This window comes from Argopecten irradians, chromosome 4 (assembly GCF_041381155.1).
Source record: "Argopecten irradians isolate NY chromosome 4, Ai_NY, whole genome shotgun sequence".
NCBI lineage: Eukaryota > Metazoa > Mollusca > Bivalvia > Pectinida > Pectinidae > Argopecten > Argopecten irradians.
This window is the reverse complement of record NC_091137.1, coordinates 40,283,609-40,402,468: the sequence shown is the minus strand read 5'-3', so window position 1 is coordinate 40,402,468 and position 118,860 is coordinate 40,283,609. Positions and strand designations below refer to the sequence as shown.

The window sequence follows — 118,860 nt, the reverse complement described above, 5'->3', positions numbered from 1 at the left end:
TATAATCAGTGCCTTCTATGAAACATCCACAGGGGACTATTTCGACTAGATTAAATAAATCGTGACTTCTGATGACACACACTTAAATATAGAAACCACCGTGATTGTCAGTCTCTCTGGGATCGTTTTATTCCAATCCGAGTCAACTTTACTGTTAGTACCCCAAACCCACCTTTATTTGCAACACGACAACCTCATATCTTACTGTTCTTACCGATTTCAGCTTGCTGTGATAACCTTATGCGTTTTTATAAATTTTAACGTTGTTTTGAAGCAATTAAACATTCAATAATATGCCAAAGCCTATAGCGGTAATACCTCTCCTAGGCACGCTTGCTACTGTTTTATTTGTATCGTAGCGGTTAGCTGTCCCAGCTGAAAGGCAGTTAAAGTATGCGCACTGTTAGACAGAAGATATATCGTGTCCTTGAGTTTTAACTATGTTTATTAATATGCTTTCTCTAGCCAATAAAATATGTTGTTTTGCCTTTCATTACCACATTTTCTGAATTATATATAGCCCAGCAGGAAACACATTTAGAATCAACTTGTACTTTACTGAAAATTTGCTTTTATTACATAAATTGCTTACACCAATATATATATATATATATATATATGAAGAAATATGATATTTTCAACAATTACACCAACCGTTCAATTAAACCTTATCATATATAGTTCAAATTTATATCGCACGCGTCCATGGAAACGTTATATTGCACGTTTCCATGGAAACGTTATATTGCACTTTTTGATGAGATGTTATATTGCGGATATTGGGTAAAATCAGAGTCAAACAAATTTCTGTGAACTTCAATATTCGGTTAGAAAGAATGATAAGTGAGATAACCTGTATAATTAATAACTTTTGACAAATGCACGAATGTTTCTCCCTTGAATTCCTATCATTTTCCGGTCTAAATTAAACAACTATACAGCATTTTGATAAAATTTCCTATCTTTAAATAATTATTGTTTTGGCTAATGTAAAAAATAAAATATGTTATCGAAATTAAATTATACTTCAAATATCTAAAAAAAAATATGCTAGTTACAAGTTGTGACCTTTAAATTCCTTGAGTATCCCAATCACGTTCTGTATTTACTGTGCAAACTTGTGTGCCGACTTCATTGATGACTCCTTGAAAGGCGATATTTTTCATGAATACTGCAGCATTTACAGTTATTTTATAAATAAAGATGTCTGTTTTATCTTCACATACTGAAGTTTTTATATATTTTTATATTTTAGACAGCGGATATGTAAGTATCTTCTTTATATCACATATATATTAGTTTTTATACAGAAATGTTCTAAATGGAGGCATTTTCTTTACAACATTGAAGATTTATGCCCATAGTTGTTCTAAGTTAACACGATAGTGCTCTAGAGTTTCAAATTCGGGGCAATCGAATGACAAATGACGTCGAAACAGGACCTTTTTACAGCCATTTTTTATCATTTAACGATGCATATGTTTGAACTTAGTAGAAGAAAGTCGCAAAAGATTTTATGTTTCCAATGTTTTCGTCGCCATTTACTCCCATTACTTTCTTGGATTCGACAGTAATTCACACCCGTTGGGTAAATTCTACACCACAGTCTATATATAGCTGCATACTTCAACTTAAATTCGATTCTACGCATGTGCTGTTTTAACACGGGAATACACTACTGCCACGTCAACTTAACCACACAAAAACCAGGGACAATGCACTCTCTTTATCTACATAATCCAACTTTCATCTACAACGTAAAACATGATCGTCCAGCTACAATTAAACTGAATGGAAACAATAAGAATTCAATTCATTATTGTAATTTATCTTGATGATAAAATCCACGCTTTTCCCATCTAAGATGTTCATTGGGATTTTACTGCGTTTTCATTGTAACTCCTGATAGATTGTTACATTGGAGTATATATACTTGAATAACGGGTGTCGTAGAAAAAGGCATGACGTTTTCTCTTACATAACACTTGATTTTTTTTCTTGCTCATTTTCGACGTTTTCATTTGTCTCCACGTTTTGATTCATAATAAGGTCGTGTTTCTCGAAATTTTGCGTTGGAATTTATTCCCGTAGCCCGCAACCTGTCAATTCCTTGACATAGCATTAGTACTACTGAAATATACTTTTAAAAAGCAGTAGGAAATCCTATGAAGTATTATTTTGCTAATGATCTTATGCATTAAGTTTAAGAACGGTTGCCTTAAAAGCTTTTTCGGCACTATTCTAGGATTTATTTTTAAATGTTCCCATCAGTTCCACGCTCGCTATATTTGTGAGTTCGAAACCCATACGTTGCCTTTTCAATGCACTGACCGTAGGGGAGTGATTTTTCTCCACTTACTCAGCTTTTCTCCACTTCTAAAGTTAGTTATTGTTAAGTTGTTCATATGGCATAAACAAAAACAAAATCATTATAAGATTGTATAAATGATATTAATGTCAGCTTACCTTCTAGGCCAAGATTAATTATTGTGTTGTAGTTAGTTTATACTTATGAAAGTACAGAGTTATCTGCCCTTGTTGATCTTGCATTCATGCCTAGACGGGAAGGTATCGATAATAACCACGTCATGTAAAAATATGACGTAGCATTCAACCAAATACCTATCTACAAGGACAGATAACTCTGTAATGTGCAAATTCAGAATTCCCGGTATTCTGTGTACCCTCTAAAGGTTAATGAAACTTTTGCACATAGCGCTGTTAAACTCACAATGTTTTAACTACATTATGTAATATCCCTTGTTGAAAAATTATGAGAATGGTTCATATAACATGCGGTTATCCTTACTATGTCTAGGAGTAGATAATGATAGGATTATAAGTTATATGTGAAGTTATGATTAAATATAATTGGATTTACGCATGGAAGGATTTATCCAGAGACAGGCCCGATAAGCATTAAACACGTCTATAGCATGCCGCCAGTATGTTATTACACGTTTGAGAAATGAAGTTTTATTTCGGATTATTACGTTACTATCTTTATTGTGCTGAATAAGCTTGATTTTGAACAAGTGGAGTAAACATTTTCAAGGTTATTGTAAATTCAATCACTTAGTTCATTAATCTCGAGCATTTTTCATTGTTCGTTGTGAAAAAAATGAATTTATAATAATGAGTTACCATTTTCGTAACATATTTTTCTTTTTGTAAATATATCTGCATTACAAATTAATTTTTGGATAAATTTTCATAAAACATATCTAAATATGAATTTCAAATAAAGAAATGATGATATATCAGACATAAACATACAAGCCTGTTTATTTTGGTCACATATAGATTCTGGACTCCATTTTGTTTATTGAATTCCTGTTATTAGAATATCTAAAACGCCACATGACTACCGTATGATAAAAATACCAGATCCCAGTATTGTGGATTTTGTGGATTCTTTCTTTCATGGGAAAGTTCTATTTTTGTCTATTATCAATTTACTCCAGCACTACCCAATACCTAGCTGCCATTCCAGACAGTACATATGCAAGTCCCTTTATGTCGTGTTCTGTATTTTCAGTACATTAAATACTGTTTGGGTAATAAAATCACACGATAACTTTCGAATTGCTTAGAAGTTAATGGTCCAACAATTTTATAATCATAAGTTTAATAGTCAGTTGCAATAAGGACTTAATCAATTGTTTCTTTCAAAACCTTCAATATATATTAGCAGCGGAATAGAATAAGCGATATAGGTTTAGCGCAAAAGTACTCCACGATATTTTGCGCAAAAAAAAATCCAACGCGAAAAAATTAATTGCTTCCAGTAAAATGTCATTTATTTTTAATAATTATGTCATCTTATGTCAAAAAAAAATCATTCGCTTTTCGTTTTTTATATTAATGTGTTTCATCGATAACGAAAGCGTCCATAAGAATATCATATTTTCTCAAAATATCCATTACATTATTCTGGCTGCATTGGGCTTCGTTGTTGGGGCGAAACATTCAGTTCAGATAATATGCATATGTGAATAAATGGTTTTAAATTAGTGTGAATAGATCGCAAAATGATGCTTAGAACCCTTAACATGCATAAAAAATCAAGTTTCATGATCAATGTTTAATATCGGAAATATGAAATGATTAATTAAAACCCCGTGAGCGAGACATTGACCTTAGATCTATTAGCACTTTTGAAAGGTATAGTTTAACAGTATTTGAGAAACATCACCATTTAGCCAATAACCAATACATTGCATACAATGTATTACTTTTAAATACAATAGTATCAACAATATGTTTCTATAAATCAGAACTCATATGGATCGTTCTGTTCAAATTTAGTCAGAAAGTATAGCATTATACTGAAATAAAGTTTATATATAAATTTCTTTTCTCCTAAATTATCACTTTCGGGTCTAGATACGCTACGCTATTTCCCTAAGATGATCTTATCAAATTTCTAAGACTTAACGAAGAACATGATTTTCTATTCGAAAAAGTTTGCATGTAATGATAACTTGTTTAAAGTAAAGACGTACCTTCATTTTCTGCTGCTGGCTGCTTTGTCGCCTTTGTATTCGTCTAAAGTTAGGTCTTGCCTTTTAATGGTCGAACTTGTAGAAGCTGTTCCACTTATACACAGCTCATTGTAATATTAACACGGGGCGGTGATCAGTAATGACGCCACATCACCAAGCCCTCTTAATCGTTCAATTGGAGGCGGGTCTAAGGGATATTAGTGATAAATAATGGCCCTTAATTAGGTGTATATAGTCATTTTTCAGATATTGCCGACCAAAGGCACTCGATTTAGACCAATAAAAATGTTATTGATGAAGCTGAATCTGCATCATCAATCTTAAAAGATAAATTTGTTACACTAATCTACTTAAGCGGGGACGCAGGGGACAGGGACTTTGAAGTACGCCTAAACGCGAACAGGAACAACGTCGAAATATTCCGAGGGATCATTCGCCTAATATGCTTTTTAGTGATGGTGTTATTTGGACCTTGTTTGGATATCTGGTGTGTTTTTGTATCTGCCTTTGAAAAGACAATTTGCTTTTAACAATAGCAGTTGATGACACAAGTCAACTGTTTCTTAATGCTTCATTGTCACGGCAACCATATCCGGCGATACCGGTAAATTCGACCGTATTCATATCACTGGGTCGTTATTATTCCTAGGTACACGTTGGGGCTCAAGAAGGGAAATTCGCGAAATTCATAGTAAATTAAATTGATAAAAAAAAGAAATCTCTCCTTTCAAAGTCATGTAGCAAGATAAATATCTTTCATATTTACTAATAGATTTACTATCTTAATATTCTGTATTTTTATTGTTGTGTTTCAATGATTAAATTATTATATATTTTGATAAACTGCATCCCTACCTTATTCGAACCCCATTTAGACAGATTCTATAAAACGTGGGTTTGATTTAACAGGTCCAAAGTTTCTCTTAGGATCCCTAATTATGACATTTCATGAGTATCTAAAATAGCTTGCTATAAAACACCTTAATGTTGATATAGCAAATCCTATAGCGTCAGTACGCATGTTTTTGACGTTGCATTGGAAGGTGCCATCCAGAACGACAGAAGATGACGTTATCATATAGGGATATATTGACCAAGATTATGACATGACAGTGCTAAGATTTCATTCTGGAACGGATTGTAGGGTATTTTAAAGAAGTTTGCATAGACAAATCACTTGTAGATTGTCAATTTATTGAGACAATCGGGGTTGATATAAATTAATCTGTTTTATTATATTTATATTGCTAAGCGTCTGAATAAGAAGTTCACTCGTACCTTACCTTCTGTGTTAGTGGTTATGGGACTCTAGCTAGTGTAAGTAGTGCTTGGTTTATTTTCATAGCGGCAATCAAATTTATAGTGCAATCTCACTGAAGCGTATACACTAACTGATGTGGGTAAAAAAACAAAAAATCCCTTTCAAAAACGAAAGCTCCAATAAAGACCAAAATTTGGGCTATATCCATTGAAACATATAAAAAAGAAAATGTGTTTTAAAACAAAGAAAAAAACCCTGAATCACCAGTGTTGAAGCCTTGGTGTGAATGTGTTTTTTGAATATTGTTTAATGTCAAAAGCATATCAATTGATCCAGAAAGTGAAGCAGTTTTGATTCAGAATTTCATGTTCGGACCTGAGTTATGAGATACAATAAGTAATGAAATGAATTTTCATACAGAATTATGACGTAGAATAATTAAAAGAAAATATACCCATGGTGTTAATCACAAGACTTGTTTTTATAGGTCGATAATTGATACTAAAACGGAAATACATAACTAAATAGTTTAAAAGAAATAAAAACTTGAAAGGAGATTAGATAACTACATGTATAAGGTATATTTTACATATTGTCATTACCAACCAGAATTTGAATTTCAACATTTTAATAAAAATCAACATATGGTTTCTAATTATTATGTGAAGTTTCAATGAAAGAGATTAACAAATTGAAGAAGAGTTGCTTGAACAAAACAGTCATACGATTAAGGTCAATAACTCCAAAAACTGTAAAACTAACATGACATTTAATGTTTACATGTATACCAGATATTGCAAAAATTTAGAAACATATTTTGTTGATGTCGACAAGACACTATTGAGACAAACAGATGATCATCACCTTGATGGAACTGAACTAAAATATGTCAAAATGCATGCTTTGTCAAAATCAACCAATGATACTAGTAATGTAAAGGGATATTGACGGGGGAAAATTGTATCAGCAGACAGATTAACATAAAGAGAAGGTTTAATTCATACATGATGCTCTCCCTAATAACTTAATTGTGGTGTATATTTACTGTTATACGAGTTCATTTAACGCTCGTCTTTCTTTTGTTTTGACACATTCACCCTTATTGGTCAACAGACCAAGAGAAAATTTCCACTTTCACATTTCTTTTCAAACTTGTTTCAGTTAAATAACTTATTTACCAAATATATATATTGCATTCAAAAAAGAAAAAAAAAGAACAAATTTCAGCTATAAAACTGTACCTTCCCTCATGACCTTGTATCTTTATCTACATATATTATGTTTGATTCTGTCCGCCCTCACTGACGACCTGAACTTCCTACGCAGCCGGTGGTTTTGGGTGCAGTAAGTGACGTATACAATCACGTGACCTCCGTTTGAATATTTGATGTAATACTTACAAACTGCCGTCAACAAAGAAACACCAATTGTAATTCGATTGATTCCACGTAGATGATATATTGCTTAATTAGGAGGGCTTGGGGAGGGATGTGTCTTTAATGCGATAAGTGTCATCACAAAGGTGTTGTTCGCATCCCAATTCATACTTATGAGATGACATATCTAAGGCGAGATATTTACAACTTTTTCTCCCATACTTCACAGAGATATCCTGCGGTTGCTAGGGAAAATATATCTCTATGTTACACAGGGGGCGTAAGACAGCTCACACGCGCTAGACAATAACGTGACGTCATCAATACATGCGGCGTTACTGCGGCGCCATTGTAGATGACGTCATCAATTTTGACGCATAACGACGTTCCTACGATAATGGCGCGATGAAAAAGCTGGAAACCAAGTGGAATATCATCATTTTTCTTCTAAGTGTGGAAGAAAAAGAATCTTACATGGATCTGTGAAGTGGCCAGGGATATCTCAACCCTCGTGAAAGATTTTGGCCGTAAACCCTCGGCAAGCCTCGGGTTGACCGGCAAAATCTTCAAACGGGTTAAGATATCCTTGTCCACTTCACAGGCCCATATATGATTCTATTAATATTTACAGAAGCAGAAGATTGAAATAGTTGATAAAAACCAGCAAACGATAGTTTTACACTAGAATTAGCCGAATACAAACAAACATAAGCTTACCATGGCTTTTAACTATGTTAATTTTCAAAAAGTGTTTAACAAATTATCAATTGTTTTTAATAAGCAGGTCACTACATCACACCATGTCGCCCCAACACTCGTGCTCTACAAGTTACTTAAATAACTTATGATATCTTAAAGGACAGATATCTTATCAGACAGCCAATGAAAAAAGGTCCCACTTGTCATTTATTGACCTATATGCAGTAAATAGCACAAAAATCAAAGTAAGGACGGACTCCCATGTATGCGGTGTATTTCGTGTATGTTGTGCGAGGTGCGTGTTTTGGAGACTGCGGTAAATTCATGTTGTGTCTTCTGGTATAGTGGAACTGTTGCCCTTTTATAGTACTATATCACTGAAGCATGCCGCCAAAGACACCAAGCAACACACCCCACCCGGTCACATTATACTGACAACGGGCGAACCAGTCGTCCCACTCTTAAAAAGTTCCGCCATGTTAAAGTTCCGCTTGTGCTACCCTTTTCCCGTTTGGCATTGTGAATCTGTCCGTATATGATCTAGATATGAACAGAAAATGTTATGGAAAATATTGCAAAGAACGCTAGTTTATCTTGCTCTCCAGTTTCTGTTCACATTGTCCTTTTCAGGAATTTCAGTATATATCATTATCCGCTCCATTCTCGTCCTAATTTATCTGACGATTATGGTGGTTTTATTATAATGTTGATATTCGATGTAAAATAGATTATTTACTGTGGAAGTGACTTTTGTTTCTAGATGTAGGGATGTTGATTATATTCCCGACATACAGAAACACAACGACATTACCTAAGTCTGGCGACATTTAGTCACTAGACTACTGTATACCTACCATATACTATAGAAGCTTTGCTGGTCTGTCGGATGAAGCGTTTCTTTGTTGCACCCAATGGGATACAGAACTTTACGCAGTTTAGATTTCACAGCTGTCGGTCCGTAATATTAGAAAGCTATAAATGTAACGACATTTTACAGACACTGTAGAACGATCGCTTAACAAATCAACTTCAGTAGGGGGATTGTCGCCGATTTAGCTTCATGCGACTGTCCGAGACTTGTTTCACGTGTAGTATAGACCTTGGGCGCGGCATGTGTGCCCAATTATCTCCCAGACTCGTACTCGACATACCTATCTATTGCTACGTAATCCTAGACCATATTTGATAGGGTCCTGCCTTTAATTTCCCCGTGCAAAAACCATCCTTCCTAGCTTTAAATTATCAATCAATTACGTTATTAGAAGGGCTAATCTAGCATGAAATTGTATTGCATTTTTTTACCAGTACGGCTTTGCTCTTATGCCAAACAAACCTGTATGCTATTTTTACCAATGACAGTATCGATGACAGCATTATTCATCAGAAAGATTAAGTATTTGCGTACTACTTCGGGTGTTTAAATTGTTTTGTCTTGTCCGGAATGTGCTTGCTACATCAGTGCTCTATTGCGACCATGACCTTAAAGATAATTTTCCACTTCGGTAACTTAAAACATACATTGAATCATTTAGAGACGATATGTCTTGATATATCATTGTGTCATTTTAGTTTTATTCAATATTTAAAGGGACATCATTTATAGATGCATCCAAAAGTATGCGTAGTGGAGTTTAGACACTGGGTTTCCGAGGGTGTGATATGATCATAAACTAGTTTTATAAAAGAACAGTTATTCTTAGAATATCTGAACGGCTGAGACGCAGCAAGACTCTGACATGGTGTCTGGTCTTGACCATGATTGTGACTAGTATTGGTTCAATGGAACAAGATTGTTTCGGACAGTCATCAGTGAATGCTGATGTAGTCTCGTAAAACAAGGCAAAGTCTGATTTTGTGTTAAAAAGGAGAGGAGGAAATTTAGAGAAAAAAAGTCAACCTTATCTGTACTGTCAGGATATTTATGCATACATTTATAAAAATAACATAATATCTCAATGCACAATGCATATTAATATACAACAAACAAAAAATTACAGTGACATTACCAGATAAATAACATGAATCTTTAGTGTTGTTTTTCATTAGTCTTTGTCGATACCGACTGACTGTCTTATCCGACACATTAACCCTGACTCACATTGTGTCGTTAAAGTCAGGTTCCACTGTATAATGAAAATGCACTACTTTAGAATGGTCAATACTGAGGAATCACTGTCCTACACTATCCACATTGACGTTATAACTGCCATAGTTTGGTCGACGCTGCTGGTGTCACCGCTACCTTGATGGCACTGGTGCTCTATTTTGCCATCATCAGGGAATGTTACCTAATTTCGTTGACAAAGAAAAGTCTCCTGGCGAAAGAGAATTATTGTCAGAAAAAATGAAATTGAATTAAGGGAAACACCTAACGTGTCATTATTCGACTTTTCTTTGACCTTCACAATTTATTATAGTTCACATAGGATTTCGGAGCTGGGTGTGTAATGAAATAATAGAGTATATTCCCTTGACTCTTTGACGGACATTTGTAAAGGGGTCACTGTAGCGATACACGAAAATAGATAAAATAAAACCTAGATCTATTCATTCATATAATAAAGGCTATATTATTATAAAAAAAGTTGTATTTTATTTGATTGGTTGCAATAGCAGTTTTTTTTGTTTCTCCGTGAAAAACATACTATTAATAACGATGGTTTCGAGATTTTTGATAGAAATGTTACAGATAGGGTTGTGAATAGATTAGAATAATGGGGTTGTGAATATAAGATTGAATTTGTAATTACTGTAAACAGAATATTTGAAAATTTCGTATAGAGAAAAGAACAGTCAATACAACAGTGGATTATAAAGTCAATGAATAGAAGATCGGATTATAGGGACTTTGAACAGAATATTAAATCAAAAGGATCGATCAACCTGAATATGTTTCAATGTTACATATATAAAAACAGCAATGTATCAATCCATTTGTTCATATTATATTGATGAAATCACCTTGGTGGAGTGATAAGGGTACCAATGTCTGTCACATCGATATTTTGCTCTGGTCAAAACCTGACTGACTACCTTATTCTATGTCTATGCAGGTTGAAATTCTTATCCAATCAGACCTAGAAGAGGTCAATGCCATTGTTTTACATTCCCAAAATGTTAAAACTTTTCTATCAGAAAAGAACGACGTGATAGCCAACGGCTTTATAATCTGAGTGGTAATTGGATTGTCATTTATTGGAGCGATGTTGATCCAAAAAAAAAATATTCTGTATAAAGGTATAATTTCTAACGGATTATTTTCGCATTTTGCTGAAATATGCTAAATTCTAAACAGCAGTGAAATTTTCAGGAATCTCAGAACAATAGTTCACAAAAATCTAGAAAATGTTCAACCGCGAAACCTAACCTCCGCAAATATGCTACGTATAGAAACTGGGAAACATATTATCTCTCTCCCCTCCCTCGTTCTCACCCTCTCCCTCATCCACTCTATCCCGTCACCCTGACATCACCCTCACCCTCACCCACTCCTATCCCTCAACCTTCACACCACCCTCACCACCTCGCTCACATCACCATCATCCTTAACCTTATTGCACTCTCACTCAAACTCAACTACTTCCATTCTCTAGTCCTCACTTCCCAAAGACAGCTTATACTGACTGGTGTATCATAATTGAAAAAAATATGAACTTCTAATATTCAGACACATCTATAAAACTTCAAGTGTCCAGAGAAAAATAGAAAAGTAGATATAAGTGTAGAATTAGTACACTGTAAAAATCTTTTGCAGTCGGGTAAAGCTACATGTACGAGAAGGCCAATCAGGGTTTAGGGGAGCTTTGATTTCACGTTGGTACATTGTATACCGAAATATTACATCTTCTAGTTTAAACTTTAGTATTTAGTGTTTAAAACACCGTCGATATTACTAAACATTCATAATTTCAATAGGTCCATCTTTATTTTTTCACACTTATCTTTATTCATTTTGATAGAACGCAGTTTTGTAAATTCTGAGTATTCTTAAAATAATTAGATTTTTAACCCTTCCGTAAAATATTGGTGTTTTAGTTTTTAGAAATCCATTCGTTTGCCAAATTAGTCCGATAAAATTAACATACAAGAAATACATAGTGAATTCTTGTTCGTGAGTTCTTGTGGTATAATCATAAAACTCCGTCACTCCGTTAACAACGACAACATGTCTTCTAGCTGGTCGCAAAAAAAGACATCAAGTTTTAATAAAATTAAATTACCAGAGTCCAGATTTGTACAGCTGTATCAATGGGTCCACGGGGAAGTCGACGTGCGTGGAAAACTTCACCGACAAACAGTGCTCAGAACTAGATATCATTCTATATATCTGTAACGTATTTTATAGGCACGTTTATCCCTTGGCAGTGATTGTGAATCTTTTCGTGAACAGATTCAGATTTATTTTTGTAAAAGCGAGGTTAATTAGATTACCGCCATCCAATTACGGCCTAACGACTCCATAAACACCGACCACAATCCCTATTGTGTGGCGGGTGTAACGAATGTGTTATGGAGAAAGGCGAGAAATAAATGAGGGTCGATGTGAAAAAATAAGTCAATGGATTTTCAAGGTGACAAAATTATTGTACTTGGTGTACGTACATGTTAGACTTTTTGTGGACGATATTTTCGCAAATTTTCAGGAGATTGTTGTTGCAAAAATTAATTGGTCTATTTTCTGTTATAAAGCGATTGTGAATATCTGATGCTATAACGTTTAAGGTTTTAAGTTTTATATCTGCATCACGAAAAAAATTGTCTTTCAAACTAATCTATTATACTGCATAATCTTGTTCATTTCCGACAAGATTTTTTTTGTGTTTTTTTATGTCACACAAATGGTTAGTCGCTGCTTGTAAGTCTTCAGTTTCATCACAAACAGCGGGTTTATATTTAAAAGTTCAATCCATAGAAGGTTTGCCAGTGCTAGCGAGTCAATGTTTTTATCATAGGAAGCGAGCTTATGTTTAATAGTTCAATCCATTGATTGCTAGTTGCTGCTTGTATGTCATCGTTTTCATCATAGGCAGCGGGTTTATATTTAATAGTTCACTCAGTAGATGGTTTGGTTATAGCCATTGCTTGCGAGTCATCGCTTTCAACATCCATCGGCAGCAGGTTTATATTTGTTGCTTGTCAGGTAACCGCAGTGTGGTAACTTGACCATGCAACATTATGTTTAATCCCCACAAAAAAAAATGTCAATTTTATTGCACAGCAAATGCTTCCTTCTAACGATGAGAAATGTTAGCACCTGTATGATAAGCGTGATTGTTTCTTAATAGTTAATTTTTTATTTCTAGAATAACATTCTTGCTTCACAAACATTTAAAATGTGTTTATGTAGTAAAATTTGCTACCAGCTTTGAAATTTTTGTTTTAGTATAGTTAAAATAGATTATCTGTGTTTTCGTCATTCAACATTCTATCAAATGTACCTGTTATGAGTATATGTATACTACAGTATATGTTGTATTACTGGGACCGATGTCACAGAATGGAAATAGTAAACGTCCACTTCGGTTATTTTCATATCACTCTTCATGCATTGTTCAGATTAAGTCAAAAACTACATAATGCATTCAGATGACCACAAAACTACATCCCCACTCATATAGTCTATTCAACAATTTACACAGGACCATTTGTTATAATCTTACGTAATGATTCCTTATACAAGATTCCCGAACTAAGTACGTTATTTCATAAATATTTCTTAATCTTAAGTTTTCTATTTTTGTCTTGATGAGTTTATCAACCACAACAAATTTGTTATAAATATCCATTTTTAATTCCTTTCATTTGATGATATGATTTCGTGTTATATTCAATGATTTCGTAATTATTGGATACAGGGGATACGTGTCAGCGACTACGTATATAAGAAAGAGCTTCTACATATGTCGTCAACCACGTTAGGCTTAGCGTAGCAGACAGCTAAACGGAATAACGGTATAATAAACATCGACCAAACTCGTTTCTGCAATTACAATATAATCCCTCGATAGAGATATTAAGCTGAAGTTATAGAACAAGCTGTTTTCTTGTTTGGAGCAATTATTTCGCAATATGTCGATCGCGTGTGAAAATTTCATCAGCAAACACTACAGAATTATGTAAAACTCGTAAGTCTTTCTCTTCTGCATACAACATTAAAACATTATATTAGAAAAGAAACAAAAAAACATTAGCAGACTTAGGTAGGTATGTTGAAGATGCTCCATCGACGACAGAGCATAAACGATACTCATCATTTGAACAATAATTGGTGTTTAATCTTGTGTATATATATGTGTGTGTCTAATTAACACAAAAATAATGTACAATAATTCATTTTGCTTTTTGTGCATGCGCTTTCAGTACTTTATTCCATATAGGACATAGCGCCACGGAATGTTTTCGGAATGCAATTAATTATTTCTAATATTTTTGACTTGAAGTAAAATTGGAACCTCAAACTTTTCAACGATGGCAATGACGAAAAGTAAGTAATTTTTGTGATTGAAGAAAAATACTAAATCGTCTGCTCCTGTATTTCATTGAGAAAAAAATGTCATTGGTCAGCGATGGAGCATCTTTAAAGGAACCATTGACAACTCCATTCGTTTCTAATGGTTACTGATAGCGGCAGATTGCTACCGTCATTGATATAAGCCCCTTTGCATTAATAATCCGGCATAATCCTATTGTGTACGTAGTATAAACTTCTAATTCCTTGGTGATTATCGACAGGCCGGTCACAGGACCTGTGATCAAAGGTAGGGCAGTCTTCGGATAGTTCATGCGACATTTAAAGGTCAAACTATTGTCGATCCCTATCTTCTACTCCTGTTACAGGAGAAAAGAAACTTGAGTTCGAACCTAGGACCCCCGAATACTAGCCGGATGCTCTACCGACTGATCTACCTGGTCACCGATGTTTCGATTCAATTCTAAAATATATTTCTATTGACTCTTTTGACACTGCCTGAGCTCTAGTCTTTACTTGGTTGAGCTAACACCCTTGGGTGCTGTCCCCTGGTCAAAGTAAACGTGGTACCCAAAGTCTATATCGATGGTAAGCTTTACTGCGTTGAGCTAACACCCTTGGGTGTTGTCCCTGGTCAAAGTAAACGTGGTACCTAAAGTCCATGTCGATGGCTAGCTTTACTTCCTTGAACTAAGACCTTTGGGTGCTGTCCCCTGCTGTCAAAATATACGTGATATCAAAAAACCTATGTCAATGGAAAGTTTTTACTAACATAGTGGGATAACTTGTCAGTATAATCTGACTGTTCTAAGAGTCAGGCAAGTGACGTGGTAGTATGTTAAATGGAGCTATCACAAACAGATACATCAAAATATCGCATTCTTCAAAAGTGCAAAAACAGTGGATGCATTATTTCCATAGCATTTTCTAGTTGTGAAATAATTATGAGACAGAGAGAAGGTAAAAAGTCACAGGTGTGTCAAAATATCAATCACATACGATATTTTTAAGGCAGATCTTCCATAATGAAAATAATTGCTTTTACAGTTAACGTTCGAAATTCCATTATGAGCACATAATGTTGCATATCCGCGCCTTTCAGACATGGCAGGAAACATAAATTGGTACTTAAGTTATATCCGGTATTGAATACCTTTAGATATATTTCAGTGTCGGATTTAGAAAGTACCCTTTAGTACATACAAATGTAATTTTCTGAATGTCACAAGACAAAAAAAACTATTCAATGGTAAATTTATCAAACACATGTTGCCTTCTTGAGCACTAACTTTTTACACGTGCGTATACTATTAGATCCGTCATATCAATACAACAGCATGTATCTAGCAATTCTTTGTACCATACATTTGCTTGGTCGCTTGATTGAATTAACATCCTATGAGCAGCAAGACTTATTTAAGGACGGCCTCTTGTGTATTCGGTGTGTTGCATGTGTGATTAGTGTGTTTTGTGGTATATTCGTGGTACATGTATGTAATCTTTGTGATTTAGGCACCAGACACCAGACAAAACAACCCAACCTGTCATATTTACTACCAACAGGTAAACCAATCGTCCCTCTCCCCTGCACTGTGCACTAAGCAGGGACAGAAACACTATGGTGTGCCTCGGCCAAGGAACAAAAACCTAAAAACTTCCTCACGAGGACGAGCGCTCAATTCATAATCCGAAATGTGTGACAATGTCATGGGAGAAGTTAGGAAGAAGAAAGTTTCTTATGAAGAAAAGAGAAAAGATAAAATACCAAATTCAGTCGTATGTTACCATCAATGTTATTAGGGACAGCAGATGCAATTCTAACGCCTTACTTTCAGAGCAATGTGCCATATCGCCATGGTAGAGTCATGGAATTTGTGTACATAAGTTTAATTAACGATCTTAACTTAAGTATTGGATGCAATTACAATCAGGTTTTGCGTGTAATCATGTTAAGATCTTGAGTTTGAAGTATACCTGGTGTTATAACGGACCTTGTGCTATTACTATAGTTTTATGATATAACAGTATATAGATACTACAGGAAGCTTTTGCCTTCTTTGTACAACCAATAACTCCCTAGGTAAATCTAATACTTTAATTCATATTTTAAATCGGAAGTAATGCATGTAATATTACACGGTTAATTAAGCCAGCAAGTAAGGTGTGCTTTCGCGAGACAGGTACGGCTCGTACGTAAAATCCCCCTCTTGGGGCCTCATTTAATGGTACCTACTTAACCCCTTCAATTAAGATAGCTCGTTAGGAGGGTTTGCGTTGGACATATGTTCATGCTTAGATGGGCCGTAGAGGTATTTACAAACGCAACAATAATATTCATATCCGGTCATGCTCCAACTCATGCATGTGGGTAATCAACAAATAGGTCTGAAGCGAATTCCGGAATCGGATTGCCAACCCTTTTAAAATTGTCTGTACACTCCCATTTCTATTGCTAAAAGTGCACTTTAGCACGAGAATGCAGCAGTGAAACAGCTCATTGTTTTATAGACGGCAATAATAAAATTAACACTGGTTATACCAATCAGACTAGGTCATTAGTTATTCTGTAATGTTATACAAAGGGACAAGATAAAACAGATTATAATAGAGCACAATTAAAATACAATATTGCATCATAAACGCAAATGTACAGGATGATGAGTCAGGCCTTTACGAGCAAGCATTGTCACAGTTTGATGCGTGAAAAGATGATGTTACTAACATTGTTCCTTATGAGTCAATATTGACCCGATCATCATTGTACTCTTAGAGGATTTGTGTTCTAAAAATGTCGTCGGATATGGTAAGCGGAAAGGATATAATAGTTTAGTAGGGCAACATTTTATTTTCCTCTTACCCCAACCCTAAACCCTTGTCATATGATATTTAAAAAAAACTTGTTACGAGCATTTTCATTGGCTTAAAAATTTACTTTATCAGCCCATAAAGGAAAAAATGGCGCCGCCGTTTGTAACGTCGCTTCTGATTGGCTGAGATGACGGCGTAATAATTTTATAGACAAAAGAATCCCAAAATGAATTTTAAATGTTGAAGAGATTATCTTTAGTAAAATGAATTATAAGGATTAATTTGAATAGATTTTTTATGTTATGGAGATATAACACAAAAATCTGAGTGTACTCTCATCATAAACCGCTTCGCGGTTTATTTAGAGTACACTCAGATTTTTGTGTTATATCTCCATAACATAAAAAATCTATTCAAGTTAATCCTTAATATAATATTTAAAAAAAACCGCTTAAATTTGACAATCTGACAAAGATATTTACGCTTTCATTTACTAGTAACATATCTACAATGTATGAGTAGGATCTGATCTGGTTCATAAACAAATCTCCAATGCCAATGAGTAACGGTAAATTGTCCTGACTAAACAAAAAATTCCTTGAAATGTAGTTAGGGAGGATTTTATACTAAACAATAGTGAAAAAACGTAAGCTTTAGTCTCAAGTATTTATCTTTTTAAGGACAAGTTCAATACAGTGTGATACAAAGTGCAAAATAAACGCATTTCGTACATGAGACGAAACATTTCGAGTAAAGAAAGAAAAAAAATGTTTAAAGAGTAACAGAACATTAAAGGAGACCAAAGATGTGAAACTATAAACCACCTATATAACTGTTCAGAGACTAAAGATGTGAAACTATAAACCACCTATATAACTGTTCAAGACCAAAGATGTGAAACTATAAACCACCTATATAACTGTTCAGATATTCTTGGAAAAGTTTTTGGGTCGAGATTTTCGCAATTAGTCTAGGTTTGACAAATTGAAAATGTTGTAATCTGTAAAGTAAAAAATGTCCTGCTGGATCAGATTTACAGTAAAAACTATAAACCACCTATATAACTGTTCAGATATTCTTTTTTTGGAGTCGAGATTTTCGCAATGAGTCTAGGTTTGACAAATTGAAAATGTTGTAATCTGTAAAGTAAAAAATGTCCTTTTCTTACTTTCGCTGGATCAGATATACAGTAGCCATGTTCCTCGAAATCGTGACAACATAGCGAGAATATATCCGAATATAGGTAATACGTTCCAAAAGCCGACGATAAAAATCTGGGTCAAATCTGGGCCACGTTACATTCTCTTGCTCAGCGAGAATCGAGCGAGGGCAACATAAGGCGCGTCAAGTAACATTTAGTGCAGTCAGACCTTACACAATGCCAGTGAAGCGTTTCACCAAGCAAAGTTTGTTCTAAAATAAAATCATCAATTCTTATAAACAAGAAATCATAGAGTTGACCACTTCGGTTGACAATTTGGAAAAGAAAGGGTTTCTTTAACAAGTTTAACGCAATTTCTCATAAGAAAATTAAAACTCTCTCTCTCTCTCTCATCCTCTCTCTCTCATCCTCACACACACACACACACACTCTAAAAATATAGAGGGCTATAATAATTTGTGCCCAATCATGCTGTAAATGGTATGCATTTTTCAAGCTAATGTGTGAACTCAAATAACAACGTTTTTTAAAATTCATGTAAATTGACAATCGATCTGGCTTTATCATAAATGTTTGTCGAAATTGAATTGCATTTCATGTTAAGAATGCTAGTCAGTCTTACTTAAGATACTAAAGTATTGAAAAACAAGCTGAAATTTCTTACAGCAATATATACATCTTTATAAAAAACTAATAGAATAAATACAAAATTGTTTCATAACAATTTTTAAGTGAAATAATATTTGCATTCTTGTGGATTGTTTACGCTATTTGGCTGAAAAGAGTGTCTTCATGTTCCCAGTTATAATGTTTTGTCCAAAAAAGAGTTCTGTTCGCACGGGAAAATTATATCTACAATTGTTTTCAATTAATGGCGCCAATCAGAACAAGCTAAAGGAAAATAATCACTATTCTCAAGACGTGTGACGTCACATGCTGGGTAAAATGGCCGCACGGGGAGAAACATTGAAAGTGTTAATTGCAATTTGTTTCTTCTTTAATTTTTCTCATTCAATCCAGTTTGTTACCAAATACACAATCATTAGCAAATAATTAAAATGCAATTTTAACGCAATTTATGTGGAAATTTGTGTGCTCTGAAATGAGTAAACTTAAAGACATACTATTATAGCGGACATCTTACACTGTTGATGACCATGACCAGTGGAACAACTATATCATTTTGGGTTTTAAAAATACCTACTTTTCGACCATGTTCGATGTTTAAGGTTATGACATCATTTTAACAAGAAATTGTAATTTTCATGACTAAATAGATAATGACAATGCATTTCATAAAAGTTGAAAAACATTCTAGTGGTGGTGATAATTACCTTCTTCTGACTGGTTCCTTCTCAAGTCGGTCGTGTAGGGAATTTGGTGACGTTCTCTAGCAAGCCCTGCAAAATAAAGTACGCTCAGCAAGAGTTTCTTACAATATAGATGATTTTCTTGTGTTAGTTCTTGTAAATTCAAGAAAAGCCCAATAGCACAGCGCACGCTCGCTACTCAAAGAATTGTTCGATGAAAATCAGAGAAGAAAAAATAACCACCAAGTCGGACATAACATGGAATCTAGCACAGACCTCGAGGCATCACTATATTCATTACATTGTTGCTTCCCTTGCTGCAAGGTTTCTTTCTGCCATGAGCGTCGTCTGCAAGATAACAATTTGATACATTGGTGCAATTGAACATTTAAAGAGGGGGAAAGATACATAGACGGAAAAGTATGGCAATCAAAGAACCTCTGTTATCCAAATTATCATTACTTTATTCTTCCTAACGTCTCCCTAAATATCACCTCACTTTTTGCCTTTGCGGCTGAGTGCTCGCCGCTGTGAAGAACGCTTTGGGTTCTATCCCCTGGTCGAGACACACCAAAGTCTAAAAAAGTGATGGTTTCTGTTCTTGAGACGACTGGTCCGCCCGTTGTCAGTATAATGTGACCGGGTAGGATGTGTTGCTTGGTGTCTTCGGCGGCATGCTTCAGTGATATAGCACTATAAAAAGGGCAACTGTTCCACTATACAAGAAGACACAACATGAATATACCGCAGTCTCCCAAAACACGTACCTCGCCCAGCATACACACAACACACCGCATGACATGGGAGGCCGTCTTTACATGACCATAGCTGGTACTGTAATAGGGTGTCAATTAATCAAACAAACAACAAACCGAATTATCCAGAATTAAGTCAGTGCTTATTTTTATAATCTGAACAGATACTTCCACTAACATCTCCCTCCAGTGTTGGAGCAACTATGAGGAAACCAGCTAATTGGAAATTGGCGACGATGTTCTTACAATTATTTCGGGTGGATACCGGTTCATTTATCAACTCGAGGAAGTGATATCACCCGAGGCAGACGGCTGATATATGGTTTATCATCAATTTTATTGGCAAAAGAAATTGATTTTAAATAATCTGTCTATATGCATAGAGACAACTTATGGATAGGTTTTAAGGTGCTTTTAATTCATTGACACATTATTTCGTGAAATTTGGTTATACTGAGATAGCAAAACCAATGTTGGAGAAACCATCGGCTGTCTAGACACAAGTTCTCAACTTTGTATAACTTTGACCGTTATTTTTTAACCGGGATACATTTCAGTTGAAGTCACAGAAATTCTCCAGTATGGGTAGGGGAACAGCCAGTATACCCGTCATGGTTTTGTATGGAGCGAGCCAGCGCAACTACAGCCACCCTCAGATTCAACCCTATTTCACTAAATGCACGATGAGCTTGTGCAGTCCTCGCTTCCGATTCCTCTACCTCCTTTTTCCACTCTGTTTATTGGGATAGTTCCCATAGAGTTCTGCATGGATTGAAACCAAAGTTGGCCAAAAACATCAATGGGGGAAGGGGAACAGAGTTTGTATTTAAGTTTTGGCTCTAGCCCCCGGCTACAGGAGTGGCGAGGATTAATAGAGGAAATAGAGGTAAATCCTTTACACTACTTGTCATAGAATTCTGCATGGATTGTAACCAAATTTGGTCAGAAATATCCTTGGGGACATCCTCGACACACCAGGGGTTCCGATCACATACGATCTCTACATGCCTGGACTATCTCATAGCAAAACTGGAGGCAACCGGACAGAACAGGTAATTTAGTCCTTTGATGTACATCAAAAGAGCCGTATAACGGTACACTGTGGTTTACTGTGTGGCTTTGATGTTGGGCGTCGCTCTCTCTGTAGTCTTCAAAGGAAATCTTTGCAGGCCTGTGATTGGTCAGAAATTTTCTTCTGAGCTGCCTTCAGTTTTACTATGAGATAGTCCAGGGGTGGATATAACGTCAGTTATGGTAACCCCTGGAGTATCGAGGATGCCTTGGGGAAGGGGAACATAGTTTGTATAAATTTTGGCTCCCAGATAATAATAATAAAAATAATAATACTTTATTTATTGGGGGTGGCATATTTAGCATGGAGCTTAAACACAAATAAAATTGACATAAATCATCAAAATATACATCACATGCATATGATAACAATATATATAATACAATGGAAAAACACAAGTGAAATGAAACACATACATTACTGTTTCATATATAACTGTATAGTACATTCCTTAAACCAAATAATAGGAACTGTTTTGATATAGGTAACATATATTAAGCACAAAGTAAGTTAATAATGCATTTAAATTATCAAGTTTGATAGGAAATAAAGTCGTAACTTTTGCTTAAAAGTTAAAAGGGATGTGGAGTTTATTATATCAAGTGAAAGATTATTCCAAGATACAACTCTAGAGTAGCTGAAGGACTTTCTCATTGTCTCTGATTGTAACTGGTAAAAGGAGTTTATTTTCTGTAGCTGATCTGAGTTTGTACAAGCAAGCATTTTGACAAGTTTCAATTAAAGTACATATATAATCCGGTGTCATATTATGCAGTGCTTTATAAACCAAAATTACAGTGATATTTTATTCTGAGTTCAAAAGGGAGTAGGCTACTTAGTTTCTTTAAAAAAGGATAAACTGTCAGATAGTATTGGTTTATCTAGCATTATTCTAAGAGCTTCTTTTGTAGTTTTGTAATATGATTTATTTGTTGTTTTGTCAAACCAGTATCCCAGACTATACTGTAGCGGCATAATCTAGAATTGGTAAATTAATAGGGAATAGAGTTTTTATAATTTTGGCCCTGACTTATTTTGTCTAAGACTAGAGATTGATATGTCCTAAACATTAAAAGAGCGCAGCTCTCTGCGCGGCCGAAGGCCGCGTAGAACGAAGCTCTACTAACCATAACACGTGTGTGAGCAAATAGAATCCAATACATTCCAGTACCCCCTGGACTTTGAAATCGTGTCCCGCGGGAAAAGTCTCGCGCCTCCATGTAGGCAGCCATGTTTTAATTCTCGTTATCAGGACGACGAGATTTGAAATTTCTTTACTAGACTATCTCTAAATCTGTTATCTGTTTACGCTTTAAAATTACTGTAAGTAGTTTTAATTTACACACATGCAAGGACAACGCAATAAATGTACTGGTCCAATATATACTGTGTATGTTCTCAAGCGCACGGGACCGTCAGCAGTGACGTCATAAAACTTGACGCCAAATATGATTCGCGCGTATATTTTTGATAGCATGGCATATTGCAAAGTTTTCTCTGCATCTGATTAAAACAACAGGATTGAAATATATTGAACTATTCCATTTGGATTATTTTGAATTCTTTCTAACTATCGATAGTACTAGTATGTGCATGTCATAAAATATATTTTATTGCTAATCTCGTAGGAAAATATACTCAGTAGACAATATACTGTAAAGTTATGGTGTTATAATCTTTTACATATAGCTGCGTTCTTCTGAGGCTTTGCCTTAAATTCATAATAAAATTATTGACAATGAAAGAAAAAAAGGATTGCGTTGTGTGCGAAGATATCACCATAGCGGGTGGATTCTTGTACAGCCGGAATATGTGCAACGTGCTTCGATCCGCATTTAGTAATTTAGCACATAAAGTACATACGTCACCAAAAAGTGTGCGTCAACTCGATCACTGCAGACGACAAAATTTAGAGGCTGCATCAGATCTTCTAACATGGCTTTGTTACCTGGGCGAGTTGTCGTTTCAACATTATTCATCTTATCAACCAAATTTCCTATCTAACAGTTTAGACATGCCTACGTAACGCCTTGTATGACCAAAATAATGTAATGTTAAGCCTACTAGATCACATGACCTCCCTCAGCATCATATATTAGATATAGAACCCCCGTTACCACACAAAGTGACAAACGCCGATATTTGTGTCCATCAATTAATCTAACAATACTTACAACAGCAGCAAAGATAACTGTATTTTTCTAAATGTCTCCAAAATCGTTTCCACAAAATAATATCGTACCGTGGTAAAATTAAGTTTTCAGTAGGCCTAGAGTGTAAACCCTGCTTTGCCATAGACAACTGTACCACTGTATCTCTTCTAAATTAATGTTAGGATTGCAACAAATCTATAGGCACTTGTCAATCCTTGTGCATGTCTATCAGATACTCAATTCTCATTATAGCTATATGTCATCCTCGATCCTGCAGGGGTTACTTTCACTGTCATTAATATGTTATTATACACTAGTATGGATTACAACCAAATATAGTGTGAAACATCATTTGTAGAGGATGATCATAATTTACATAAATGGCTGACCCCTCCCGTCCCCATTAAAGAAGAATTGGGATGATGGGATGCTTCAAAAAGGGAACTTTAGAGGACAATCTGAAATCATATTAATGAGGCGGATCTGGATCTGATCCTAATATGGGGGTTTTGGAGATCCCAAAACGATGTGGGAAAAGTACAATGTACCATCATACCATCAATTAGTCCCACCTTCCGGTGATTGTGACGTCATGAAACCCACATTGATGACTATTGAGACTTTTGGGCCTCTTGTTTCAAGATGCTCCACCGCTGACAAATGGTATTTTGTCACTATTAAAAACAGGAACAGACGATTAAATATTTTTCTTCAGTTACAAATGTTACTTACTTTACACCATTACCACCATTGAAAACTTTGAGCTTCTAATTTTACTTCAAGTTAAAGATATGAAAAATAATTAATTGCATCCCGAAAAAATTCCGTGTCACTATATCCTATATGGAAGGAAGTACTGATTGCGCATGCATCAAAGGCGAAATAAAGCATTTTATATGATTTTTTGTGTTAATTAGACATATATATACATGATCAAACACCAATTATTGTTCAACTAATGAATATCATTTATGCTTTGTCGGCGGTGGAGCATCTTTAAGTACTTATTAATATTTTTTATTGACAGAACCAAGTGGTGCCATGTTTGACCAGTTTCCATCCAAATCTGGCCTTTCTCTTTGGCCAGATCCACCAGAAACAAATAATGAATTCATGTATTACTTGTGTGGGGGACTTGGTATTATCTACCTGATGTGTTTGATCTTGGCCTACTCTAGCAAAAAATCAAAGGTATAGTATAAATCTGCAACCAATTATCTTTAATTAGTGTATTATTATCTCTATGTAAATGCCAAAACAGTTCCATAATTAGTAACATGTATATATTCTAAGAAAAGGTGTCTGTTTCTTTATTCTTTCCTTGATTAAACCTCAGACCTGGCCTCAGGATCATGACTTAGACAGTCTTAGACTAAATTTTTGCTTAAAGCCACTAATAAATTACTTAACTTTTTGTAACATGATCTGTGATTGGTTAAGTCTAAACTTACTTTAGCCAAGTGGTCCAGATGTTAAAGATGCTCCACCGCCGACAGAGCATAAATGATGTTCATCATTTGAACAATAATTGGTGTTTAAACGTGTATTCATATGCCTAATTAACACAAAAATAATATAAAATAATTTATTTTGCCTTTGATGCATGGGCAATCAGTACTTCATTCCATATAGGATATAGTGCCACAGAATTTTTTCGGGATGCAATTAATTATTTTTCATATTTTTAACTGAAGTAAAGGCCCATTACCTTTCCAGAGCAAAATATAAAGGTTTCTTAAAAACATTAATAACACCAGAAAATGCATACCGATGATCTAAAATAAGGTTACGACACCAAACATATGCAAGATTGCCTGCGTAATATATGAAAACAGTTGAGAGTCAATTCGCTGTTTTGCCGTCTGGCGGAGTGATAGTCAACTACCGCGCGGTATTTAGGACGACGGCGGGAAACATAATACGACCCGCGTTATGAAAATAAACATTTTAATTATTTTAATCAAATCGTTCAGAAGGTGATGATAAATGTAGTATTAACGGTAAGTTAATAATTTTTAGGACTCTACAAAATTATCGATCTTGTTTTACATTCCCATTTTATAAATTAAAAGCCGTTTCGGAAAGGTAGTGGGCCTTTAACTGAAGTAAAATTGGAATATCAAACTTTTCAATAGTGGTAATGGTGTAAAGTAAGTAACTTTTGTAACTGAAGAAAAATACTCATTCGTCAGCTCCTGTTTTTGATAGTGAAAAAATACCATTTGTCAGCGGTGGAGCATCTTTAAGATGTCTCGACACATATTACCACAAGCCCTCTACCTCTGGGTCGTCAGTTCGAATCCCATGTGGGTCAGTTGCCAGGTACTCACCTCTGGTCGATGGTTTTTCTCCGAGTACTCTAGCTTTCCTCTACCAACAAACCTCACAAGTCCTTATACCCTGGCTGTTAACTGTACGTTAAACTTATAAAACCCAAATCCTTCCTTTGAAAAGGCTTTGCAGAATTTGCCTCATCAAAAATTTAATATTGAAATTAAAACACAAATTATATCCAAATACTACAGCATTTGAGATATTTATAATCACAAGAAAGCTGAAACAGATATCAATTTTGTGTGACCTGCTATCCCAACATTTGATGTACATGTATTGATAAATTAGATTTAAGTATAAATCTTCGTAGTGCACACGGGATAAATTTTATCATGGATCCCTGATTCCCTATAGTAGTAACCTTTCAAAAAATATATATCCCCTTATTTCAGGATGGTTGATGTTTCTGCAGGGATTTCAATGCTCACTAACTTCTTGAGGGATGTTCATTCTAATTCTTTTTATACATTGTTGCTTGTGACATAGGATTGCACCCCTGGTGATCCCTCTTCATCTTTGGATCAGCTGAAATTGACATTACCCTTTCTTGTATTTTTTTAGTGTCTGGTAGATTTGATAAAAAAAGAAATCATATTTGTAGTCACTTGAGAGATACTTCTTGTGAGTACTAACATTTTAATAATAAAGCTTAAGTTTACATATTCTTTGTTTGATAATGACTGATTGACAGAAAAATATACCCCTGACTAAAATCGTTTTTCATATATCAGTATTACTTGCTTTGTTGTATCTGTAATCATTATTTTATAAATCTAATACATTGTTTATTGAATTCCATTGATTTACTGTTTCAATAAAGTTACAATTTAAAGTCATTCTTTATACATGATGAATGTGAATGAATACTGTGACAGTATTTTAACAGTCAATGCTGTAGTATTTTGTAAAGTTCAAATGTTCTGACCTGTAAACTCTATTCAAATCAATGACATTACTGTTTCAGTGTTTCAGGAGTTCATAATGGAATCCCCATTGATGTTGTAAAACTAAGATTAATAGACTAGGTATGGTGTAGGTGTCTACATATGTATATGTACTCTCAATATTTCACATAGAAATTTTTTTCCGGAAAATCAAATGAATCATGTGATTTATTCAAACTTACTGTTTACTTCTTAACATCAGGTGTAATGATTCATTCCTAAATTTATAACCAATTAATCTTCCTCCAAGTTCATCAAATTATTCAATCACTGCCCTTATAATCTAAGCAACTCAGAACTTGATTGTTGAAATAAACTATGTATTAAATTTTTTCCCATTCACCTTATTTTTTGGACATTAAATGTCCAAAAAATAAGGTGAATGGGAAAAAATTTGCCATTAATAATTGTGAAGCATTTTTTCAATACTGTTATCAGGAAGCCAAGAGCATTGAGTGTATTTACCATACTTAAATATTCCGTCTTTGTATATTACAGAGTTACACAATTAATACCTACCCGCAATTGCAGATAACTCTGTAATTGTAATATGCAAATTCGGAATAGGTAAATTGAGCCTTTTAATTGCACTTTTTGTTTTCTTAGAAACAATGATGTCTGAATTTTGGTTTGGTTTGGTTTGGCTTGTTTAGTTTTACGTCCTATATTTACAGCCAGGGTCATGTAAGGATGTGCCAGGTTTGATTGTGGTGGAAAACCTGAGTACCCAGAGAGAAACCACAGACCAGTGGTCAGTACCTGGCAACTGCCCCACATAGGATTCAAACTCGTGACACAGAGGTTGGGGGCTTGTGGTAATATGTTGGGATATCTGAACCACCCGGCCATCCCTCTGAATTTTGTCTCTGTTTATATACATTTGTTACATTGATTATATCAATAATTGTTTCTTCAGTCCAGTATAATTGTGGTGACTCCCAATGAAGAAGTGGAGAATGAAAAATTGCTACACAAGTATCTACTGGTATTATCTACATCACTTCTACCAGGTGAGGGTGTTAACACATCTTGAGACATTTTTATCATGAAAAACACTTTTGTCATGTTTAAACATTTTCAATTTACGACCAGTAATGTTATATACCTACATAATATTATTTTTAGGTCATCTGACCGAAGGTCAGGATGACCTATTGTCATCGTGTTTCGTCCGTCGTCGTGCGCCGTGCGCCGTCCGCCGTGCGCCGTGCGCCGTGCGTCGTGCGTAAGACTATTTATACAAAAGCCTACTCCTCCTTCATCCTTTGATGGATTTCATCCATATTTGGTTTGAAGCATCATTAGGGAAGGACAATCATATTTTATATAAATGAGCCTGGTCCGACCCCTAGGGGCTGAGGGGTGAGGCACCAAAAGGGCAAATTTTCTTAATTTTAGCTTTAAAATCCTACTCCTCCTTCATCCTTGGATGGATTTCATCCATATTTGGTGTGAAACTTTATTAGGGAAGGACAATCATATTTTATATAAATGAGCCTGGTCCGACCCCTAGGGGCTGAGGGGCGGGGCCACAAAAGGGCAAATTTTCTTAATTTTAGCTTTAAAATCCTACTCCTCCTTCATCCTTGGATGGATTTCATCCATATTTGGTTTGAAACATCATTGGGGAAGGGCAATCATATTTTATATAAATGAGTCTGGTCCGACCCCTAGGGGCTGAGGGGTGGGGCCCCAAAAGGGCAAATTTTCTTATTTTAGCTTTAAAATCCTACTCCTCCTACATCCTTGGATGGATTTCATCCATATTTAGTGTGAAACATCATTAGGTAAGGACATTCATATTTTATATATTTGAGATAGGTGTGACCCCTAGGGGCTGAGGGGTGGGGCCCCAAAAGGGCGAATTTTCTTATTTAAAGCTTTAAAATCCTACTCCTCCTTCATCCTTGGATGGATTTCATCCATATTTGGTGTGAAACATTATTGATGAAGGACATTCATATTTTATATATTTGAGATAGGTGTGACCCCTAGGGGCTGAGGGGTGGGGCCCCAAAAGGGCGAATTTTCTTATTTAAAGCTTTAAAAACCTACTCCTCCTTCATCCTTGGATGGATTTCATCCATATTTGGTGTGAAACATCATTTGGGATGGACAATCATATTTTATATAAATGAGCCTGGTCCAACCCCTAGGGGCTGAGGGGTAGGGCCCCAAAAAGGCAAATTTTCTTAATTTTAGCTTTAAATCCTACTTCTCCTTCATCCTTGGATGGATTTCATCCATATTTGGTGTGAAACATTATTTGGGACGGACAATCATATTTTATATAAATGAGCGTGGTCCAACCCCTAGGGGCTGAGGGGTGGGGCCCCCAAAGGGCAAATTTTCTTAATTTTAGCTTTAAAATCCTACTCCTCCTTCATCCTTGGATGGATTTCATCCATATTTGATGTGAAACATCATTGGGGAAGGACAATCATATTTTATATAAATGAGCGTGGTCCAACCCCTAGGGGCTGAGGGGTGGGGCCCCCAAAGGGCAAATTTTCTTAATTTTAGCTTTAAAATCCTACTCCTCCTTCATCCTTGGATGGATTTCATCCATATTTGATGTGAAACATCATTGGGGACGGACAATCATATTTGATATAAATGAGCCTGGTCCGACCCCTAGGGGCTGAGGGGTGGGGCCCCAAATGGGGAAATTTTCTTAATTTTAGCTTTAAAATCCTACTCCTCCTCCATCCTTGGATGAATTTTATCCATATTTGGTGTGAAGCATCATTGGGGAAACACAATTATATTTTATATAAATGAGTCTGGTCTGAACCCTAGGAACTGAGGGGTGGGGCCCCAAAAGGGCAAATTTTCTTAATTTTAGCTGGCTCACTTCCTGTTTTAAGGTTTCAGTCTCCGATCTCAATGAAAATTGGTCTATAGGGGTTTTAATTGATGCCGAACAACATGCAAACATTTTCGTAAAGATTTTGGTATTCCAAGATGGCCGCTGGCCCACTTCCTGTTTTAAGGTTTCAGTCTCCGATCTCAATGAAAATTGGTCTATAGGGGTTTTAATTGATGCCAAACAACATGCAAACATTTTCGTAAAGATTTTGGTATTCCAAGATGGCCGCTGGCCCCCTTCCTGTTTTAAGGTTTCAGTCTCCGATCTCAATGAAAATTGGTCTATAGGGGTTTAATTGATGCCGAACAACATGCAAACATTTTCGTAAAGATTTTGGTATTCCAAGATGGCCGCTGGCCCACTTCCTGTTTTAAGGTTTCATTCTCCGATCTTAATGCAAATTGGTCTATAGTGGTTTTAATTGATTCAGAAGGGGGAACTTTAGGTAAGGACAATCATATTTTATAAAGGACCGAGGTAAGACCCATGGTGATAGTATGACCGAGGTCCAAAATGGGAGCTTTGCTGAAATTTGGCTTTAAAATCTGACTCCTCCTTATATTAATCCTTGAATGGGTTTCGACCATATTTGGATGAAGGGCTACCAAGTTTGTTCAACAAATGACATTTACCTTTTTCAGAAACTTACATATTCAACTAAGGAGTTCCTTGTATTGTTTATATTAATCGTTAACCAATACTTTATACTGTGACTTTGTTGTTTTGTGCCATGAGTCAGATGACCGTTAAGGCCCATGGGCCTCTTGTTTAAAAGTTGTAATCGCATTTTGATATGCATGGAGAAGTAAGTAGACTTTGAGAGAGATCTATTTCCAACTGCAGAGGTAGTACCAAAGTGCTCTTATTTAACAAGTTGGTTTTAGTTTGATCCTAGATATATGTACTGGTACACTTGTATCTAAATTAGGCTAAATGAAAAAATATTCTTGTTTCCGGTAACACCCTTTAAAGATAAAGGGTCGGTAGGTAGAGATATTTTTATTTATTTTTTTTTTCTCTTCATCCCAGTTTCTTACAGTGAAAAACTAAAGTAGTCTTTATTCAACCTTATATAAACCATGGATTTGATTCCCAGGAGACTATTGGTTTCTTAGATTTACAGAATTTGTACCAAATTCCGGATTTTGTGAAAAACCAAACAAAATTTAGGTTGTTATTTGTTTGCTTGAGGACAAAACTAATAAAAAAAGTTTTTTGTGTAGGTACTGATTTTATAGGGTTGGTTGGGTTACCAGAAACACATATATATTTTTTTGTATGGCCTTAGGTAAACAGCAGTTCTTGTGGGTTGAAATTTTACATATTGATATTTGAAAAAAAAAAGTAGACTTTACACTTTATATCATTGGAAAATGCCTTATTTAATGTGAAATTCTTAATTGATTATGTCTACTGTCTCCAGGTCTACTTGGATTCCATATGTATTAGATTTAAAGCATATAAAAATAAGGCCATTGATATGTTTGAAACTCAAAACATTGAATATAGTAAACATGTTGTAGACATCAAAATATTAATTAAGAATATGTTGCAAATCTGTTCATTTTAAGAAAATATGCTCTACAGAGCTCTGTGAGTCACAAAGGCAGCTTACCACAAGATTATTCCCTCTCAACTAAACTTTCTATTAACATATTTTTTTCTTGTCAACTGATATTTAACATGAGTTATTGCAATTTTCTTTTTTTTCTTTCCAGGTTCCAGCTGCTCATCAAAAGCTAAAGTATTCATACAGTTGGTTGGTAAAAAAGTGAAATCCAATTACAACATGATAAAGGTTTTCTCAGGGGACAGATTTCTGTTTCAACGTGGGAATAAAGACATTATTCTGATACGTACAAAGGGTATGCATATTCAAGGTTTCACCTACTAAACTATCTTTTTCTATGAAAACAACGGGCCACGATGGCCGAGTGGTTAAGATGTCTTGACATATTACCACAAGCCCTCCACCTCTGGGTTGCGGGTTCGAATCCTACGTTGGGCACTTATTAATACTGACCGTTGGTGGGGTTTTTTCTCCGGGTACTCTGGCTCTGCTCCACCAACAAACGTGGCACATCCTTACATGACCCTGGCTGTTAATTGGAAGTTAAACTAATAAACCTATTCTATGAAAGCTAACTTACAGTTTCATAATAATATGATGATGAGGTACCTACAGACCAAATCGTACATTTCTGAATTATTTCAAGTTTGAAAGACTGTAATTTATAAAACAGAAAAATAAGAACATTACAAAAGTTTGTGGTAGCTTAATGGGTGATTACGGTAGTTATGAAGGCTGCTATAATTTGTGTCAGAACACTCTGGTTGCTCATTGGATAAATGATGATATTGAAACTAAGCACATCATCTTCATTATAAAAATATAGATCACTGTTCTATTTGACAGAATACCTTGGTCCTCTTCATGAAGTCAAAATTGTGGTGTCAACTGGATTGAGTTACATCAAATGGTGAGTGACTAGATTTTAACCTAACTTTATTTGCCATTTCATGAGAATTTATCAATTCAGTCTGCTTTCCGAACCATAACAGCATTTTTCTCTTATATCCTTGATGTCACGAAGAGAAGATGTGGAAACATTTGTTCATTTATCTTAAACCATCCAAGATGGCCACCACAGGTTCTAATTAGTCAGCATTAGTTTTGTATGTTATAGCTTTCATCTGACCTGATGTGTCAGGATGACCTATAAAGCCATTGTGCTTCGTCTGTCATCATCCACTGTATGTAAACTTTTCATTCAAAAAACCTAAATACCTGATAACCATATAGACCACTGGCCACTGATATTGGACCTGTAGCATGTTGGGATAAAGGACTAGAAAATTTGTTTCAATCATTGACCTTAACTTTAAAGTCACAAGTGGTCAAATAAGCTAAGACATTTGAATGACTTTCTGTCAATAATAAGAGGCCTATATCTTGATTATCTTGACCTTTATTCAAGTTCACAATGGGTTAAATAATCTAAAATATTTACAACATTTTCTTGTCAATAACTAATGGACCTTGAGATCTGATATGGATCTGTAGAATGCTTGGATGAAGTGCTCTCCTACTTTCAATGTCATATGGTTAAATATGTGAAAATACTGGAGCAACATCTTAAAAAGTGAAAGGCCTTAATTACTCAGATATTTAGCCTGCAGCATGCTGGATGACATACTTCCATGTTTGTTTACTTGAATGACATTGACCTACTTATAACAACATCAACCATCAGAAGAGTTCTTGGTAGACAACATCTTATTTATTAGTCAAAGAAAAGGTATTTGTTTTCAGCCCATTTGATCTTTTGTATTGTATTTCAAGATATTTTCCACTGTATACTTATACTGTGTTGTATTGTACCAATAGTCAGAGAACTGTTTTTAAGGTTCATGGACCCCTTCACTCATTTTAGCTTATCTAGCCTGAAGAGTCCATTTGATGACCTTTTGCCATGATGCAGCATACAGCTATCTATGAATTGGACCATTGTTTGGCTGTCAATTTGTTCATCATAAATCAACATTTACTCTAAATCACCATATACCTGCCTTGAACAACTGAGATTGTTGCCTTAATTGTTCTGACCTGAGGGAACCAAACTGCAAACCAATATTTTATAAATCTCTGCTTTAATATAGAGCATGGAGAGATGAAATTAATATTTTTTAACAGATTGTTCTGACGTGAGGGAAACTGCAAATCAATTTTGTGTAAACCATGACTTTTATAAAAAGAATAGATAGTTGAAAGTAATTTATATGCAAGATATTGATTTACAAGAACAATATTACCAGGTCTTCAGTTATATCAGTTGTTGTTTTCCTTCTTCTCTACATGCGTATAAAAACACTTATCATAACTCTCCACCCACCTTGTATACACACTGTGCTGGTGGTGATGTAAGAAATATGTTTTAACTTTGTCTCTAAACTATTTCACTTTTTGTTAAAACTGAAATGCAGGTGATGAAAACAGAGATGCTCCAGTTAAAAGGCATATCATTTTATCATGGTTTTTATTGATTTGTAATTTTATTGTCACCCGAGGATCCTATCAGACCATTAATCTATACACAAAGATTAAATCATAAAACAAAGTCATCAAATTGATTAACACCATTCTAGCTGGATTATATTTACAGTATAATATAGAGGCATATATGCAGTATCGCTGGGATTAAGCTCCAGCTTGCCTTTCCAACAAATGACAAAATTTGTGTCCAATTACCCGATTTGTATTGGGTATCATAGACCGATTGGCCGGCTACTCTGGTAATCACTGTGTAATACTAGATCAGTGACAAGAAATCCCTACAGGGAGGCTGCTACAGGAAATGTCTGCCATGTATGAGCATTATCTTGCTCTGGACAGGTTATGTAACAGATTAATGGTTTTATAGTTTGCTTTTAGTGACATAATTAATTTTTTTTCTGAATATTTTTCAAAACAATAATATTGTAAAGAAGCAAGAAGAGGTAAAATAATGTAATAGAAATACCAATAAGTTAAGGTACCAGACATAGATTGCAGATGGTCTCAGCAATATATTTCTGTACCTCAACCTATGTAAAGTAAAATTAGAATTTAGTATTATCAGCATTCACAGTCACTCCTTTTACTACAATAAAAAACTTTTATAGTTAACATGTACCATTTTTGAATTCCACACAAGACCAGTATGATGTCTAGATTTGCCATTTGATCTCATATTTTCACAAGATGTTCAGAGCTGAAATCTTCACCAGGGGAAAAAGCACAGACACTGTATTACTCTACTTATGTGTTAAACAATGTGATCCGAGTTCACACCAGTATTAATATGTCATAAATACAAATATTTGATAGCGTTTCAATTCAGATCTAAAGGTCAAAAGTCAAGGTTACAGTAAAAGGTTACAAAAAATAGATGCATTTGTTTCTATACTATATCAGTGAGTTTATGTGGTGTATCTTTTCTTGTAGTAACTTTGTAACTTTTAGTGTGGCCAGAAGGATTTGGTTCTTAATTGGTCATTGGAATCCAATTTATGAACATAGCTTTATAGCCACCATCCTCTGAGTTATATGGGGTTCAGGTGGATATTCCCCAAGATTAGCAAATCCTTTAAAATCTATTTTTTTCTATAGGAATGAATAAATTTGCTTTAAAATTGGTTAATTTGTATTGAATTACATAAACCACCTGTTACCCAACAAAATTAGTTTTTTATTATTTCATTTGATGTATTTATTGTTCGTAAAGGTGCATTCATTTGTGGTGAAAGGTGCATTATTAGATCATGAAATGGACAAATGGGTATATGTAAAACATGTTGTTGTTTTTTAACACGGCCTGGTCAACTTTAAGTGAACACAATGATGAAATATCTAAAATAATGTTAACGTACATATGAGGTATGAAAGCTTTTTTTTTTTTTTACCATTTGGTGCAGACACTACACTCAACCACATATACTTGATAATCATAAAAGCTAGCTATCAGACATTTGAAGCTGTGATGCCCATAATTCATTAATCACCACAATATCTCTTTTGAAGTTGCTGCTCCATGCAATGCAAAGATTGTAGAAAGATTGTAACTTTGGGTAATGCATGGATTTGTACCCTCAATTACCTGCAGATATCTTCCTTGATAATATATCATCCGTCTTTTGTGACACCTACAAAAAGCAAGTGACATAAGTACTGCTATGTTTGCCGCAGTAAAAAAGGAGTGCTGGTAGGGTTTTAGTGTCAGCAGTAATCCTTCAGTACAGAGATTTCTGTTCAATAATTCCATTTGCCTTGAACTTGTTGAACCCAAACTTCACACACTCTATTCTTACCAAAAGTGTTTGCTTGGGATTGCTTTAATTCAGATCTAGGAGTGGAAGGTCAAATTCATTTTTACTGAAAAATAAAAAAATAAATGTGTCAGTGCTAAGAATTTAGGTTGCCTGTGGCTAAATAAGTTCAAACTTTATTCTGATCCTCCTTGTCAAAATACTTATCTGTTATTTCTTGTCAGGTTTGAGAGATAAATGTCAAGTTCACTGTCACAAAAAAAAATTTATTTATAAAATAATTCATTTCTGTAATAGATGCTATTATAAAGGTAGTTTTATAGCTGTGGTTTGATGTCACATATGATACCATATTGATCATTTAAAGTCAAGCATGATTAAACTTGTGTCAATATTCTGACTGTCATCTATTTGGTAACAAGTTTACGCTTTCTGCAAATTTACTCATAAATCAAAAGAGTAATACCATATAGCTGGTTATTTTAGTGGGTCAAAATTTTTAGGGTTTTCTCTAAAAAGGAAGAAAATTCAATTTTTGACTGTTTTGAATGTTTGCGATATGGCTATAAAGGTACATATGATTCAACCATTTCTCAGTAAAGTTCATGGATACAATTTTCGCGATCAAATGAATGTGCTGGAAATCACGAAAATAACGGCTATACAGTATTCTGCAAACAGGATTTAACAGAATTAATGGAGTCGTCCATCCAAGTTGAGGTGAGACAATAGGAATCAAAGAATTAAGGGTTAAATATTCTGATATTGTCAAGCATGATGTGAGCTTCAGAATCCTACTTCAAGGGTGTTATTTCAGAGTAGTGAATGATTCTTTGTGTCAGTAAAGATAGGGCAAGGTTTTTTAGGTCACCTGAGACGACGAAGTCTCAAGTGACCTATTCTAATCACCTTTTGTCCGTTGTTGTGCGTCGTGTGTCGTATGTCCGTAAACAATTTACATTTTCAACTTCTTCTCCAAAACTGCTGAAGCAATTTCAATGAAATTTTGCACAAACCTTTTAAGGCATAAGGCCAATAAAAATTGTGAATTACATGGTCCCCACCCCTCAGGGGGCTGTGGGAGGGGCCAAAAGGGGTAGATTGAGTAAAATTTCAAAAATCTTCTCTACTCACAGATGTGGTAGAATCTATTACTCTTCATAGATAGAAAGGTCTTAAGGTCCTTTACAAAAATTGTGAATTATATGACATTGGGGTCTCTAGTTTCCCCCTTGGGAGGAGGTTAAGTTTACTATAGTTTATATTAGGAAAACATATTTTTGAGCATTATTTGGTCATTTGTAATAGGAAATGAATCAAATGTTGTCAGAATTATCAGTATGAGATGGCCATTTAATCCTTTTAACAAATTTTCTATGACTGACCCTTAGGGGTGGGGTCAAAAGGGGTCATGTAGGCTAAAACTTCAAAAATCTTCTTCTGAAATTCTGGAAATGGTAGAATCAAGTACTTTTCATAAATAGAAAGGTCTTAAGGTCCTTTACAAAAAATGTGAATTATATGACCCTGGGGTCTCAAGTTTCCCCTGGGGAGGGGGTCAAGTTTACTATAGTTTATATAGGGAAAACACATTTATGAGCATTTTTTGCTCAATTTTCATTGGAAACGAGTCAAACTTGGTTAGAATTATTAGCCTGAGATAGCATTTTAACATCATATCCATATTGGTCCAGGCCGACCCCCTGGGGGCAGAGGGGCGGGGCCAAAAAAGGTCAAATAGGCTAAAACTTCAAAAATATTCTTCTAAAATTCTGGAAATGGTAGAATCAAATACACTTTATAGATGAAAAGGTCTTAAAGTTTGTTTTATAAAAATTGTAAATTATATGACCCTGGGGTCTCATGTTTCCCCTTGGGGAGGGGGTCAAGTTTACTATAGTTTATATAGGAAAAACACATTAATGAGCATTTTTTGCTCAATTTTCATAGGAAATGAGTCAAACTTGGTTAGAATTATTAGCCTGAGATAGCATTTTAATATCATATCCACATTGGTCCTGGCCGACCCCCTGGGGGCAGAGGGGCGGGGCTAAAAAAGGGTCAAATAGGCTAAAACTTCAAAAATCTTCTAAAATTCTGGATATAGTAGAATCAAATAATTATAGATGGAAAGGTCTTAAGGTGTTTTATAAAAATTGTGAATTATATGACCTTGGGGTCTCACGTTACCCCCTGGGGAGGGGTCAAGTTTACTTTAGTTTATATAGGAAAAACATATTTGTGAACATTGTTTGCCCAATTTTCATAGGAAATTAGTCAAACTTGATTAGAATTATTAGCCTAAGATATAGCATTTTAACCTCCATATCCCTCCTCAATGACCCCATGGGGGACCAGAGGGGCAAGACCAAACAGGGTCAAAATGATTAAAATTTCAAAAAATACCTCTAAGTTCACAGGTTTGATGGAAGCAAATACTCTTCGTAGTCTAAAAAGTCAAATTTATAAATCACTGACCAACTTCAAGGCCCAGCATATAGTGTTTATATGTCTTTAATTTGTTTCATTATATATTCTAACTCAGGTGACCGTTAAGGCCCATGGGCCTCTTGTTTTATTACAAACCTGTTCCAGAACAGAACAAGACTTCACTAGCCAAAGACATTATGCATGATGCTCTCCCTAATACAGCATCATACTGAATACCCTTGACTACCAAAGTTGCGAGTGAATTTGATGTATCATTGTAATTTCATGACATTTTTCCCACAGATTCATTGTAGAGACGATGCAAATTAGATCTCTTATAGGTTTTCTATAACCCTAATATGAAAAAATAAAATCTCAAACCAGTAACATTTTGGTTCCCGGTTGAAAGTGTTCACACTGTGTCGATCTGATTCACTAGATAGTTTGTTGAGAATCAGAAACTTTTCTGACTTGAGAAACCAATTTATCTTTGTTACAGGAGACCATATTCTGCACTAGTAACTTGTATGACGACAGGGAACACCTATCCTGTGGACTGTCGACTTATAAACCCAACCAGGACTGCTGTACAGGGGGAGGACGGCATTGTTTTTCCGTACAATAACAGGTCTGTTGACAATTAATAGTGTTTGTGTGGACATGAGTGTTGAGTAAATTAAAAAGATGCATTAATGACAGATGTTTTTCAATGAGTAATTGGTGGAGGAAAAATTATTTTCCTTTTAGCACTTACATAAAAAATCTTTCTAAAAGTATGATTTTCTTGACTTTGACGGTAAACCTATTCTTTTTAAGGTAAGAAGTAAGAAGAGGAGGAGTTGCATAATTTATGTCAACGTTTTAAAACGTTTTTTTAAATGTGCAATTTTCTATGTTATTCAAAATCATTATATTTTGTATTCATGTTTAATTTCTTTCCAGGAGGTCATGCAGCTGCCATGCCATTTTGAGAAAAATTGCAACATTTCACCCTTGGTTATCTCCCTTTAATGTACCTCTAAGATTTGGCAATTTTTCACAAGTAGACAGCACAAACTTTATCTTTCTGGCATTGACCTTACTGATGGCCTTGACCTTGGTGGGTTACATTCTAACATCTACAAATGTCACAGAGACCTTTTCTATGGAAGTTGAGTTTGTAATCATGGCAGCAGTAACTGTGGCAGCTGTCAGTATTGTCATGTATCTACTGAGTATTTTACTGAGGAATGTGAAGTCAGGAAAGAAAGAAATCATTGATGAATTGTTTCCAAAATCTGTTATGATTGAAAAATGTACAGATGAAGGGAACCATGTAGAGAAACAGGTGGACTTACCTGGCGTTAAGGCGTCACAGGTACAATTTAGTATAACACATTTTCCTTCATGGCTCAGCGAAAGATCATCACAGAGTGTGAAAAGTGGAGATCAGTCTGATACTGACTTCAAGAGCTTTATGTCAATAGACATGGAGCGAGAACAAAACATTGTGCCAGACAAACAAACACCTAACCTGGAAGCTGATGACAATGCTGCCAATTTGGGTATAGGTAGATTTCAAAACCAGGATGTATTTATCAGTAGTACTGATTTGGATGGAGAAAACAAGGAAACTTTCAAAAGCACTACCGGTTTTGAAGTTTGTAGTCTAAAAAAGGATTCTTGTGTTGAGTTAAGTTCAGATCAAAGGATTATAGACTCAGAAATAAGCTTTACTTCACTTGAAATTGAACCGGACAGTAATAATTCAGCAGATAAAGACAGTCAAAACAGCAAAGTGAAGAGTAAAAATGAAAAAAGTAACACTTCAGCAGATAATCTAATGCATGCTTATGGTGGAACGGCTGAAAGAAATGATTCCAAAGACAATTTGGATGCTGAGATGTTTTTGGATGTAGAAGCAGAATCAGATATGTTCTTAGATGTGGCTAGCTCTGAATCAAAAATGAAAGGAAAAAGTGGACAGCTGCGTTCTGTAAGTGCTGATTGTCAGGGAAATATTGGTGGTTGTTTGAAGGATTTTGCCTCTGCTCTCTCTCTACCAAGCATTCATACTATGAAACAACATCAAATGCCAGGTACAGAAATGGATCAATCCGACGAAATCTGCAAGGAGTACATAGTGCAAAACGTCTTTAATACGGAAGAAGATGATGAATCACTTGGAAAGTTTCTTCAGAATTCTTGTCCCAATGTTAGAGAATCAAAAAGTTCATTACAACCAGAAGATGGTTCTGTTGAAAGTCTTTATGCCCGGCCAATGAAACCTTTACCTGGGAGCCATGCCAAGGAATATTACACTGGTCCTATGGTCAAGGAAGAAAGTGAAGCCCTTCTCTCCTGTGACGAGGTCAGCATACACATGGACAACACTGAGGAAGCAGACGAAGATGACCAGTTCTGGGAGATAGATCATAAGGCATCTAGCAATCTGTTCTACCCTGTTGCAAGACAGTCAAGTTCTATTTCAGGTTGGTTCATGTCATAGCATGATAACAATAGTTATTTTTACTTTAATTCCCGTTGAGCTTTTCTTTCCTCAAATGGTCATAAAGGTACCATCTATAATCAAATAACTGCAACCTTGTAATCCTGGTGCATGTTAATGATTGCTGGTCAACATGAGATGCTGAGGGCCTCCTAGGCATTTGACCAATCGCCAGGCAGTGTGTAGCCATGTGTAGCCATGCCTATTCAATGTTTATTTTATTTTACCAGTTACAATTTATGTCCATTACCTCATGCTCGCAAATGCTAGTGTACCTATTCAATGTTTATTTTATTTTACATTAAATTTATGTACCTATTCATTCAATGTTTATTTTTTTTTACCAGTTAAAATTTATGTCCATTACCTCATGCTCGCAAATGCTAGTGTACCTATTCAATGTTTATTTTATTTTACCAGTTAAACTTTATGTCATTTCCTCGTGCTCGCAAATGCTAGTATACCTATTCAATGTTTATTTTATTTTACCAGTTACACTTTATGTGTCATTCCCATTAGATTCAGAGGTGAGAGATGAACTACTACAGACAAAAATGACTGAATGGGAATCGGATGAGGTTCAGAAGCTGACAAATAAGCGGAATACACAGCTTCATGAAAACACCAGGAGGTTAACTTTACACCTGATGGTACATTTTTGTGAGATACGTCGTTCACTTCTGACCAAAGTTGATTCAAGCATGATCTACCAAAAGACAAAACTGGCAGCACATCAATGGCTGACTATGCTTTTAGAGGAGCAGTTCATCGCCATTCAATATGCAAACAGGATGCTGACAATTCAGAGAAGTATAAGTTTTAAGGAAAGAATTCATATAGGCTTTGCCTGTTATGCAATCCGTTTGACTATAACATCTTGTTAATAAAATTTGTTGAAATGAAAAAAAGGTTAGAATATACACAAAATTTATTCTTTAATTTCTGTGTACATTTCCAATTCTAAAGTTATCATCTTGAGCTGAATAATTGATAGTAATTAACAACTGTTATACAAATTTCTTAACATTCTGTTTGAGAGCTAGAAGAGTTTGGTACATTATTCATTAGTGCAAGTCATCAGTTTATGTGGGAAAAAAATGAATTTTAAATCTGCTCTAAAGAGACCCAGCATATTGAAGAGTAATTCTTTGACAAGAACACTTAATCGTTACAGTATGTACATGTCTGTTGTTACCATGACAGATCCTTGTGCTGTAAGGAGGATCAGTTTAGGTGGTGAAGTACCAGAATGGCCCCTGAGCCTTACTGCACAGTGTGTTAGACAGTGCATACAGCATGTTTGTGATGCCATGACCTTACCTCAACGCTCAAACTACAGAGAGAGGCTTGACAAAGACATAAAGGAGACACTTACAGGCTATTTACATGAATCGATCAGACAGTTCTATGATCATCACAAAGAAACTGTCAATAGGTATGTAACGTTTGAGTAATTTTAAGCCCACCCTTATCAGACTTCACATCAAGCTGTCCACCTTTTGAGTCAGTGTTGCTGATTTAGTCAATGAATGTAACATTCTAACACAAGCCATCTACATCGTCGTTTCTGCTCCTGCTTAGCACTTAGCATAAGGGGAGTGGGACAGCTGGTTTGCCTGTTGTCCGTAGAATGTGACCATGTGAGGCATGCTTATTCAATGTCTTTAGCAACATGCTGCAGTGCAAGAGTTCCACTATAACAAGAAGACACAACATGAATATACCACAGCCTCCAAAAACATACAAACATACCACACACCATGCATACATTAGAGGCCGTTCTCAAATTACCCTTAAATCTAATAAACCAATTAAACTAAACGTTTTGAGACAATATAATCAACTGACTCGTTAATGTGTATTACACTTTACAACAAGCCCTCTACATTTTGAGCCATTGTATCCTTATATCTACCACATCCCTTTATTTGTTGTTTCTGGTTACTGGACCAACAGTACTCCTAAGTGGTCCATCTGTGGATTCTTCTGTGGTGAACTTGTGAAGGTGTCCTATCTTCAAAAAAGTTCAACAAAAATCATGTTTCTTTGATAGAATTTAGTACTTATGATTTGTTCTTTAATTCACATTTGCCTTCAAGAATTGACCAATAAGTGATTTTATATCACAGTATTTTAACAAGCATGATAATCTGTTAATAAATCTGTTGCAGCAGTAACATATTGTCGTCGGTGTCAACAGAAAGTAGCACAGTCTGCCACCAGTCTCTGCCTGGTCCATATGTGTCACAGTCATCTCCAGAGCAGCAGCTAAGAGGTTAGAAGGAATTCAAAGTCACCTGACATCCAGTGATTGATTCGATCAGGATATAACCCTAAAATTGTTAACTGCAATAATGTATTTAGAAATGTTCTTTATCTTTAATGTCAAATTAAAGTTATTATAAAGTATTAAAATGGTTCAACTGAATACTTTAGTTCTATCTTACATACAAAAATAATCATATTTGATATATTTTTTTCATACATGTACTTGCCAAAAAAACTACAGCTGGTGTTATGATATCAATTTATATCAAAATTAATTTTGTTTTTCAGACCACTGCCAAGTGCTACCAAGATCAGCGGAGAATCTGAACACATTTCTACATGAAATTTCTTCCTTTTACATGGAATGTGTGCAGACATGCATTCTAATAGATAAGGATCACAGGCTCAGAGTCTGTGTATCACCAGTGTTCACCTGTTCTACAGAGCATCAGAAGGAAGTACAGGTGTTACTTGACCCACCACAATTATCACGCTCATTTATTGAGCTGTCCATAGAATCACAACTGTACAGAGTTGCCCTAACTGGAGCCAAGAACGAGTTATGGCTAGAGTATGAAGATCCCATTTCTGTTTACACAGCATTTCTCATGCAGAAGGTTACTCTTGACAAACTCAAAACTATGCTAACATGGTGTAATCCCTGTTCATGCGAAGAAAACCTTACAAATAACTCTCAGAGTCATGAATCCTTTCATGTCAAGGACACAGTTGACAGGCAGGCTGTGAAAGGTACTCACGGCCTTGTACAAAACTTGAAAGCAACCCTTAGTGGAAAGTTAGCGTCATACTCTGGAGTTTTGTCTCAGAAGTTAAGCTTACTAAGGGAGTCCAAATCTGCTTTGATTACAATGCTTACAAAGAAGTCTGATGCTAACATGAAAACAACTATAGAATTACATCCTCTGATTCCATTTCTTGACAAAAAATGGCATCGTCTTGGATTCCATCGGACTTTGAATGTTAAGAAAAACCTGACACAAGCTTTAATGTCAAAGTTGGTGAAAGATCTTAAAAGGGAAAGAGCCCAGTGTAAATTATCGGAAAACCATTTGTTACTTGGGAACATTTCCTGTTTGTATAGGATCGAAAAACAGATCTATGATGAACTGGACAGGAATGCGGAGGTCTGCTTTGAGCAGTGGTGTCCCTACATCCAACAAATCATAGATGACAACAAACTTGACTCTGACAGGACCAGAGACCAAATTTGTGCAGTGGTAACTATCACTATAGGAAAAAATCTTTCTTGAAATAATGAAATCCCTCTTTCGGTATTTCAAATAAAATACAGTTTTTCCTAATGAAAATTTCCCTACTGGTGAGTTTTGTGTATATTTTGCCCTCTGATTAAAATGTGTAGATACATCCACTAATAATGACATCTTTAGTAGCATACATAGTTTATTTCACAAAATATTAATGATAATTGAATTAATTAAATCTTACATACTTTCTGTCCATGTTTCTGTTATTTTGTTTTGTTAAATTGTATAATAAATTTGTAAAATACTGGGTACATGTCTTTTTTTAAGGTTGATGTTGCAAGTCAAAAGATGTTGGCGTCTCTAGAAAGCATTGTAACAGACCTAGTACAAAGGGAAATAATCCAATATAAAGCTGCCCAAGCCACCCAAATGTCCATCTGCCAGACAGACAAAATACAGGTAACTATTGGTCCAATCAATTAACACATGACCCTACAAATTTAATATGAAGAAGACCTCTTCTGTATTTTCTGAAAAAGTGTCAATATCAACTTCCACCGGCCATGTCATTAGAATAAGAATGTTCCTAAGCCCAGAAATAAATTTTAAGCAAACATTCCACACCTTCTGTAGAAGATCACAAGAAAACAGAAACGATAATACATTACATCTAATCTGTTGCAGGTGCCAGAGACAGATGATGGTGAGACAGTGACTAGCTATGAAATGAACTTTTCCGAACTCATAAAAGGTAGGAAGTAGAGAAGGAATTTAAATTGTAAAAAGTAGATCTTAATTCAACATATATGCTCCATTATTCAAGGTTTTGGAAATTAATTCTAACTTTTTAGGACAAGATGACCTATTGTCATCGTTTTAAATCGCTACTAGTCAAAAAGTTCATAACGGATTTTTACCAAATTTGGCCAGAAACATCCTTAGGGGACGGGGAACAGATTTGTATAAATGGTGACTCTGACCCCTCTGGGGCCTGAGGGATGGGGTGCAATAGGGGAAATAGAAAAAATTCCTTCAAAACGCTTCTAGACGTGAAGATTGGATTTTGACAAAATTTGTCCAGAAACATCCTTAGGGGAAGGTGAACAGCTTCTGTATAAATGGTGACTCTGACCCTCCTGGGGCATGAGGGGCGGGCCCAATAGGGGAATTTTGGTAATTCTTCGTTACCTGTCAAAAAGTTTTGAAGAATTTCAACCAGATTTGATCTAAAATATCTTTATGGTAAGGGGAACAGATTTTGTATAAATGGTTACTCTAACCTTCCATGGGCAGGAGGGGTGGGGCCTAATAGGGGAAATAGAAATAGAGGAAGATTCCTTCAAAACGCTACTAGTCATAGAGTTCTTATTGGATTTTAACCAAATTTAGTCAGATACATCTTTTGGGGAATGTAAACAGATTTTATATAAATGATAGCTCTGACCCCCTGGGGCAGTAGAGGCGGGGCCCAATTGCAGAAAATTTGTTAATTCTTTAAAACACTACTAGTCATAAACTTTGCTTTGGATTTTGACCAAATTTGGTCAGAAACATCTTTGGGGGAATGTGAACAGATTTTGTATAAATGATGGCTCTGATTCCTCTGGTGCAGGAGGTGGGGCCCAATAGGCGAAATAGAGGAAAATTCCTTCAAAATGCTACTTTTCATTTAGTTTCGAAAGAATTTCAACCAGATTTGGTCTAAAATAGCTTTTATGGATGTCTTTATGTATAAATTATGGCTCTAACCCCCTGGGACAGGAGGGGCAGGGCCCCAATAGAAGAATATGAGGAATTTGTTTTGAAAAAACTAGTACATGTAGTCATAAATGCATCAATAGATTTTGGCCAAATTTTATCAAACAACCTTATGAGAATGGAAAAAGATTTTGTATAGTGATTCTGCCCAACACCATTGTTTTGGTTTCTATTTCACCAAATACTCGTTTCCCTCCCTCAAGTTATAATTTGTTGAAATGATTTTCAGATGACCATTTAGGCCCATGGGCCTCTTATTTTTTCCCCGTTCATATTTTATAGCAACACTAAAGGGATGTATTCATAACACTGATCAATACTGATATTTGTTGATTGTAGAATTTCAACCCATGAAAACATATTTGTCCCGTGTCACCCAACTGGAGAAGGTAGTTACCAAAGAACTCATACAAGTCCATTTCTATGAACGATATCAACGAAAACACGACAAATTTGCTGCAATAACATTTCAACATGTTTTAGACTCTTACTACGAGAAAGACCCCGATATGATGGATACTACTCTCACAAACGTCAACCTCCAACAGCTAGAGTGGCACATTCTTGGTGAGAATACAAAGGTGATCCCAGGCTGGTTTGGAAGGCTGGTAACCTTTGTGATGTTCTGTCTGACTGTGTTTGGCCTGGTTTATGTTACACTCACTGGCAGCTCCCTGTCTGTCACTCAAATTCAGGAATGGATGGCTTGTTTCTGTATCAGCGTTGCTCTCTATGCATTTGTATTTGAGCCCTTTGTATCCATGGTTGGATATCTCGGATACTAGAAACTATGTAGGCATCACATTAACTTGACAGCTTGAAGAATAGATTGATGCTACAGTACAATAAATGTTTGAACCTTTACGTTTTAATACAAAAACTTTTTTTGTCCTGATTGTACAGTAAAACATGCTTATAAGTTCAAAAGAAAAATGTCTGTTTAGGTTTACTCGACCGACCATTAATTATTAGCCCCAACCCTAATATTTTTGCCACTTTTCTATGAAAAAAATTAAAAGTCAGGATTTCGATCTCGGTCTTCTGTTCCTGCCATTATTTTAGAGTAATTGACACTAAAAAAAAATATTAATAATAATTAAATATGCCGACCTACCGACCCAATATTTTTTGCCAATGTAACCCTAAACAGACATGTAAAAAAAATTTGGCCTAATGAACCTGACTTTGGGATCAAATAAAATTACTTCATTATAAGTATAGTTTGTTATACACACATTATAAGCATTATTAAAATGAACAGTCGGGCAAGGATGGCTAAAGTCGGTAAAAATGGTGTGAATGTATCCAGTATAATTTCTTATGAAATGGAAAAAATAAAATCTCTCGTCAAAATCTGTCTGCGTGCGAAGAAATTAATTTAAAGTATAGGAATCCTAAAACGTCCTTCCGGCTCACTATGTCCGTGGTTACATTTCCACGCAGCCTCGCTTTCAATGCTTTCAGCTTTTCTTTACTTTAATGGTCAGAACTGGAAAACTAAGCAGAACTTGGCCGTCGTATTAATATGTGAGAACTTTTGGAAGGCCAATGAACCCATTTAGACTGGTTTTCTTTGCCCGACTATTCACTTTAAACTAGAGATTGCGGGAACATAAATTCCTATCAGCATGCCTGTTCAGATATTTCAAATTTTACAAATTTTCAAGAAGAAAATGAAATCTTTGTTGTTATGATATAATATCTGTGATATTACTATAACAGTAATTGTTTTCTCTTACAAGAATAGTTGGTGCTATTTATTGGTGAAATTTGAAACTTCCTAGAGTACCAATATGATATTAAACACAACCACAAGTAGTTTTGATATCACTGATTTATTTACACAACAATGATCAGATAAAAAAAAACTTGACAAGGAATGAGTGATAATTGTACTTAGCTAGTACAACAATATTTTAAGAAATAAATTAATTGCATCATTTATATATGTACCATTAGCTAAATCGAAAACACTTTTGCACCAATATAAATTTTTATGTTTTTAGACACAAATCCCAGCATCACATTGGTAGCCTATTCTTTGGTTGTAACCAATGTTTTAAAATAATGTTATTGACAGAAAATCTTTTGTACAATTTATTAGAATGATTTTTTTGGGGGTTTTATTCAATTTCCAATAATTTCAAATAATTTGAGGTCTACAGACCAACTGTTTCAAAGTTGTGTAATCAGATAGCAAGACGCAGATTGTTTTAAGGGTTTAACAAAACCTCAAACCAAATTGTTACCAAAAATAAGTCCACAATGCTTTATCAAAATGTTCCAGGACTTTTGTGAAGCTGAACAGTCATTTACTAATGGATAAAATTAGACTGACAAAGACACAAAATGTTCTGGCTACCATGACCATTGAATAACCCTGGGTATTTAATATAGTTTGGCTTTTAATCATTTATTGCTGGTTTTAAATGCATTAGTATTCATATCTGTGTGATGTGTAGTTCATTATTTTGAAATATAAATATCATCATTAATCACAAGAAGGAATTACACGTATATTAAGTTGATAATAAGCAAATGATTGGGAAAAATAAAGAAAAATTAATGATTTATCATCAACTGACAAAAAAATTCTTGATGCATTACAAAACACTTGTACACATGGTAAATATGTCATCACTATTCTGCTTTCAGTCAATCTAACAATACATGGTTAAATTTGGTGTAAAAATTACCTAATAAAATATATAAAATAATATCATTCATTGACTAATTTTGCTGAAGATTATGACATACTACTTTGGGGAAAAAACAGAATTCAAATAAGATTTTAGGGAATTACTTGGACCACAAAAAAAACCGGATTAAAATCATCCTCAGATTGAATTTGTCATTCATTCTATATATTTCTAGAAAATAAATGTACTTCTAACTTGTTATAGTGTCCTAGTCTTGCTTTTAAGCAACAATTCATGCAAAGAAGTCTAAAGAAAGACAACTCCTTTCAATATGTAAACCACATGTAAAATACCTTTCTATTTAAAGAGTATTCTTTTCAGCATACACTCAGCATATAAATATCAAGCGAAAAAATTATAAGGCAAAGCACATGCACTGTTCATGCAAATATGAATTCAATCATTTTTAACTCGCAGCACTAATACCAAGGATTATATAATTATTGTCATATTTTTTCTATTAAATTGAATTTAAAATTTTCCATGTGCATGCTTCTTGCCTTGTTAATAATAAATTTGAATCGCCTGTTTTAACTGTTGACCATATTTTTGGTTTCCATTAGAGACAGAGAAACATAAATGTATAAATTAACATATCATTCCCTGTACAAAATCAATGTAACTACAAATGATGATTTTCTTTTTACACACTATCTCTATAAACTTAATAAATAATATGCAATACATTCTATATATGAAGATTCAACTATTGGGGAAAGAAACTCCCAAAATATTTTTAAAATATGTTGATCACAACATTAATTCTATATATGATATAGTTGCTTATTTATGCAGATCAAAATTTGTGCTTTTTAAAAATTGTTTACTTTCAACAGGGAAATTTAATTTCAAATTATACGACTCAAATTTTGCAATTCAACTTTAGGACAATTACATACGGTATTAAAATGTATCAATTAGTATTTCATATAACAAGTATTAGGACCATGTCAATATCTGGTGAAATAATGGAAAATATTCCCATACAATAGTCAGCTATTCTGTATGAGATTATAATATCCCCTGATCTCTGAATAATTAAAGTGAACAGTCGGGCAAGGATGGCTAAAGTTGGTAAAAATGGTGTGAATGTATCCAGTATAATTTCTTATGAAATGGAAAAATAAAATCTCTCGTCAAAATCTGTCTGCGTACGAAGAAATTGATTTAAAGTTTGGGAATTCTAAAACGTCCTCCCGGCTCACTATGTCCGTAGTTACATTTCCACGCAGCCTCGCTTTCAATGCTTTCAACTTTTCTTTACTTTAATGGTCAGAATTGGGAAACTAAGCAGAACTTGACCATCGTATTAATATGTGAGAACTTTTGGAAGGCCAATGAACGCATTTAGACTGGTTTTCTTTGCCCGACTATTCACTTTAAATCAAAATTATTCTCAGATCACAGATATCTGCATGTGATAAAATGTGTAACTACCTAACTATGTTTTTTTTATTCTTGGTGAAAAATCTGCTAGCCCCATTAAAAGAAATGGACAGTTTATAAACTTATTTCAACTTGTGTACCAGAGAAAAAAAATAAAACTTCAACCATATGGTATATCAACCCATGCTCTTGCAACTGAACTGCTTTTTAAAATTTATACTCTGTCTTTAAGACTATAATAGGGTGTAAGTGAACAGCCCAAATCAAATTATCCCTACATTCCACTTCATGGTAATTTTGGATTTTCATATATACAGTAACAGACATAAGTGACACCACACATACCAGGTAAGTACCCTGTGATAGATGTATTGAAATCATTCTTTTTATTACAAAAAAAAACTTGCATGTTTAAATTTCAAAGCTCAATTTCTGATTTTTATGACAGTTGTAAATTTCTCAACAGCTGAAATTGATTCCAAGGGGCAATATTACCAGTTTAGCCACAACATAGACTTAAAAACTTAAGCATATCTTTTAATATATATAGTTAGTATTATTCTAGGGAAATATGAACTGCATAAAAGAATTGTTTTGTTTGGTAGTGCCACCTATAGAATCTAATACACCAAATACATCATAGAGAATTTGATGGAGATTCTGTAGAGGAATTACTAAAATTAAAGTCACATTTTATTCGATCAGAACTGAATCAAATATTCAATTTGTAAAAATTTCCAGCAGATAAGTAAACATTTTAGGAGTTCCCAAAAAACCCAGAACCCAGTAACACATTCAAAGAGTAAAATGCAGACATTGACTTTGGTCCATGCACAGAAACCTATATCATCAAACTTAATGTAACTACTCTCAGAGCAGTTTTTATAACTTATGAAAGCACAAACAACTTTCCACAGATCATGTGAAAGCTTTGCTGGTTTGCTGTAACAGATATACATCAGACTAGTACACTTCTATTGTCTAAATGCACAAGTCTATTTGCAGCACAGTACTGTCCAACTGTCCAGGGCAACAGTTCAGACTACAACTACAGATTAGAACCAATCCTTACAAATGTCTGTATCACCAAATTGTGTTCTAATGTAGAGATTGGGTTCACTGGTAAATGTCACTTTCATTTTGTGTCGTACCCAATCTGTGGAGACAAGAACTTAAACTAATGCCAGTCTTTTTTGCGTCCTGCTGAATCACTAGGAAGTCTTGACTCGCTTGCGAGGAGGTCCGAGAGGAGGACTTTGTTGACTTGCCAGAGCACGGAAAGCATCGGCTATAAGGTGGGGGTGGCTTTCTATGAGGGTCTTCCAGCCTGCTGTCTCCATCACATCTGTGGCATGACTACAACATAACAATACAACAATGTAAATAAAGTTTCTTTTTTCTTCAGAAAATATTTGATGAGCATTCCCACAAAAATCTTTTCATGGGAAATGTTGACTATGATACAACACAAACCTGCTTTAATATCATGTACCATTACTTCCCAGATTTCAGTTATAAATGCGGTTTTCTTTGTTTACATATTTTTTTCCAAATGAATACATAAAATTTACACAATAATGTGACATCAGAAATCAGAATCAAAATGTTTCTATAAACTAGAATATATGGAAATATTGACCTTCACATGGACATGTATTAGGGCTACTCTTGGACTATCCATGTAGGGGGGAGCACTTGTATTAAAATTTGATGGCTGGGTGCACGTGGGGAAACCCCCATTTTTCTAGTGTTTCTTATACAATATTTAATGAATGATGGTGTCTCGTAAAAAGTTTCCCCTTGCCTCTCCCATGTGGATATTACATTTTGGAACAACTCTAATTTGGAATGAGAATAACGGCAAAATAGGAGATATACTTTCGTGAATAAGGTGTGATGAGTTTACCCGTGATAATGTTAACATACCTGTTAATGAAGTCGATTGCATGTGTCTTTAGTTGGTCTGCACTATGTAGATCTGCCAGAACTAACACTTCACATACATTGTCTATAATAAGATTTGAACACAAAGCTTCTTCACACATAACCTTTAACCTGTCCAGAGCATACTGCAAATGAAATGAAAAACAAAGTTATTATGGAAAGGTTAAGAAAATCACAAGATATAGAAAGAACTGAATATACTTGATGAATTTCTTTGTGATCATGATCATCTGAAGCAAATAGGTACCGTTTATTATATATGAAACACAATCCTAATTGAAATCCTAGATCATTAATTAAACATATTCAAAATATGCTGCCAACAATTAGTTCCATATCTTTGGCCATTTCATAAAAGTTCAGATGCCTTTTGTAACCCTAGCAATCCAGTAGCTCTTAATGGATTCTAGGAATTCAGAAATTACACAAAGAACAAGATAATTTGACAAATTAAAGTTCCTCACCATTTATACCATTAGTGTTAAGGTGTATTTTGTTTCAGTGCCCCATAATATGGAGAGAACACCTATAATTTTTTTCTGAAATTGAGGTCAAAGACAAGATGTAGGTCAAATTGACCTGATTCTGGTATCACTATTTATATAATGTCTCGTCTAAAATGAACCCATACGTCAAGCATAAAGTTTCAGTAACTTCTAATACACGAGATATGGGCGATATGGCCTGGACAATGTTTTTCTTAGATATAGGTCAAAGATCAAAATATAGGTTAAAGTCAACTGGTTTCAAGATGGACCCATGTCCCGGAAGCCTCCATGCCTTATAGTACAGGATGTACTTGGACAAGCTTGGTCAAAATATAGGTCACAGTGATATGTTTTTGGTAGGTAACAAAGATGGTACAACATATCACCAAGATGATCCACATACCAAGTTCCAATGCCTTATAGTACAAACACCATATCACCAAGATGATCCACATACCAAGTTCCAATGCCTTATAGTACAAGAGATAGAGTCTATACAAGTTAATGTCGGACAAACATGCAGCACATCGGGACTAGTAAATTGCTACAGGTTGAACATTGTTTTCCCTTTTCTTCACTGGTGCTTGAAATCAAAAAAGCTGTCAAGTTAATGGAATCTTTAGCATTCTAATCTCATAAAAAATTGAATGAAAAATTCACCTTGCATTTTTGCATTACAGGCAATTGCCTTTTGTGAAGTCTAACACTCTTTCTAACTTATCAGTATTCAAGATAACATTTGAGAAGAATATGTCTTACTTTGTCAGCAGCTGCTAGAAGGTCATCTGCCATTTTGTCTAGATTAGGTGCCTTGCCCGTGTACACAAATCGTAGCATCTCTCTCATCACCTCATGGTCAACATCGGTTATTTCTACTCGGTTCTGAAATAATGAAAAAATATCACTCAATTAAATTTTTTTGTTTTTGGAAATATCCAAATATTTTCAAAGTGAATATCATGTATACTTACCACAGTAGTGTATGCAATATAGAATTTTTCATACAGACAGCAATTGTTATTCCTTTATCAGAAGCAATCAAAGGCTCAATATATTAATCAGAAAATTTTTGAAATTCAAAATTGAAAAAAAATATATGCAGCTCTATCAATGTTCAAAGATGTCTCTTACAAATGTATCAGGCAATTTTCTGTATCAAGACAGTGTGTTACTTTTTGTGTACTCACTTGTTTTCGTTCTTCCATTTCATGCTCAAACATGGCATAGAAAACCAGCGATCGAGCTACAATACAAGAAAATTTAGACACATTATCATTACTTTATTACTGGGAGGTAATAGGTTTTAAGCTCAATTTATTGATTTTAGACATTTTTTATCAATAAAAGTACAATGATTGCATCATTACACATCAATTAAATTTTAGGAGAAGGTGATCATGAAACAAGTCATAAATTCTAATACACATGTATGAACATTAAAGAAACAATGTATAAGTGTACAACAAGGTAACATCATTTTCCCCAACTTTAAAGAGCATTGTAATAGAATCAATTACTGCAAGCTTATAACATAATTTTTGAACTTCTAGTAAAATTTATAGAAGAAATGTTTGAAAGAAGTTAGGTAACAATTATAAATATTATATTTACACGTCTTCTGTTTCCTTTAATTATCTGAAAATATCAAGTCACTACCTCTTTTATCACTAAAGTTCAAGTTAAATAACATCGGATGCCTCCATATTGCTTCATCTTAAGAACTTTCAGGAGGTTTTAATTTTTAGTGAAAGGCAGGCTTAGATAAATGTTAGATGATATACATATAAATGTCATTACTACATACCCGCTAATAATGCTTTGTGAGCTTGAAATTCTCGCCCTCCTACACACAACGTTACATCACTAAATGATGACCTTTCAAACAGATTGCCAAGGTCATCGCTGAGTCGACACTCTGGCACCTTGACAGGTGTACAGTTAGACTGGCCAGACACGTTGACCGTGTCTCCTACCACAGATACCTGAAAGGGAAACAGATTGTTGTTCATAGGTATTTCAATATCATCATCTAACTCTGATATCCGGTATTACATTTTATAACATAAAATCAAACTTCTGTGACTAATTCATGTACCATGTGATACTGGATAACGTTTGTGCTGGACTAGTATCTCCAGTGGTGATGGAACATAATTCTTTCTAATTTTCCTGCTGAAATGATGTTAGATATCATATTTAACATTATTCCGTATAGAAATTATAGTCAAGCACAAACATTATCAGGTATCACGTGGTACGTGAATAAGTCCCATTGGAAAGAAATCCAACCAAAAGCTAATAGGAAACAAATCCATCAATGATGAACTGAAGCAATTTATTTTCAAAGTCACTGGACCTTGACAAGAAAATTTTACATCCAGGTAAAATGTACTTACTTCACAGAATATTGTCAGCTTGTCATCAGGTAGCAGACCATTTACTTCATCCATAAGAAAATCTCGTCTTATAAATTTTTTAAACCCCCAATCTTTTCCTTGAACAAAACGGTAAGCACGCTGACTCTCTGAAAGTAAAATGATATTATCTTTTAACACTGCAGCAACTTTGATCACTTTAAAATATATAAAAGATTTTGTTAGAAATCTAATTATAAAGTACATTTTTGATGTAATCTCTTTTGTGTCTATACCATAATATCAGAATCTATTCAACAAGGAACTTAAAGTTGATTCTGTTTTCCACCAAGTGCATGCTAGTTCACAAATTATTAAATTGTTCATGGTTATTTGCCCCTTGAAGGAAGCACTACCAGTTTGGAGGTTACATGGTGTTTTCTTTATGCCAAAACTTAAAGAGTAATATAGTTCTTGTATATTTGGAATTATATAATCAAGTACACCATGTAATGATATTTCACCCAAACCAGTGATTTAGTTGTTTTTGTTTGCTTGATTGCTTAATATTAATTAACATCTCCTTCATATACGACATCTTTATTTGCTCATGCTCATTGCCACAGTATAATTTTCTAAATTATCAGAAAAGCATAATGTCAGAGCTGCCATTTAGACAGCTATAATCAATATTGCAATCATGCACTGCCCAAACATATATTTATTTACAGCTATGTCAGCTAAAAAAGAAGAGTAAAGTGCCCATTGTTGTGAGATATCAACTACTGACCTTTTTATCACTAATCTAAAATCCTGACAATAGATATGAAATTTAAGGATTATGTGCACATATACATACCCATTGCTTTAGTTTCCTCACGTTTGGCATTCAGAATTGAGAACTTAAATTTTGCCCGTACTTCACTTTTATTACACGACACTAATAATAAATAAAGAGATAGATAGTCCTTGCTTTCCTCATCCAAGCCTTTGGGATTCACACGTAGACACCTGTAATACAACAAAACAGAATATCTAAAATAACATTCAGGGTCAAGGTATAATTTTCGCAGGAGTCATGGTTTATGAAAATGTTTGTCTACTATTTTTCATATCTATGAAAAATTAAGTGAACTATTGATGACTTGTATCAATATACAATAATATACTAGCACATGATCTCCTCTTATTCACAATTATACTTGTTGTTTCATGTATCTGAAGACTTAAGAATGAAGTGATATAATATTTGGAAATACATGGTAAACAATTCAAATTCTTGAACAATCTCCAAAAACAGTAAATAAGGTATGAACCATGGATTGTAACATCCATTCAAGGTTCACTTTTGTCGTTAATTGAAACTTACCACTTTAATTTGTCATTGGCCCCAGCTGAGAATGTTGAACTTTTCAAAACTTCTCCCATTTCTTCTCGACAAAAGCTGAAGTTGTTAATTGTCCAGATATATGAGAATTTTACCACTTTAACCTGTAAAATGAAAATTAAATGCATGTGTTATGACATCATTGATCTTGTTACAACTATGTATTACATCAAACTGACTTTGATAGTATCCAAATGGTAAAATATATTATTATTGCCAATACAATACAACGTCTTGTCAGAATTTATTTTTTGTTAAGTAGACTTATAGTTCGCTTAAATACATTTTTATTTCATTACAATTTAAACATGATGTCTTTACTTTTGATTATTTTATGAGTTTCTGTTTAAATTCTTAGCTGACAGAAAATATAGTGTTTTGTCAAATCAATGCAAACAACAGTATCATGATATTGGTCCTTTTTTAACAGTTTTACAGTTTTCGTAAATGGCAACAAGTCAACAAAAATATATATATGTATATGACACCTAAAAGAGAAATTTTGTGAGCATTAAAACATACCTGTGTGTAGCACCAGTTTTCTGCTACAGGACAGGACATTTCTGGTGGAGGTGGGGTAGGGACTCGCGTCACCGACATTCTCCCCGAATGGTCGGGCGCGGAAGTGGCCTCACGATCCAGCTTGAGTGTGTGTTGGAACAACCACTAAACCTTGGCTACAGTACAGAAAAACACCCAACTTGTGTGGCCGCTACATCCAGAGAGCTGGGTTAGCACCAGAGGTGTTCCTGTATAACATGAAATGAAACATTAATCTCCTGGACTCTGATGTACATGTAACGTCTTGTCAGAATATGAATATTGTTTTCTATTAATATACCTGGCTTATTCTCAGATATCAAAATTGTCCACTGAATTGTTTGATCATCTACACTAGTACAGAAATTATATAATGGGCTATCAATTAAACTTGTCTGATAATACATAAAATACAATAAGGCTGTTACAAGTACTCAGGCATGAGTAGGTTTCGATAAATGATACAGTCCAAAAATATTCCGGGTACATGTCTGTGTATATGTAAAATTAATATTAAAGTAGTACAAAATCTCATTAACTTGTTAAGTTGTTCTGTTTTCACTCATAGAGTCAGAGGATGGTACTTTATCTGTTTACAATATATTGGTATGTACAAAATGTTACCTTTTTTATTTCCAAATCCGTTATGATCTGAAAACATCAGTACCCAACTACCCATCTGACAGACATGAGTGTACTTGAGAGTTTATAATTAGACACAGAGACTGTCCCAATGAAGACAGTCTATTATTTCTTTAATATAATTTGTACTTCCTGTTCCACATGTGCAGGTGAATGATTCATGTATATATATGCAAGAGACAATCTGGTTAGTGTCATTTTGACACATCATATGTCCTCTTGTTATCCATTGTGACTGACCAATTATTGCAGTTACCAAATTTTGATACATAAATATCAAATGGATACAGCAATATTATATGATGTACAAGTTTTGCATCACATTAATTACAATGATAACTTTTAAGCAAAACAGTCTTTACTGATGATGAACCGTCTATATAATAACATGATATTTCACTAAAGGTTTATTAAATTCAATTAATATTTTATATCTATTATAAAGCTCATTATTGAAAATAAACATTCATACGAAAGGAAAAATGAGTTAAACAGAAACATATGTATAAGTTTTTGGTAAATGTGGCACACAACTGTAAGATAGTCACAAGTATAGGATTTCAATGTCATGATCAAACATGACAATTAAAATATATGGTAGATCTAGATATATAAGGAACCATAAATGAAAATTTGAAATACTTAATTAGGATGTTCTTATACAGAAACATTTCATGTGACCACTTTTTCATATACTAGGTCAGGAGGCCAAACTGCAACTATTTTTAGAAAATCGATCCAACATGACAGTTTAGGAAACTGCATGCTGAGCTTGAAATAAACACGTTTCTACGTGCGTGCGCCTGCTGTTTCAAGTTTCCGAAAGAGAAGTTCAATAGAAATGACAACGGCTAAAGCCAAACAATAGAATAAAGTTATCAGAAACGATAACTGAATATTCTAAATATACCGATAAGTGTTTTCTGAACACAGCAAAAGTAAAAAAAAAAAAACCAAGCTGTGTCATATTTTTTGCCCTCTATGGCTCTATTATTTTCGTCTGCTCGGGGGTAAACGACCGAGGACATGCGGAAGAGAGGGAATATTTTGACGTTACCCGGTAGATGATTTAGTAACGAGACTACATTTTTTGTTGTTATACAATGGAAAAAAACGTCTGGTTTAATGAATTGAGGATTTGGTAAACTAATTAAGACCATCAAAATAATTTACAATCCAAGAAATCCGAAGTTGACCGATCGTTCATCAGGCTAGACTTGTTTTGATGTGCGACAGCCAAAAATACATGTAAATTCCTGTACGATACAGCCAGATCATGTCTAAATCATACAAAAGATACTATACCTAAGTTTTGGAATTCTTTCTCGCCATTTTTGTCCAGTAAAAACCTCCAACTCCGACGTAATTGGAAGAATTATCGCATTAAAATACACAAAGCTCGGAAGGCTAGACGGATCTGTCCTACATTCATTTCACGCATGCGCACCTGTAAAATGATGAAGATCCCAAATCGAGTCCTTGTCGATTTTAATATCGTTTTCAAGCCTCTGTGACATACAATATTTGTTTCATATGAAAATGTATTTATTTTACATTTCTCTATAGTAGAAAATAGTAAATATTAAAAGACAGTCCGTATTATTAGTTTATGACCCCATTTGCACTCTTTATAAAGAAGGTGAAGGTCATTCACCTCTCAGCTGGGATAAGTCACATGACATCATAATGGCCGCAGGTGTTTGACAAGAGTGAGTGGCAGTGAGTTCGTTCAACCTGTGAAAACCAACCACTCCGCATGATGGACATCAACGACAGTTTGCGCAACCAAAAACAGAACCGCCAAGTGTTAGTTCAAAGACGAAATCTGGTTCAAATATGCAGGTAACTAGATTATCTTATCATTATGAAATCCATACATTGTTGTAAATAACAATCTATGTTATGGTAATTCTAATGTAAAATCTGTGTTTACGTTTTATATTCATTTTAGTTTAAGGTTTACATAAAAATGTGCATAAGACAGTCGCGTACAAAACGCATAGACTTTCATTTAATTAGCGATTCTGCATTTTTTTCTTTATCTGTTTATTGGACATCACCACACAAAGTTCATTGTGTACTGTAAGAAATGGCCCACATAAGATATAATCCACTTGACCTTTAACCTGTATTATCTGTGTAATCCATTGTTGTCCATATACCAGGTACTTAACCGATCACGACAACACTGGAATATTATATAATTTTGTAGCTCTAGAGAGCTAAATGGAGTCATTTCTTTATCCTTATTATCCACACTACAAAATGGTGGAGATGATTTCGTGTACGCCGTCCCCGATACCGTACCCGATCCCCGTACCAGGAATTATGTTTATTACAGATTACTCGACAATAAAACAAGCTACAGTAATGATTGTGGTACGGTTAGATTTGGAATCCAATTTTACATCACTGTGTCAAATATCAATGCACAATTTTCATTATTTTTCTCATAATTGCAAATATTAGTTTTTCAAGAGGTGATTTCTTGTACGCCGCATTCAACCGTGAAATTTCATTAATTTTTATGCATACTAGCTATTTAAAGGCTTTTCATAATGTTTGTTGTATTCTCGTAATCAATTATACACATATGATTGAAATTGCAAAGGAATTTTAAAGATTTCAGTTGATACATGTGCAAAATCTTGCCTTTATCATGTATCACGGCGATGGCGTACAAGCAGTCTCAAGATCCCCGAACCCGTACCACGGGAGCTAACTCTAATATACTTACATACAGTTTTATGTAGAACTTTACATGTCCATTTTTATTTACCTTTTGGTATATCGTGCTTATTTAAATTTTAAAGTTATTTAGAAATCTTTATTTTATTTAAATTTCGTATAATTACATCAGATATAGGTACTCAAAAAAACCACCAAAACCTAGGTCTATATTATCCCTGTCACGTAAAAGATTGTCTCATATTGTAGAGGGAAACGATGTCCCGCCAATAGATGTAAGTGAAACAGAACCCGTAGATAATTTAGATAAATTAGATAGTGAAATTGATATACAAGTTAAACGTGATATCAGTGATCAACCTGTAGGTAGTAGCAATAAAAAAGAAGTAGGTTATCATTACCAAAAAAGACACAAGGTTAAGATTAGCGAGTTAATGTTAGATCTTTCTGACAATAGGCCAACACCAATTAAACCAGCAGTAACCAAAACAAAACGTATCTGGATGGATAACGGTAAAAGTACTATAAGTTTTATAGAGAAAGGTGATATTTTAATGGATAGAAAACTGTGCGGAAACACAATGTGGTATGTTCAAGATTTATTAAAAAAAAACTATTCCCAAGTATAGGCGGAATGCAGGATACAGATTATGGTCCAGTGTTAAAAAACAATAGGTGGGATTACGCTTTAAAAATGAAACCAAACATATTGCCAGCAGCACAAATTCATCATACAGGTGAGGATCATTGGGTACTTTCAGTATAAGAGAACGGCGATAGGGATATTTATTTACTTGATAGTTTAGTAGGTAATGTAAAACAAAAGAGTCATTTGCGAGCTTCACTAGAAATGCAGATTTCATTAGCGTATGGGGAGATAGGAAATCAGTTAAAACTATTGTTCCAAATATTTCCAAACAAAGCTATGCAAGTTGGAATCGTCAGAAATGCATTACACTTCACCATATCGTCAAAAACATTGGAGAGATGACAACCATTTGCCTCACAATCCATGAAGATGTCGAAGACTAAATTTGGAATTTGTTTTTTTCTTTCTGGATTTAATTTGTTTCTTTGGAAATATTAAGAAAATCCCTTCTGAAATGCAATTAACTAGATGTTGTCTCATACAATCTGTATCATAATTTGCTTCTTGTAATCCATTATAACTGTTAAAGCAGGCTTGAACACATCGTCGTCATTAAACAACTAATTACAATGTAACTTTAATCATTGTACGCGTGGGAATTTTCACCCTATCATTTAAATCATTTTAAAAGATATGGTTCATTATAATTAATGCACCTTAACAATAAATGTGAATACTTGATTATAAGACATTTAAATAAAATATATATTATATTTCTATATAAATAACTATAAATTTTAAATAAGCACGTTAACCCAAAATATAAATAAAAATGGACTCCGAGTAAAACCACGTCCTCGTCGTTGTATACATGTAAAGTTCTACATACAAAATGACTTATTCAAATAAGCGGAATCCTCTGTATAAGTATACTAGAGTTAGCTCCCATGGTACGGGTTCGGGGGTCTTGAGACTGCTTGTACGCCATCGCCGTGATACATGATAAAGGCAAGATTTTGCACTTGTATCAACTGAAATCTTTAAAATTCCTTTGCAATTTGAATCATATGTGTACAATTGATTACGAGAATACAACAAATATTATGAAAAGCCTTTAAATAGTTAGTATGCATAAAAATTAATGAAATTTCACAGTTGATTGCGGCGTACAAGAAATCACCTATTGAAAAACTAATATTTGCAATTATAAGAAAAATAAAAAAAAATGTGCGTTGATATTTGACACAATGATGTAAAATTGAATTCCAAACCTAACCGTACCATAATTATTATCGTAGCTTGTTTTATTGTCGAGTAATTTGTAATAAACATCATTCCTGGTACGGGGATCGGGTACGGTATCGGGGACGGCGTACACGAAATCACCTCCACCCTACAAAATCGATCAGATATAAGAACACACAAGTTGAGAAGCACAACATGTACAAAACAAATACAACACAATGTTCAGTGTAAGACATTTTGTACATAAATATGCATACCCATTAGTTTCCATATAACCCATTTGATTAATCTGATTATCCATATGTACAAATTAATAAAGCTTAGTGAAAACAACAATATTATCGTTGTGTAGACACTGCCAGAACTGATCTGAAGACTAACTATTGGATTAAGGAAATGTGTCCTCACAGGTCTCTTTTTTAGCTCACCTGGTCCAAAGGAAGCTTATGCCATACTGTAGCGTCTGCTGTCCTTACGTCCGTCCGTCAACAATCGACTTCTTCTTCATAACCCTTGGTCACAATTCGACAAATTTTGACTGGTAGAAGCCTCATGGGTTACTGACTGAACATTGTGCAAATGATAGGGCTGACCCCCCAGAGGCGGGGCCAAAAGGGGTCATTTTGGCTATTTCCATTTAAACAACTTCTTCTCTGAAACTAAGCATGGGATAGCACTCATAATGCAATGGTATCATCCTTATAGGGTGGGGATTAAAAATTGTACTAATGATGGGCCTGACCCCTCAGGGGGCATGATGGGCGGGGTCAAAAGGGGTCAATTTGGCTATTTCCATATAAATGACTTCTTTTCTGCAACTAACCATGGGATAGCACTCATAATGCAATGGTAACATCCTTGTAGGGTGGGGATTCAAAATTGTACAAATGATAGGGCTGCCCTCTGGGGCCTTAGACGCGGGGCCAAAAAGGTTAATTGGGCTACTATTTTCTTATGATTACTTCCTCTCCGAAACTATGTATTGGATAGCATATTCGTATGGTATCTATAGCATCATTATATGGTTGGGATTCAAAATTCATTGGGTCAATTTGTCTTTGTGATTATTGAATCACTAATTACTAAATTACAGAATTACTCAAAGAAAAAAAAACAGGTGAGCAATACAGACCCTCTGAGCCTCTTGTTTTTAACATGGAAATAATAATTACATAGTCTCCTGCAAAATCTGGATTAGCTTATCCTCCTTTCTCCAGGGGTTGCTATCTCTAACATTAAAACTGGAGGAAGTTCAAGAGAAAAAACTGACCAATCACAGGCCTGCAGAGACTTCCTTTGAACAGAGAATGACACTTAACTTCAAAGCAACACAGTCAACTACAATTACTTTGATGTACATCAAGGAATCAAATTACCTGTGTCTCCTAAACTGCCTTCAGTCATACTATGATATAGTCCCAGGATGTATATATAGGGCAAAGACCTACAGACATATATCTATAAGGATTCAGTGTCATATGGAAAATAACTGTTGATATTACTTCCTTGACCCATAGTCCAGGGTTGGATATAGCACGACCAGCATACACATTCAAATTTAACATAGATATTATAAAAACTGATCTTTAAATGGTATAAAACAAGATATTCTAACACTAGCATGAAATAACAATAATTAAAAAAAAAAAAAAAAAAGGCAAATAGAATACTTCAGAAGAAAAAAAGTATTTATACATAAATGGAAGAAGAACTTTAAATTTGGAATTTAAATACCTTTCCATTTATATATTACCAGTAAGTTATTTTTCTTTAAATTTTGTCTTGGCTGTTGATGGTAGGATGTTAAACTAATAAAACCAAACACCTGTTAAAACAATGCATATACCTTCGTGAGTTAAAGTATATAGTCCAGTCCTAGAAGTGATACAGAGCTGCTGACCAAATCATGGTGATTTTCCTTTATCTTACCGGCTATGTTTTTCTGATGTTAAGTTTTTTCATGCTCAATGTAAGAATATTTCATTATCTATATATATGATTGTTCTTCAGGTTTACGGTTAAGAGTCTGATTGACAAGGCCTCGCTGACTACTGTGGATGATGAATGTGAAGAGGTCATTAATTTCTGTGCAGTTTTGGAGCAGCTTCTTTCTCATAGACTGAAAGGTATGAATAAATTTGTCATTTTACTAAGTTCACATAGACATATTAATTTTGATGTTTAAATAAAACGTGTTTATAACTGACACACTTACAGGAAATTCCCTGTCAAGGTAACTATACAATATCTGCAATTTGTAAATAGTGAACTATAATGTATGTTTATAATGAAGTGATTTTGATGGTCCAGATTCCCCAGAAGTTCAATATAACCATGTTTTACTGTATGTCCATAGAGCAAATCTATTTACATGATCCCTGGTTTTTCTACACTTCTACTATGTATGTTTTTCCCCCAAAGATCAATATGCGCTCATGATATTTGTGATATTTATGTCCATATAACGTGATGCATTTATATTATGTACATTTTTGATATGTCAAAAATGCACTAGCAATCTGAAATACCTTATACTAATAACTCAGACACAGAGACCCAGAGATAGAAATGGCTACATGGCAATTCAAAATTCCTTATACTGACAACTCAGAAACAGTGACCCAGAGATAGAGGGCTAAGTAGCAATCCAAAATTTTAAAATTTCTAATACTGAATGATAATATAAGTCAGTCACAGAGACCTAGAGCAAGTGATATGAGCTGGTGATTCTTATCATTCTGATCTGTCAGAGTTACTTCCCTTTTTTCACTATTTCATTTACACTTCAGAAGTCATTAAACTCCAGAAGTCGCTAGAAACAGTAAATCAGAGGTACTGACAGAGTGAAACAAGGGGAGGTTATTCTGATAGATTAGAATCTGAATGTTTGTGACTCGAATTGGAAATGTCTGACACTCCGATGCAGACACCACAGCCTAGAATGAATATACGTACCCGGCCTACTATACCTTTCGGCCGGGTACAAATTGGTCCCGAAAGTCACTCGGGCTTAGTTTTCTATACTTTTTGAAGGTTTCCAATTATTTTATGTGTATACATGCATTTACATATTATTTTTGTCCAAAACAAACATAACTACCATTCTTAATTTCTACTGTACCACTCACAAGACGTCAAATGCACAATTTGTGGACTTGCCGTATAAATTCCCTTCAGAAAGACCTTCATATGTATTATGTAAAAAAAATAATGCCTCGATGAGAATTTGATATTTGATGTAGTTCAGTTTTATTGCCTAGTAGGTAAGCGATATCAAACAAGTACGATAAGAATGCAAACAAAAGTTTTATAATGGTTTGCATAATCATTACTTTGCTCCATTAGCAGTAATAGGCACCAATTGTAGCTCTAAAGACGACACCATTTTCTGTCAAAAAGTCTTTTGAGCTACATTATTGCAGCTAACCACAGCCCAGAGGTATGTTGACTGTTCACACACAGCCTCTATAAAACAGAGTTGAAGGCCGGTGATCCGCAAAATTTCTGATATTTTAACTGCTTAGTCACCACAGCACTTCCGTTAGTTGTCAATTAAATTTATAAGTTCAAATAATACAAGTATAATATTTAATGTTAAGAAAAAGGAAGATGTTTTAATTCTGGATCAATGTTATTTTTCAGCTCAGAAAACCTGGTTTGCACTGGATGAGGATCAGAGACATTTCTGGAGTTACATAAAGGTTGCATGCAAGAAAGTCCCTAATAACTGTATCAACAGTATTGCTAACCTTGAGAATGTCAAATCTCCCCTGGCAAAGGTAAGGAAAGGCTCACCAGGAATGTGTTGTAGCAATATTACTTTCTGGTATCTTAAATTGTAACATTGTGGGATTATCTCAATAGAAGAATGTATGGGAGAATTTAGCCTCTTGTTCTCACAAGCTTAGATATTCAGCAAACTTAAAAGCCCACTACCTTTCTGAAATGACTTTTGGTTTTTAAAATGAGAATGTAAAATGAGATGGATAAGTCCTAAAAGTTATTAACTTAACAATAATACTACACTTACTATCACCTTCTTAACAATTTAATTAAAATAAAATGAATTAAATGTTAATTTTCATAAAGCAAACTGTATAATGTTTTCCGCTGTCATCCTAATTACCAAGCATTAGTGGTTTATCACTGTGCCAGATGGCAAAAGAGTGAAATGAATATCATCGTTAACATAGATTACGTAGGGAAACTTACATTTGTATGATGTTGTAACCTTATTTTAGGACATCGATATATATATTTTAATGTTATTCTTCATGTTTCATTTTTGATTTGGAAAGGTTAAGTCCCTTTAAGGAAAAAAACCAAATACCTGTAATATCTAATTTGAATACATTTTAAGATTTGTTATTGATATTCTCATAAGGATGGAAGATGGAGATAATAGATCTTTGTTTATTCCTTATATAAACACAAAGTAAAATAAAACTAATGCTAATGTCAGACTAATCTTAGCGATGGTTTTATTTAAGACTTATTGCACTGTCTTTAAAGCACTAATTTATGAACAGCACTAAATTTAGTAAAAGGTTATGACCTTTTTCCAGTATTGAACCAGGAGATTGTGCCAATTATATATTCACGCTAATTAATCATAATTTTCAGTGTTTTTTATGCATTTGCCTCAAAATTAGTATGTTTACAGTTTTTAGCTAGAAATAATCAAAGTCTCATGAAATAACTCATGTCTGATCTCTTTTCCTTTTGATGTACAGGGTAGAGCATGGATCCGGTGTGTACTTATGGAGAAACGTCTGTCGGAGTATCTCAGTACAGCGCTACAGCAAACACATACCACAAAGTAAGTACCTTTTTTTTTGTGCTGTGTTCATTCTTATCAATAGATGATCAGAAGGTTATCACTAGTGATATGAAGATTTTTCAATATGATGGTTGGTTATTCACCTGTTGTCCTTAGTCCATGATTCATTAGTAAACTATCCCTGTTACCGCTAATTTCTCATAATGTACTAAAGAGGTTTTTTTTTTTCAAATTGTAAATTTCCCTTGGTTTTTTGTTTCACACATTTTTTTATTAGAATGGACCAGAAGACAACATGCTTTACAGGTCAGCCATCTTCTGTTTTGACAATTCAATGTTTTGATCTCTATTTGAGGCAGTCAATTTTTTTCGCTGCTAGTCATTTGGACTAGTAAACCCCAAAATTTTACTAGTCTGGCTATTTAATCACTAGTCCAAATTAAATATACAGCCGTTTTGCTTCAGCACTTAAAATTCAGTCATGATCAGTTTACAAATTTTTACCCAAATTGCAGCCTGGATTTAACGATATTGATCGAATGGGGAGCGACTAGTTCAATCAGACTTGTTCATTACAATTGGCACTAGTCCGGCTGTAAGATTACTAATCATGTGCATCAGACTAGTGCTTAGAGTCACAGACTGTTGAAGAGATCATTCTCATTTCATACAATGTAGGATTATCTTGGTCCCTTGCTGTACAAATGGTCCCTGTTATGGGAGACATTGGTATCACATAGTACATTTATTAGGCTCCAAATTAGTTGCCATCATTTGTAAACCTTACAGAACGGTATGGAATTTTATTTGGGGTTTCTTTACAGGAAGTTTTACCACGAGGGTGCTGTGATGTTAACAGATGATGCCAACATGTTGAATGGTGTTCTTTTAGGACTCAACGCTATTGACTTCAGGTAATTTTTTTTCCATCGATAAACTTAGAATTATTTCATATAAAGCAAAATCATTCCTGAAACTATTCTTTGTAAGTAGTTTCATTACAAAGATTAATAATTGATAAGATGCTTACATTTGTCCTATGTAAGTTTTGTAGTGGTCTGATTGGTTTGTCAAGATGTTTTCAGATAAGAATTTGATATACTTAGACTTGAACTAATATACATTTTGGTTTGTAGTTTCTGTTTGAAGGGTAACAATGTGGTATTGTCCAGTCCATTGGAGATTGACTTCACACCTTATCTGAGATTCCAACAAAGGTAAATGTTCTTTGTGACTCCAAATGGAGATACATTGTATACCAATGGATTCAGAATGTACTCTTTATCATGAGAGTACTTTGTGATGTCTTGTATTATGTGACTAGTTATCCACCTATAGATCGTGTCATTGGTGGCTAATTTTTAGGTCACCTGAGACGAAGTCTCAAGTGACCTATTCTAATCGCCTTTTGTCCGTCGTCGTGCGTCGTGCGTTGTGCGTCGTGTGTCGTGCGTCGTCCGTCGTATGTCCGTAAACAATTTACATTTTCGACTTCTTCTCCAAAACTGCTGAAGCAATTTCAATGAAATTTTGCACAAACCTTCTAAGGCATAAGGCCAATCAAAATTGTGAATTATATGGTCCCCACCCCCCAGGGGGCTGTGGGAGGGGCCAAAAGGGGTAAAATTGAGTAAAATTTCAAAAATCTTCTTCTCTACTCACAGATGTGGTAGAATCAAATACTCTTCATAGATAGAAAGGTCTTAAGGTCCTTTACAAAAATTGTGAATTATATGACCCTGGGGTCTCTAGTTTCCTCCTGGGGAGGGGGTTAAGTTTACTATACTTTATATAGAGAAAACACATTTTTGCGCATTATTTGGTCATTTGTAATAGGTAATGAGTCAAATGTTGTCAGAATTATCAGTATGAGATGGCCATTTAATCCTATTAACAAATTTTCTATAACTGACCCCCAGGGGCCTTAGAGGCGGGGTCAAAAGGGGTCAAATAGGCTAAAACTTCAAAAATCTTCTTCTGAAATTCTGGATATGGTAGAATCAAATACTTTTCATAAATAGAAAGATCTTAAGGTCCTTTACGAAAATTGTGAATTATATGACCCTGGGGTCTCACGTTTCCCCCTGGGGAGGGGGTCAAGTTTACTATAGTTTATATAGGGAAAACACATTTATGAGCATTTTTTGCTCAATTTTCATTGGAAACGAGTCAAACTTGGTTAGAATTATTAGCCTGAGATAGCATTTTAATATCATATCCACATTGGTTCTGGCCGACCCCCTGGAGGCAGAGGGGCGGGGCTAAAAAAAGGGTCAAATAGGCTAAAACTTCAAAAATCTTCTTCTGAAATTCTGGAAATGGTAGAAACAAATACTTTTCATAAATAGAAAGGTCTTAAGGTCCTTTACAAAAATTGTGAATTATATGACCCTGGGGTCACCTGTTTCCCCTTGGGGAGGGGGTCAAGTTTACTATAGTTTATATAGGGAAAACACATTTATGAGCATTTTTTGCTCAATGTTCATTGGAAACGAGTCAAACTTGGTTAGAATTATTAGCCTGAGATAGCATTTTAATATCATATCCATATTGGTCCAGGCTGACCTCCTGGGGGCAGAGGGGCGGGGCTAAAAAAGGGTCAAATAGGCTAAAACTTCAAAAATCTTCTTCTGAAATTCTGGAAATGGTAGAAACAAATACTTTTCATAAATAGAAAGGTCTTAAGGTCCTTTACAAAAATTGTGAATTATATGACCCTGGGGTCTCCTGTTTCCCCTTGGGGAGGGGGTCAAGTTTACTATAGTTTATATAGGAAAAACACATTAATGAGCATTTTTTGCTCAATTTTCATAGGAAATGAGTCAAACTTGGTTAGAATTATTAGCCTGAGATAGCATTTTAATATCATATCCACATCGGTTCTGGCCGACCCCCTGGGGGCAGGGGGGGGGGGGGCTAAAAAAGGGTCAAATAGGCTAAAACTTCAAAAATCTTCTAAAATTCTGGATATAGTAGAATCAAATAATTATAGATGGAAAGGTCTTCAGGTGTTTTATAAAAACTGTGAATTATATGATCTTGGGGTCTCACGTTACCCCCTGGGGAGGGGTCAAGTTTAGTTTATATAGGAAAAACATATTTGTGAACATTATTTGCCCAATTTTCGTAGGAAATTAGTCAAACTTGATTAGAATTATTAGCCGAAGATATAGCATTTTAACATCCATATCCGTCCTCGATGACCCCCTAGGGGACCAGAGGGGCAGGACCAAACAGGGTCAAATTGATTAAAATTTCAAAAATACCTCTAAGTTCACAGGTTTGATGGAAGCAAATACTCTTCATAGTCTAAAAAGGTCAAATTTATAAATCACTGACCAACTTCAAGGCCCAGCATATAGTGTTTATATGTCTTTAATTTGTTTCATTATATATTCTAACTCAGGTGACCGTTAAGGCCCATGGGCCTCTTGTTAGCTCACCTGGTCCAAAGGACCGAGGTGAGCTTATGGGATACCGCAGCGTCCGGCGTCCGTCAATAATCGACTTCTTCTCCATAACTGCTGGTCGGATTTCAACAAAATTTGACTGGTAGTATCCTTATGGGCTACTAACTGAAAATTGTACAAATGATGGGGCTGACCCCCCCGGGGGGGCTGAGGGGCGGGGCCAAAAGGGGTCAATTTGGCTATTTCCATATAAACGACTTCTTTTCTGAAACCAAGCATGGGATAGCACCCATAATGCAATGGTAGCATCCTTATAGGGTGGGGATTCAAAATTGTACAAATGATGGGGCTGACCCCCCGGGGGGCCTGAGGGGTGGGGTCAAAAGGGGTCAATTTGGCTATTTCCATATAAACGACTTCTTCTCTGAAACCAAGCATGGGATAGCACCCATAATGCAATGGTAGCATCCTTATAGGATGGGGATTCAAAATTGTGCAAATAATGGGGCTGACCCCCTGGGGGCCTGAGGGGCAGGGTCAAAAGGGGCCAATTTGGCTATTTCCATATAAACAACTTCTTCTCTGAAACTAAGCATGGTATAGCACCCATAATGCAATGGTAGCATCCTTATAGGGTGGGGATTCAAAATTGTGCAAATGATAGGGCTGACCCCCCGGGGGCCTGAGGGGCGGGGTCAAAAGGGGTCAATTTGGCTATTTCCATATAAATGACTTCTTCTCTGCAACTAAGCATGGTATAGCACCCATTTTGCAATGGTAGCATCCTTATAGTGTGGGGATTCAAAATTGGGCAAATGATAGGGCTGACCCCCCCGGGGGCCTGAGGGGCGGGGTCAAAAGGGATCAATTTGGCTATTTCCATATAAATGACTTCTCTGCAACTAAGCATGGTATAGCACCCATAATGCAATGGTAGCATTCTTGTAGGCTGGGGATTCCAAATTGAGCAAATGATAGGGCTGACCCCCGGGGGCCTGAGGGGCAGGGTCAAAAGTGGTCAATTTCCATATAAATGACTTTTTCTCTGCAACTTAACATGGGATTGCGCTCATAATGCAATGGTTACATCCTTATAGGGTTTGGATTCAAAATTTTGCAAATGATGGGGCTGACCCCCCGGGGGCCTGAAGGGTGGGGCCAAAAGGGGTCAATTTAGCTATTTCCATATAAACGACTTCTTCTCTGCAACTAAGAATGGAACAGCACTTATAATGCAATGGTAGCATCCTTATAGGGTTGGGATTTGAAATTGTACGAATGATAGGGCTGACCCCCGGGGCCTTAAACGGCAATAGACGCGAGGTCAAAAAGGTCAATTAGGCTACTAATTTCATATAAATTACTTTGTCTCTGAACCTATGTATTGGATAGCATATTTGTATGGTATCAATAGCATCATTGTATGGTTGTGATTCAAAATTAAACTTTGGGAGTAAATTTTGCTTATTTTTCTAATTGTCAGAGTCTTGTGATAATTACTAACAAAAAACCAGGTGAGCGATACAGGCCCTCTGGGCCTCTTGTTAGCTCACCTGGTCCGAAGGCTGGTGAGCTATTGCCATGGCGCGGCGTCCGTCGTCCGTCATCCGTCCGTCAACATTTCCTTTAAATCGCTACTTGTTATAAAGTACTGCAATGATTTTAACAAAATTTGGTCAGAAACTTTACGTAAATGGTGACCCTGACCCCCCCTGGGGCAGGAGGGGCGGGCCCAATAGGGGAAATAGAGGTAAATCCTATAAATAGCTACCTGTCCTAGAGTTCTGCATTGATTGTTACCAAATTTGGCCACAAACATCCTCTGGGGAAGGGAAACAAAATATGTATAAATTTTGGCTCTGACCCCCCTGGGGGCAGGAGGGGCGGGGCCCAATAGGGGAAATAGAGGTAAATCCTAAAAATCGCTACTTGTCCTAGAGTTCTGCATGGATTGTAACCAAATATGGCCAGAAACATCCTTGAGGTTAACAGAATTCGTATAAATTTTGGCTTTGACCCCCTGGAGCAGAAAGAGTGGGGCCCAATACGGGAATTAGAGGTAAATATTCAAATTCCTTCAGAAAAGAAACAATGAACTTATATTCAGAACATTACTTGGCATTACAAACCAGGTGAGCGATACAGGCCCTCTGGGCCTCTTGTTGTTTTACCATTTACCTAGTGAGTTTCAGCCTTATCTTTTATTTAGTGAGTCATTATTTTGTGTTTAGCCAGGAGAGTCTCCATAGTGATGCTGAGGAGTTACAGGAACTGAGTACCATATCTAGTATGACAAGCAGCATTATGAGCGAAGACGTCACAATTATTGGGGACGATACCTGGAAGAACAAATATAAAGCCTTAGAAGCCAAATACAAGACAGCAAATGAACAAAAGGTTTGCTGCCTAAAACAACTGAAACTTATATTACCAGCTTACAACAATCGAAAATGATGATATTTTTTTTAACAAAAATTTATTTTATGCCCCGCCATGAAATGGGAGTGGGGGGCATATTGTGTTACACATATCTGTCGCGTCCCATCTTGTCCAGTCCTGTCTCAATGTGATTTATGGTGGTAGAGGCATTAGTGTCTTACAGACATTTCTAGCTATTTATACCACAAGGAAATTTTTAAGTAAAAACCTGGCCTGTTGTCTATTAATCCTCTATATGTCTTTTAAATGATAACTAGTCATAAAGTATTAAATGAAATTTGATTAAATTTGGGCAGATTAACCAGATTAAATCCTTGAGTAGAGAAACAGATTTTGTGACTCTGATTTCCCAAGGATGTGAAAGGGGGTATCCAGTATGAGAAATAAAAGACAGCGTTTTGAATTGCTGTTAGCACCTGTGTATTTAATATACACCTAAAGGAGTAATGATATGACTGTGTATTTCAGGGTTACCTGGAGGAGTTGGGCCGTATCAAAGAACAGCAGCTGTATCAGCTCCAGCATCAGCGCCAGACACTCATCAACACAGTCCACCAGTTTGATGTCGAGGGGAAGAAGGAGAGACACCAGCTCGAACTTGTCATCATAGAGCTTCAAAAACAGCTGTACGTATCTGTACACTTGTTACACAGACCAAATTACATAAGTTTTAAACAGCTCAAAAGAAAAACATGATCTGTTCAAATACTTTTATAAAATACAAATGTTTCAGGGGGTGTTGGTTTTTACTTATTTAGCTTTGGAATATCCAAATTAAAAAATAGCTAGCATAGCCATGATCTAAAACACATTTTCAATGAACATCTTCCATAGTTCATCAAAGAGTTGAATATGAAAATTATTCCAAAAATATCTATTCATCAAACAGACCGATTCTCTACATAAATGACATAAATGATCTTGCAACACAAGCAATGTAATTGATTTATGGCCATTGAGGCCTGTAGACCTCTTGTTTGTGACATGTGCACTGTTCCTGTTTTGGTAGTACTGGAATGAAGCGGCAATGTGAAGTCCAGCAACACAAATACACCAGTCTGATGAGGAAGCTGCAGAGTGGACATGTTGATATGGATGATGTGAATATCATGAACGCCCCACCTTCTCCAGGACAATCTACCTCAGATAGTCACAGGTAATCCACCAATCAGATGGGTACAGGTAATCCACTGATCAGAGAGTCACAGGTAATCCACCTATCAGATGGTAACAGGTAATTCACCGATCAGAGAGGCACAGGTAATCCACCTATCAGATGGTTACAGGTAATCCACCGATCAGAGAGTCACAGGTAATCCACCAATAAGAGAGTCACAAGCAATTCACCAATAAGAGAGTCACAAGTAATTCACCAATCAGATAGTTCAGGTAATCCACCAATCAGATAGTCACATGCAATCCACCAATCAGATAGTCACAAATAATCCACCAATCAGAGAATCACAGGTAATCCATCAATCAGATAGTCCAGGTAATCCACCAATCAGATAGTCATAGTTAATCCACCAATCAGATTGTCACATTTTATCCACCAATCAGATAGTCATAAATAATCCACCAATCAGATAGTCACATTTAATCCACCAATCAGATAGTCACAGATTATCCACCAACCAGATTGTCATGTTTTCCACCATTTTGTGATCTTGAGGACTAACTGTGTTTGCATTGGAGTCAAAAGGTTAAATTTCTTTCTTTTATATTTTTGAACTGATGTGCACCATTACATTTACTAAAAAATCACTTATATGGTCTGTGACTTATTGTATTTTTGTCATAGAAGAAGTATTTAAAGCTCCGAAGTATGCGAACTCTTTCGATCTATTCCGATCAGTACGGGTATCGCTGATATTGACCACGTGATCCGGCTCGGGAGATTCTGAGCTATATGGCCATTGAGTATCACCAATGTCAGTCACGTGATGCAACTCGGTTTTCCGATAGAACACAAAATTTTGAAACATGGCATTAACTGTGGCAGTTCTTTTAAAACATGTGATATTTCATGCAAGATTTACCGCTATGTCAATAATATATTCAATGGTGCTTTCTTAGATCTAAACCATCCATATTTACACATTGTATGTTTTATGAGAGTTTGTGATGGTGAAAATTACAAAAAAAAATACTACTTGAACTTGAAAATACCTGTTCATGTGTTGTAGGTCAAGCTACAGCAGTAGTGATGCTGGGTCTGCGCTCCCAGCCTCTGCAGCCCGACTTGCCATACCAGGGTCACAGGCAAGTGCAGGACCTAACCAGCTACTAGGAGTGGACACAAAGGCCCAAAAGGAAGACACCCACAGCATGATCGCGATGGCAGGCTCTTTCAGCTCCCAGACCAGTGTACAAGCCGGCGAAACCTCTCAGAGTCAACCCGCTATGGCAGAGGGACGCCTCCACCTCCATGTTACATCACCAGAGAAGAGACGTGGAAGTTCTGAATTTAATACTCCAGAGAGACGGATAAATACCTTAGGGGCTGAAAGAACCGGATATAGTTCAGAAACAAGTACCCCAATAAAGAAAAGCATTAACGGTACCTCTGGAGACAAAACTGACGCAGAAAACTTAGAGATTCACAATGTTGGTAGCAATGTTCAAAAGGATGTGTTTTTAACCTCAAAAGAAGAGGAGTTTGTTATGGTGCCTGAGCAGGCCCAAGATGCATCTGCTTTTTTATCAGATGCAGATGAAGACCAATCAAAAGACAGATCACAAACGGATGAAAGGACTAACCAATCCAGTGACAGTTTACAATGTGTTGACATTTCACCAACTGAGCATGTTGAAGAAGTTCCTGCTGAGAATCCAGTGTCACAAGACATCACCAATGAAAATGTACCCACACAAGCTGAAGACCAAAGAGAGATTCCACCAGAAGATGAAGATAAAGATGGCTCCAACTCGGGAAGTGATGATATCATGGTATTGTCAGATGTTAGTTTGACTGACTCGGACGGTTGTACTGATCAGAAAGCATCATAATAGGACCATGTAGTGTAAATATTCATAGTAGTTGTGATAAGTCATGGATATGGATATCCTAGATAATAGCATGTCAACCATAGCTTTCACAGACAAATGTTCTGTTTGGAAGTGAAAGGTGAACGTACAATATTTTGTTTTAGACATTTATGAGTTTTTGTTCCCTGCAAAGTCAATGCATTATTATGTTTTAGATTTTTAGATTTGCGTTCACTATAGAAGATAAAATTGACCATAATTATTTCTCCCTCCTATGTCTAGTGGACAGAGATATCTCATCCCTAGTATATCAATTAAGATTTTTAGGTCATCTGACCCAAAGAGCCAGGATGACCTATTGTCATCATGCACTGTCCGTCGCTGTGCGCTGTCCGCCGTGCGTAATATTTTCATTCAAACAACATCTTCTCAAGAACCAAAAGGCCCAGGGTACTCATATTTGACCTGTAGCATGCTGGGATGAAGGGCTACCAATTTTGTTCAAATTAATGACCTTCATTCAAGGTCACAGGGTTCTGACTTTGACCTTCATTCAAGTTCACAGGGTTCAAATAGGCTAAAATCGTATTATGCCAATAGTCAGATGACCGTTAAAGCCCATGGGCCCATGGGCCCATGGGCCCATGGGCCTCTTGTTCCTTTCAGTACACTGCAAATCCTCCTACTGACCAGCCAAAATCTTACACTGTATAAATGTATCCCTGTCCACTGAACAGTAGCTTTAGCATGTATAACAATGTAAGCAGGGATCAATCTAGGTTTTTGGTGAAACTACCCTTTTTCAAAATAGAAGATAAGCTTGAAGAAATATTGGGGAATTTGACTTTTCTTATTTTGGTCCAAAATTATATTCAATTTGATGAAAAAGTACTGTAAAACAACGAGTTTTATATTTCAAGATTAAGGAAAGCAAGATTTTAAGCTCAATATAATTAAAAGGTTGAATTTATCACAAATATGCAGTAGATGTTTGATGAATATGAATAAATTTCCAAACAAAAGTAAAAAAAAAAAAAAAAAAAGTCACAGGTGAAAATGTGTTACAAAAAAGGTCATTTTTTAGCTTCAATAAAGGGAATTTAAATCTTAAGGGGAATTTTAGGCAAGAGGGGAATTTATTGCTTGAGGGGAAACTACCTGTGAACGGTAGTAAATCAGAGCTAGATTAATCCCTGGTAAGATTCTGATAGTCTCCTTCTATTAGGACAGCTACTAGTCCTTTTATGTTGGCTGTATCTTTGCCAGCCATGAGGTACAAATGGAACTAATATACGTAAATGGTACTCAATGTTTGTGCGTGACTATTGTTTCTATTGGTGATGGAATGACGTCAATAGATGATATGCCACGCCAATGTCATTTCAGCAGGAAGATTACAAGGAGTTACACTCCATCACCACTGGAGATACTAGTCCCGCTCAAACGTTATTGGGTATTATGTGGTATGTGAATTAGTCCTATTAACATTAATTTTAATGAACTATTTAAATAAGGACCCCTGGCTTTCATGGCGGCATTAATCAAGATTGAAAAAAAAAATATTTGTAAATATAACAGTTGTTTTTTTTTGTAGGTTCTTTCAACTGATTATGCATTTTTCAATATAAATAAGGTCTTTTTAAATATTTGATTTTAAAATTATATGGAAGGCTTCCTTCAGGACCATAGTACTCAGCCTCTTACTCAGATTCTGATGTTAGTTATGTCCAGTTCATAATTATAATTAATGTTTTAAAAATGTCACTGTGATTATAGTTTGCATAGTTTATGTTTTAACATTTCGGGAGCTTGCTCTTTCTTCTCTCATTTTAACTACCGGTACTACCACTATACACAGAAAGTTGAGATTTATTTAGTAGTAATGAAAGAATACTCGTATGAAGTTGTCACTCTGATGTACAAGTTTCTCAGTCCCATAAATATATAATTTATATAAGATGAAATATGTTCTATTCATTTGGAGCTAAAATCATAAATGTTCAAAGTGGATATTTAAGTATTAAAACTGTGTAGTGAATTGTAGTGTACTGTATACCATTACTTATTTATAGTTGTTCTATTCGCCATTACTTCTAAGCCATATTCCAAGATTACTAGGGAAAATACAACTTTGTCTTACACAGGGCTATGTAAGACAGCCAACACACCCTAGGTAATTACATAAGTCATCAATACATACGCCAGACCCTCGTCCATTTTTGATTACATCATCAATATTTTGAACCAAATTAACATTCCTGTGATAATGTCGAATTAAAAATGATGGAAGGCAATTGAAATTTGATCATTTTTCTTCTAAATATGGGATAAAAATAATCTTACATGGGTCTGTCAAGCGGACATTGGACAGGAATATCTAAATCAGAGTGAAAGATTTTGCCTTGTCAACCCCATTGCTTTTTAGCTGGCCAAAATCTTACACTGGGGTTGAGATATCCCCGTCCGAGTTGTCCACTTGACAGACCCAATTGATTTATACATGTAGTCAAGTCGATTAATTGAGCCACATTTCTTCACTTTTAATTGTTGTTGGGGAAGCTACCGAAATTATTAAATATTATGCATACCTAGTATAAAGTGAACTTCGCTTTAACTTATTATTAGATAATACCTTACCTTTGAGTTACAATGTATTTGATGAAGAAATGTACCAGTAACTGAGATCTGTTGATTCAACTGGCTACTCTTGAGATTCCCACCACTGTCACGTCTGATGCTCTCAGTGAAATGAAAACGTCCATTCCAGTTCATTTTAATCAATTTATGTGATGTTAATTCATTATGATCACTGTAGTTGTACCATTGTATTATAACAGCCATGTTTTCATTCCTTTGTATACTCAGTACTTTTACAATAATGAATATAATTTTCAGTCTAGTCTCAAAGTTTTCAGCATCACAACCAAAGTGATGTACCTGCACTCAAGTATAATTTTGTTAATTAAAAAAGATAATTTTGCCAGGCTGTGATAATATTGTATGTGTCTGTGTTTTACTGTAAGCCCACCAATAAAGTATTCAGATGATACCTTGATAGGACTTTTGTTGTAATTTCTCAATCTTTTGACAGAAGTGTGTTAGTTGGTAAAAGCTTGTGGAATATTTTCATTCCTCAAATTTAAAAAACTGGCTGGTAAAAACTATGTTAATCAGGCTTCATTTCTCACACCTCAGAGCTGATTGAGATGAAACTATACAATTATCCAGAACAGATTCCTTACAACGATCTCAAAAGTTAAATGTAGTATATGTTGTCGCATGTCCCGAGAATTACCACAGGCCCTACAACTCTGGTTTTCGAGTTTGATTCTCATGTGGGTCAGTTGCCAGGTACTGACCGCTGGTCGATGGTTTACTTTCAGGCACTCCAGTTTTCCTCCACCAACAAACCTGACACGTCCTTAAATGACTCTGGTTGATTACAGGACATTACAATAATACAATGTAAACCAAAGCCTGCGAATGTAGTCACATAAATACATTTTGGACTTCCAAAGAAAAGACGAAAAACAAACTGGAGTAATTTGTAGAATATATTGGACATAATAACAAACACTTAGTATAGGATTTTAAAACATTTTATATAATCAAGGTAAATACTTCCAACCTATTAACGTTGTGTAGCACACATACTTCTGCCGTCTCCTGCAACCTTTCCCTTTTAAACACCACCAACGTACAAATCCATGAAATACAATTATGCTGATCTCGCACACATGATTAAATAAAAAAGATATTTCCTATTAAGATTTTTTTTCTTTTCTTAATGAAGTACATTACAAGATAACACAGGAACCACTATAATGTATTCAGTATGTTTTTGTGTTGACATTTCAAATCAGGGATATCATTTGTACTTCTTATTCAATTTTTCTGTTTACATTGAACAAGCTTGGTATGGCTAAAGTTTTCTATGACCCCTTACACCAGACATTGTCAATCAAACAAACTGGGTTAATTCAGGTTTATTCTGACCCCTAACACCAGAAATTGTTAATCAAACAAGCTGGGTTAAGTCAGGTTTATTCTGACCCCTAACACCAGACATTGTCAATCAAACAAACAGAGTATAGCCCCCAATAACAAGCTGAGTTTAGTCAGTTTAATCTGATCCCCAACACAAAACATTGTCAATCAAACAAGCTGGGTTTAGTCAGGTTTAATCTGGCCCCTAGCACTTGACATGGTCAATCAAACAAGCTGGGTTGAGTCAAGTTTAATCTGATCCCTAACACCAGACATTGTCAATCAAACAAGCTGGGTTTAGTCAGGTTTAATCTGGCCCCTAACACCAGACATTGTGAATCAAACAAGCTGGGTTTAGTCAGTTTTAATCTAGCCCCTAACACCAGACATGGTCAATCAAACAAGCTGGGTTAAGTCGGGTTTAATCTGATCCCTAACACCAGACACTGTCAATCAAACAAGCTGGGTTAAGTCAGGTTTAATCTGATCCCTAACACTAGACATTGTCAATCAAACAAGCTGGGTTTAGTCAGGTTTAATCTGGCCCCTAACACCAGACATTGTCAATCAAACAAGCTGGGTTTAGTCAGGTTTAATCTGGCCCCTAACACCGGACATTGTCAATCAAACAAGATGGGTAAGGTCAGTTTTAATCTGGCCCCTAACACCAGACATTGTGAATCAAACAAGCTGGGTTAAGTCAGGTTTAATCTCGCCCCTAACACCAGACATTGTCAATCAAACAAGCTGGGTTTAGTTAGGATTAATCTGGCCCCTAACACCAGACATTGTCAATCAAACAAGCTGGGTTTAGTTAGGATTAATCTGGCCCCTAACACCAGACATTGTGAATCAAACAAGATGGGTAAGTCAGGATTAATCTGGCCCCTAACACCAGACATTGTGAATCAAACAAGCTGGGTTTAGTAAGGATTAATCTGGCCCCTAACACCAGACATTGTCAATCAAACAAGCCAAAGTTTGACCTCTCTGGCACCAACTTAAGCCATCAAAAGAGCAGGGTTTTGCAAAATTTTTCTCTTACCCATAACATTGAACTTTTGTATAGCAATTACTTATAAATTTCATGAGTTTATTTTCAATATATTCGCATTTTCACTGAAATCCAGCAAAATCTTCAGAAATTCATTTACATAGCCTACCAAAGAGCAATAGTTCACAGAATTATAGGAATCAGAGAACCGCAAAATGTAATCTCCGCAAATATACAAAACCGTGAAATATTGACAGTATGTTCCAGTATCAAACAATCAGTGATACCCAAGTTAAAGTATTCTGGTCTTCACACAGACCTTGTCTAACAAATTTGGTAACTACCTGGTATTTCTGCTTCCAAAATCACATTGACCTGCGAACAACAGACCTGTAGATCTGTCCTGATAAGGTATTATATGTACATATGTATACATGTTTATCTTAAAGAGAAATGAAACTGTACAAGAAATGACATAGAAAAGGTAACCAAACTGTTATTTAGTGATTATAAATCAAGCAAAGTGTCCTATTGTAGGGTAAAAATAAGGAATTATTTTTGTGGGTTTTTTAATGTATTTATTTTTATTTTATTTTGTTGATTTTCTTTTAAAGATATAAACAATTATGGTATTAATAATATAAATATTATACCAATATTGTAGTTACTATGATTTAAAATGAATCAGCAAAAAATTCTCCGATAATATTGAAATTATCTTTCAGTAATTTACTGCAATGGTTTCAAAACCGGTTGAAACAATGTCAGACGATATGAGACAATGTACATATTTGTATCAGTGACAACTACAGGGATGGTACTACCTCTATGTTTAAGCAATTAAACAGCAATGCAATTCTCTAGCTAGACCAACTGATGACGACAATATAGAGATTTATATTATAGAGTATGTCAGACTAACGATTACCTCGTGTAACCACAAAAATTGTTCATTTAATTAATCCAACCGATTGCTTTTCTCCATGAATATTACCACAGCTCAACAATATAAATGTTACAATGTAAAGTCAAGATTTATAGAGTATCATCATGCTCTATAGTACATAACGGACGATATGATAATGAATATATAGCCAAGGTCATTACATTATACATTCGAGAAGCTCCTACGTTTAACTTAAAATACTACAGCGTCAGAACCCACAAGGCACCTCTCTATCATAGGGTGATTTATGTGATCAACGATGAAAACACTCCTGACATTCCAAAATTAATATACCCCGGTATTGTATTACATTCAACTAAAACAAAGTCAGTATGCTTACATCCTGATATTGAGGATAGCCAATCACAGTACAGTAGATTCTGCCTCAACTCATCCAACCCCTAAAATTACATTGTGGACTGGCCTAGTCTTTGATTTAGATGAGCCTAATGTAATCTTCGGGGGCGATGAGTTAACACCTGTTTAGCTTACGACCCCTCTCCTTGGTCCAAAATGGACAATTTCAACCAAATTTTACCTGTGCATCAAGACCATTTCGCCACTTTTCTTTGTGTCTTCAGAGGTACTTAAAGAAAGTATGACTACCTTACTTATGATTTAATAGCCAAGAACTCAGTAGAAATATTACAGGCATGTACTTATATTTCAGCAAATCAAAAAGTAAATGTACAAGAGGCCCATGGGCCTTAACGGTCATCTGACTATTAGTACAACATAGTTGTTTAAAGATTTTAGCCTATTTGCCGCCCGTGACCTTGAATGAAGGTCAAGGTCATTCATTTGAACAAACTTGATAGCCCTTCATCCCAGCATGTACCAGGTCCAATATCAGTACCCTGAGCCTTCTGGTTCTTGAGAAGAAGTCGTTTAAAGATTTTAGCCTTTTTGTTCCCTTTGACCTTGAATGAAGGTTAAGGTCATTCATTTGAACAAACTTGGTAGCCCTTCATCCAAGCATGTCACAGGTCTAATATCAGTACCCTGAGCCTTCTGGTTCTTGAGAAGAAGTCCTTTAAAGATTTTAGCCTATTTGACCCCCGTGACCTTGAATGTAGGTCAAGGTCATTTTTTTAACAAACTTGGTAGCCCTTCATCCCAGCATGCCACAGGCCTAATTATCAGGTCTCTAGGCCTCTTAGTTATTCACAAGAAGTTGTTTAAAGAATTTTAGCCTATTTGACCCCTGTGACCTTGAATGAAGGTCAAGGTCATTTATTTGAACAAACATGGTAGCCCTTCATACCAGCATGCTACAGGCCTAATATCAGGTCTCTAGGCATCTTAGTTATTCACAAGAAGTTGTTTAAAGAATTTTAGCCTATTTGACCCTGTGACCTTGAATGAAGGTCAAGGTCATTTATCCGAACAAACTTGGTAGCCCTTCATCCCAGCATGCTACAGGCCTAATATCAGGTCTCTAGGCCTCTTAGTTATTCACAAGAAGTTGTTTAAAGAATTTTAGCCTATTTGACCCCTGTGACCTTGAATGAAGGTCAAGGTCAATTTGAAACAAACATGGTAGCCCTTCATCCCAGCATGCCACAGGCCTAATATCAGGTCTCTAGGCATCTTAGTTATTCACAAGAAGTTGTTTAAAGATTTTGGCCTTTTTGACCCCTGTGACCTTGAATGAAGGTCAAGGTCATTCATTTGAACAAACTTGGTAGCCCTCCATCCCAGCAACCTACAGGCCAAATATGAGTACCCTGGGCCTTCCGGTTATTGAGAAGAAGTTGTTTGAATGAAAAGTTTACGCACGGCGCACGGCGGACGGCGACGGCGGACGACGACGGACGTGCATGATGACAATAGGTCATCCTGACCCTTTGGGTCAGATGACCTAAAAATTCAAGAAAAAGAAATATGCAGAATTTCTGCAGACCGCTAGAATCTGGCAAACTATTATCATTTTTTTTATAGAATTCTCTCAAAATTTCATTTTAACTTGGAGTTCTACATTTCTGACAAACTACATTAGAATTCTACATGGACTTATACCTTTTTGTTCTTTTCTGGCAATGAAACCGATAACCATTATTTAAATAGTAAATACCAAGTATACTCGATCTGCTACTAATCAAAACATCAATGCAAATACAATATGGAATTTGGATTTTGCATTGCTGTTATTTATCACAGAACTAAAATTTGAATAAATGTAATGCCCTTTGCAAATAGCATGTATTACTGTAAAATACTTTATTTTCATGTATACAATATTTTGTGTAGTCTTTATATATTGAAACAAATTTGTGAATATATAAATTAGCAAGTGAGGGCTTCTATGACAATTGTACATCCATTTATACATTTTATACAATTATTCATGAAACATTTTAATTCACTGTTGCACGTTCACAAAAATTTGTACTCCACGAAATAAAGTGGTTTTCAAGTTTATATATCAATATACTATGTCATGACGGTTGAGCAACAGTTACATGAGACTTTGTATACTTTATGCTATTACTACAACTACTACAGCAAGTCTGTGATTACTGATTTGGAAAATACTTTGGAATCTGGGATCTAAATAAAAATACATTACATTCACATCATGCTCCATTTGACAGAAATGTCATAATGATGTTAAGTTTCCTTGAGGTACCTTTAATACTAAAGCAATGACAATCCAGGCCTCTTGGTGAATGACAAGAAAACAAAAACATACCGAGACAAACTGATCTACAATAAAGAACAGGATCTGTCTGTATTCGTTAATGGATGATTGCACTTTTAATTTTGATACACAGTTTACAACTCCTTTATTTCAATTTGATGTTCCTTTTTTCCAGTAAAGGAGAGAAGTGGAAATTATTTTGAGTAAAAAATGAGGTTGTGGTTTTGTATCATTCTAATATATTTATTAAGATATGTTTGGAAGAATCTAATACCAAAACTTATAGATAAACAACAGAGATATTTAAACTTGTACTAAATAGCATTATGTATACATTTACCAGCAGGTTTTCAATGAAAAAAAGTCTTTAAATCACTAACATCAGAACATCAACCTTGTTCCTGATCAATATGAAGTATGAAATGAAATATTCTTTATAGAAAAACAAATATACAAATACATACTTTATATCTATTTGCATTCATTCAAAACAAAATTTGTTAATTACATTTTTAAATGTCTTCAATCAATAAAAGCTATTAAGAAAATATGAAATACTGGAAGTAAAGTTTGCTATTTTTATTATTTTTTTAACAGGTATTTATAATTTTTTTGGTAATTTAAAAATTGCCTAATGTATGACCCACATCAAAAGTGTGGCGGTGTTGGAGGCTTCTCTGTTATGTCACCAGGGAGAGGGGGCAAGGCATCATCAGAAAGGAAATCCATATCAAATAGTTGCATTGGCATATCACTAAAAGGTGTAGAGAGTGAGGGGGCAGGAGGTGGCGGCGGGGCCTGAGGATTGCCGGGCGTTTGTTGTAATGCTATTTGAGCCTTTTGTAAGTCAATAACCTGTTGTAATTCCTGTATTCGCATATCTAATTTTTCTTTACTGTTGTCAATCAGTGGAGAGTTGTTTCTACTCCCACCCTCAAGTCCCCGCAACGCAATGTTAGTCTCTGTGTTGAACACATCCCCACCAGTCAGAGAACCTGTATCTGACAAATCCATGCTAACAATAGAATGATTGGAGGACGACCTGCGCAGATTTGTTTCTGATTTTGACACTTTGTTCTTATGTATATCATTTAAATGATCTGTCGCAGGACTATGAGGTCGTTTCCTTGACGATGAAGAAGGCATTGAATTAGAAGCTGCTGTAGAAGCCATAAGTTCTGACACTGTCCATGGGTGACCTGAGTGACTGTGAGAAGAAGAGGAAGCCGATTTTGCCGGGTCCTGATGAGAGGAAGACGACCGAGGATTTTTGTCCCGATGTCTTTCCGACTTCCCTTCGCGTCCCGACTTGCTTGAGGAGGATGACATTGTGTTCATATTGATGTGGAGTTTGAGGTCAGAGCGGCCATTGGTCCCAGCATGGTGACCATCACCTGTATGGTTCATACTTTGTTCTGAGTTACTACTGGAGTGTCGCGAAGACTTATGAGACTTATGATGATGCGACTCTCGATGTCGCGATGAGCCCGATGATATCTTTAATGGTGGCACTTTTTGTTCTGATTGAGATGATGACTGGGAAGAAGAATGCTTCTTATCCCCATGACTTGATTGGTCCTTTGGCATTTTTATTTTTAATTTTAGAGGTGAAGAGCTTTCATTTGTTACCTTGTGATGAGAGAGACCAGGTTCTGACTTTATTTTGATTTTAGTGTCCGATATCTTTTCTAGATCTCGCTGTTGCCTATGTTGGTCTTTGTGGTGTTCCCGATCTCTGTGATGGTGATGTCTAGATTTCTCTACACTAGAATGCTGGCCTGGCTCTAACTTAACAGAAGGAACTTTTCTCTCCTCGCTGCTTTCCCGAGGTTCAAGTTTTATCTTTTCAGCAGCAGCAGCTTCCCGTTTCTCTTTCTCTCTCTGTTTCTCCCAGTATTCTTTGAGTGTGGTTTTTGTGGTACTAGTGGTGGTTGCTGTGGGAACGGCAGCAGCAGCAGCAGCAGTAGCAGGAGTGGACGGATAGGCAACGGTCCCCGAATGTGGAGGGTCTGAGCTGTGTTTGTTTGAATCCGTACTTGTTTGTGCAGGGTTTTTAGAGGCAGCAGAATCTGAGCGTTGGTGATGGTGGTTACCTGTATGAGATGTACCACTGGGGTCAGAATGATGTTTAGAACTGCTGTGCGAGGATGTGTCTGATTTACTGTGATGGGATGATTTGTCTCCTTTCCGGTCATGGTTAGACACTGAATGGTGATGGGATGACGACTTGCTTGCACTAGCATCTCTGGATTGCTGGGCAGCTTGCTTCTTCTTTTCTGGGTCATATTCTTCTGGTCGGTCCTTCCCAGACTACAACAGATAAACAGATCAACGGTTACATGACAGTCATACTTATCTTCTGCAGCCTTATCTCAACCTTTCATTATTTCTTATTTTATCATAATAACTAAATGTTGGTTTGACAGGGTGAAACGTCAACAAGAACAACAGATTTACAACATTACAGTCATTAGATTTCAGCTATGCAATCAAAGCAATAAAACGTCTAAAAAATTATACTTCCATTGCAATTTCAATTATTGCATGGTAAATATTTCAGTTATTGCTAGTAGAAAAATTTGACGTTCTGACCTGGTAAAGATCAGTATGAAGATGGAGCTTCATCAGCCCCAATAATGGCTCAAATATTAATTGATAGTAACTTCATCCTTTTACTTTTGAACCTGAATAGCAATCCCTAGAAAGCACCATTGTGTCTGAAGTTTTACCTAGTAAATCAGCCTAAGCAAATCACATCGGTTTATAAGCAATCCAGATTCATTAAAGTGAACAGATTTTTCTGATTTCAGTAAGATACCTAACTTTCATTCTTTCCGATCCAAAACCCAATCTTTAGCATACACCATTGCTAGATGTCTATGAAGTTCTGATAAAAGAGAACTGAAGTAATCCACAGTGAAACCTCTGAAGGCAAAACACCACCAACACTGACACCCTTAACACAGTGATAAATATAAGCCACCTACATCTTGAGTGACTGTTAATAAACAAAATTACCTTCCACGTTAATATTTTCTTTCTTAGCTTGCTCGGGCACTTGTCAAGTATAGCTAGAAATTCCTGCGACATATCTGAAAGGTCACAAAATCAAATGTTATCGACATATTTCTGATTACATCCAAACTAAGACCACAAATAGGTACTATGTTTGTTATATGGTCAGAAATGCACTTTTTGGACATGCATATCATACACTTTACAATAAGGCCACTGAAGATCTCTCTTATCATTCTTTGTCAAGCAATATTTCTAATCATTGGTTACAGTTGAGCTTCAAATATCTATATTAATAGAAGATATTGAAGGCTAGTTGATGTGAAACTAAAATTTTGCTGGATAAGTATTTTTGTGCTTTTAATACAGTTACCTTCAAGTAATTTGACGGTGACATTTTTGTCAAGGTACCAATGCCATTCTTTGCCTTCACTTGAGCGAGGAATCTATTCAAATTGTAAAAAGCAACATTAAATAGTTTAATTTTAATTTAAGAAAATTACTTTAGGGTAAGAAATGAAATAGGAAAATATTTTAGATCCATATATTTCTGTTTTACATCCAAATTACAAATTAGTTTGATTGATTTAAAGACAAAGTTTTTGGAGGACAACAAGAATAAGTTGGAAAAAAAATAACATGATCAGTACTTGACAACTATCCAAGAAGGGTTTTGAACTCACAAAAATGTGGCATGGTAAAACACACATATTTATGGACACCAAGTAAAGCCAATCAGACAATTATGGATTAAAGAAATGTCCATATTTGGTAAATGAGAAGTTTACCTCCCAGCTGGACCACTTGCAGGCTAGATGTACACAGGCACAGGCTACTACGGTCGGCTTGTACTGTAGGCACATGGTAGTCAGGTGGAGGCTACAATACGCCAGATGTCAATTAACAATCAAATGTGTATAAAGTATTCAAACATAAAACTGGAATACTGAGGAGCGACCGGAAATCATCATAATGCTTGCCACAGAGGCAAGTGTCATTGCTTCTGAAAGGGAAATTATTACATAAAATTTGATGCTCAATACTTAAATTTCCAACTGTCAGAACATTTTCATAATCATAAAATAATATTTTTATAAATCCACTTGAACCTTCACAAATTGTTATTGTCTCTCTATTTAGGAAAATATATGCTTTGAAGAATTCAGAGGCCTAGAGGATGTTTATTGCTCATCTGGATATCGCAATCATTATGTTAAAAACCTACACTTAGTATCTATACATTGAGAAAGATTATCATACAATTGCTAAATTTCACCAACAAGGAGACTCAAAACACTTTCACAAGGCTAACAAATTTTCAAATTAACTTCTATTTCTCTTTATTTGTCTTCTAATCTCCAGCCCCTTTCACTACCGAGATGTTTCAAACCAAATTTGGTAATGTCAATTCGAGATTTGATGAGTAGTAGCAATTCAAAAGTCTTTCCTTTATTCATAAATCTATATTACGCCCCACAAAAGATTGAAAAAAGTTTGATGCAAGAGTGACCATCTGTCCTGAATTCCCTACAAAAATCACAACTTTATGAGGTTAAAGACTCTACTCTCCTATTAGGCTCCTTCCTCTTGCCCAGGTCATCAATATCTGACATTATTTATATAAAATTTATTTTCCTTCCCAAAAAGATGTCTTTTTTTTTCTAACCAAATTTGGTTCACTCTATCCTATCCAGTACATTGTGACTTATTGGGTCCAATAAAGACAGAAAAATAGATCGAAAGACGACAGATATCATGACATGGCATAAGCTCACCTGCCCTTTGGGCCAGGTGCACTGAAACCTCTCTAAATGCAACACATTCAAGCTTGAGTGCATGCGTACTTTGAGAGGGAGCTCACTTCTTTTCTTTGGATAACAAACACCAGTAATTTTTTTCATTGGTTACCTTTTTTAAATCTTAACATTTTCTGTCACTTATAGCATTGAACACATAAGTTCAATAATGCTTTAAATAAATTGATAGTTTCTAACTACATAGCCAAATCAGACTTTAATGTCAGTTGCATTTACTTGCCAACTTGTAAAACATGATCTGCAAAATTTTGTTTATTAGAAGGAAAACACAGAAAAGCTGACTTTGGCTACATAGAGTACTGGAGGACAGCGTCATTAAGATGAGCACCTGTTAGTAGCCAGGAAGTAGGACGTCTGGGCGAGATCCTTCGAGGCTGTGATAGGAACATCCAAGTCGACACAGCGTGGACAAGCACAGGGTCAAGGTCACAGGCGACACAAGTGTGGGGCAGAGAGAAAGAAAACATATGCCACCATTAGCCTGTGCAACAACATCCCTAAATTCAAATGCACACTTTTGTAATCTCTGCCAAGGATTTTATGACTTTTTACATCTCTCAAATTAACAGAAAGACTCAATTATTACATATTTGATGTATTTTAAATCTGACTTGCTGACTAGACAAACAATTTTGTAAATTGGTTCTTTTTATAAACTTTGATAATTTTTGGCTGTAAGTCACACGTTTTGAATAATGGTCTTTACACCATATACAATTGTAATGTACCAATTCAATTTTAATGAACAGTATATCAAGACAATTAGAATGAACTATCTTCAATAAAACATTAAGCATTTCCAATATTACAAGCCTAAAATCAAATGCCAAGAAAACTGTGACTATGAGGTCAAAAATCATCAAAGTTACAGATTTTCAGCTATTAACATGACCAAACAACACAAAATCAAATATAATGCTGATCGTAACCCATGTGTCAGACAGCATTCCATGTGACATCCTATACTTTACCTGTAATTGTGCAAAATAAGTAAATATGTTAGTTATTACAAACTCAGGTAGAGAATGAGCAGAATTCACAAAAAGAATGGTACATTTACTTTTCAAGTGACTAAAGGACAGTTATTATTCTGAAGATGTTCAACAAGCAAATATTCAAATAATACCAGTGTTACTCAATGCAGCATCGAAAAGTGGCCCCCCCCCCTCCCTCCCTACTGATGAAGATGCTTGAATTATCCCTAACGTGTAACAAATTTCATTAACAAATCAATCATTTTCAAGACCTGAAAATTTTCATGTAAATGTTACCTGAAGGCGGTGGAGATATTTAATTTAGTTTGTCAACTTTGATTTTAAAGATCAGTGGATAGATTAAGAAACTGGTTGCATCATGATATATTTTCCATTTTTTTTTTTTTTCAGTAAAAATGTCTAGCTAGACCAGAGTTGACTATCAGAGTAAACCTATTTTGCCAAAGGTGTTGTGGTCACTCACCTCTAACCAGCTGACAGGTCTTGACTACATGGGTGTGTGGGTGGTCTACAGTCAGGTCAAACCCTACAAAAAAACCCACATATTACCATAAACCCAACACAACAAAAGCATATAATCTGACCATAATTATTTTGGTTTTTAGCGAATCTATTCAATATATCTTATGTAAAACACTTTATGTTCACAAAATCAGTATTTCGCGTTATTTCCATGAAAGTGAATAAAAAAATTTACGATCGAGGACTTTTACCACATAATAATTATGTGTACAGGAAACATTTGAATTCTCATGAATTTGTGCTCTATCGCATCTTTTGTGGATTGTAGTATCACATTTTTCTTTAGATTACCAGTAGAAGACTCTCTGAAAGTAATAGATCAGATATATTCACACTCAAGATGGCTTATAGATTTTTACATCATTATAATTAGTTCTAGGGCTCCCCTACAATTTTAACTATTGCAGACTACAATTGCAATATGTATGGCATTGACTGCCATGTCGTACAACTAATAAAGTGTTGCTTGAGAGTTTCTTCCTTTTATCTGCTAGAGTTAGTAACAACTCAAACAAACTGACGACCATGATCCAGAACAATGCTGGTGTTTGCTTTTGGATTGAATATCATAGAAAAAGTGACAATTTAACATGATGATTAGTCTGGTTACTGTATCAAACCTCTGTGAGTAGATCATTTTAGTTTAAGTTGCAAAAAATATCTTGAGTATTGAAACAATTGATAAGCTTGGTGTGCTATCGGCAATTGTCATTGACTTGTTGAATTTGTCATCGACTGATAGAGTTGAGTGGCATATAATCACAAAACATCGAGTCTGATGTATTGTTACAACCCTAATTAGTTCAATATCTTGCAATCTTGTTCACTTCATATGACAGGAGAGACATAGCGTAACACTATACCCTTCCCCATTTCCCCAAATTTTGACTTAAACAATAAAAGAAAATTTCAGCAATTTGTTTACAAAGTGTCAGACATCTTCTTCATATCTTTTTTCAGTCGAGAGGTCAGAAACATTCTAGTCACAGAGTTTCACTAATATTTAGTAATGCAGTTATCGAAAGAGGGTTTATATTTGATAATAAGTGTATGTAATTCATTTGGAGACATTTCCAAAGAAAATTCCCCATTACAAAGAAATATAGGAGTCCCAGAGGAAAATCATGTGTCAAGAACTCATCTAGGCGAGTCCCGTAAATCATTGGTACTGTAAAAAGGTGCCAAGCACAAACTCTACAGAAGAGGGACATATAACTAATCAGATCATTACCTAATGTCTGTAGAAGGATGTTCTCATTGACGACCAGTTCGTGGGCTTGTTGTAGGTAGTCCTGGAAATTAAAATTGTAACTAGTAAAACCTCAAAATCTAAATATATTGCTTCTGTCTACCAATAAGACAATACACTTTTTTCCTTTCAATATCTGCTTCTAATCAAATGTCCCCTATAAATAGAAGGCACTCGTCCGAGTCGTCTCCATGCTATATATCAACATTGACTGCCTGTGTAACATGCTGTAATACACATGATGTCTGCAGTCGAATGATTCGGAATCATTTTACATAGCTAGCCATATCCGTATGCAATAGTTTTAAACTATAAACCACTTTATTTTCATGAAAGCAATATTTTGAGTTTTCATTATTTTCAACGTATTTGCTTATAGATAAATTTACAACCAATGGCTCTTACAGGTAATAATGCATACATTTACAATTACATCATTTATATTTGCAATTTTTGATTCACTTCAATTGCAAGCTCTCACAAAATTACATGGAAATGTGTATGTATCTTGCAAAAAAGAATGGGACTAATTCACTACAACATGATACCAGATGCAGTTTTTGCTGGACTATGGTTCATTGGTGATGGAAAGACGCTAAAAAATGATATACCACGCTAATGTCATTTTAGCGAAAAGTTTACCAAGTCAAGAGTTACGCTTAATCACAACCACAAACGTTATGGGGTATCACATGGTACATGAATTAGTCCTATTGGTTTACAATTTGTAGTTCAATTGCTATTCAAGCATGTCATATGTGGCTAATGTTAAAGCATTTATTTTGATTACTCATTTTCTAAAAAAAAAAATAAAAAATATAAACAGCCGATTCCGATTACTGTATTTATTCCATTAGAAGCCCCGGGGCGTCACATTTTTCATAGAGGGGGTTTCTGAAAGAACACAAAATTGCAGGTTTAAAAGTGTGTCAGAAAAACTGTATCTAATGCACCTATACCGCCATGATTGTTTACACTGGAGATCCGGCGCAGTGCATCATGGGAGCACATGTGTGAAGAGAGCGTCACTCTCACAGTGCGTTCGTATAGCAGATGCAGGAAATACTTTATACAGTGTTGAAGTTTATATTCACATATATACTGAAAATTTATTAAGATAATTCACTTCATTGATAACAATACCAGAAGAATTATCAAGCACATTTTGGCTCAGTGAACACATGGTTTCGTCAGCCTAAGCTTAGGCCTGCAAGTCGGCCCTTTGAAGTTTAATCACGATCGTAAGCTCATATCGCTAAAGACAAATGTTTAGTTATGATTTTGAAACTGATTCTCTGTTGACTTATTACCTTTACAGTGTGAGCATTTGACATTTTGATGGGAAGTTTTGTGACTTACGGTTGGAAACTTTGACATTTTGATGGGAAGTTTTATGGCTTAGGTTGAAAAAATAACTAAGAAAATAGGTGGGGCGCGTTTATTAGAGACGGGGCTTCTAATGGAATAAATACGGTAACTTATTTGTTTGTTTCTCACGACACTTACATCACTTTTGGCATCAAAAGGGCCATCTTTGTGTACCAACTTGTGTACTAGTTTAAGGACATGTTCCAGTTTTCTAGGTTGTTCTTCTACTTTGGCGGCAAGAAAAAGACAAACTGGTGCCATGGACTGAAAACAAAAAGGAAACAAATCTTTGTAATAATGTACTCAATTCCAATTCAATATGATGGACTCAGTCTCTAGTTAAAGAATATATAACCACATTCTTGAATTGTAAAGACTTAAAAATTTCAAAATAAGAAATTTCATTCTTGTGCCTGTCAATTTCTTTTTTTCACATTTTCACTCAAGTATTAAATTGAAGTACTTTTATAGAAAAAGGGTTTCAAGATCCCAAAATGACGTGGGTAAAATAAAATTTACAATTGATTTAGTCCCACCAGTCTATGATTGTTATGTTTTCTTGAATTTTGTGACGTCATTATCACCGGAAGGTTGGACTAATCGATGGTAAATCGTACTTTGAGATCTTGAAACCCCTGCATTACTGAAAATGGGAGAATAATTTAAAGACGTATACTTTATATTAAGCCTATACAAGTTTCAGAGACTCTTAATATTGTTAGAACCAACACAACAATACAATCTTGATCAGAATGCTTGGTAAATTAATGTTTTGCTTCTTGCAAAATCTTTTGTTACTTACATTGCGGTGGAACCTGGAGAAGGAATGGAACATGTAGAACCGATGCATGTATACGATGGCAGTGTTTATGCATAGCTGGGTTCTGGCTGAGTTAAGGATTCGATTTTTCACAGCAATGTATTTTTTATGAAGTATGTAAAACAAGTTATACATTGACGTGAGTATTAGATTCTAATTCACAACAGAATGTGTAGGCTGTCAAACCTGTAGACAATAACCGTTTATTGTTTTCAAAATATTTTACTAAAAAGAGTTGTAGAACTAAACTGTAAAAACAGAAAGCTTTTGATGAATAAATTCAAATAAGTCACAATGGGACTACCTATGTAATTCATAACTTCCCAATTGATTATATGTTGTCTTAGAAGCACGTGGTCTTTACTATGAATTTACAATCATTACGCCGGTATCCATTGACGAAAAATGAGGTCATCTGTTCGGATGTTGCTTTACTACGCATTGAAGAAAACAAATACATGTATGATAATTCACACTATTTCGGGTTTAATCTCTTTAATTTTTATTAACCACGATGAAAGGTTTTAAGTTTACTTTCGTTTGAACTAAGAAAATGCGTTAAAGAACGATTCTAGACAACATAGCACAACAGAATAGAAAATGGTGCGACCAAACCGGTGACGATTCGACCACACCACTTCACTGCCAACTTTCTCCTGAACAGGATACACTATGAGGCTCTGTCCCATTTCCTGGATCAGGTTGGCAGCTTGTTGTCTGTATGCCAGTTCTTTGTCGTTATCTATCCCACATTTTCGGCTGGGGGTGTCCAAAAGTTGCGAATTGGTGAAAATCCATCGCTCCCCCGCCATTTACCCAGCACTAAGGAAATCTCGTAAAAGCGCATGCTCAGTGTTTAAATTACAGGACCGACTGAATATTTGCATCGACACGATTAGTCGAAAATAATTCAAAAAATTACGTTATATCATATATTTCATCAATATCAACTTATAACCTTATTTTATTTTATTGAAAAATAATCGTAGTATTTTGCACCAAAATTATAATTTTCTTTTCGTTTATATCGTTCTAGTGTATTTATACGAAATAGCATGTGCGTGGTGACGAGTTATCGGTGTGTGGAAAGTGCTCTCCATTGTACGTATATTTTCCACGAATTCATGTTGTTTTTTCGTCTGGATTTTATCTTTGTTTGTGGATATGATCATGAAATTCCATCTACTATACTTATTTTCGATATTAAGCTGATGTGCACCGATCATAAGCCAGAATATCGACAATGTATATGGAGGAAAAGTTCATACCTTTTCACTGCCATGCGAATTTACTCTTACGCAATCAAGGAAAATAGTGCGTTCGATTATCAAATCGTACCGCAAGAATTAGTTTAATTTTATTTTTCTTTAAAGTAAAGTATTTCATAAATATGCAATATGTATCAATTGGTAGACATCCCATTCCTGTCCATAGGCATGTAAATATATAGAAAATTTACTGTACTGTGCATGCTAGCTGCAATAAATGCCTTGCTTCTATCTAGCAAACTAACAATACTTTCCATCTCATGAAGTAATTATTTTAAGTATTACTGGTCTTATACGTTGGCTGATTGAGGACATAATTGACTTGTAATCCAATGTTGCAGACTTACAATAGAGGTTTACTTTGAAACATTATGTTATGTCCAAGTTGTTTTACCCATCAGAAATTTGACGTTTTAATTAAATAATGAATTAATTACTGACTCTTCTTATTATATATATATATTAGTTGTTATATTGTAACCATTATACATATAAGTTCTTATTAATTCCCTATACTGTATAGTTAAAAATATAGCATCTCATTTTAAAATTATTGTCCAAGTATCTTGACGAATACCAAATTGGCATAAATAATTTATTTTAGAAGGCATAACTGTATATAAATATATATAGGGCTATATGTTCAGTCATTCACAAAAATTGGGCCACAGTGGCCGAGTGGTTACTGGTTAAGATGTGTGTATTTTTTTTAACATTCTATCAATAGCCAGGGTCATATAAGGATGTCCCAGGTTTGTAGGTGGAGGAAAGCCTGATAACCTGAAGAAAAACCACTGACCAGCCGTCAGTACCTGGCAACTGTCCCACATGAGATTCAAACTCGCGACCCAGAGGTGGAGGGCTTGTGGTTATATGTCATGACATCTTAACCACTCAGCCCCTGGTTAAGATATCTCAACATTTTACCACAATGCCTAGCCCTCCACCCCTGGATCATGAGTTCCAATCCCATGTGGGGCAGTTGCCAGGATGTAATGATAGCTGGTCGGTGGTTTTTCTCCCGAGTACTCCAGCTTTCCTCCACTACCAAACTGGCATGTCCATACATGACCCTAGCTGTTAATAAGACCTTATACTATGATATAATTTGGAGTCATTATTGATTGAAACACTTATTTATTGATTCAAATTAACATGACAAGGTATGAGGTGTAGATTTGTAGTGGCAGATTTGAAATATGTTTGTCATGTGTTCATTTCTACAGAAAGGAAAATGATTAAATCCAAAAGCCAGATAACTAGCCAACGTCGACTTCGGCAGCCGGTGGAGGGACTTTTCTGTAATTACACTCACAGGACATGTATGCACAACAGATTAGATGGATATGAATATTGTGTTAGACATATTCTGGAGGACAAAAATGCGCCATTTAAACAATGTGCTTTCATTTCAAGCAAGAATGGGAAGCGTTGTCTCAATGCAGCGCCAAAGGCAGACAGGAAAGATGGGTAAGATTTATGTAAAAAAAACATTACCCAATAAATATTGTTTTTCAAACATCAAATATTGTGCATTGATGATGAAAATAATAATATCTCATTTAGATGAAAATGGGGGGGGGGAAATCTGTAATATACCGGGTATGTAGTATCCATGCAGGGTTTGCTTTTATGCATATATATAGCATAGAAAATAAAAAAGTTTTAAAGGACCACATTTTTTTCTAGAACTACATTCTAATCACATGGGAGGACCCCACCTAGCGCAACCCCTGCCATGGCATCTTAAATTTGTGTTCAAATATCACAATTTAGTATTACACACGTACGTGTATTACCGTATTATATTATAACTATGTGTGTATATATATATATATATTTATATCAAGCATATTGAACCTAGCCAAGGGTAGTAACTCACAAATGAATTCTAGCAAAACGATGATGCAACTTTTCAAACTTGTACATCAGCAATCTGATGAAATCTACATAGACTATACACATATGCAGTTTGGACTGAACTTACTGACACCTTACTATGGGGAAGGGAAACATTAGCAGGTACTATTTTGTCTATACTTTTAATGACTTTAATAGAAATCATACATGTAAGTTTACTAATGTAATTTACCAAAGGCTATCCATCTTTTGAGCAAAAAATGTAATATTGGTTGAAAGTTTCAACAATTTTTACAGATATTGTGCTGAACATTCACGGAGAGCTGTACTGCTGCGACAGAGATCCACCAGGAAATCACAGCCCAAAGAGACAGCAGAAAGCTTACTGGAGGATCTAGATCATTTTAAAGGTGCGCAAGACCGTCAGCGACTCAAAGGTTACACAGACAGTGTGGCAAGTAAAGTTTTAGGTAAGTACAAGGCATCTTTTAAATTTATCGGGGAATTGATTTACAATCTTCCTTCAAACCATGTGCAGTGAGTGTACTATAAATATATTGTATTCGTCATAATACAGGGGCTTCAATATCCCAAAACAATATGGGTTAAGTACAATTACCGTCGATTAGTCCCATCTTCCTATATGACGTCACAAAACTCGCATGAAATAATGACATCATAATGGGACTAATCGACGGTAATTATACCTTACCCACGTCATTTTGGGATATTGAAACCCCCGTATTAGCGTCCCTCTCCCAATAAATGCCACGCCCACTCACATTGGCATTGTGCACATGTAAACCACAACGTAATAATGTGTTCCAAAGGAAAGAAGGCATATGCATGTTTGGTACTGAGACAGATTAATGTGCCATGAATATGGAATGAGTTAAAATATGACCCAACTTTTTTGGAGGTTTTTCATCCACAACTTGCATTTTCATAAGCTTAGAAGTGCACCCCTTTGATGATATATTTTTAAGTGTCTAGGTGCTAATTACGGCGAATAAGATGCATGAATATTAAACAAGTGTTACTGACTCTAGAAATACTGATTTCATTTTCTGAGTTTCTTGCTTTAAAGTGTATGATGTTCAGGCACCATTACAATAATAAGTCATTGCTGCCACTTGTGTAGAAGCTCTGTCTGTGATGAACATAGATTTGCTCCTGAATTTAGTGTGGATAGCAGCACGTCAGTCTGAGACAAAGCGTCCATTTTGTGACTACTACAGCAACAACACAATACGCTAACTCTCTGTTTGCACACTTTAGAAACTATTCTAGCAAAAGACTAACACTTCTTGAGTTTGCTATAAAAGTAATTATGCTAAATTAAAAAAAAAAAAATATTTTTGCAGATTTACTGAAAACTTGATGTCATACACCGCATGGTAGATATTACAGCAATTTCTAGATGTTTATATATCTTTATATACTGCACAAGAGCGCTGGGGAAAAAGCCCTACTTTTGCAGTTAGTATCATGATCTATTAGTATTTAAATTGATTATTCCTGACTATTTATTTTCCTGTAGGTTTGACACGGAGATATACATGTATAGCATTTGCTCTTAATTCTTAGGGTCCCTTACTGATCATCTTATATTCCTTTGCCCCATAGGATATTTTGAAAAAAAAACAGAAAAATACTGATTTTGTCATTTAGAAGCTCAGATTTCAATAGATAGAAATTCTGTTTTGAGAGTCATTCAAGTCAATGCCTTACATATTCTTCTAATCTGTCAGTTTCAAGATACCAAAGTGACAGGTAAAGAACATATATTGACAGCATGTAAAAGGATAAAAACTTATCAAATTTTAAATTTGAGGAGGTATCAATACATTTATTCAGGAAACTATGTACTTTTAAAAATATGTAGACATTTATATTTGATGTGATTTTCGATGTGTCAAAATCTTAAAAATATGTAGACATTTATATTTGATGTGATTTTCGATGTGTCAAAATCAACAAAAGATGGGACTAATCTGTGACTAGTAAATTATTCTTAGTAGTAAATTATTCTTTGTCCACATATAGATTTGCTATTTTAAAACCTTTGTATTGAAATAAACTCATAGTATTTAACCGTTTGAACCACACTGTACATGTGAAAAGGCAATGCTGTGTGTTTGGTGGATCTGGTTGGGAAATTCCTTCTATATTACATGGATACAATGTATATGTTTGCCTATGATGAAAAAATGATTTGCTCCTGAACTAAATGTTGAAACAGCACGTCAGACTGAGGCATAATACATAGTCGAAGTTTGGAAGTTATATATTCATCAGAAATATGATATAGCTGGGAGCTTTAATAACATATGCTTAAACTTTTGTAATGTGTATGTATGTTTTCTCTTTGTTGCATCCTCCAAAAATTCTGACTGATTTTCTAAGAGACAGAATTCTTCTCTTATCTAATCTATGGTCTCAGAAATGTAGAAATGAAGTTTTACTATTTTCTGTCGTGTTTTCTGCCATTAGATATTTATTGTTTGCTAAATTCTATTTTAATTGTGTCTATGTAGAGTATGCTAGTTCTGAGGATTCTGACGTGGAAGCCCCTTTAGTGGACCAAGCATGGCGAGGAGATGGCGACAGTGACCCTGAGAGTATTGACAGTGATCAAGAGGACTTACTCAAGTAAGTTGGTAGATCATAAGTGACCTCAATCAAATGATATCAAAGTAACTTGGCAAATGTATTGTGATTTAAAATCTTAATAATGGATAATGGTTTAGTTAAGACATAATACTCAGAAGGAAGAGGAATATACAGGAAAAGCAGTGAAAAGATTTCTCTTTCCTTTGCCTGATATAGATCTTAATACAGTGATGGGTGTCAAGAACTATTTATAATCTTATGCTTATTTTTGCATCTCTGTACTGTTACAATACATAGATATAAAAGTAAACATGAAGTCAAGGTATATTTTGCTTCTATGAGATTAATGAAGATATATATCAAATTAAAAAGGGGATCTGGATGATCATAGGAGGGCAATATGTTGTCTAAGGCCTTTTGTTATTTATCTTAAACATCGCAAAAAGAAGACAAAGATGTGTTTTAAAAGTATTTTGAACATGTATCATTGTCATTGTAGCCTTAAGAATAGAACGAATATACGTACCCAGCCTACTATACCTTTCGGCTGGGTACGGTATTGTGCCTATGTGTCCTAGTGGAGCACTGCCTCAGAAAATAAATCCGGCACAATTTTCTATACTTTTTTCTAGGTTTCCAATAATTTTGTGCATAAAAATGCATTTACCTATATATTACTTTTGTCCATGACAAGCATTCTTAATATCTACTATACCCCTCACAAGACGTCAAGTTCACAATTTCTTGAATCGTCTTATAATTTTCCTTTAACTTTATATGCGGAAAATTAATTCTCCTTATGAATATTGTATATTTTTTTATGGTTCAGTTTTATTTCCTAGTAGGTAAGTGATATAAAACAAGTATGATAAAATGCATACATAGATTTTAATAATGGTTTGCATAATCAGTACTTTGCTCCAATAGCTGTAATAGGCACCAATTGTATCTCTAAAAACGACACCATCATCTGTCTAAAAGCCTTTTGAGCTACAACATCGCAGCTACCTTAAGATCTGTTCTGTTTGTACCGATAGACATGCTGGGGTATACACTGCTGAGGAGGTGGCTTTGGTAATGAGAGACAAGCTCATTCGACTACAGTCACTATACATTGACCAGTTCAAACGACTTCAGCACATAATGAAGGAGAAACGAAGAAAGTACCTACACACTCATAAACAGGAAAAGGAATCTCTAGGTAAGGTTATTACTTGCTTCTTGGGATCAAAGAGAAAAATGGAAGATTCTTAATCTGATTTGTGGAGGCGTATCTTCTAAAGAAAGAACATTTCTAGTTTGATCTTCATTCACACGTGAAGTCATTCCCTGCAGCAATAAGATAGGATTTCTTCACAAACAGGTTGTATTAAATTGATTTTACTGTATGTTTACAGGTAGTTTGTCCGTTTATAAAGAAGGCCCAGAAACAAGGGACAAATACACCAAATTGAAAGCACTCAAACGATACCACAAAAGGCATGGAAAGGTAGGTTTAAAAGCGAGCTTTTCTTCAGAAGTTTTTACAATTTTTTTAATGCAAATTTCAATGGCTAATTATATGATTGCCGATGATGAAGATTTGCTTCTGAATTTGAGGTTGAAACAGCACGTCAGACTGAGGCAAATCAAAATAGTACTTGTAAATTAATGAAGAAAAGATTTTAATATTTGAGAAATTTTGAGTGTTTTAATGAAAAATGTATCTTATATATGTGTATATGACAGTATAGATAGGAGAGAGAAGGAGTTAGTTAATACATGTAAAGAATCGATGATAACAACATAATTATGATAATATTTACCATTAAACCAGATCAAAACATAAAAAAAAAATACAATTGCTGTGCCTAGAAGATTATGTTGTAAAGTTGCTATTTCTACGAATATACAAATGTATCACCAAGTTAACATCAAAATCAATTTTGTGCTAAATTTTGATTGTGTCAAAATATGTATATTTACAGTAATTCAGCATTAGCATTATATTTAACCCAATAAACTCTCACGGTGCTTTAAAATGGAGGAGGGGGACTCTTAATACAACTAAATTTAGATTGACCTAATTAATCCTTTCATAAAAGTAAACTATAAAACCAATTTGTAAAAGAAATCAAATAAAGAAACAATTATATGATTGCTGATGATGAAGATTTGCTTCTGAATTTGAGGTTGAAACAGCACGTCAGACTGAGGCAAATCAAAATAGTACTTGTAAATTAATGAAGAAAAGATTTTAATATTTGAGAAATTTTGAGTGTTTTAATGAAAAATGTATCTAATATATGTGTATATGACAGTATAGATAGGAGAGAGAAAGAGTTAGTTAATACATGTAAAGAGTCGTTGATAACAACATAATTATGATAACATTTACCATTAAACCAAATCAAAATTTGAAGGGGAAAAAAACCAATTGCTGTGCCTAGAAGATTATATGTTGTAAAGTTGCTATTTCTACGAACATACAAATGTATCACTGAGTTAACTTCAAAATCAATCTTGTGCTAAATTTTGATTGTGCCAAAATATGTATATTTACAGTCATTCAGCATTCGTGTTTATGAAGGTATAATATTTAACCCAATAAACTCTTAGGTGCTTTAAAATGTAGTAGGGAGACTCTTAATACAACCAAATTTAGATTGACCTAATCCTTTCATAAAAGTAAACTATAAATCAATTTGTAGAAGAAATCAAATAAAGAAAACAATAACATGATTGCCGATGAAGAAAGATTTTTTCTGAATTAGAGGTTGAAACAGCACGTCAGACTGAGGCAAATAAATCAGTACTTGTGAAATAATGAAGAAAACAATTTTATATTGGAGAAATTTTCAGTGTTATAACGAAAAATGAACCTAATAAATGTGTATATGGCAGTATAGATAGGAGAGAGAAGGAGTTAGTCAATACATGTAAAGAGTCGATGATAACAACATAATTATGATAACATTTACCATTAAACCAAATCAAAATTTGAAGGGGGAAAAAACCAATTGCTGTGCCTAGAAGATTATATGTTGTAAAGTTGCTATTTCTATGAACATACAAATGTATCACTGAGTTAACTTCAAAATCAATCTTGTGCTAAATTTTGATTGTGCCAAAATATGTATATTTACAGTAATTCGGCATTCGTGTTTATGAAAGTATCATATTTAACCCAATAAACTCTTACGGTGCTTTTAAATGGAGGAGGGGGACTCTTAATACAACTAAATTTAGATTGACCTAATTAATCCTTTCATAAAAGTAAACTATAAATTAATTTGTAGAAGAAATCAAATAAAGAAAACAATAATATGATTGCCGATGAAGAAAGATTTTTTCTGAATTGGCGGTTGAAACAGCACGTCAGACTGAGGCAAATGAAAATAGTACTTGTGAAATATTGAAGAAAAGAACAACATAAAGGACCAAATATATCACATAGTTTAAATAGGAGAGGGAAGGAATGAGGGTTATACTTCTATAGAGTACCACTACACATAATCCAGGCGTTGGTAGTCTGGACAACTCTCGCTCCAGATGGAAATGTAAGGGAACAGATTACCGTTATGTTACATAATGAGTAAGAACACAAAATCCGGCCATCCAAAAAATTCATAAGTTGGACGGTTTATGCTTGGATGGAAGGTGTCCAGATTATCAAAGGTTCACTGTAGTAGGAGAGAGCCTCAGACAGGAGTCAATGAAGACAACATATGATAACATCTAATTTCACAAAAATACGAAACGAATGCTGCGTTTAGAACACACATATTTAAGTATTATGTTCATGAAGTTCATATAAATTCCAATAGCTAGTATTGTGATTGCCAATGATGAAAGGATTGTGTTTCTGAATTGGAGGTTGAAACAGCACGTCAGACTGAGGCAAATCAAAGCTATATATATGTGTAAAATATTTATTTTGGAACTTTGTGTGTTCATGAAAACAACATACTGTACCTACATGATAATGTAATGAAGTTCAGAACTAACAAAGGAATAAGAGAGTTAAGGATATAACCTTGGAGAGTACATGTACCACTGGTAATAATTTATATAAAGGAGGGAAGAGTCATTGATGACGACGTATTATAACATCTTAATTTACAAATGTGTCTGGAACACACATAATTCAGTTCATGGATCCCGGAGTTTATACAAATTCTAATAGCTATGTAGAATGACTGGTATCCCTGTAGGCATTGATCTCGAGAGGATATGATTTATACAACTGGTATATCCAGTGGCATTGCCCTGGCTCTTATCCAAAGGCATTGATCTCAATTCTAATAGCTAGTTCAGTGTGATTGCCAATGATGTAAGGTTTAAGTTTCTGAATTGGAGGTTGAAACAGCACGTCAGACTGAGGCAAATTGAAGAAATATGTTTGTAAAATAGTAATAAAATGTTTTGTTTGGGGAGTTTGTGTTTTCATGAAAATATCATAATGCACCTAACATATATATGGATGAGTTAGGCTTATTCTCTTGAAAAGTTCATGTACCACTGGTAATATAAATAACATATATGAAGGAGTCGTAATTCAGTATCATTGTCTGAACCTCTTTTCACTTTTGTTTTACATATACTTTATACAGAAGCTTTACAATTTTTTTCCTGTTATAGGAGGCACTATTACATCGTCAGTCCAAGCAGAGAAGGATAGCTGTGTCAGAGGGGGCCAATTACCGACCTCCCTCCTACCCAAAGTGTGTTAATGTACGAGAAGGCAACAAGTGTTCACTTAGAGCACTACCACTGTCCAAGTACTGCTCAGAACGTATCCTTTTGTCCAGTAGTGCTTCATACATACACGGATAGAAAATGCTTACCACCTATCTAATTTGCTGGAGTGTTGCACTTTTATCTTGTGTTTATTCTACTATCATCTATAATACCATCATTAGAAAAAGATCAGATTGCTATTAGAACACATTTACTATAATTAGGGAAATTGGAGGATACTGGTAATTTTGAGCATACATTTGATAACAACTTTGATATCCTTATCCTGCTGTTTGTATGTAGAATTATGAAAAAATAGCAATATCTATACCACATAATACACAAAATTCTAGTGAACAATATTATTTTAAAGTAGACACTTATTTCAAGGTTATGAACAAGTAGATTATGGATCCTTGACCTTCGGTTTAGACATTTTAACTGACCAGTACCAGGTGCTGTATCGACCTTGCCAATTTGGAGGTGGTCGCTGTGGTCAGCCAGTGGTCACTCTGGAGGACAATGCAAGGTGTCCACTTCACACTTCACTCAAGCAAATGGATACCAGGTTTCCCCTCAAACTGGAGGTAAACCATTTCTATAATTATGTAATGTCAGACAAGGCTTCTAATTTCACAAAAGAAAGTTATTACAAGGTTCCACTGTTACATTTCGATAAAAGCTTCATAGTGAATCTTTGAGATTTATCAGTCTTTTCCATACCAACTTGATTGAGAAAAAAAACATTCCACATTGTAAATGCTTTGACAATGTTTATGATAATTCCATCTTTGATATGTTGTAGGAGACAGACGACGAGCTAGATCTTGACGAGGCCGAGTTGTTACCAAAGGACATATTACTGCCACATCTGGATGCCTTGCAGGCCAGAGACGCCATGGCCCAACATCTCCTCTCAAAGAACCCAGAACTTCCGGAGTCCATTTTCTCTGGATCTGACCCCGATGATCATCCAGTATCTTCCTATACTCAGGATTCCTTACAGTCTTTGATTTCTTCAAAACATTTACTAGACACTGACCTCAAAATCCAGCTCGATCAGCAACAGTCATCATCAAATATGTCATCAGCATCCTCGTCTTCATCTCCGTCACCATGGTCAGACGAAACCAAAGAGGAGAAAAAAGTAGCGTACGGACCCTTGTTACTACAGCACCTACAGGGAAAGGTTGATATAACAAACCTCCACAATCGGCCCCGTGTTCCCGTTACCAGTCCCAGACCCACCACTGCCACCACACCCGAATCAAATGTTGCATCAGATGTGTCGGTATCTACCCCACTGTCTACTTCGTCATCTACACTCACAGCAAGCTCTTCTGAGAATCACAATGGACATGAATCATCTCAGAATGGTGATAGCATGGATATATGAAAGACTCATCAATTTTAAGATGAAAGTGTGTGTCAGTTCGTCAAGACACTTCGATTTTGATTGGAAATAATTTTGGGACCAATTGTTCGATAGCAGAAAGCATTTTCCACTTTACTGACAGTGCTCTTTACATCCAATTTTGCTGCATTTCTTATTGTTTATTATGTATTTGTTGTTATTAAATGTTTTGATTGTACAAAGTGTTTTGTAAGACCTTATTGCTATGCTCTTTTATAAGCCATAAACACAGTGATGTGTATAAATGGATATATCTACTGAAATTGACAATGTCTGTGGTACAGTATCATACAGTGTAATGCCCAAAAATCACTGGATTTTGGTTTTCCTCCACCTGTAAGTTGCACTGGTGTATAGGTATAGGCCACATTCCCAATTTTCAGGGGAAAAGTTGTGACTTGTACTTTATTTTGTTGGATTATTATCATAATTCTAGCAAATGCTTACCCATGATGAGAAAAGCAACAAGGTGTACATGCATGTTACTACATATGCAATACTTTTCTGACTATAGCGACAGACAGCTTCATCAACATGTCACAACAGTTTTAAGTTTTGCGTATCAAAAACTATCGGTTTCATCTTCAAACATCAAAATCAAATGATATGACTCCTTAGCACCCTAACATTCCACAGGGTTACTAGAATTAGTTACAGTTTATATAGATAGGGACTATCCTAGTGTCCTTAGACAATTTTAGGCATCTAGTTTCTAGATCGATATTGGTAATAGGAGAAAGGTGGAAAGCTTGTCATGGTGAAAAAATTACACAATTTTACCACCACCAGATTCCAAAACTGGATCAAGGACAGTTTTTTGCGTCAGATCTGTTAAAACCGGGATGCTATCGCCTAAAGACAACTCTTGGTAGCATTGTGCAAGATGTTTTTGAAATGAAAATTATTAAACTTGCAACAATAGTTGTAAACATTTCTGTAAAGACCCAGTAGAAATATATGTATTTATTATTTTATTTTTTCTCTAATATAGCTATAGGTGTAGAAGTTCCATCTTGGCAAACTGTCTACCTTTCTTTTTATCCGAATGAAAGAGGTTTGTCTTTTACCTATTTTTAGCTCACCTGGTCCGAAGAATTAGGCGATACTGACCTGTTCATTTTACACATGTAATCAAGAGGCTCAAATATTTGATATTGGATCCAATTCAAATATCTTTTGTATCTTCCCCATGATGCCTATAACTGGTATGCATATTGCATTTTGGAACCAATCAGAAAAGAAGAAGGAATACAGAGGCAGCCATCTCCGATTTTGACAATTGAAGTTATTATTATGGTTATTGGAACCTTTCTCAAATTTTTTTTGTAGGTCTGTTAGTGTTTTATGACAGTCAGTCACATTAAACTTTTAGACTGATCTGAAAACAAAATGGCCGACAGGCAGCCATCTTGGATTTTGACAAAAGAAGATGGTTATATCTGTTTCTCTGAAAGTATTGGAAGTAATTTCTCTGAAATGTCAAAAGTACCAGTTAGGTTGGTCTGCCATCTTAGATTTTGACACTTTTCTAAAAAAAATAATCAAAAAAGTTTCCTTAAATTGAATTTGCAGTGTCATTTTAACCCTATTCTGCCTATTGAATTACATATTATAATGTATATCAATTTTGAAACAAATCCAGACATTTGCCATATTGTATTAGTAGACTTCATTTCAAAGAAAGGAATAAAGAATAAAATGCACAGAAATTATTCTTCTTTCCATTTACTGACATGGATCATGTTATGGTGGGCATTCTCGAATCTCTTGATTTTTCCCCCATGTTTACAACAAAACCCGGATTTCATTTCATTTTTAATACAACAGTGCAAAATGTTCATTTAACAAAAATCATAAATGTACATGTATTTACTAGTAACAAAATGGTGTTGGTATTATTTCATTTAATCTAACTATTTTCAAGAATTAATTCATAATATCATTCAATAAAAATCTTTATTACTGTATATTTGAAAATTTTGTATTACATGTATATTGAAAATTTTGTATACATGTATAGCATTGTAACATACCTATACACATGTAGATGTGGAAAAAATTGCCAAACCTAACAGCTCCTATTCTTACCAAATAGAGAAGTACATCTTGGTTACAATTTTTTTTAATAACCTATTTTACCTTATATATATATATCAAACAAAATTTTATTGCTATTGAAGTTCTAATTAACAAGTTCCCATGTTGACTCGCTGTGTTACATTCCCATGTTGACTCTGTGTTGGAACATTACCATGTTGACTCTGTGTTGGAACATTCCCATGTTGACTCTGTGTTGGAACATTCACATGTTGACTCTGTGTTGGAACATTCCCATGTTGACTCGCTGTGTTGGAACATTCCCATGTTGACTCTGTGTTGGAACATTCACATGTTGACTCTGTGTTGGAACATTCCCATGTTGACTCGCTGTGTTGGAACATTCACATGTTGACTCTGTGTTGGAACATTCCCATGTTGACTCGCTGTGTTGGAACATTCCCATGTTGACTCTGTGTTGGAACATTCACCATGTTGACTCACTGTGTTGGAACATTCCCATGTTGACGCTGTGTTGGAACATTCCCATGTTGACTTGCTGTGTTGGAACATTACCATGTTGACTCTCTGTGTTGGAACATTCACCATGTTGACTCGCTGTGTTGGAACATTCCCATGTTGACTCCTGTGTTGGAACATTCCCATGTTGACTCTCTGTGTTGGAACATTCCCATGTTGACTCTGTGTTGGAACATTCCCATGTTGACTCTGCTGTGTTGGAAATTCCCATGTTGACTCCTGTGTTGGAACATTCCCATGTTGACTCTCTGTGTTGGAACATTACCATGTTGACTCGCTGTGTTGGAACATTCCCATGTTGACTCTCTGTGTTGGAACATTCCCATGTTGACTCTCTGTGTTGGAACATTCCCATGTTGACTCGCTGTGTTGGAACATTCCCATGTTGACTCGCTGTGTTGGAACATTCCCATGTTGACTCGCTGTGTTGGAACATTCCCATGTTGACTCGCTGTGTTGGAACATTCCCATGTTGACTCTCTGTGTTGGAACATTCCCATGTTGACTCTCTGTGTTGGAACATTCCCATGTTGACTTGCTGTGTTGGAACATTCCCATGTTGACTCTCTGTGTTGGAACATTCCCATGTTGACTCTTTGTGTTGGAACATTCCCATGTTAGCTCACTGTGTTGGAACATTACCATGTTGACTCGCTGTGTCGGAACATTCCCATGTTGACTCTCTGTGTTGGAACATTCCCATGTTGACTCTTTGTGATGGAACATTCCCATGTTAGCTCACTGTGTTGGAACATTACCATGTTGGCTTGCTATGTTGGAACATTCCCATGTTGACTCTGTGTTGGAACATTACCATGTTGACTCTGTGTTGGAACATTCACATGTTGACTCTGTGTTGGAACATTCCCATGTTGACTCGCTGTGTTGGAACATTCCCATGTTGACTCTGTGTTGGAACATTCACATGTTGACTCACTGTTTTGGAACATTCACATAATGACTTGCTGTGTTGTGAAATTCCCATGTTGGCTTGCTGTGTTGGAACATTACCATGTTGACTCTCTGTGTTGGAACATTCACATGTTGACTTGCTGTGTTGTGAAATTCCCATGTTGGCTTGCTGTGTTGGAACATTCCCATGTTGACTCTCTGTGTTGGAACATTCCCATGTTGACTCGCTGTGTTGGAACATTCCCATGTTGACTCTCTGTGTTGGAACATTCCCATGTTGACTCACTGTTTTGGAACATTCACATAATGACTTGCTGTGTTGTGAAATTCCCATGTTGGCTTGCTGTGTTGGAACATTCCCATGTTAACTCTCTGTGTTGGAACATTACCATGTTGACTCTCTGTGTTGGAACATTACCATGTTGACTCTCTGTGTTGTGAAATTCCCATGTTGGCTTGCTGTGTTGGAACATTCCCATGTTGACTCTCTGTGTTGGAACATTCCCATGTTGACTCTTTGTGTTGGAACATTCCCATGTTAGCTCACTGTGTTGGAACATTACCATGTTGACTCACTGTGTCGGAACATTCCCATGTTGACTCGCTGTGTTGGAACATTCCCATGTTGACTCTCTGTGTTGGAACATTCCCATGTTGACTCTTTGTGTTGGAACATTCCCATGTTAGCTCACTGTGTTGGAACATTACCATGTTGACTCGCTGTGTCGGAACATTCCCATGTTGACTCTCTGTGTTGGAACATTCCCATGTTGACTCTTTGTGTTGGAACATTCCCATGTTAGCTCACTGTGTTGGAACATTCCCATGTTGATTCTCTGTGTTGGAACATTCCCATGTTGACTCTTTGTGATGGAACATTCCCATGTTAGCTCACTGTGTTGGAACATTACCATGTTGGCTTGCTATGTTGGAACATTCCCATGTTGACTCTCTGTGTTGGAACATTCCCATGTTGACTCTTTGTGTTGGAACATTCCCATGTTAGACTCACTGTGTTGGAACATTACCATGTTGACTCTCTGTGTTGGAACATTCCCATGTTGACTCTTTGTGATGGAACATTCACATGTTGACTCACTGTGTTGGAACATTCACATGTTGACTTGCTGTGTTGGAAATTCACATGTTGGCTTGGTGTTGAAATTCTGTGACTGCTGTGTTGGAACATTCCCATGTTGACTCTCTGTGTTGGAACATTCACATGTTGACTCTCTGTGTTGGAACATTCACATGTTGACTCGCTGTGTTGGGAACATTCACATGTTGACTCGCTGTGTTGGAAATTCCCATGTTGACTCGCTGTGTTGGAACATTCCCATGTTGACTCGCTGTGTTGGAACATTCCCATGTTGACTTGCTGTGTTGGAACATTCCCATGTTGACTCTTTGTGTTGGAACATTCACATGTTGACTCGCTGTGTTGGAACATTCACATATTGACTCGCTGTGTTGGAACATTCCCATGTTCCTTGTGAACTCGCTGTGTTGGAACATTCCCATGTTGACTCACTGTGTTGGAACATTCCATGTTGAACTCGCTGTGTTGGAAATTCCCATGTTGACTCTCAGTGTTGAAACATTCCCATATTGACTCGCTGTGTTGGAACATTCCCATGTTGACTCGCTACTCTCTATGTTGGAACATTACCATGTTGACTCGCTATGTTGGAACATTCACATGTTGACTCGCTGTGTTGGAACATTCCCATGTTGACTCGCTGTGTTGGAACATTCCCATGTTGACTCGCTGTGTTGGAACATTCCCATGTTGACTCTCTGTGTTGGAACATTACCATGTTGACTCGCTGTGTTGGAACATTCACATGTTGACTTGCTGTGTTGGAACATTACCATGTTGACTCACTGTGTTGGAACATTCACATGTTGACTCGCTGTGTTGGAACATTCACATGTTGGCTTGCTGTGTTGGAACATTACCATGTTGACTCGCTTTGTTGGAACATTCCCATGTTGACGCTGTGTTTGAAAAATTCCTACCATGTACTGTATGTTATCTCAGCAGTTTGAACAATCTCATTGCTGAAGTTTGAACTTCCCCATATTAACTCACTTTGGTTCACTTGGATTGTCTCCATGTTGACTTGCTGAGTTGATAGAAACCCATAAGAATGCCTCACGGCATCCCTTTGATTCAGTTCACTCTTTGTTTAAAATAATAATACAAAGCCTTGATCATATAAAACTGTGGTTATGCTAGGAACCTGCCGACTTCATTGGAATGTTTAATGTCATGAAATCATCCGCCACTACCACCTGATCATCTCTCAGAATCTCTGTCGCCTCAAGACGTAACTTCTTCACAGTCTCATCACCTTCCTGTATAAATATAACAACTCTTAGTCAAAAATCACAAAATTTTAAAATGTCACTAAGTAGCAGCTCCAAATTGTTATTTGTACAAATTGGTCATTTGTGAATTTAAAATAACAATGCTTATTTAAGCAATTATTCAATTTATATTCCTTTCGTAAGAATTTACCAGTCCATATAAATGTTCAGTATTACCAAATACATGTACACAATGTATCAGTTTTTAGGTCTTATGTATTTAAGTTATAGCATAAAAATTGTAAAAATTTGAAAATAATGAATCTATCGTGATTTATATACAACACACTTGTTGTGACTCTGCCTCAATTTATAGACATCTTACTTTGATTCAGCACCCATATATTTTCATAAAGCTCCAATTAGCAACTGTTGTAGCAAAAATTTCATCAAAAGTGTAATATTTATTCCACTACATCCGTGGCTGTCAGAATTTGATAAACATCTTACCTTGATTTCGGCAGCCAATGGTTTATACCGCTGACTGAAGTGAGTTAGGACCAGTTGCTTGACTTTGAGTTCTGAAGCAAGTTTACAAGCCATGCCTACAAGATATAACATTTCACAATTTATGGAAATTATGTTATTAGTAAACATGGATATGCCACCACCACCAAGGTTATGTACTTATAATAGCAATTGTCACATGAAATACTGTAATTCCTGAATATGCTATTTCTCCACTGCCGACCAAGCATAAACTATACTCATCATTTGAACAATAACTGATGTTTTACCATGTATATATGTGTCTAATTAACACAGAATATTGAACGCTAAATTTTTAAACTCCTTCAAAAGAGATGATAATATCAGCCAAGTTTAAAGCTTGAAAATATAAGGGCATTTGTATCGCATGTTTGTTTTCAAGGCAAATCATATTACAACTGTTACATTTTGTTTAACTGGTTAATTTTGCAAAACTTTGATTTGTTCCTCTTTTTATTTCCGCCAGTCTCTAGATTATTGAAATAATATCACTAAAATTGGACTTGATGATAAAAGTTTTCAAATTAATGGGAGATAATCTAAAATTTAGCTTTGCAAAATAAGTGATCTGATTTTCAAGTGAAAATCACAAAATTTTTGGAATGCAAATTAGAATAACTACCCATATACAAAACTTTGGAAATACATCTACCTGGTGTTGAGTGTCCTTTTTCAATGGCACTCTCTTTAAGGTCATTCTCTAACGTAGCTTCATGCACCAGGACATCAGCATCATGGCCCAGTTTGTACAGTTCTGATGAATCACAGGAATCTCCCATGATGACGATTTTACGACCTGGGCGAGGTGGACCTACAACTTCTTCTGGTTTTATCTGGTGAAAAATATGTACAGCTGAATATTTATACTGTCTGCTTCAGGAAGGTATGACTTTGATATTTCATAAAATACTGCTACCATACTGTAAATACTGTATTTGAATTTACTAGTAAGTGGGATTGTGTAAAGACTTATTTTTCAACCCTGTTGGCCTATCATCTTGTAAATGAAATTTGATGAAATGAAAAGTAGTGTATAAGTCATGATCTTATTTTCTTCAGTGTTTTTTGTACAGACAACATTTCATTCAATCAATAATATGCTAAATGATGTTTCCACTAACTGCTTTTAAAACAAGAACTTAAGATTCTGATCAGTGGCTATGAAGAACTCAATCATAGATCATAAATAGAAGGATGAATGCCAGACACCACAGTACAGTATTAGCTGACCTTGATCCTTTAGACCAGGTGAGCTACGAAGATGATGGCGCTAATAGGGACAGGGTAATACAATATACTTACTACTTCCCCAGAAGGAAGGGTAACACTCAGGCCCTGTTTCAGTTTACCATACTCTGGACCAGGCTTGAGTCCCCTAGCTTTTAGTTTCAATGGGTCAAGTCTGAATAACATATCGAGCAAACAAGACTTATTCTCATGTATTTCCCACATGCCTACACTGAAATGTCAATCTACAACACATGGTAAAGTTTTCCATTATGTACCCCTCTCTGCATTCTTTCCTATAACATATCATTTTATTTCTCTGCGAGTAATGGATAAGAATTTTTTAACATTCGGTGTGTATTTGCTAATTTTTTTTAATAAACATGTTTGTTTTAAAAAAATGATCCAATCCATAAGATTAAGTTACATGTCAGATACTCTTTTATTTCCACTGATACTAAGTTACACTTTTAATTCCAACATACTTTCCTGGCAGAGGTTTTTCCTGAATTATGAAGCCAAAAGAAGGAATCCTGTGCTTTAGCCAAATAGCAGATACTTCCATCTTTTCATCTGAAAAACTGGAAAAGATAGATTTCTCATTTTAGAATTATTCTGACAGTGGATAATTTTATACATTACCAGGTATTTTGTTTTCCAAGCAAGCATAATTCCAAAGTTTATTAAGCCTTTCTGTTATCATGATTCATTTCTATTTCAAGAAGGTCAAGAGGGAAATTTTTGTGGTACTTACAGATGCCATACAGAGTTTTGATCAGGTTTCAGTGTGGAACCTTCTCTTTCATTGGGATGACATCTAGATGATGATGAATGATCCACCTTCCATCTCTTCTGAAAGATACACTCTATTTAATTTTTACTTCTTTTAGCTTTAAATGTAATTCAGGTGCAATCATTATTCTGTAGCAAGGCAAGTAAGTTTAGTCATGTTGCCATTATCAGCTAAAAAGTACCAGTTCTATACATGAACTTAACTTACATTTTTATTGATATATTTTCTGGCCAGACTAATGCACTGATTCTCAAACTTTGATGATTACCAATACCAAGAGAAACAGTGGATTGAATTTTGGTGGGTTTCACAGAAAAACCATTTGAGTCCAGGACTCAAGTAGTTGAGTCCCAAAATTACTGGTAATTGACTACAGAGTCAGCAAGACATTATTGTCATCCAATATTTTTTACTTGACCTACACATGCTAATGTATATTTTATTAATAGCTATCCGCTGACGTATATTTTATAATAAATAAATAAATAAATAAACAAATAAAATAAATAAATAAATAAATAAATAAATAAATAAATAAATAAATAAATAAATAAATAAATAAATAAATAAATAAATAAATAAATAAATAAATAAATAAATAAATAAATAAATAAATAAATAAACAAATAAATAATTACATCACCCATATATAACTTACATTCCAATCATCTGGATATTGACTGGTCAAGCATTGCAATTCATGTACAGTGTAACTAAAGCCCAGGAGTGACCTTGACAGTTCCAGACTGACCCTCAGGAATTTACGGAGTCCCACTGGGCCATATACCTCCACAGGTTCTGTTCTCTGGTTGTTCTGGCTAATGGTACACATCAATCCAGGGAGTCCGAACATCTACAAAGACATCAAAGTGAACATAAAGGTATCACATTGTAAAACAAAGTTCTATACACAGGTAAGGCCTGTGTGCACCATGTACTAAATATTATTTAAGTTGCTAAATGAAAAAATAAAGTTAAACTTAATATTGTAAATTTTAAATAATTTTATGGTGATCATTTGGTGCACAGAAATAGAAATGAAGAATTAATCATCAAGTTGCTAGAAACTTACATGGTCACCATGTAGATGAGTGATGAAGATTTTGGAAACCTTTCCTGGTTTTACATTACTTTTCATCACCTGAACCTGTGAACCTTCGCCGCAGTCAAATAGCCATACACCAGCCTCTTCTGAAAAAGGAGCATTAATTTGTTTAGTATAAGTAGTGTCATAGTGTGACTTCTTAATTAATCATATATCTCACAGTAGGCCAGTAAAATGTCCTACTGATCTTTTTTCGTTTAATTCTATATTTGTTTTTTATTACTTTTTTTTAACTAATTGAACAGGTTCATAACACAATATTATTCTAGATAGCTATTATTCTCAATATATTTTGGGTGCATGAAGTCAATCAAGCCATTGGTAGAAAATGGAAGGAATTAGCAGACTCATGGACATTAAAAGCTGTAAGGGTTCCATGTACAAACTTGCCGTGTCTTAGCGCTATACATGACGCTCCTCTGGTAGGCGATGGGTATGCAGATCCTGTGCCCAGGAAAGTTAGTTCCATTGCCATCTTTACTTAGAATATTGATAATACTGTTTCTACATAACACAAATAAGATTTTATGAAAATGAACAGTGGTATTGTTAAGACGTGTCTTTTAAAATACGGAAGACAAAACATAGGGCTATGCTGCAGTTGTTCCCACAAGTTTCTGACAAAACTAAGCGCGTGTCTTGCTCTCCCACCAAGATGATTACCGGATATTGCATGTGCACGAGAAGGGACATAACTCTAAACAAACTTGTAGAATTTGACGCGCGCATACAGGAAGGTACAGTAGATTTGTAGAGTTCAGAAAAATAAGGCGCATTATTTAAGCTACATACATGTATTGCTACAGCATAATGGGGATTTTCAATCTACATAGCAATACATAACTCAAATTTAGCAGAGCCTAATAATTTATATATCTTTATTTATATGTCAGAAAGTCATGGTGACCAAAGAAAAAATGTTAAAAAACGACAAGTAAGATCGTGCATGGCTTTAACCTTTAAGTGCATTTTTAAAGCCATTTTAAAATTAAAAACTCCTGCCTCTCGATTGCACAAATGAGTTTCTTTCTGTATACGTTGCACATTAAACTTCGGAGCATTATCGACATTGGTATTAATCAGTCGTTCTGCTGCTACCAGATTGAATTGTTAAGGGGCAATCTGTCAAAAAAAACACCCAATGGCCACAGGCGTCTGCATTTGGTTTTGGAAAAATACAATGTCCTAACCCTACTATATAGTAGGGGTAGGTTATTATATTTTTTATCAAACCAGAAGCAGACGCCTGTGCAATGGCCAATAGCTTCATTTTTTTTTTTTTTTTTTTTTTATATATTTTTTTTATTTTTGAAATCATTTTCATTTTTACAAACAATACAGACAAAGAGACAATTAATTTAACATCATAAACACAAAAACAAAAGTATTTCATTTGTATCAATTTTACATGACATTCACATTTATACTTTTACACACATACAAACACACACCCTCACACATATACCAAAGAGTTTACTTAAATTATTATATATATTCAAAGGTTTCCATACACCCACATTCGTTCAGACATACATGACATTTATAAGAGGTTAAGAAAGATAGGTTAGAGAGGAAAAAGTTGTATAGGAGGATAGAGTCGAGATGTGGAAATATGTATTTTTTATCTAATGGTAGAGAATTTTGTTGAAAGTAATACCGGTAAGTTGTCAGGATTTAAAATTAATTTATCCTTGGTTCTTAATTTATTTTCGTAAAAAGAGTTCATATATCAAATTGTATAAACGGTGTCCACTTACTCCAACTTTTTATAAATTTTGCTTTCAAAAAAATCATTCCCAGTGGGCACATAACGTCCGGACAACATTTTGGCAACGTTTTATTTAGGTTGCGACGTCGGGGACATTCTGACAATGTTGTGAGAACGTTTTTTCTCCAAACGTCCTCACGACATTAGCACTTGACGTCCTGAGAATGTTTTTATATGGTTAGGAAAAAAACTTTGACAATAATTTAATATATTTCAAAAAGTATTATTGTTGGAAACAACTTTTAAAGGAAGCGAATGAATCTATTCAAATAGTGATACATACAAGTAGGCCTTATATTTTTTTCAATAATTATTAACTAATAAAAAAAATAATTTATCATTTTTTGTACTTTTAAATAGTTCTATTTTTTAATTACAGATACAATAGGTATTAATTGAATAGATGAAAACAAAACAAAAAGTATTATTATAAATACCAAGTTTACATACCGATTATTACGTCAAATATGTAAACTACCGAGTTATGATAAAAGAGTTGTGTTACCTCCCTTTCATTTTAAAGTTTATCCGCTAGGGGTCGGTATTAACTATTTAAAACAAAAAATTAAAATCATTAGAATAAAGCGTCTTTTTATACCAATAAATTGTGATTTTATTTATATGACATTTTACATATTTTCCCCGCACACTACAGAAACTAGGAGTGGAAACTCGTAAAGATTTGTTTGGTGTTTGCGCGGTTATTTTTCACTTCCGGTTCTTTGTTTCATTCAAACTTTGTGTACACACGTGCTTCACACGGATAACATTTCTTAGCCTCGACAGCATCCAAAACAGGATATATAACTTCCAGATATCGACAGATATTTCAAGGTAAGTCTTTGTTTGATTCGTATACAAACTTGTTTTTTTAAAAGAATGTGTTTATTATATTATATCGCGGTAAGTTATTTTATCTATGTGTGTAGTCAGTATTTTGAGTATGTAAATACATACATTAACTTATACAAATTCCCTGATGTGCCTGTATCCTTTTTGTGTTTTTATTTATGTAATAACGTAACGGCACATGAAAAATATATCGTCTGAATCATTATATAGATGTTTAATGTTTTTATTTTGTTTTTCTTTTACAGATGATAGTGCTTACATAAGTACACACGGAAGTACGTGAAATGGCTCATACACAAACAGTCTAGGTGGAAGTTGTTGCACCTATTTCATGCAGGATGAGCAGAAGACATTAAAATATTATATAAACACTATATTTTGTTGTTATTGTATTTCAAAATACTAGAATAATGAAAATAAACAACGTAACATACAAACGTTGTGAAAACATTATATGAAAACATTCGGCGGACGTTGTCAAAAAACGTTCCCCAAAACTTTCATTTGCAACCTTTTTGAAACCTAAATGCAACGTTGCGATCGGACCTAATAAAAACGTCCTCCGGATGTTGTGTGCCCACTGGGTTTTGACCATTTGATATGTGTCGTGTGAATATTATAATATTCTTTTTATTTTTTGCCAATGTGTTTATATTTAAGGTTTTATGAAAACATCTTGTTCTGTAAATGTATTGTTTAATGATTAAAAGTATAACATTTTCAACTGGTGCATTAAGGTTGTTAGTTGTAAGACCAAGAAGAAAAGATTGCTTTGTTAATTGAAAAAGGAATATAAAGAGCATCTAAAATAGTTTCAAAAGTTTTTGCAATAGATTTTGTACTTCTCGACATTCCCACATTAAATGAATTATTGTTTCTCTCTCTGAATTACAGAAAGTACACATAACGTCACTGTACCCCATTTGGTACAAATTTGACATTATTTTTTGCGATATTTTCAATCTGCATTCCTTGTGTTTCTATGTTTGTCAGTTTCTGCCAAGGACTGCCTTTGGGGTGTACGACCACAATAAAAAAAAACTTATCGTCGTAACTGCAAGCTAAAAAATAGACCGGTTTTATTCCTCACATACGTCACTTCCGGTTTTGATACAGCGTAGCGGACCCCTTTTGGTACACGGGACATTTTGCTTTGAGATTCTCGATTGGTGTGCTGAAAATTTTAATTTATGCACTTTGATCGAAAGGTATGGTATTCAGACATCATCTGTTGTGGTCTGGTCTTTGATTATTTACCGTACCGATTA

General features: G+C 35.2%; 6 protein-coding genes across 11 annotated transcripts; 3 read left to right on the top strand and 3 right to left on the bottom strand.

The window, feature by feature from the left end:
- The first annotated feature begins 23,277 nt into the window (after positions 1-23,277).
- On the top strand, positions 23,278-47,675 carry LOC138321656 (uncharacterized). Of its 4 annotated transcripts, none has more exons than XM_069265489.1 (14): positions 23,278-23,369; positions 24,598-24,761; positions 27,765-27,858; positions 31,436-31,582; positions 32,134-32,197; positions 38,452-38,580; positions 38,895-40,423; positions 40,960-41,250; positions 41,644-41,875; positions 42,615-42,715; positions 42,997-43,946; positions 44,262-44,393; positions 44,619-44,685; positions 46,032-47,675. In XM_069265489.1, exons 2-14 carry the CDS (start codon positions 24,612-24,614, stop codon positions 46,475-46,477), a joined length of 4,332 nt encoding a protein of 1,443 aa, XP_069121590.1. In that variant the 5' UTR covers positions 23,278-23,369; positions 24,598-24,611; the 3' UTR covers positions 46,478-47,675. The 4 variants fall into 4 exon arrangements, with proteins under 4 accessions (XP_069121590.1, XP_069121586.1, XP_069121588.1 ...); XM_069265485.1 differs by having other exon boundaries at positions 42,612-42,715; XM_069265487.1 differs by having other exon boundaries at positions 23,325-23,465; positions 42,612-42,715.
- Positions 47,676-47,813: 138 nt separating this feature from the next.
- Positions 47,814-58,595, bottom strand: LOC138321658 (speckle-type POZ protein-like). The gene is made up of 10 exons (XM_069265491.1): positions 58,438-58,595; positions 56,473-56,699; positions 55,933-56,054; positions 55,423-55,574; positions 54,606-54,733; positions 54,014-54,191; positions 53,397-53,452; positions 52,969-53,091; positions 51,704-51,846; positions 47,814-51,133 (listed from the first exon to the last, which is right to left on the bottom strand). The coding sequence occupies exons 2-10, from the start codon at positions 56,548-56,550 to the stop codon at positions 50,989-50,991; spliced, it is 1,125 nt and encodes a 374-aa protein (XP_069121592.1). The 5' UTR covers positions 56,551-56,699; positions 58,438-58,595; the 3' UTR covers positions 47,814-50,988.
- Positions 58,596-58,787: 192 nt separating this feature from the next.
- On the top strand, positions 58,788-78,324 carry LOC138321657 (RUN domain-containing protein 3B-like). Its single transcript, XM_069265490.1, has 10 exons — positions 58,788-58,974; positions 63,665-63,780; positions 65,297-65,433; positions 66,388-66,473; positions 67,259-67,348; positions 67,571-67,651; positions 72,076-72,241; positions 72,752-72,909; positions 73,293-73,439; positions 74,470-78,324. Exons 1-10 carry the CDS (start codon positions 58,889-58,891, stop codon positions 75,290-75,292), a joined length of 1,890 nt encoding a protein of 629 aa, XP_069121591.1. The 5' UTR covers positions 58,788-58,888; the 3' UTR covers positions 75,293-78,324.
- Positions 78,325-84,403: 6,079 nt separating this feature from the next.
- LOC138321654 (cyclin-T2-like) lies at positions 84,404-94,474 on the bottom strand. The gene is made up of 10 exons (XM_069265482.1): positions 94,295-94,474; positions 93,608-93,689; positions 92,944-93,069; positions 91,420-91,480; positions 90,130-90,192; positions 89,000-89,045; positions 87,643-87,733; positions 87,228-87,300; positions 86,858-86,931; positions 84,404-86,149 (listed from the first exon to the last, which is right to left on the bottom strand). The coding sequence occupies exons 1-10, from the start codon at positions 94,435-94,437 to the stop codon at positions 84,488-84,490; spliced, it is 2,421 nt and encodes an 806-aa protein (XP_069121583.1). The 5' UTR covers positions 94,438-94,474; the 3' UTR covers positions 84,404-84,487.
- Positions 94,475-94,624: 150 nt separating this feature from the next.
- Positions 94,625-105,682, top strand: LOC138321655 (KAT8 regulatory NSL complex subunit 2-like). Of its 2 annotated transcripts, XM_069265483.1 has the most exons (9): positions 94,625-94,726; positions 96,120-96,363; positions 97,051-97,223; positions 99,291-99,405; positions 100,404-100,567; positions 100,764-100,855; positions 103,987-104,140; positions 104,518-104,672; positions 104,891-105,682. In XM_069265483.1, the coding sequence occupies exons 2-9, from the start codon at positions 96,128-96,130 to the stop codon at positions 105,479-105,481; spliced, it is 1,680 nt and encodes a 559-aa protein (XP_069121584.1). In that variant the 5' UTR covers positions 94,625-94,726; positions 96,120-96,127; the 3' UTR covers positions 105,482-105,682. The 2 variants fall into 2 exon arrangements, with proteins under 2 accessions (XP_069121584.1, XP_069121585.1); XM_069265484.1 differs by lacking the exons at positions 94,625-94,726; positions 96,120-96,363 and adding an exon at positions 96,784-96,915.
- A 4,901-nt stretch (positions 105,683-110,583) lies between these two features.
- On the bottom strand, positions 110,584-115,663 carry LOC138321653 (zinc phosphodiesterase ELAC protein 1-like). 2 transcript variants are annotated; one of them, XM_069265480.1, is made up of 9 exons: positions 115,363-115,663; positions 114,940-115,058; positions 114,526-114,720; positions 113,829-113,926; positions 113,560-113,655; positions 113,150-113,249; positions 112,500-112,680; positions 111,809-111,903; positions 110,584-111,346 (listed from the first exon to the last, which is right to left on the bottom strand). In XM_069265480.1, exons 1-9 carry the CDS (start codon positions 115,445-115,447, stop codon positions 111,224-111,226), a joined length of 1,092 nt encoding a protein of 363 aa, XP_069121581.1. In that variant the 5' UTR covers positions 115,448-115,663; the 3' UTR covers positions 110,584-111,223. The 2 variants fall into 2 exon arrangements, with proteins under 2 accessions (XP_069121581.1, XP_069121582.1); XM_069265481.1 differs by having other exon boundaries at positions 113,829-113,923.
- Between the last annotated feature and the right edge of the window lie 3,197 nt (positions 115,664-118,860).

Bases quoted from the DNA above. Each gene is read 5' to 3' on its own strand.
- LOC138321656 (XM_069265485.1), top strand. From the start codon at position 24,612: ATGTTTGACCAGTTTCCATCCAAATCTGGCCTTTCTCTTTGGCCAGAT. The intron at 24,762-27,764 runs GTATAGTATAAA...TTGTTTCTTCAG, and splicing joins ACTCTAGCAAAAAATCAAAG to TCCAGTATAATTGTGGTGAC. The intron at 44,686-46,031 runs GTAGGAAGTAGA...TGTTGATTGTAG, and splicing joins CTTTTCCGAACTCATAAAAG to AATTTCAACCCATGAAAACA.
- LOC138321658 (XM_069265491.1), bottom strand. From the start codon at position 56,550: ATGTCGGTGACGCGAGTCCCTACCCCACCTCCACCAGAAATGTCCTGT. The intron at 56,055-56,472 runs GTATGTTTTAAT...TTCATTTTACAG, and splicing joins AAAACTGGTGCTACACACAG to GTTAAAGTGGTAAAATTCTC. The intron at 51,847-52,968 runs GTAAGACATATT...TTTCATTTGCAG, and splicing joins TTCTAGCAGCTGCTGACAAA to TATGCTCTGGACAGGTTAAA.
- LOC138321657 (XM_069265490.1), top strand. From the start codon at position 58,889: ATGATGGACATCAACGACAGTTTGCGCAACCAAAAACAGAACCGCCAA. The intron at 63,781-65,296 runs GTATGAATAAAT...GTTATTTTTCAG, and splicing joins TCTTTCTCATAGACTGAAAG to CTCAGAAAACCTGGTTTGCA. The intron at 73,440-74,469 runs GTAATCCACCAA...CATGTGTTGTAG, and splicing joins TCTACCTCAGATAGTCACAG to GTCAAGCTACAGCAGTAGTG.
- LOC138321654 (XM_069265482.1), bottom strand. From the start codon at position 94,437: ATGGCGGGGGAGCGATGGATTTTCACCAATTCGCAACTTTTGGACACC. The intron at 90,193-91,419 runs GTAATGATCTGA...GTTTTTTTGTAG, and splicing joins CATCCTTCTACAGACATTAG to GGTTTGACCTGACTGTAGAC. The intron at 86,150-86,857 runs GTAATTTTGTTT...TATCTGTTGTAG, and splicing joins AGAAAATATTAACGTGGAAG to TCTGGGAAGGACCGACCAGA.
- LOC138321655 (XM_069265483.1), top strand. From the start codon at position 96,128: ATGATTAAATCCAAAAGCCAGATAACTAGCCAACGTCGACTTCGGCAG. The intron at 96,364-97,050 runs GTAAGATTTATG...CAATTTTTACAG, and splicing joins AAGGCAGACAGGAAAGATGG to ATATTGTGCTGAACATTCAC. The intron at 97,224-99,290 runs GTAAGTACAAGG...GTGTCTATGTAG, and splicing joins TGTGGCAAGTAAAGTTTTAG to AGTATGCTAGTTCTGAGGAT.
- LOC138321653 (XM_069265480.1), bottom strand. From the start codon at position 115,447: ATGGCAATGGAACTAACTTTCCTGGGCACAGGATCTGCATACCCATCG. The intron at 115,059-115,362 runs GCAAGTTTGTAC...CTCCTTTTTCAG, and splicing joins ATGTATAGCGCTAAGACACG to AAGAGGCTGGTGTATGGCTA. The intron at 112,681-113,149 runs GTAAGTATATTG...ATTTTTCACCAG, and splicing joins CCCTTCCTTCTGGGGAAGTA to ATAAAACCAGAAGAAGTTGT.